Raw genomic sequence first — 144,179 nt, 5'->3', positions numbered from 1 at the left:
ATTTTTTTTTAGTCATAAATCTTAAAAGAGACAAACCTTGGCGGTTGTGCTTCTGAAACATGGAGAAAAAAGCGCACAGGTTGGTCACTCTAAGATTTATACTTTTAGGTATAATTGATTATAGATAGTTTTTAGATAGGGTTATGGTGGTCACGCTCCGCCATAGCGAGATAGGACCAATCCTTCACTAACGGTTCATGCCCGTGGCTACGTAGTAGCTAAGGCAATGTCCGTTGGTTTTTCCTTATCATGATTGGAGACCTATCAAAGGTACTCCGCTCCTCTCGACAAGGGGCAGGGACCTCACATCTTTATTGCTTCTCAAAGAAAGGGTGGTAGCAGCAATGCAACCACTTCTTATGGTTCTTCTACAAGTGGAAAATTACATGTTCCTAATGCTTCTACTGGCATCAATTCGTCTAGAAATTCTGGTGATAAGGGCAAAAAGAAAATGCGTTGCCATTATTGTAAAGCTAATGATCACTTGATCAAGCAGTGTCCTAAGTTGAAGGCAAAAGAGGCTAAGAAGAAAGAGGGTGGTTCCACTACAAATGTGGTTCCACTACAAATGCAGCTATTGTTGAGTCTTCTGTGAAAGGAAATTGTGATGTTGATGTTGATGCAGAATGGGCTTTTAGTGCAGAGTGTACCTATAATCTTGTTGTCCATGATGCATGTATGTCAGTTGCTGCAAATTCACATGTGTGGTATTTTGAATATGGAGCTACACAGCACATTACCTCACATCATGATTTTTTCACCTCTCTTGAGTCTGTCCCTCATGGAAATTCAATTACTTGTGCCAACATTTCCTCTTATCTGGTTCAGGGAGTTGAAAAGATTATTGAACACATGCGTGTTTTTGGCTATTTGGCATATGCTTTCGTGCCACAAACACAACACAGAAAATTGGATGATAAGGCTGTCAAATGTATTTTAGTTAATTATAGTGCTGAAAGCAAAGGTTATAGGTTGTATCATCCGCAAACAAAGCGTATCTTGGTCTCACAGGATGTTGTGTTTGTGGAAGATTCTTTTCATCCCTTGCTGTCATGTACTAGAGATAGTAATGTCAGCTCACAACACATTTATGACACTTTATTGCCTCTTTTCAATGGTGGAAGTTCGAATGTAAATTCCAATGATGAAGAAAATATATAGCCTATGGGCGTTTCTGAAAATGTTACAGATCAGCCTATTATTGATGTAGATGTACATGATGTACTTGATGAGGAAAGGGCTGAAAATGAGCAGGCTAGAGGTATGCAAAAATGACACGTGCATACATTGCGTGAAAGTAAATTGGATGCACCTTTGTCTAGTCATACTCGTTCAGGCTCTCACCATGCATCTTATGCATCAGATTTTTATGCTTTGGCTGTGTCTAGCTTACATGATATTAAGGAACCTCTGTCTTTTGATGAAGCACATAATTATGAAAATTGGATGGCTTCCATGTAATCAAAATATGATGCAATTTAGAAAATGACACATGGAATTTATGTGATTTGCCTCCTGGCAAAAAGGCCATTGGTACGAAGTGGGTTTACAAGTTGAAACGCAAGCCGGATGGTGAGATTGATTGCTATAAGGCTCGACTTGTTGCAAAGGTCTATGCACAACAAAAAGGCATATATTATGAAGAGACTTTTGCTCCCACTTGTCGTATGAATACTGTGCATTTTCTATGTGCATTGGAAGCTCAGTTTGGTTGGGATGTACATCAATCAAACATTGTTACTGCTTTCTTGAATGGTGACATATTTGAGGAAGTTTATGTAATGCAATCTTGCAGTTTTGTCAAGAAAGGACAAGAGGACAAGGTGTGCAAATGTAACAAAGCTTTGTATGGGTTGAAGCAATTGCCTCGTGCTTGGTATGAGAAGGCTGACACTCATTTGGTCAAACAAAGCTTTCGTAACAATCCAACAGAAAGCATATTGTATGTAAAGCGTGAGGGTGATGTACTTCTCATTGTGGTTCTTTATGTGGATGATTTGTTGATCACTACAGCAAATGAGAGACATATATATGAATTTAGGGTTGATTTGAATGCTACTTTCAAGATGAAAGATTTGGGGTTGTTGCATCATTACTTGGGTATACAATTTAAGCAGTGTGATGGTGGTATTGCCTTGTGTCAAAAAAGTCTCATAGAAACATTGCTATGTAAGTTTGGACTTGAGGATTGCAAACCTATTGCCACTTCCATGGAAACAGGTTGAAATTGAGTCTTCATGATGCTAGTGATCCTGCAGATGTCACTCTTTACCAAACTGTTGTTGGATGCCTCATTTATGTATGCAACACGAGGCCGGATATTCAGTTTGCAGTCTCACAGGCCAGTAGATTTTTGCATAGCCCACAGTCTAAGCATTGGTAGTATGTCAAGAGGATTTTCCGCTACTTGAGTGGCACTTTAGATCTTTGCTTGTTTTATCCCAAGGGGGGATCATTGTCGCTAGAATTGCCTGCCTTTTTGGACTCAGATTGCGATGGTTGTTTTGACATGCGAGTGTCCACAAGTGGTTTTTGTTCCATGCTTGGAAGTTCATGTATATCATGGTTGAGCAAGAAGCAACCTACTATGGCCACTTCTAGTTGTGAGGCTGAGTACAGGGGGAAATCTTCACAACTACGGTTGAGTGTGTATGGCTCAGATGCCGTATGGCTAATTTGGGGGTTGGACAAGACACTGCCAAGACTATCTACATTGAAAGTGAGAGCACATTGGCAGTTGAGAGGAACCCAATTTTTCATGCTCGCACAAAGCACATTGAGGTGCATTACCACTACGTCAAGGAGAGGCTGCCAGTAGGAGAGATCAGCTAGGCTTATGTGCCAACATAGGACAACCTTGCAATTCTTTTTCAAAAGGCATTGTCTCATGAGAAGTTCAAAGCTTTCCAAAAGCTTTGGGCTTACTCCCCTTTGTGGCTGATCATGTCCTCAAGGCATGGCACTTCCCTTTACTCATGTGCCAGCTCTCGTTCACTGCATCACTCCAGGGGCGATTTTTTACCATATACATGTGGCAGCAATGTGTGTGAACACACTTAGGACCGCCGGGGCATTTTTTCCCTCTTTAGGAGGTTTGTTCCCCCATTCATTGTATATACGCCCATTCATTCTAGGGCTATCTATCTTCCCATTGCACACTAAATAATATACTCTCCGTTGTGTGCCTTGAGCTTCCTTCCTCTTCTCCACGCTGTGTGCATTTCCCTGCAACCCTAATTCCAAGAAAAAAACGCTCAGAGGCTCACTTTCCAAAGCGTTGAATCAATACAGATTTGGCCCCTATCAAAACTTCATTTTCACATAATTTGATCATTCGGACTCTGATTGTAGATTTGAAAAGACCGATGTGCTCCATAATTTAGGACGCCAAGCCCTATTATCTCACACACACCTCGATCAACATGCCGCACCAGTCCACCCCGGTGGGGATCTGCAAACCAATTTTTCCTTCAAATTGTAATATCTCAACCATTATAGCTATGATTGACAAGATGTCTAGACCAACTTGGAGAACCTTTCAAAGACCATCTTTTACACCATGATCTTTGCACTTTGAACATCTTGAGAAGCCATTCTTATAAGAAGCACAACATCTTGAGAATCCATCCTTATAAGAACCACAACAAAGCTTCTCATCCAAAAAAACCTCAAAAAGCATGCACATCTGGACACACCTGGAGAACCCTTTGAAGACCATCTTTTACATCATAATGTATTCACTTTGAACATCTTGAGCAACCATCCTTACTAACCCCACAACAGAGCTTCTCGGCCAAAAAACCTCAAAAAACATGCACATCTGGACACACATGCCTACCCTTGACCTTCATACTTGCTTTTGCACCAAAGTATGCACATGTACACACCCATAGAATGTACACACCCATAGAATGTCTTGTGCCACCTTCTAGATCTAACATACTTTAGTCATACCATCATTGCCCAATCCACTTGTTGAACATTTATGTTCAACCAAAAAAGTGTTTATTGACTCTGAATCTACAAAACTAGTGAAAACTTGAGCAAACACAGAAAATTGCAACCATATGTACAAAGTTTTATTCTTGTTTCTTGCAACTTTCCTCTAAGTGGGTTGTCCACCCCTTCAAGTAAAACTTGATGCACATTTGGCACCAATTCTTTCTCAAAGTATAACTTGAGACGCACACCATTCACCCTGTGTTTGAGATGTTTACCATTTAACCAATCTAGCTGATAGATACCATTGGAAGAAGCTTTGTAAACCCTGTGTGGCCTTGTCCAATTATTCTTGAACTTCTTTTGGAAAGTGAAGTCGAGATAGCTCTCAAACGTCATCACTAGATATCCCTCCTCTATCTTCTTCTTTGGCAAGCTCTGGTTGAACTTTGTAATCCGCTTCTCTCTCTGCTTCACATAGAAATGTACTATAGCCTCTCTATCCATCTTCAATAATTCAAGGCAAGTAACCATATCCTACAAAACATCTTGGTAAGTTGTATTAACATGCCACATACCCTTCAATGCACCCAACTAGACATGTACAAGTAGCACCGCCTCTTTGAAATAACAATGTAGACGAGGTAAAATTGGTAGCAACCTTAAAGGATGTTCTATAAGCCCACAAACGTTTTTCAAGATCAGACCCTCTACCTACTTGTACACGGACTTTGTAAGCATCCTTACCATTTTTCCATTGGCACTCTCAACTAAACCATTGCACTGTGGATGATAGGGTGAAGAAAACCTGTGTTGGATGCCCAATTTCTCCACTAGTGCACGCACCGACTTACTTCAAAACCCTTGACCTCTATCAAAAATCAACACCCGCGGCACTTCAAAATAGCAACAAATGCAATAAAAAATAACTTGATCTACTATGTGAGCATTTACCTCTTTCATTGCTTTTGCCTTCACCCACCTGGTGAGATAATCAATGGCCACCCCGGTATATTCCTTACTGCTTGTCAACTTGGGGAGTGGACCAATAGCATTCAAACCCAACTTTACTCTATCTTGACATACTTTGTGCAAAACCATCTCTGACAACACTGTCTCTAAGGCTAACATTTCCCTTTGCTTTATAGGGGCAAGTCGAGTGGTCCATGTGCCAAATAGATATAGGGGGATACCCAAAACTAGTTAAAATTAGGGTCATGAAGATGCCTCTCTAGCAATCTTCTCCAATATGATTTGTCAAGGATATGAACCCCTCCCATGCAATACACTCTCATGAGAGCTGTACGTGCATATGATACACATACCTCCAATTCCTCACAAAAGATATAAGGCTCAATTGAGGTATGACTAATGAAAAATACCTGCAAGAGGAGGTGAGGGCAATGGAGAAAAGAACATTCAAGGTTCACACACAACAGCATGAGGAAACGGGGAAAAGTGAGCTCAAAGATGAGAGCTTAGGTTAAAAAATGCAAAAGATTGAGGCATTGGACATTGAATTCGTAGCCGCTACAACTTTGAAGTGGTATCAATACTTACCTTTTGCGTTTTTAATATACGTACCCTAAAATGAAGGAGATATTTATTTTTTTTTAGAAATTGTATGAAAAAGGAGAAAATAAATTTTCTATTATCTCTCTCTATGAAGACATGCCATTTCTTACAAGGAGACAAAGAGAGAGGGAGGGAGGGAGAAAGAGATTTCCTCCTCCCCTCCTCCTTGCACTTGGCCACGTGACCTACCTCTTTGCCTTGTTCTCACTTTGCCCGCCTTCTTCATTGCTTGGACCCTTGGTGGCCCTTTTGCTCTCAAAAGACCTATCCACCTCCTTGGCACACACACCAAGGGGAGGGGAGAGAGAGAGAGAGAGAGAGAGAGAGAGAGAGAGAGAGAGAGAGAGAGAGAGAAAGAGAGAGTTTGCACCCTCGTACGGCTACCCAATTTCTCCCTATGCACTCCCGTGTAGTGGTTGCCTATCAATGCATGCAACCCATAGCCTTCATTCCACCCACTCTTTTTCTCAAGTGTCCTCAATTTCCTAACTACTTTCGCACTCCATTGGCAAAAAAATTTGATGAGAGAGAGAGAGAGAGAGAGAGAGAGAGAGAGTAGGTTACATGAAGTTACCACATGAAGACACCACTTTAACCATTAAAACACAGAGGTCAGGAATGCTCAAAAAAACTCTTATTGGAAGCCATTATAACGAAAAATGCTTGTTTACAAACAATGGAGAGAGAGAAAAGCTTAAACTTTGGGAGCTTGAGCTAGATTGCAATGTTTTAGCCAAAGGAAGACCCTGTTACCTGTCACCATCACCATCAAAACAAACATAAAAATGTTAGTAAAAAATGGTGGAAGGCAGGTGTCATAGTATGATCCTACATGTCAAGCTAAAAAAGAACAATCAAAAGCAAGGGTAAGCTACAAACCTGAGAGGAAAATTCCATTTGAGCAGAGTGGTGAGAGGGTGTGGTGAAATTTCTCTTTTTTGACAGCTTGTTTGTGAAAAAAATGTCACCTTGAAATGGACAACCAAGCCTCCATATTTATAGGCTAGAGAGAAAGAAGGGTGCAACCTCAAAAAAAAAAGAGGGAAGCCCAAAGGGGGCACGGTTAGGGAGAGGTGGAGTGGGGGTAGTGGAGTCTTTTTTATATAAAAAATTGGGGGGTGAGGTTGAAGTAAGAGTTACATCCATCCAAAATCTTGTAACCTTATAAGCATCTTGGTCTAGGCTCTAAGGTGTGCACTAGATTAGCCTTTAGAGGTGGTTTTTGTGCTAGTGTGAGAGACCCTCCTCCGCCCGCACTAGGAAGGATGAGGATTTGTCCCAAAGGGGGCACTAGGCCCCCCAAGGGGTCCTAGTGCCCTCCAAAATCTAGCAAGTCCAAGAGTAGAGTTGGGTGGCATGAGAATTTTGAAGCTAAAAACTCTGAAAGGAATCTTCTGACAAGTCTCCAAAGTTTAGATCTCAAGCGTCTCCATTTTTACAAAAAGAGTCCACAAGCGTCTTATGGGTGTGCAAGGGAGTTTATCTTCTTTTGGTGTAAGGCTTTTTGTGAGATAGCCAAATTGGGTAGATAGATGGAGGTTTAGAAATTTGGTAGAGTTACCAGAGGTGGTTCAATGGGTAAGCAACTGGGGTAGATTTTGTGTTTCTCCATGAAGAATGATGGGTTTGTAGAGTTTATGAGTAAGATATCGTCGTAATATCTAAAGGGATGGCCTAAAGTTGAGAGAATGTCTTTAGCATTATGTGTGCTGAGAGTGTTAGAGAGGAACTCAAACTCTAGGGAGTGGAGGTTGATATTGCACCATAGGGGGGAGCAAGTCCCATTGGGATTCCATTGGTTTGCCTATAAATCTTCCCTTGACATTGTAAATGAAGGAGTACGAGCGGAAGTGCGACGCGAGAGAGAGTGCGAGAAGAAGAGCACGACGATATGGTGAACTCGCTCTACTGTAATGTGTAGAGCATAGTGAGTTCTTATTAGGTTTTTACAAAAGAATATGTGTACATACCTGGCAGCCCGCCCACTTACCTGGGCGACCACATTGGGCTTTATACCCCAACAACCTCCCACTTAAAGTCCAATGTGGTACTTTAAGTGTGAGAGAAGCTACTATACAAGCTAATATACAAGAGATGTAGAGGAGTGATGTACTACCCTACACCTAATTGCTTGCGAAAATACGCAAAGCTCTCTGAGGGAAGTCCTTTTGTAAGTAGATCAGCAGGATTTTCTGTGGTGTGAACTTTGACAAGCTGAAGTTGCTTATCCTCGAGCATTTCCCTGATGAAATGATACTTCACATCCACATGCTTTGTCTTTGAGTGATAAACTGGATTGCGAGCCAATTGTATACCACTTTGACTATCACAATATAACACAGGCATCTCTTCTTTGATTCCCAAATCTGTTACTAGTCGATTAAGCCAAATTGATTCTTTGCATGCCTCTGATGCTGCAACATATTCAGCCTCTGTAGTAGACTGAGTAACACAATCTTGTAATCTAGAACGCCATGATACTACTCCACCAGCCAATGTAAAGACATACCCTGACGTAGACCTTCGGTTGTCTAAGTCACCTGCATAATCTGAGTCTGTAAAACCCTTTACACTTAGCTCCTGACTCCCATAGCATATACGCATACTCTTTGTAGCTTTCAGGTATCTCAATATTCCTTTCACTGCCTCCCAATGTTTCTTGCCTGGGTTTGACATGTATCGACTTACTACTCCCACTGCAAATGCAATGTCTGGGCGAGTAGCAATCATTGCATACATCAAACTACCCACTGCAGACGCATATGGAATCTTATCCATTTCAGCCTGTTCTTCCTCAGACACAGGACAATCTTGTTTGCTAAGTTTCACATATGGTGGCAATGGAACACTCAATGCCTTTCCCTTCTCCATATTGAAACATTGCAAAACCTTGTCAATATACTCTGTTTGAGATAACCAAATCAACTTCTTTGATCTGTCTCTCTCAATGCGCATACCAAGTATATGACTTGCCTCACCCATGTCTTTCATGTCAAACGATTTTGCCATCTTTGACTTCAAAGCTGAAATTTCTTCCAAGTGCTTGCCAGCAATCAACATGTCATCCACATACAAAATAAGGATCAGCCAACTACCATCCTTAGCCTTCTTTGTATATAGAGAGTGATCGAACTCACTACGTTTGTAGCCTTGAGAAAGCATAAACTTGTGGAATTTATGGTACCATGCCCTCGGTGATTTTTTTAAGCCATAAAGACTCTTTAACAACTGGCATACCCAATCTTCCTTGCCTTTCTCAACAAACCCTTCTGGCTGCTGCATGTAAATTTCCACATCTAAATCACCATGCAAGAACGCTGTCTTGACATCCATTTGGTGCAACACCAAATCTAATATGGCAACCAATGCAAGAAAGCATCTCAATGTAGTCATCTTGACCACCGGAGAGAAGACTTCATCAAAGTCAATGCCTTGTTCTTGCTTAAAGCCCTTGGCAACAAGCCTTGCTTTGTACTTTGGCTGACTATCATGAGCGGTGATCTTATACCTGTAAACCCATTTACAAGGTAGAGCCTTTTTGCCCTGTGGTAATTTAACTAGCTTCCATGTCTTGTTTTTATGCAGAGCTGTCATCTCTGACTGCATGGCCAATTGCCAATTCCCGGAGTCCTTCATTTGCACTGCTTCCTTGTAACATGAAGGCTCATTGCAATCATTCAACATGACATAGTTCATAGATGGAACAAACCTATCAGGAGGTCGCGTGACACGTCCAGATCTATGCACAATAGGTGGCTCAGGCTCAGGCTCAGCCACAACCTGTGGTTCCACTCTATCCTGTCCTTGCTCCTCTTGAGCCCTGACATTTTGTCTTGCACGTGTAGGTCCATCTTCTTGGAAGACAACTCTTCTAATCTCCTCAACCCTCTCTGGTTTAGAATGATATTTGGATTCATTAAAGTGAACATCATTGCTGCGGACAACCTTTCTGGATTCGGGATCCCAAAGTCTGTACCCCATCTCACCAGAATTACCATAGCCTAGAAATTTGTTCCTAAATTCCTTTGGAACGCGAGTATATGCCTCACAGCCAAAGACTCTGAGATGCTTGTATGAGGGCATTTTGCCTGACCATACCATCTCTGGCACTGAATCCTTCTGCAAAACCTTGCTAGGAGATCTATTTACAAGATGAACAGCTGTTGATACAGCTTCAGCCCAAAACCCATTTGGCAGCTGTGCATTAGACAACATACTTCTGACTTTCTCTTGTATGGTCCTATTCATCCTCTCAGCAACACCATTTTGAGGAGGATTGTAAGGAGCAGTAAGTTCACGTTTTATATCTTTTGACTCACAAAAGTCCTGAAAGGCCTTTGAAACATACTCTCCACCATTGTCAGTGCGTAAGCATTTAAGCTTCTTGCCACTCTGATTCTCCACAAGTGTCACAAACGTTTTGAAAACACTAAACGCTTCATCCTTGTGCTTGAGAAAGTAAACCCATACTTTCCTTGAGTAATCATCTATAAATGTCATAAAGTAAGAAGCTCCCCCTAGAGATAGGTTAGGCATAGGTCCACACAAATCACTATGAACAAGTGCCAACTGTGTATCTCTTCTACTGCTTCTATGCTTATGTGGCTGCTGTGTTTGCTTACCATACAGACAATGTTCAGAGAATTCAAAATCATTAAATGAAAAGCCACGCAAATAACCAGAGCGAGACAAGATTTTCATTCCCTTCTTGGACATATGTCCTAACCGGCTATGCCACAAAGAAACGTTCGGCTGCTCGGTTACATTGATTATATTTTTAGAGACATTTGATACATAAATCATGAAAGTCCTCCAGACTTTACTCCATGTGCTACTGTCATAGAACCCTTGGATATCTTCCACATGTTCTGTCCAAAAGTGGTGACGTAGCCAGCATCATCAAGTAAACCTGTGCTGATCAAGCTCTTTGTTATTGCGGGAACATGTCTCACATTCTTCAGCGTGAAAGAAGAGCCATTCTGAAACTTCAATTGAACATCTCCAACACCTAAGATCTCACATGTCTGCCCATTGCCTAGCCGAACATGATCTTTAGTGGTCACATAAGAGGTAAACCACTCCTTGTTTGGAGACACATGAAGTGATGCCCCTGAGTCTATAATCCAGTCACTCAGTGCATTTCCATCAGATGCTGTAAGAAGAGCTGATTCCATTGTATTCTTCAAGAAGTAGATGTCTCCTGACACTAGACTGTCATCCTCTGCAACAGTGTTTGTCACATTTATTTCTTGAATCTTCACTGAGGACTTGTTCTTCTCACCATGGTCTTCAGCTTTCTCTTTGCCTTTTTCTGCTTTCCATTCTCTACAGTCTCTTTTCATGTGACCCTTCTTGCCACAATGTTAGCATTCTATGTCACTCTTGCCTTTAGCACTGCAGGACTTGCTACGAGACTGATTCCTCTTTCCACCTTTGTACTTTTCTTTGGTCCTTCCCCTGACAACTAAGGCTGTTCCTTTGCCTTTGTCCATTGTCTTTCTATTGGTTTCTTCAGTAAGCAGACTTCCTTCTACACCTGATATGTTCAAACCATCTGGAGGTGCAGAATTACTCAAAGCTGTGCGAAAAGTGTCCCAACTTTCCGGCAATGTGATCAACAGGAACATAGCTCTAACAAGTTCATCAAACTTGACACCTTGAGCTGACAACTGACTATAGATTGTGTTGAATTCATTCAGATGATTGGACATAGGTGTCCCTTCTTTCATCTTCAAGTCAACAAGCTTCTTAAGCCATTATACCTGTGAAGCTGCACTCGGCTTCTCATAAAGATCACTCAGCTTTAACCATGATTGATAAGCCGACATCTCATCTGCTACATTGAAGTAAATGCTTTCTGCCAAAGTCAGCATAATGGTAGAAAGTGCCAATTCATCCATTTCGCTCCATTCATCTTCGTCCATATCTTCTGGTTTTATCCCCTTGAGCTTTATAGGTTTTATCTGCTTCTTTTGTACCAACACGTGCCAAATCTGCTTCTTCCACAATGGAAATTGGTTCTATCCAGCTTCTTGATATTGTAAAGAGCAGTGTCCTGTGATCCAGCCATAGCTATGCTTCACAGTAGTTTACTTTCTTCGGGAAAATTTGACAGAGTTTTCCCCTGTAAACTGACCTCTGAACCAATATCAACCTGATGAACTAGTGGATGTCGCCTACAGTCTGTGTAGATTCTCCCGTGTCGTATGTGACACGCCTCCAAGAACTGTGAGCCGTCCTTCGATGTGAGACAGCCACAAATCAACACTCTGGGAGTGTCGATATCCTCAGCACCTGCAGTCGTAGGCCGAAAAACCCAAATTTGCAGAGTCGGATCTGCACCCGCTGAGACCACGTAGTCGAAAATGGCCTGCGCAGAACTTTGTCGAAGCCGAACGGTGACCGAGATGACCTCAGAATGAAATTCTGAGCACACCGAGCCCTACGGGTTTACCCACAAGATTTGGGGCTATGTCTTTGCCTGTCGAATTTCACTCCAATCTGAGCTGGTGACTCTAGCCTCCTGCAGTGCTGCCCTGAGCCTCGATCTGAGCTCTGATACCAATTGAAGGAGTAAGAGCGGAAGTGCGATGTGAGAGAGAGTGCGAGAAGAAGAGCACGATGATATGGTGAACTCGCTCTACTGTAATGTGTAGAGCATAGTGAGTTCTTATTAGGTTTTTACAAAAGAATATATGTACATACCTGGCGGCCCGCCCACTTACCTGGGCGACCACATTGGGCTTTATACCCCAACAGTAAAAACATGTTAATAATGAGCCAATGTTTAGTTGGAGTACTTTCTTGAGGTTAAATAAAAGGCTTGATTTGTATCTATAGGAAGACCAAGTGCCCTCTATGCATTTGGAGGGGAATCTTTTGAAAGAGATGAACGTTTCTAGAGATGGGGAGAAGGCATGGAAAATTAACAAGGTGAGATGATGGATTAGGCCTTGTACCCCTGAGTGTGGGATGTTCTCGAAGCATCTTTTCACACCCCCTGAGTAGAATTGTGTTGCATGAGAGGGGAGGTTGAGGATGCAATCGTAAACCGAATCTACAATCCACCAAGATTGTAGATGAAGATGGTGACATAAAAGTGCTTTGTTGTTAAGTTTTTTGGCTGGTTCCTTGAGTAGTGGTATACAAGTTTTTAGCAAGCAAGCCGTAAGTGTAGAGATTTATGAGTAGCAACAGGCAGCCCCACATGTTATCCATCTAAAAGAGGCCTTATGCAGTTTGTATATGCCGGTGAGATAGGGGAGGGAGTGGTGTTCTAGAAAAGTGTATTGAGAGAGAAAAGTTAGCACAAGGGAGGTAACCCCCTCAATCCCTAGAGGAGATGGTGTACAATCGTTGCCTTGTGGGCGTTTTTGGGCTTCAAAAAGAACAAAGGCCTTACAAATGATAATCATATTGTTCGGAGCCTTGACGATGCAAGTAAGAAAGAATTTGTTCCTTAGTTCTTCAATTTCTCTTGTGAGATCATTATGGATGTGGTGTTGTATTTTAGAAGGGAGAAATTTCCCACAATAAGCTGAGAACGCATTAGTTAATTCTCCGTGTGTTAGGTCAGAAGGTAGAGTGATGCAACCAGATTTTATGAGATATAAGAGCGCTTGATTTAGCTCCTCAAAAGCTTCTATGAAGTTAGGTGGCTTAGTTGGTATGTGACCAAGACTGTGGCCACAAAGGTGAGCGAGAGTGGTACTCATAAAATAACAAAAGTTCGTGGAAATTACGTTTTGTGTGGTGTTTTCCAAGTTACAAAAGCACTCATGGGGTGTGAGAGAGGTGAAAACTTCCTTCGCATTACAGAGTGTTACTTTCAAAGGGGGATCAAAAGCCCAACTAAAAATGCATTCATCCCATAAGGGAGTGGTAGAAATGCCAAGCCCGAAAAAAAACAAGCTAAAGATAGAGGTGAGATTTTTGATATCAAGCAAGGGTTGACAAAATGAAGGGGTACAAAGGTTCCCTTCGCCTTGCTCTTGGGGATGAACCGAAAGCGTCCATGTACATCTTTGGAAACCTTCATCAATCATAAAGGAGGGATTTAGCACTAGTTACGCATGCCTAAGTAAAGGCGGTTTTGGTTTTTGGAGTTGGGATTAGGGATGGGACAAAAGCTTGTGCAAAGAATGGGGGGAAAGTGGGGGTGAGGTTTTGAGGGGTGTGGCTACTAGCGATGGAGTTGGTTGGGGAGGCTGTCTTCCATCTTGGAGGTGTAGTAGAGGTATTCGAGCGTTGAGAGGGGAAGTAAGTTCCTCTTCCGCGTGTGGTTTGATTCCCTTCTCCGCGTGCTTTCTTGGCCGAACGAGTATCATGGGATGCCTTCGAAATTGGAGCAACTACCGCATTCACAAAAGTATCCACTTTCGAGGATGAACTGCAAGAAGGTGCTTTGTGGCTAAACAAAACAAAATGAGTGATAGCATCTTTTAGCTTTTTCCTGTAGAATACATGGAGGAGGAGAGCTTTAATCACTTCTTGGGCTTCTTTATCTACCCAACTCATGAAGGAAATAGTAGACCGTTTAAGGTTTGAGCTTGGGAAGAAACGAGGTAATTGGTTGAGAACCAACCATAAAGCATGATCGAACCACAAAACATTGTTTTCCCGACAATGATCCCCTTCTCCAATATGCTCGCATCCGCGCACTGAGATGACACCCTTGACCCCGACCATGCAACCAAAAGTTGCATTACAACGGCGTGGTTCAAAAAATGACATAGAGAAGGGGGTAGCGATTAGAGTGTTTTCAAAGAGGTTAGAGTTATTTCCCTCAAGAATCTGCATAAGACCTTGCTTGACCGTAGTCTTATCATGATCATTAAGTAGAGTAAGGAGAAGATTCTCGGGAGGGGAGCAAGTAAAGTAAAATAACCGAAGGACCAAGCTTCGTGGTGAGCTTTTCCCAAAAACATTACCAAAAGCCGGCTCGAGATGAAGGGATCGGTGTAGGTTTCAAAGGGCTTTGTGGTGAGGCTTCGACTCGGTGTAGCAATGGTGAAGTCTTTGTTTGCAAGCATCTGCTCCTCTTCGTCAAGATCCATAGGTAAGAGTGAACTTCCGGTAGCGGTTGGTGGCGTTGTGATGATCTCTGAAAAACCATTAAGTAAATGTCTCTTTTGCTGTCGAGCTAGTGGGTCATTTCGCAGCCGCTTTTCATTACCCTCCATGAATCGTTGCATCAAATTTGGTGCATGCTCGAGCCACTCTTTCTGCTCACGCTCATCTGCGTCAATAATTGCGGGCAAATTTGCCACCAAATCATGTAGGTGGGTAATCGCAACAGGTGGGTTTTCCCGTGCCATGGCATACAAGTGAAACCATGCGTGAAGGTCAAGAGTAGATAGGATTGTGGTATCTTCAGCCTGCTGAGAAGGGATGGCGCCATCAAGTTCAAGCAGAGTGGAGTGAAAGACAGGGTTGCTAATACAAAGGAGCAAACCCTGGACAATTACAGAGGGGGGGAAATTTTGTGCAGAGTATCCTAGAGCCATAAGGCTCTCATCCCATCCTGAGTAAGCCGCAGCTAGCTGTAAGGCATGGAAAAAAACTTAGATGATTCCAATGCTCATAAAACTTTGAGTCTGCAAATACAACAGTTGTGCAGAGATACATAAAAAGTTAAGAAAAGGATTCTTGCCTGTGTTACGTGCTAGTCATAATAAGGGGGAATCATGCTTGCAAAAATAAACGTGCAGAGAGAGAGAGAGAGAGAGAGAGAGAGAGAGAGAGATAACGCCATAGTCATGGCTTTCCTGGCCACAGGAAGGCTGATGCGTAAAATGGTTAACCCAGCGGCGGGCGAACAAGCTGAGAGGAGGTTCTTACAGGTTGCGATCCATGAAATTCGATCAGCCAGTAAGCACTGGGAAAAAAGGGGGGTAACACCTTGCTGAGTGCGTGTAGATCCAAAAGGAGGAGGGGTGGTGAGAGTTGCCCGCCATAACAGCCGAAAGCATAGGGACTGTTGGAATCAAAACAACAAAACCATGCTGTGTGCAGCTCGGGTGCCCCTGTAGATGAAGTCAAGCAGGCAAGGTTTCCTTTTAAGGCTTTCAAAAACCCCGTAGCATGTGTTGAGTGTTGTAGCACTGGTTAGCCAGCAGATTTTCTTGTGTGCGTGCAGCAGTAGCAGTAGATGGGTGGTTATCTTCTCATGAACCACAGCGGAAGGACCTGCTGATCGCTGTAGCGCAGTTTAGCTGGCTAGTTTTCTAGTGTGCGTGGAGACTCAAGAGGTGCAGGCGAGGGCATAGATGCAGAGAGGCAGTGAAGAAGAGTACACCTCGCCATCTGTGTTGCAGGAGAAGTAGAAGGGCGTAACCTTCCCGCTAGCGCAGGTTAGCAGGCGGTGGATTTCTTGTGTGCGCGCAGCAGGAGAAGTAGAAGGGAGTAAGATGGCACGCATTACTAAGGGAAAAGGGAGGGTTTAGCGAGTGCAGCAGAGCCTGGCTATGGCTAGAGAGCCATTGAACAGGAAATACTCCTGGGTTTCTACGCCTTGGGAGGGAGAGATACAAGTAACATGTGTAAAGTGCACCCCCGAGTAACCCTATAAAGATTAGGTGAGGTACCCCGTTCTCCAGAGAAGTGAAAGGTGATAGTTTTCCAAAAAATGTGAACCACAAGTGCATCCAAAAGGCCAGCCTAGATAATTTTTCAAACAGTTGTGTGTGTGTCAAAAAGCTACCCAGCTTTCAAAGGCAAAAATGGTTTTCATCAAAAGGGTGTACCAAAAAGAAGGTGAGGTTCTTTGTAACCTGCCAAACTATGAGTAAAGGGTAGGTGTAGGTGAAAGTGGAATCTATGACACCAAAAGGAGTGTATAGGGCATTTAAGGTGTGAGGAAAAAAGAGAGATGTCCTTACAGATCAAGATCAGAGGTAGCCCTTTTGTTTAAAAAAATGAGAATATAATAAAAATACTAGCTAGTGGGTTAGTGAAGGGCTACTCTGACCACTAGAGAGAGAGTAGGTTACTAGGAAGTTACCACATGAAGGCACCACTTTAACCATTAAAACACAGAGGTAGGAATGCTCAAAAAACCTCTTATTGGAAGCCATTATAATGAAAAATGCTTGTTTACAAACAATGGAGAGAGAGAAAAGCTTAAACTTTGGGAGCTTGAGTTAGATTGCAATGTTTTAGCCAAAGGAAGACCCTGTTACCTGTCACCATCACCATCAAAACAAACATAAAAATGTTAGTAAAAAATGGTGGAAGACAGGTGTCATAGGATGATCTTACATGTCATAAATGTCAAGCTAAAAAAAACAATCAAAAGCAAGGGTAAGCTACAAACCTGAGAGTAAGATTCCATTTGAGCAGAGTGGTGAGAGGGTGTGGTGAGATTTCTCTTTTTTGACAGCTTGTTTGTGAAAAAAATGTCACCTTGAAATGGACAACCAAGCCTCCATATTTATAGGCTAGAGAGAAAGAAGCGTGCAACCTCCAAAAAAAAAAAAAGAGGAAAGCCCATGTTGGAATTAGGGTTGCAGAGAAACACACACAGCTTGGAGAAGACGAAGGAAGCTCAAGGCACACAATAGAGAGTGTGTTACTTAGTGCGCAATGGAAAGATAGATAGCCCTAGAGTGATGGGCGTATATACAATGCACGGGGGAAAAAAACTCCTAAAGAGGGAAAAAATGCCCCGGCGGTCCTAGTGTGTTCACACACATCACTACCACATGTATATGGTAACAAATCCCCCCTGGAGTGATGCGGTGAACGAGAGCTGGCACATGAGTAAAGGGAAGTGCCATGCCCTGAGGACAGGATCAGTCCACAAAGGGGAGTAAGCCCAAAGCTTTGCGGAAAGCTTCAAGCTTCTCACGAGACAATGCCTTTGTGAAAAGATCTGCAAGGTTGTCTTGTGTTGGCACATAAGCCAAGCTGATCTCTCCTGCTGAGAGCCTCTCCCTGACATAGTGGTAATGCACCTCAATGTGCTTTGTGCGAGCATGAAAAACTGGGTTCCTCGCAACTGCCAATGCGCTCTGACTGTCAGTGTAGATAGTGTTGGCAGTGTCCTGTCCAACACCCAAGTCAGCCATAAGGCGTCTGAGCCATACACACTCAACCGTAGCTGTGAAGACTGCCCTGTACTCAGCCTCACAACTCGAAGTGGCCACAGTAGGTTGCTTCTTGCTCAACCATGATATACATGAACTGCCAAGCATGAAACAAAAACCACTTGTGGACACTCGCGTGTCAAAACAACCAGCCCAATCTGAGTCCGAAAAAGCATGTAAGTCTGGCGGCAATGATCCCCCCTTGGGATAAAACAAGCCAAGATGTAAAGTGCCACTAAGGTAGCGGAAAATCCTCTTGACAGCCTGCCAATGCTTAGACCCTGGGCTATGCATAAATCTGCTGACCTGCGAGACTGCAAACTGAATATCTGGCCTCGTGTTGCATACATAAATGAGGCAGCCAACAGCAGTTTGGTAAAGAGTGACATCAGCAGGATCGCCAGCATCATGTAGACTCAACTTCAAACCTGTTTCCATGGGAGTGGCAATAGGTTTGCAATCCTCAAGTCCAAACTTACATAGCAATGTCTCTATGTAACTTTTCTGACACAAGGCAATACCACCATCACACTGCTTAAACTGTATACCCAAGTAATGATGCAACAGCCCCAAATCTTTCATCTTGAAAGTAGCATTCAAATCAGCCTTAAATTCAGCAATATGTCTCTCATTTGGTCCAGTGATCAGCAAATCATCAACATAAAGAACCACAATGAGAAATACATCATCCTCACGCTTTACATACAATGTGCTTTCTGTTGGACTGTTACGAAAGCCTCGTTTAACCAAATGAGTGTCAGCTTTCTCATACCAAGCACGAGGAGATTGCTTCAACCCATACAAAGCCTTCTTACATTTGCACACTTTGTCCTCTTGTCCTTTTATGACAAAACCGCGAGGCTGCGTTACATAAACTTCCTCAAATATGTCACCATTCAAGAAAGCAGTAACAATGTCTGATTGATGTACATCCCAACCAAAATGAGCTGCCAATGCACATAGAAAACGCACAGTAGTCATACGACAAGTGGGAGCAAAAGTCTCTTCATAATCTATGCCTTTTTGTTGTGCATAACCCTTTGCAACAAGTCGAGCCTTATGGCGATCGATCTCACCATCCGGCTTGCGTTTCAACTTGTAAACCCACTTGGTACCAATGGCCTTTTTGCCAGGAGGCAAATCACATAAAGTCCATGTGTCATTCTCTATAAGTGCATCATATTCTGATTTCATGGCAGCAATCCAATTTTCTGAATTCTGTGCTTCATCAAAAGACAGAGGCTCCTCAACATCATGTAAACTAGACACAGCCAAAGCATAACAATCTGATGCATAAGATGCATGGCGAGAGCCTGAACGAGTACGACTAGATAAAGGTGCATCCAATTTACTGTCACGCAAAGTGTGCACCAGCCATTTTGGCATACCTCTAGCCTGCTCATTTTCAGCCCTTTCCTCATCAAGTACATCATGTACATCTGCATCAGTAATAGGCTGTTCTAAAACATTTTCAGAAACCCCCATAGGCTGTACATTTGCCTCATTGGAACTTACATTCGTATTTCCACCACTGAAAAGAGGCAACAAAGTGTCATAAATGTCCTGTGAGCTTACATTACTGTCTCTAGTACATGACAGCAAGGGTTGAACAGAATCTTCCACAAACACTACATCCCGTGAAACCAAAATACGTTTTGTTTGCGGATGATACAACCTGTAACCTTTGCTTTCAGCACTATAACCAACAAAAATACATTTGACAGCCTTATCATCCAATTTTCTGCGCTGCACTTGTGGCACCAAAGCATATGCCAAACAACCAAAAACACGCATGTGCTCAATAGAAGGTTTTCTATCATGCCATGCTTCATATGGAGTAATAGACTGCAAAGCTTTCGTAGGACACCTGTTAAGTACATAAGTGGCACACATGATGGCCTCAAGCCAAAAAGAATGCGGCAAAGCTTGACTTTTGACCATACATCGTGCCATTTCCGTTAGTGACCTGTTTTTCCTTTCAGCAACACCATTTTGCTGAGGTGTATAAGGCACTGTACATTGGTGTTTTATCCCACGACTAGCCAGAAATGCATTAAATTCATGAGACATATACTCCCCCCCTCGATCGGAACGGAGGGTGCCCATAGTACATTTTGAGACATTTTCAGCCATAGCCAAAAATTGTTTGAAGCACATAAAAACTTCGGACTTCGCTTTAAGCGGAAATACCCACGCATGCCTGGAGTAATCATCAATGAAAGTCACGAAGTACAGGTAATTGCCCAAGGACGGAGTTTGCATGGGCCCACAAACGTCACTATGCACAAGCTGCAACCTGCATGTAGCCCTAACTGAACCATCCTTTGGAAACTTAGAACGCTGCATTTTACCCAGAATACAGCCTTCACAAACATGTTTGATAGGTGCTTCAAGAGGCGGCAAAGAAGCAACCATATCAGATTTCTGCAAACGCAGCAAACTGGCAAAATTCAGATGACCAAAACGTGCATGCCAAAGTTTTGCATCTGAAATAGCCCTTGAATCTGCAACAGCATTTGCAAAATTTTGTCCACACTTGTCATACAAAGTGAGCTTATACAGCCCACGGCACAAAAGCCCAGATGCAACAATTTCATCACCAAAACTGAGATCATGAACTGTACATCTGTCATCCACAAATTTGACTACAAATCCAAGTCTAGCAAGTGCGGATACAGACAATAGATTCTTCTTGATCCCAGGTACATAAAGTGCATCAACAAGTGTGAAGGAACTGCCATTAGCAGCAGTGAGCACAATCTTTCCAACTCCCTGAACTGGATAAGAGGCGTTGTTGGCACAAGTGACTGAATTCCCATGAGGGACAGACTCGAGAGAGGTAAACAATTCACGATGTGAGGTAATGTGCTTTGTAGCACCACTGTCGAAATACCACACATGTGAATCTGCAGCAACTGACAAGCATGCATCATGGACAGCAGGATTGTAAGTGCACTCTGCACTAAAAGCCCATTCTGCATCAACATCAACATCACAATCTCCTTTCACAGAAGACTCAACAATGGCTGCATTTGTAGTGGAACCAGCATTTGCAGTGGAACCACCCTCTTTCTTCTTAGCCTCTTTGGCCTTCAACTTAGGACACGACTTGATCAAGTGATCATTGGCTTTACAATAATGGCAACGCATCTTCTTTTTGCCCTTATCACCAGAATTGCCAGACGAAGTGCTGCCAGTAGAAGCATTAGGAACAGAATTTTTGCCACTCACAGCAGAACCATAAGAAGTGGCTGCATTACTGTTACCACCCTTTCTTTGAGAAGCAATAAAAGCCTGTTCAACTGCACGCTGCCTAGTCCTGTTTTTTCTAGAAAGTGACTCTTGCAACAGCAATGTGCATAATGCATCAAACTTGACAACTTCAGGATTTCCTTGGGTCATCAGTCTCCAAGTACTAGCAAAAGTCTGGTAGGAATCTGGTAAGGCATCAAGAACAGTCTGCACAAGGGAACTGTCAGAAATGACTTCACCTGCAGAAATGAGTTGCTCATTGATATCCTTGACACTAGCAAGGAAAGTGTCCATATCATCTTCCTCATGCATAATCTTCGACTCTAGCTCTTTACGCAGCAAAGCAATTTTAGCCTCATTGCGGCTTGCATAAAGACCTGCTAGAATATCCCAAGCCTGTTTTGCAGATTTTGCTGAACGGATGTGAGGAATAATGGTGCGCTTCACAGACAACGCAATCAATGCATGAGCCTGCGCATCCTTAACATCCCAACGAGCTTGTTCTGCTGTAGGCAAAACAACTCTAACAGCTGCAATCCTTGCAGCAAGACCTGCAACATCCTCAACATCGCCTACATCTTCAGAACCAGGACGTACATCAATGCCCTGCACAATGTTCCAGACACCTTTTGACACAAGAACATGTTGCATCATATAAGCCCACATAGGGTAGTTGTCCCCATCCAACCTGTCCTCAGCAGCAAACATCTTGAACACATCTGTGTTGTTGTTGTCAGCCATGGTAAATGCTGCACCTGATGTGAAATCTGCCCGAAAATAGGAGAAATGGAGCGGGAACAACTTGTGCTATATAGCACAAACCGTAGAAGACTATAAGGCACCTGTTATGCAGAAAACGGCACTGACAGAAAATCTGCACAAAATGACAAAATAGCCTGTGCAGTACTGCCTGTAGTGGAAACGGAGGCCGAAATGAGCCCAAATCAAAATTCTGAGCAGACCGAGCTCTCCGAGGTCTCCCAAAATATTTGTCGACCTGCGAACGCTTGCCAAAGCTCACTGAAATCGGAGAAAATGAGCAGGCGTGTGCTGGAGCAGCTGGCGACTAAGCTCGGGAGGACGTGACCTGCTCTGATACCAATTGTTGGAATTAGGGTTGCAGAGAAACACACACAGCTTGGAGAAGACGAAGGAAGCTCAAGGCACACAATAGAGAGTGTGTTACTTAGTGCGCAATGGAAAGATAGATAGCCCTAGAGTGATGGGCGTATATACAATGCACGGGGGAAAAAACCTCCTAAAGAGGGAAAAAATGCCCCGGCGGTCCTAGTGTGTTCACACACATCACTACCACATGTATATGGTAACAGCCCAAAGGGTGCACCATTAGGGAGGGGTGAAGTGGGGTAGTGGAATCTTTTTTATATAAAGAATTGGGGGGTGAGATTGAAATGAGAATTACTTCCATCCAAAATCTTGTACCTTATAAGCATCTTGGTCTAGGCTCTAAGGTGTGCACTAGATTAGCCTTTAGAGGTGGTTTTTGTGCTAGAGAGAGAGAGAGACTAGTCCTAAGCTATGATATCAATGTGAGACTTGCATGAAGTGGCATGTTAATCTCCTCCCAGTCACTCTCTATATAGGCCTTGGGTAGAGACCCCTTGACTACATGCTTGCCATGTTACTTCTAGCCACCCTAGAACCTTTGTCCTGACACAAAGCTTAGAAGCCACAAGGTCATAGATGGAAACTTACACTCGTTCACTCTAAGCCTAACTAGCAAGCCCTTGGACCCATTAGATTTTTCCTCTAAAAACAAGATGCCTAAGTCCCCAATGAAATGAAGACAAATGCCATATCTAAATACGGACTAATGAGATGAAAAATGGAGCTAAAGGGTATGACTCCTTGATTGACATTCCTCTCGAAGACCCCATCACAATGAAAAAAACCTTGTTGATCCCATACGTTTTATAGATGTCCCTTTGGATTTCAGGAATACTAACGCTAGTCCTCTAATCAGGCATTCAAGTGTCCTGTTTTCCTACCAAGTTTTGGCAATTTATTTGTAAAGCTAGAAACGAGATTTTTACACCTTGCTTCTACCATAGGCTGGTTATGAGGGAAAGAAAACATTGGATTTTTCTCCATGTTAAAATACAAGCCCTATGGAGAGAATTATGGTAAGTTTTAAGTCATAAATTTTAGAAAAATTTTAAGATGTTTTACCAAAAAACCCATAAAATTCTTATATCCTTTTGTAGAGATGACCTTTTTCATGTTTGTAAAAGTCAAGTGTTAGTGTTACAAAACAATGGAATGACCTTCAAGGACTAGTTTCCAAGGCACTTTTTAGACATAATTGCATACTTGAACATGTGTTGACTAAGAGTATAATTTGGCCTTCCAAAGGTCCTCTTATGGAATTTGGGCTATTCTAGTGCAATTTGACAACTACAAATGACTTTATATGTTGAACTAAGAAACTACGTATTTTTGGCTCCCTAGCTCAATCAAATCTCGTTGCTTAATTCGTATCTTGAATTTTTATTCCACAAAATCTTGTTACCATATACATGTGGTAGTGATGTGTGTGAACACACTAGGACCGCCGGGGCATTTTTTCCCTCTTTAGGAGGTTTTTTCCCCCGTGCATTGTATATACGCCCATCACTCTAGGGCTATCTATCTTTCCATTGCGCACTAAGAAACACACTCTCTATTGTGTGCCTTGAGCTTCCTTCGTCTTCTCCAAGCTGTGTGTGTTTCTCTGCAACCCTAATTCCAACAATTGGTATCAGAGCAGGTCACGTCCTCCCGGGCTTAGTCGCCAGCTGCTCCAGCACACGCCTGCTCACTTTCTCCGATTTCAGTGAGCTTTGGCGAGCGTTCGCAGGTCGACAAATTTTGATTTGGGCTCATTTCGGCCTCCGTTTCCACTACGGGCAGTACTGCACAGGCTATTTCGTCATTTTGTGCAGATTTTCTGTCAGTGCCGTTTTCTGCATAACAGGTGCCTTATAGTCTTCTACGGTTTGTGCTATATAGCACAAGTTGTTCCCGCTCCATTTCTCCTATTTTCGGGCAGTTTTCACATCAGGTGCAGCATTTACCATGGCTGACAACAACAACACAGATGTGTTCAAGATGTTTGCTGCTGAGGACAGGTTGGATGGGGACAACTACCCTATGTGGGCTTATATGATGCAACATGTTCTTGTGTCAAAAGGTGTCTGGAACATTGTGCAGGGCATTGATGTACGTCCTGGTTCTGAAGATGTAGGCGATGTTGAGGATGTTGCAGGTCTTGCTGCAAGGATTGCAGCTGTTAGAGTTGTTTTGCCTACAGCAGAACAAGCTCGTTGGGATGTTAAGGATGCGCAGGCTCATGCATTGATTGCGTTGTCTGTGAAGCGCACCATTATTCCTCACATCCGTTCAGCAAAATCTGCAAAACAGGCTTGGGATATTCTAGCAAGTCTTTATGCAAGCCGCAATGAGGCTAAAATTGCTTTGCTGCGTAAAGAGCTAGAGTCGAAGATTATGCATGAGGAAGATGATATGGACACTTTCCTTGCTAGTGTCAAGGATATCAATGAGCAACTCATTTCTGCAGGTGAAGTCATTTCTGACAGTTCCCTTGTGCAGACTGTTCTTGATGCCTTACCAGATTCCTACCAGACTTTTGCTAGTACTTGGAGACTGATGACCCAAGGAAATCCTGAAGTTGTCAAGTTTGATGCATTATGCACATTGCTGTTGCAAGAGTCACTTTCTAGAAAAAACAGGACTAGGCAGCGTGCAGTTGAACAGGCTTTTATTGCTTCTCAAAGAAAGGGTGGTAACAGTAATGCAGCCACTTCTTATGGTTCTGCTGCGAGTGGCAAAAATTCTGTTCCTAATGCTTCTACTGGCAGCACTTCGTCTGGCAATTCTGGTGATAAGGGCAAAAAGAAGATGCGTTGCCATTATTGTAAAGCCAATGATCACTTGATCAAGTCGTGTCCTAAGTTGAAGGCCAAAGAGGCTAAGAAGAAAGAGGGTGGTTCCACTGCAAATGCTGGTTCCACTACAAATGCAGCCATTGTTGAGTCTTCTGTGAAAGGAGATTGTGATGCTGATGTTGATGCAGAATGGGCTTTTAGCGCAGAGTGCACTTACAATCCTGATGTCCATGATGCATGCTTGTCAGTTGCTGCAGATTCACATGTGTGGTATTTCGACAGTGGTGCTACAAAGCACATTACCTCACATCGTGAATTGTTTACCTCTCTCGAGTCTGTCCCTCATGGGAATTCAGTCACTTGTGCCAACAACGCCTCTTATCCAGTTCAGGGAGTTGGAAAGATTGTGCTCACTGCTGCTAATGGCAGTTCCTTCACACTTGTTGATGCACTTTATGTACCTGGGATCAAGAAGAATCTATTGTCTGTATCCGCACTTGCTAGACTTGGACTTGTAGTCAAATTTGTGGATGACAGATGTACAGTTCATGATCTCAGTTTTGGTGATGAAATTGTTGCATCTGGGCTTTTGTGCCGTGGGCTGTATAAGCTCACTTTGTATGACAAGTGTGGACAAAATTTTGCAAATGCTGTTGCAGATTCAAGGGCTATTTCAGATGCAAAACTTTGGCATGCACGTTTTGGTCATCTGAATTTTGCCAGTTTGCTGCGTTTGCAGAAATCTGATATGGTTGCTTCTTTGCCGCCTCTTGAAGCACCTATCAAACATGTTTGTGAAGGCTGTATTCTGGGTAAAATGCAGCGTTCTAAATTTCCAAAGGATGGTTCAGTTAGGGCCACATGCAGGTTGCAGCTTGTGCATAGTGACGTTTGTGGGCCCATGCAAACTCCGTCCTTGGGCAATTACCTGTACTTCGTGACTTTCATTGATGATTACTCCAGGCATGCGTGGGTATTTCCGCTTAAAGCGAAGTCCGAAGTTTTTATGTGCTTCAAACAATTTTTGGCTATGGCTGAAAATGTCTCAAAATGTACTATGGGCACCCTCCGTTCCGATCGAGGAGGGGAGTATATGTCTCATGAATTTAATGCATTTCTGGCTAGTCGTGGGATAAAACACCAATGTACAGTGCCTTATACACCTCAGCAAAATGGTGTTGCTGAGAGGAAAAACAGGTCACTAACGGAAATGGCACGATGTATGGTCAAAAGTCAAGCTTTGCCGCATTCTTTTTGGCTTGAGGCCATCATGTGTGCCACTTATGTACTTAACAGGTGTCCTACGAAAGCTTTGCAGTCTATTACTCCATATGAAGCATGGCATGATAGAAAACCTTCTATTGAGCACATGCGTGTTTTTGGTTGTTTGGCATATGCTTTGGTGCCACAAGTGCAGCGCAGAAAATTGGATGATAAGGCTGTCAAATGTATTTTTGTTGGTTATAGTGCTGAAAGCAAAGGTTACAGGTTGTATCATCCGCAAACAAAACGTATTTTGGTTTCACGGGATGTAGTGTTTGTGGAAGATTCTGTTCAACCCTTGCTGTCATGTACTAGAGACAGTAATGTAAGCTCACAGGACATCTATGACACTTTGTTGCCTCTTTTCAGTGGTGGAAATACGAATGTAAGTTCCAATGAGGCAAATGTACAGCCTATGGGGGTTTCTGAAAATGTTTTAGAACAGCCTATTACTGATGCAGATGTACATGATGTACTTGATGAGGAAAGGGCTGAAAATGAGCAGGCTAGAGGTATGCCAAAATGGCTGGTGCACACTTTGCGTGACAGTAAATTGGATGCACCTTTATCTAGTCGTACTCGTTCAGGCTCTCGCCATGCATCTTATGCATCAGATTGTTATGCTTTGGCTGTGTCTAGTTTACATGATGTTGAGGAGCCTCTGTCTTTTGATGAAGCACAGAATTCAGAAAATTGGATTGCTGCCATGAAATCAGAATATGATGCACTTATAGAGAATGACACATGGACTTTATGTGATTTGCCTCCTGGCAAAAAGGCCATTGGTACGAAGTGGGTTTACAAGTTGAAACGCAAGCCGGATGGTGAGATCGATCGCCATAAGGCTCGACTTGTTGCAAAGGGTTATGCACAACAAAAAGGCATAGATTATGAAGAGACTTTTGCTCCCACTTGTCGTATGACTACTGTGCGTTTTCTATGTGCATTGGCAGCTCATTTTGGTTGGGATGTACATCAATCAGACATTGTTACTGCTTTCTTGAATGGTGACATATTTGAGGAAGTTTATGTAACGCAGCCTCGCGGTTTTGTCATAAAAGGACAAGAGGACAAAGTGTGCAAATGTAAGAAGGCTTTGTATGGGTTGAAGCAATCTCCTCATGCTTGGTATGAGAAAGCTGACACTCATTTGGTTAAACGAGGCTTTCGTAACAGTCCAACAGAAAGCACATTGTATGTAAAGCGTGAGGATGATGTATTTCTCATTGTGGTTCTTTATGTTGATGATTTGCTGATCACTGGACCAAATGAGAGACATATTGCTGAATTTAAGGCTGATTTGAATGCTACTTTCAAGATGAAAGATTTGGGGCTGTTGCATCATTACTTGGGTATACAGTTTAAGCAGTGTGATGGTGGTATTGCCTTGTGTCAGAAAAGTTACATAGAGACATTGCTATGTAAGTTTGGACTTGAGGATTGCAAACCTATTGCCACTCCCATGGAAACAGGTTTGAAGTTGAGTCTACATGATGCTGGCGATCCTGCTGATGTCACTCTTTACCAAACTGCTGTTGGCTGCCTCATTTATGTATGCAACACGAGGCCAGATATTCAGTTTGCAGTCTCGCAGGTCAGCAGATTTATGCATAGCCCAGGGTCTAAGCATTGACAGGCTGTCAAGAGGATTTTCCGCTACCTTAGTGGCACTTTACATCTTGGCTTGTTTTATCCCAAGGGGGGATCATTGCCGCCAGACTTACATGCTTTTTCGGACTCAGATTGGGCTGGTTGTTTTGACACGCGAGTGTCCACAAGTGGTTTTTGTTTCATGCTTGGCAGTTCATGTATATCATGGTTGAGCAAGAAGCAACCTACTGTGGCCACTTCGAGTTGTGAGGCTGAGTACAGGGCAGTCTTCACAGCTACGGTTGAGTGTGTATGGCTCAGACGCCTTATGGCTGACTTGGGTGTTGGACAGGACACTGCCAACACTATCTACACTGACAGTCAGAGCGCATTGGCAGTTGCGAGGAACCCAGTTTTTCATGCTCGCACAAAGCACATTGAGGTGCATTACCACTATGTCAGGGAGAGGCTCTCAGCAGGAGAGATCAGCTTGGCTTATGTGCCAACACAGGACAACCTTGCAGATCTTTTTACAAAGGCATTGTCTCGTGAGAAGCTTGAAGCTTTCCGCAAAGCTTTGGGCTTACTCCCCTTTGTGGACTGATCCTGTCCTCAGGGCATGGCACTTCCCTTTACTCATGTGCCAGCTCTCGTTCACCGCATCACTCCAGGGGGGATTTGTTACCATATACATGTGGTAGTGATGTGTGTGAACACACTAGGACCGCCGGGGCATTTTTTCCCTCTTTAGGAGGTTTTTTCCCCCGTGCATTGTATATACGCCCATCACTCTAGGGCTATCTATCTTTCCATTGCGCACTAAGAAACACACTCTCTATTGTGTGCCTTGAGCTTCCTTCGTCTTCTCCAAGCTGTGTGTGTTTCTCTGCAACCCTAATTCCAACAAATCTCTTGAAAATATTGAGTCCTCTGTAATGACACTAAAACCAAGGTTTTAGGTATTCCAATTGCATCTATACCATGTACTTTTACACATTTAGTTGATCTATGTGGAAAATTTGGAGTTTTTTTAGGTTTTGAATGCTTATGTATCAAGAAGTAAAATATCAAAGTTTTCTCGTGCACAATTTTGAATTTTTGAAATGATCCAATAATTGTTGCTTACAAAGCACTTATACTTTCCACTGAGATGGTAAGCAATGTATCACTATTTAAAATTCACAAATACGTCAAAAACATGCTTTTCTCTGTATACAATGATATGCTTGAAATCAACGTATCCAACACATAGAGCTTCACATTATTTTATATACGCTCAAGTAATTTTTTTTGCACATGAAACTTGTGTTTATCTATAGCACAATTGTGAAAAAATCACAACAATTTTCTACAAGGTCTCTTTATTTTTTCTTAAGCTTATAAAGTTGATTTCTTCAAAGAATCAATCGCGCAGTCTTACGGGGATCCACTTGATGAGTATAGTTCTTGATCATGATAGCTTCTAAAATGCAAGGTTCTATTTTTAAAAGACCCTCTAGCTGACATATTTAAGCATATCAAGAGTGTTTTCTTAAATACACAATCTCATGCAAGTAGCATTTAATTTGAATTTGTGAAAAAAGGACACTTAAGTGTCCTATTATTGGTACCAAACTAGTGCTAAAGCAAAATAATATTTCCATGCATAACAAAGCAAAGACCAAACAATAGTTCAAAGGACGAGGAAACTTGCGGATGTTTCTTTGTGTGGAGCAACATATGACCCATTCTAGGCAGGGGGGTGCAACACCTTTCCACCCTCTCATGAAGAAGTCCCCTAGTAGGCAGGTGCAAACCCTACCTCGTCATGGTATAATGGTGATGTCAAGCTTGAACAAGTGGCTAAAACGGTCTATCACAAAGAGCTATGGCTACTAGATCAGATGCTCATGGAGGAAGGCGTAGCTTCAATGGACAATGGCGCATGCCTATATGTAAATGTGAAGCCTACAATCACTTCAAAATTCTGATATTTATTTCTGAGTTACACATATAAAGTATCACCCCTATCTTATGTCTTGTGACAATTTTGAGCAAGGACCACAAGCTAAGAGTTGCCACAAGTCAATACCTAAGCTTCCCGCCAATGCCAAAGCCTTTGTCTCCTCCTAGTAGTTCACCCACAAGGTTACCTCCTAAATCATTGTCAAGGAGGAAAAGTTTTCCTCAAAAATGATGGAGCTCCTTCAATTTTTGGTCATTGAGAAATGAGCAGATATTGTCAAAAACTTGACCAAGCACAAAGTGAAAGTTCCTCCGGAACTCTCACAAAAGAGTTCACTCTAAACGACAGTAATTTGAGGTTAAATTTTCTATCTAGTACTGACAAAGGTGAGAACTCTTTTGGATTTATTGTCCAAATAAAGGCTTCAGCCCCAAATATCTACATCACAATCATCATCTGCAAAGAAAAGGGTATGGAGCTCCAATTCAAAGCACTCATAGATCTATATTCTCATTCCATTCTGATGTCTTATCGATTATGGAGCAATTTAGGATGAGGTCATACAAACTTTGAAGCCTGATGTACAAGTGTCTTGGAGCACTCACAACTACTATGAGCCTTGACCCATGGACAAAGAACTCAAAACATGGTACTATTTCTAGTGTTCCTTGGCACCTAAAGCAATGGTCTTAGCAATTGTAGTAGGCTAGTACCTCTCACCAATTTGACCAATGGGGCCGTCACATAGGGCTCACCTTCACATGGCGTTTTTTATGCCATAGCAACGACTATTGGCCAACAAATACTCATATAAGATTTGTATACCTTTGTCCCTTCTCCTTTAATTAAGGCTTATTTTCGTAGTCCAAAAAGCTCACATAAACCATTGAATATTGGACAACCCGATCCAAGCAATCAAAATTTGGCAATACAAATGATGAGAATCTTTTACTAGAGAGGCAAGGTCTAATGCACTCCATAATCAAGTAGGTTACACATTGTAAGTTGCCCACTATTCCCCTTGAACATATCTAGTTGTGCATCTTGACCTATGAAACAAGTATAGCTTGTTCATTTAATAGGTATAGCTTTTGCATACCAGGTAGATGAGTATATGCGGGACTCTAATCCAAGTTGCTATGAACTAGTTGGAAAATAATTATACTCCATATCTACCTTGTTACCTCACCTATGATGTTAGCCGTTGTGCGTGCTAGATTCCTACTAAAGGCTATAAAAAGAGTGGATGTGTACACGCTTCTCCATAATCCAATCATCTAGTGTTAAAAGTCAAAGTTTTATGCCACTTTTGCATTGATTCATTAGTTTCTAATTAATGTCTCTACCTACCTTAATTATGCTTCTATCATGAATGGTACAATGGCTTATCCACCATAGCCATCGCTACCAACAAGTAGTATTAGAGTTTCATAAGGTCTAGTATTTCCTAGCTCAAGTAGGTCCTAATCTCTGCGCAAGACACTTAATTTCTAATCAATTTCCTTTCCTCTTTAATGCATTATCCAAGTCTCAAAGCTTGATCCAAAAGCTGGACCGCTTTTTCAATTGTGCAACACCTACAAGATATGTAGGCCCCATACAAGCCATTTGCTTAGCTTTGTTGATCAAGGCTTTTGAAGGTACGGTAGAGTAAATTTCACTCTTCTTTTCATTAAAATCCTCACAAGGAGTAGCTCAAGTTAAAATTTTTGTCGAGTAGTCCAACTCGTCAAAGGAATCCTACGAACCGTAAATTGACCAATTGTAGAGCTCAAATTAGTCGACATACACATCCTCAATCTTCTGCATGCCTTTGACAAGATAAAAATCCCTCATTCTTTTTAGCTTTGTTCCCATCGCATATACCCATTGTTTGTGGATCTCCTTTATGCCTATGGGTTGTGATTGCAGGAAGGTTGAGCTACTCCAACCGGCAAGAAATCAATCAATGATGAAGTTTACAACAGCAATTTCAAATTTTTGTTACTGAGCTACATCCATGCTATTTCTCAGCAATTTTGCATTCAAGCAATTTCATGGTATGCCCATTTGTTGATGACAATTTTGTGGAGAGCAACTTATGGATAACAAAATGCTTTAAGAAGAGAAAACTTTTCTACACTTTTGGATTTGGAGGAAAGTAGCAGCTCAAAAAGCAAAAAGCAACAAAAGTGAACAAGAAAAGTTATGTGAAGGCTGAAGCATTATCCCTTGCAAGTTGGTGTCGAGTTTTTCTCTGGAGAAACATGGACATCTAACTCTTACAAATGCAACTCTTAATCCTCTTGGTCTTTTGAAATTTTTATTTGGCATTTGTGTCAAGAAGGTTGTTGCTTCTGAGAACCTAAAAGAAAGATATACTACTCATACATGAAGAAAAATTTGAGAATGACCAAGAAATATTTGATAAAATAAGGGACATTAAACCTAAAGAATTTATAACATTGTGCCAAAAAAACACTCTGCTATAAATCACTACAAGTTTGACTTGTAGGGATTTATAGAAGTTTTGGTTGCTGGAGTTGACTCATGCTAGCTCCTTGTGTAGAAAGAACTATGAAGCACATTCTAGTAGGTTAGAATGCATGCAAATATAGAGTCAAGGCTATTGTTGCGTAGTATGTGTATATTCTCATGTATGCGGCGAGGATGTGTTCTTCAATTAAATTCTCGAACTCTGATGTGTTCCAAGCATGTACCCGTTTAAACATAACCAGACACCGTCATGTCCTCTCAACCAAGGAGTTTGAAAATTTGTTAAAAGGATATTGGATTGACTTTTGAAGACTTTGATAGCCAAAATGTTGTCTTATGCTTTGAACAAGATTACTGAAGCTAAATTGTGTGAAAAAACGATTGTTGATTTTTCCCAATTTGCTCAATTTTTCAGTTTAGGTCACCTTACAAGGCAAGCTTTACAAGGTTAGATTAGACATGCTATTTGCTTTGAAAGGGTAGAAAATGTTCATATTAGCTATGACCTACGTTATAAAAAGTTGTTTTTTGGCTGTTTTAATGGAAGCTTTAGCCGTTTTGTAATTTAGGCTTAGTTGGGAACATATCCTAAGATTAGTACCTTTCCCGAACAAAGGCGGACTACAACAGTTTCTATACAATCCTTGTGACTGCACGGAGATCACTTGGCGGTTGGCATTCCCTAGACTGTTGCTACACTCGTGGAGTAATGCCCCTCAATGGACATCATAGCAAATATCTTCATAGTTGGCCTCACATCCTCGGCTCCTTGCCATTTGTGGGCACGTTAATAGAGTTTCGACACCCTTGCTCCACCCTGGTAAAGGGCATAGTTGTATGGTTCACCTCGGTCTAGGGCAGAGTTGTATGGTTCGCATGTCTCCCGGATTGACCACCCTTTGCATAACATGTAGGCTGCATTATTATCCAATCGACCATTTTTGGCCGGACCACTCGTCTCGTATTTGGTTGACCACTCTCCCCTTCTGCTTGTAAGGCACCCCCATCTATTTTTGTGGGGTTATTTGTCCTACCTCCACCCATGACCACAATATATGTTGGGGTAGGTGGGAGGCTTTGGTATTGATCTATCGATTGTGCATGCACATCTATTTAGTCATGGTGGTTGTAAGAGTTTGATCTACCCCCTCACCTCTCTCTCTCTCTCTCTCTCTCTCTCTCTCTCTCTCTCACACACACACACACACACACACACACACACACATCTTCCCCCTCACAAATTTCAATGCAACTACTAGTGCAATATGTTGCATCAACCAATTGCTATGAGGAGCCTCCAACAGCGCCTCTTACCAACCCTACGGGCCAGCTCTCTTAGCACACCATATTTTTGAAGGGGCCTCTTTGAAGGTTTAACAAAGGTGAGCATAGGAGGACCGCTCAACCACCCTCCAGAACAAAGAAGCCCCGACCCCTTAACCAAGAGTACAGGCTACTCAAGTCAAGAGCATACTCTTGTCTCATCTCATCAATATAAAGCAAGTGCATTATTCTCCTTCAGCAAGATGCCGCATGGGAACTGAGTCATAAAAGCTTTCAAATGTATGTTATGCTTTTTTCTTAGTTAAATACTCTTATTTTCATGAGCAGATATGGCAAAGTGTAATGTAGCAAATCACGTACCTCTTTAGTTCTATAGGTCATCTTCAAACTCCAAAGGAGGATAAGAGTACAACAAACTCATAAGAAAAGCCAACCAATCTTCAGTGCTAATTATTTGCTGATAGAAGAATCAGCCAATTTAAAGAATCAGTCCACCTTGCTCCATTACACAATCAATGATATTCATTCACTCCTTGACTATGGAAACCTCCCCAATAGGGAAGGAGGATACACCCATCAAGAACGCAGCCCATGAAACTCGAACCCCCAGCATTGGGGTTACATCACTAAGGCCTCACCAACTGAGCTACACTTCTTGGTGCATTTCATAGTCACCTAGCTTCATCATGCACTGCCAGCTCCAAGACGTTGAAAAAGTCCTGGAGTTAACGACCTGATGCAAGCAACTGCTCTCTGAGTCGGTACATACAATACAATAACTTTTTTCTATCATCTGGTTTTGAGATTCGGAGTCCTCTGCTCTGCGGATACCGATACAGAACTAACTCACGGTCTGGGGAGCCCCTCGCTATCTGTCTAAGGTAATCAGCATCAAAGTCTATCTTGCAAAAGAAGAATTCTTCGCCTAGCACCTTCAATCCATACATTGTTTTCAGTTTAAGTTCTCCGCCTGTTTGGAGAAGGTTGGCCTGGCAAGCCCCAATCAAAGATGCCGCTAGTTGGATGTCACCCTTCCTGTATCGAGTATCAAATTTCTGCATACTTTCTTGAAGTGTCCAAGCAATTCCCTTCTTAGTCCTTCCTTCTCTATTTGAAAAAACCGAAAAATTCTGCGGCCCAACTTTCAGAGGAACGTTGGAGACCCGAGTATAAAGATCCAACCCATCATTCAAGCGGCACTCTGTGATGAGGTAGTCTACAAGGTCATGTAGGTACATGTCATATTTGCTGGAAGAATCAAGCCGATTAAGGAGCACATCCTGCAATCGCTGGGCAAAAAGCTTCTGTGACAATGCTAGATTGGGATGGTCACGAGGCCTATACTTGAGAAACTTAGAGACTCCAAATCCTTCAAGTTCCAAGTGTTTAAGGTAAGGGGGTACAGATGCATTTTGTGAATTGGAAAAAATAGACAAGGGATCATCAGTTCCTTTGACAACAATCCTCATTAACTGCTTTTCTTCCCTCCCAAATGTTGATCCATGGTGGCTTATATCAAATTCGTCTCCCATTTACTATTAAGACAAAAATAAACCTTCATTAGAAATAAACAATAAACGACAAGACTGGTGATAAAGTAAGGCCTCCTGCTTATAAAGAAAGTGCACAATCATATGAACTCTTTGGAACATTACGTTCTCCACCAAAAAATGTTTTCTACTTGTATGTGTAGGTGCATGCGTGGTATGTGCGCACATGGGCGTGCGGGTATACACCACCCTTCTCACTGAAATGGAGCAAGAGGGGTGGTGTATACATCTGCGAAAGGGTGATAAGAGGATGGAGATCTAACTCCAATGGGTGTGAAACTAAATGCTCGGGAGGTACAACCATGATATGCAAAAGACCAGCTAGCTCGATCCGATGATAAAAGTGCCGTAAAGATTAGATATAAGAGAGAGAGCGAAGATCACACCACGATGGGGTCCCAATCAACTCTCTCAAGTACTCCCGCTCCATTACCGAAGTGGTGCTTGCTTTTGAAAAGCACAAAAAACGTGTACTAGAAGCATACCTTAAAAATTAAGTGCATCCAACCAACTGACGACTTGGAAACAGCTCTCCACTCTCTCTGACCTTATCAAATTTCCAAAAAGATCAATGAAGTCTCTTTTCGTCTACAACTGCCTCCTCATTGGGAAATCCACAATGCTTTCCATGTCAGCCTCTTTCGCCCTTTTCAAGGGAAGATACCAGAAGATATGATTGATCAACAACAAGAAGTTGAAAAAATGAAAGAAATCTTTCAGCCAGAACAAGTTCTTGCACATAAGGAAAAGAAGATAAAAGGTTAGATCCATCAAAGGTACTTGGTCAATCACTTTGTACGTACCTTGTGATGGAAACTCTTTCAATGTTTTGTCGTGACGGACATGTTTACTTGAATGAGTTTGGTGAGGTGAACGATTGCAACATTCTCTTTAAATGATGTGAAATGCCAAGACGAGAGTCCAATGAATAGTATTGAACCTTAGATCAAAGTCTAATGTTGTAATGTGCAGCGGAAGTGATCTACGGTGATAACTCAGGATGAGTTATCGCCATAGATCAAAGTCTAATGTTGTAATGTGCAACGGAAGTGATCTATGGTGATAACTTAGAATGAATGCTCAGCGCGTACTCAAGGTTTCTTTTATTTCATGAAAGAGATGTGCAAAGACTAAGAGAGAGAAGAGAGATACTGTGAGTGAAGGTTTTGTGAGTGAAAGAGAGAGAGAAGGGAGACTAACATCATATGGGGTCCCAAATCCCCATCCAAGCACCCCCCCCCCCCACTAAAGAGGTATTTGCTTTAGATTGCGCAAATGCTGATTAAATGGATCTAGATGCTGAGATGATGGAATCTTGCTAAGGATGCTTGGGTTTGTGTCATAAAGTGATGACATGGCATGACGTAAAGGACAAAATCCAGACAGAAAGAGGTCAGAGCCCCACTGAAAGGTGCAGAAGAAGTTGTAAAAACTTGTAGAACCAATCTGAGAGGCCAAAAATGAAAGGACATCCATTTTTATAAGTTGTACCAACTTATGGGTCTTGTCTGATGGGGCCCAAAGGGATTAAAGGCTAAAAAGGCAAGCCTAAAGGGCTTATGACGTGGCACTATACAGACCCACAAATTGCGTTGCTGACATGGTTGACTGTACGGATTTTCGCGATTTACGATCGGCAGTAGGTTGATGATTGCGCAAAGCAGATGCTCCAATTTGCGAAGGATCCACAGTATGCCAAATTTTTGACCTGGCAACTGATTGATGAAGTGCATACTCAATGGCAGAAAGCCATCGACTCCCCACTAAAGTCAGCCCTCAAGAAACCTTCTGGCCCAAGGATGTTTACTGAAGATGAACTTGATGACGTTGTTGAAAGACAAGTCAATGGGGGCGAAGAAGCAACCGAAGAAACCCAACAAGGGAACTGACTACCCTGGTTATTGGGCCGTCAATCTTCTTTTGCAAATACAAGAAAACACACGAAACATGTACACTTCGAAGGATTGTCCAGTTCGTCCTCATCTTCGTTTGACAGTTGGGATATCTCGTCCTCTTCTAATTCGAGTGATGAGGACAGAAAGGGCAAGAAACGAAGAAAACCAGAAATTTGGAAAGAACAAGAAGAAGGCCAAGAAAAGCACACCATACCGCAGATCTCGACATTTTCTTACGAGGATTCATCCTCTTCTGAGAGTCCGATGACCATATGTTTTATTCAAAGAGGAAGCACTTTTACAACCAATCTTTCTTAACATGACCCTTAGTGTGACATTGATAGCATCTTCCTACTTTGCCATAAGTGGCTCTTTCTTCTAGAGTTAATGTCATCACTGGTGATGACGTGGCTACCGCGAGCAGAACCCTAATTTCTGCCAGAAACCCTAATTGCAGAAACCCTAATTTCTGGAAACCCTAACCCTAACTGCTGGCTGAAACCCTAATGTGGCTGGAAACCCTAAATTCGGAGGCTCAAATGCCACGTGGCAAGCGGTACGGATTTTCGGAAATTACGGAGCTGAAAAGCAACCCTCTGGGTGACGCAAATTTCTTGCTTTTCTCCACGCTGATTTGATGAGAGAGAGAGAGAGAGAGAGAGAGAGAGAGAGAGAGAGAGAGAGAGAGAAGGATACTTGCTTTATTTTTTACTAAAGCCACAGAGAGAGAGCTCGTGAGAGAGAACACTTGCTTTTATTTTTGGAAGCTTTTGGGGCTCTGCTTTTGGGCATCCCTTGTAATCTTTAAATTAGTGGTTTAGGGCTCACTCTGCAGGGCATCTGGACGTAGAGTCTGAGAGTGAAACCCTAACCGCTCTCTTGTACTTTGACATTGATTAATACATAAAGAAATACCAAAAGGGGCGCCAATCTTTGGGGCCAATATCTCTAGGCACGGAACTCCGCCGGGCCAGTGCAAATCTATTGTGATCTGTGAATTGTTTTGAAGTGGTTATTTGGTGCTGTCGCGATTGATTCTTGACTTGGAGTGTCTATTACAGTGGTATCAGAGCATGGCCGATTTCTCTTCTACAAGAAATCCAATCCCCAATTTTTTTTCTGCGGCACCCTCTGCATCTGGAGATGCGGGTAGGGATCACAACGAAGATTCCGGCAGAGAGTATGGCCCGCCTCGGCCTACTCAGGCGGAGCAAAGAGAGATGAAGCGTCGTCAATTGATCGGCGATGCAACAAAGATGATGCTCAGTTTTGCGAAGGATCCGAAATTGGCAAAATATATGAGCGAGACTTCTTTTCAAAAAGTACATGCACAGTGGCAGAAAACCACAACACCACCCCTGAAACCCGCTCTCAAGAAACCGTCTGATCACAAGCAATATTCAAAGAAGGAATTAGAAGAGGTGGTTGATGCACGGATTGCTCAGCTTTTTGACGCGCAGAAGAAAGCTAAAAAGCACGGCAAAAAGCAAAAGAAAGGCACTGACTTCCCGGGTTATTTGGGTCGTCAGTCAACATTTGACAAAGCAAAGAAACAGAAGAAGCGTGTTCGATTTGAAGGAGTACCCAGTTCTTCTTCTTCTTCTGACAGTTCTTCTAGCTCTTCAAATTCGAGCGAAGAAGACAGAAAAGGCAAAAAGCGAAGCAAGAAACAACGCTTCGGAAAGGGCAAGAAAAAGGCAAAGAAGCCTAAATCTCACCCAGTGAGTGACAGTTCTACAGTGGACTCGTCTATAGACAGTTCAGACTCCGATGACCGAAACTTTTATGCGAACAAGAAGAATTTTTATAGAGCCAACCAACATGACTTTCTGGAAGATAAAAGCAAGAAAGTCCGAGAGTTTAAGGAAGGTGGACAGTCGATCAAATTTGACACTTTTTCAGGATACTCAGATGCTTCGAAGGCTTTGTCTTTTATACAGCAGTTTGACATCGCTTTCGCGGGAGGACGCTACTCAGAGCACTCTAAGATTCGGAGAGCTGCCTCTTACTTTTAAGGGGAATGCTCGAACTTGGTGGTCCACGCTTCTATTAAACAAGATAGCGCCAGTTAAATGGCTGAAATCTAAGAAGCTTTTTATTTCTTCTTGGCTGACGCAAGAGTATGAACGCGATATACGAGCTGCTTGGAACCATCTTCGGATGACCAAGAGGGATACAGTGGATGCTTATTGCGAGAGATTCCGGAGCTCTTTTCTACCCGCCTCTTCATTCAAGAAGATCTCGTTCAGAGAACAGATTGAGCGGTTTACCTTGGGTCTACCTACAGAGATCCGAGATCACTGCTTGGGACAGAAGTCAGCTTCTATTCAAGAGTTGATCGTTAATGCGAAACGGGGCTTTGCCATTCATTCTGGCAATCTGACCTACCCCACCGATGAGGTCATGACACAACGAGCCGAACAGACTTCAACGAATGAAAGTAGAAAGAGAAAGAGAAACCCAGAAAAGAAGCATGCACGACCCAAGCTTACTCCTGAGGAGAGCTCGCTTCATCAGGGAGGGGAAGTGCTTTGGATGCGGGGAACATGGACATATCTCCACCAAGTGCCCTAACAAGGCATCGAATGAACAAGATGAAGAAAGGCCAGAAAGTTCTAAAGCAGCTGAGAGACGTGGCAGAAAAGGCAGATAAAAAGCAGAACTGGTACCACATGGCGTAGGACCTGCACCGAATCAAATGAATGAAAGTACAAACTTTGCCGCTTTTAGGGCAAAGTGAAGGATCAGGAAGCTCTTTTGGAAGGAGTCAAGGCCAACTTCTTTTCACTTGAAATTGGCGGCTCGATTTGGAATTACGCCCGACAGACTGATGCCACAGGTGGAGGTAGTTCGACTGGCACCCGGATACGGGACGTTGCCATTACACCGAGCATTGGCAAACTTCGTTTGCAATGACACAGGTGTTCAGGGCACGCGAGTGACGTTCTACTCGGAATCCCTTGGTACCACAAGAACTACGAGGTGGTTGACTACCAGTCCAAGAAAGCACTTTGACAAATGAAGGGCTCAGAGATTGTACTTGATGAACTTCAGTTTCTTTCCTCATTCTTTTGGGAGAGAATTGAACGATGGATAAAGGTCGAATATGTTTTGACCTGAACAAAAGAATGCCAAGATTTTTCTCCACACTCATGCCGATTGCTTTTTAGAGGGCTTGAAGATCATACCATTGATCTGATACCTGGAAGCACACCACCGAATCGGCCACCTTACCATGTGAGCCGAGCACAGAATGAAGAGATTATGAACCAAGTGAAAGACCTCTTGGAAAAGGGTCTTGTCCAGCCTAGTACTTCACCGTATTGCTCTCCACTGTTGTTGGTTTTGAAGAAAGACGGATCTTGGAGAATGTGCATCGATTATAGAGCTCTCAACAAAATCACCATCAAGAACAGATTTTCGATTCCTAGGATCTATGATATACTCGATAGATTACAGAGATCCTCGTGCTTTAGCAGGATTGATCTGAAGAGTGGATATCATCAGATCAGTATCGCGCCGGGAGACGTCTACAAGGAAACTTTCCGGACGACTTTTGGGTTATTTGAGTTTTTGGTGATGCCTTTTGGCTTAACCAATGCTCCTGCGACATTTGACCGGATGATGGACAGGATTTTTCGAGAGTACAGACTATTTGTTGGCACTTTCTTTGATGATATCATTGTTTTCTCCAAGAATGAGGTAGAACATAGAGATCAACTGCTTCAGAGATACACTTTTTGGGACACATTGTCTCAGCAGCAGGAGTGCAAATGGATCCGGCCAAGATAGACACTATCCGTGATTGGCCCGATTTGAAGAATGTCCATGACGTTGGAAGCTTCTTGTGATTGTGTTCGTACTACAGGCGGTTCATTCGAAAGTTTGCAGAGGTTGTTTCCCCTATGCATATCTTGACACAGAAAGAGTCCCAAAGCCTCCTTTCATTCGATATCCGATTTGCGCAATTGGATACCAATCTACAAAATGCGGTTAGAAAAAGACATAACAGGAGTGACATTTTGCTTAAGACCACGCCAATCTTCTTTTAACCGATCTAGGCACTGTGGTGGCATAAAGCGAGCCTTGAGCTTGTCTTGGAAGTCGCCTCAACTGAGAGAGAGGGGCACGTCTTCCTCGGCATGCTCAAAATGCTCAACCAACTGTGACTCTTGCCAAGCTTGATACCAATTAATGGCATCTCCTGCTAGATACATGGCAGCCGACAAAACTTTATTGTTACTTGTTTTCTTGTTAGTCGCAAAGTAAGCATTGAATTGATGCAACCAAGAATGAATCCCAAATGCATCCATCTTACCATCATACTTACTAAACGTCAACTTCTCAGTGATTGGATTGTTGGAGTCCTCGCCTCTACCTGTGCTACGGGATGGCTCGTCAGTCTCCTTGAGTGGCTCGCCTTTCATGGAGAGTACCTGTAGGACTAACTCAGGAATGTGTTGGTCCCTCTGCACCTCTCGTTCTAACTCCATAGCCGTGCGTGTTGTGTGTGAGTGTTGTGTGATGATCCAATATTTTGGCAAAGTAGATGCCTAAAGCTACCGGGGAGGGCTGTATCCGAGAGGGAGAGGCTCCTCAAAGGTGACATTCCCTTGAAACAGTTGTGGAAATTCAACACGGATGTGTGCGTATGCTGGGCACTCAACGGTGACATGAACCTCGCTTTCCACTTTGTTCAACTTGCATTGTGGGCATGTCCTCCTATTTTCCTTAATATTCAGCCACCCTCCCATTTCAATCTTGAGCATGTGTGATCGCGTCCGCATCAAAGTAATGGCTCGTCTTGCCTGGTGGGACATGGGTGTCTTTATATGCATATGAGTGTCCCCAGTCTTGTAGGTCTCCCAATATTGTGTATTGATGTGCTTGCTGTAGTACTCAAATTTGGACCTGTGTACTGCTGTCTTCCATCTGGTGTGTAGGGCTTCAAGTATGCTTATGTCAAAATTCAGCCCATGTTCATGTTCAGTGTGTTCCTCCATATGCATGTCCACATGGTCTCCCACATTCCATCTAGAGAACCATTTCCGTATGTCTTCTACAAGACTAGATGTGAGAAACTTACTCTTGTAATTCTTTTGCGGCTTACATCTGGTTTGCCATGCCTTGTGGGGTAGACGGCTCTCTGGCATCATCTTAACTTTCATGAGGTATTTGTGTACTCTCTGTAAGGCTTGCATTTCCAAAGTCTCTTGCCTGTCTCCAAAAGCATCACTGAGTATGGAGTGGTAGTTTTGATCCCCAAGTGTCTACATAGGAATTTCTTCTGTATCTTTTCAATGTCGTTCCAAGTGCTAGCGAGGATACTCCCCCCCCATACCTCTACACCATAAAGTATTGTTTGGACCACACATGCATCAAATGTCATAGACTTAATTTCCCATCGCTTTGTGACACTCTGCTTGCACATATTCTCAAATTCTTAGTATTTTGCATGTCCTGCATCAATTCTGTTTTGCAACTCCCCCATGCATGGTTTGAGGGAACATAGATGCCCAAGTACTTGAAACTCTCAACCGCTTGGAGTGTTTGCCCGTCATACGTGATGATGGGCTGATTCTCATTTCTACATGTGTGGACTGACATAATCTTTGTTTTGGCTACATTGACTGACACGCCCGTTGCATTGCAAAATGCATGTACTGCATCCAGAAGTTTCTGTAGAATGAGGGCATTGTAGGCAAGGAGAACTACATCATCGGCATATATGAGGAGAAGAAGTGTGAAAGTGCCAATACTAGGGTGATCTCCCCCCTCTCTAATAGCCTCGTTGATGAAGTTATCAAGCTCGTCTATGCATAGTCCAAAAAGCGTAGGTGACAAAGGGCATCCTTGTTTAACTCCCATGGTGCTCCTGAATTCTTGTGAGAAACCTGTTTTTGTCTTGAGTTTGCATCTGACCTCTTGGTATAGGCCCCCTACAGCTGCCCTGATATGCATAGGAACTCCTAGAGTTTCCATATGTGACCATAGACCTTGACGGGGTATTGTGTCAAACGCTTTCTTGAAGTCCACAAAACAGCAATACAGAGTTTTGCCTTTTAGCCTAGCTTCTTCCATCAAGACCCGGAGTGTCATCAGGTGGTCTACCGTGCTATGACGAGCTCTAAATCTTGCTTGTCCAATGGCGCGTTTCTTGTTATTTTCAGCCCATGTGCTAAGATCTTTCTCGATAATGCTTCCAAAAAGTTTTGCCATACATGAGCTCACCATGATGGTGTGATAATTAGTAAGCAAATTGCGGTCACCTCCTTTAAAGAGCGCTTTCACCCAGTTCTCTTGCGTCTTGAGGTAGGTATTGGTTGATTGCTTGATTCATCATATGGTGTATCCATTTCTTACTTTCACTACCTGACCATTTCAGCATTTCAAAGTTAAGATGTAATGTGACAGCTGCTTTCCCATTCGCCAGGCTTTTGAGGCCTTTAATGACTGCCTGGAAGGTGATGGGCTTTGGATATTCAGCTTGAGGCCCTGTGTATATCACCTCTTGAGCCCCAGGTGGGGCATACAGAGTTTGTACATACGCATACATTTTGTGTGTGCTGAAATCTCCCATCACGTCCCCTTTCTTCCCCTTCATGTTACGCCAAGCTTTCTTTGGCTCTTTCTTGAACCTACTCAAGTCTAGTTGTTCTTTTGAGAGTTCATACATGCGTCTCTTTTTCCTCGTGAGTGTATTGTATTCTCTAGCAACACATTCCCATTCATTTGAGTGTTGTGATAGGCCTCTCATCTTACGTTTGGCCTCCTTGCATTCTGCATCAAACCAAGGATTATGAGGTAAACCCTTCCAAATCTGTTTGCCACTTTGATATTTGCCCATAATGGTTCTTGCCGCTTCCTCCATTGCATGTCGGAACATCTTCCACGTCTCTTCAATGTCACAAGGCATGTTCCGGTCAAACAGTAAGCTATCTAAGAGACTAGCATAGTCCTCTTTTTTCGTGAGTTGCATCTTGTATGACCAGTTCGGTGTATTCATTATGTTGACAATAGGCATACTTGGCATGTGTAGGCATATATGGATTGGTGTATGGACTGAGGTCGGTAACCTGCTACCCACTTCAAAACGGTGGACCAAGTCCAATGCATCATATCTCACCAAGGCATAATCATTTGTACTCCTCCCATGACTTGCAGTGTAACAAGTGTATGATCCAGAGTGTATGAACTTATCTGCACCATTCATGGCTACAAGCTGCATTGAGTTCATCATACTTATCATAGCTGACCCCTGTGCATTCATGATGTTATCACTTGAACATCTGTCCCACATAGGACCAAGCATAAGTTCTCCATTCTTATCCGCAGGGTGCAATGAATGGTCCGTCAATTGTACCTGTGTGTTTGCAATCCGAGCATTCAGATCCCCACGAATGACAACTGCTCCTTCACGTGCATACATTGCAATGTCTGTACATAGGTCAACAAAGGGATCCTTTTTAAGTAGCTGGTTAGTGTCATAAAAAGGTGACTCTCAATGCGGGATATAGCATCCTGCGATAAAGATCAATCCTTTTGATGAGCAAACCTTAACCCATATATAGCATTTGTGCTTGTCAACCTTGCATACAACAACCATCTTTTGAAGCTCTTCCTTATATATTAAAGCTACACCTCCTTGTCCTCGCATTTTGGTACCAATCTACCATACTGAGTCCTTGATGTACCCACTAATGTCCGGCAGCCTACATGTGTTTTGTTCCCATGTTTCCAATAGAAAGAGTATGTCAGCTTGTGGTAGAATATCTACCAACCCTTCTCCCTTATGCCATGGGAAACCTCTGCAATTCCAACTCGTAACCTGTATGGTCGTGATCCCATGGGTCGCGTGCCCCTATGCATCCTTAGATGGTGATGTCGGTGTTTTCTCCTTGAGGCGTTCCTCATATGCTTTCCTTCTTGCTACTTGTTGTGCCGGTGTTCTACCTTCACTTACATAGTATTGAGTGCCTTTCAAGTAGAAGCGTACAGTTTCCAAAATTATGTTCCTTTTACGAGCATCCAACATTGTGCATACAACTGTCCGATGAGCATCAGTCTTCTTCTGGCCCACTCTATGTGCCCCATATACTCCTGCATCTTGCATGTCAAGCTTTCTACTAACAAGGTGGTAAGAGTAGACCACAAACGCAAGATATGGTGAAGAGGGGCGATCAACCCCCCATGACTACCATGAGCAGAAGACGCAATACAATAACCAGATGATGGAAGTGGGTACCCCCCTGGCCCCATAAATAGGTGCCCAAGGGGAGGTAAGGCAATGCCTAGAAAATACGCCACGACCCAACAAGAAAAGAAATATATATGAGGGCGCCTGGACAAGGTGGGCGGCCGGCCCCAACCTCGCGCAACCGAACCAAGTACAACCTAGACTATGGGTGGCCAACCCGGAGACATACTAGCCATACATGTATGCCCTAGACCTTTGAAGCAGCAGAGTGGTGTAAGTCTAACACCCCCTCTCAGCATCGGATGCTGAACAAACCGCATGAAGCCAAAGATGTGAGGCAAATGATGCAGATGTCTGCTGCGATGTCCAATGAAGAACAATACTCCTGCGAACTCCGCAAGTGAAGTCTGGGGTGTCCTGACCGCCAAGAAATCTCCGCGGTAAAGTGCCGTTACGAGAAGTGTAGCAAACTACTATACTCCGCCGATACAGGTGAAGTGTAAGGAGCAGCGGAATGAATGTTGAACTTTGCTCAAGATGAGTGCTCCGAACTGTGCTCAGGGTTCCTTTTACTTAGGGAAGGGAGAGCCTTCCATTCTTAATGAGAGAGTGCAATGGACACCAACAAATATGGACACTGTGAGTGAAAGTGCATGAGACTGAGAGATAGAGAGACAAGAGAATACGACACCAGAGACGTTGTAGAACCCTCCTCCGAAGACCCCACTCTCGATGGCGAGAGTGGTCTACTATTGATTGCACAATCTGGTACAATGGTTGAATGTAAATCTAATGGGCTATGTCGATGTCGACGGAGTGGATGACGAGGACGATGCTAAGGCTGAAAACTGAGTGCTTGGGATGCTTCTTGTCGGGTTGTCTTTTCTTGCTTGGAATGGTTGAATCTGTTGGCTTCTATCGGCTGAATTTACTGATGAAAACGCTGAGTTTGGCTGGGGGTTTCCTTGCCTAAGTAGCTGCTGCAATGTGCACTTGTTCGCTGAAATTGCCCTTGCTGAAAACGCTGGACAGCTGCTGTAAAAACGCTGAAAGGGGCTGGCTGAAAAACGCTAGGCAGCAAGGAAAGAAACGCTCACTGAAGAGGCTTGTGTTGCTGAATTCGCTGGCTGAAAACACTACTTGGAAACGCCAATGCAAGGTTGAATTTGCTGAGCAAAAACACTGGCTGAGGCTGCTCCAAAATGCTAGGTTGAGAGGGGGGGGGGGGGGGGGATCATCTTGCTGAGAAGGGTCTCCAGAGGCCTGCTGCACTTGAGTGCCTGATGCTCTCCTTCTTCTTCTGCCAGATAGTGCTAGCCTTAGGTTTGCTTATATATTATCTTAGCAAAATTGCCCTATCTAGTTTCCAACAAAAGTCACTTAATAAATAAGTGAAAAATGTCAAAAATAGGGAAAATAGGTCTATGCACTGTAAAAACGCTCTTGATGGGATCTGACTCGAATCTGATGGTCATGATGTGTGCATGTTAGGTGCAGCGGAATGAATGTTTGAACTTTGCTCAAGATGAGTGCTCCGAACTGTGCTCAAGGTTCCTTTTGTTCTTATGGAAGGGAGAGCGTTCCGTTCTTAATGAGAGAGTGCTATGATCACAAACAAAGTCAATGGACACTGTGCGTGCAAGTGTATGAGACTGAGAGATAGAGAGAGAAGAGAAATACGACACCAGAGACGTTGTAAAACCCTCCTCCGAAGGCCCCACTCTCTATGGCGAGAGCGGTCTACTTATGATTGCATAAATCTCTACAATGCTTTGACTTGCCAACGATGAGGACGACAACGAGACGGCTGAAATCTGAAAATGCCAAGGGCTGAAATCTGCTAATCCTTATCTGCTGAATTCTGACTCTATGTCGGTGACAATGTCGATGGCGACGATGCGACGACGACGCGCTGAAAACGCAGATTTCAGCCGGGCTGAAACTGTAAACCTTGCGGAAACTGACCATGCGGCGAGGAACTGCTACGGGAAGGTGAGATTTGCGAGGTTCGGGACTTGATCTGCGGTGTCTAAGGGCTGAAAACTGAGAACGCTGAGGTTTCTTGATGTTCCGTCGCGGTGAATCTGCAAAACGCTGGTTATGCTGTAGATGCAAAAACGCTATGGCTGAAAATCTGCAAATCTGTCGCCGGTTGTTCTGCAAATGCAAAACGCTAGGCTGATCTGCTGTGTAGCGATGGCGTCGGGGCTGATCTACCGTGCACCAACACGCCAGGGCTGATCTGATCCAAAACGCAAGCTTTATGCTTGTGAAGCAAAAACGCTAGGACTTTGGGTTCTATTGAGAAGTTGCCTATTGAGCGAGTGCTCCTGTTGCCTCTTCTGCCAGAAAGTGCTAGCCTAGGTTTGCTTATATACAAACTTACTCAATTTGCCCTACCTACTTTCCAACAAAAGTCACTTAAAAATAATAAGTGAAAAATGTCAAAAATAGGCTAAATGCACTGGAAAATTCCCCTGAAGGATTCTGATGGATTCTGATGGGAATGCTTATGATCATGCTGTGTGCAACCAGAGGATATGCATCTACACTAAGTGACTGGGCATGCATGGTCTACGAACAGACTCACAAAAGTGTCAGATCACTTCCTATTCTAGACTGACTTGACGGAACTGAACCATGATCATGTTGTAGCTTGCCCACGGACACATAGGGTTGGATGTGTCACGTGACAGTGCAACCAGAGGATATGCATCTAATCTAAGTGTTTGGACATGCACGCTCTGCGAACAAACTCACAAAAGTGCCAGATCACTTCCTATTCTAGACTGACTTGACTGAACTGAACCCTGGTCATGTTGTAGCTTGTCCACGGACACATAGGGTTGGATGTGTCACGTGACATCCCCTCCTTTTCAAAGTGAGGTATCGAACTGTATGGCGTCGAGGGAGATCGCCAATAACATCCGGAATGCTGGACAGCACTCTTCGCCGGCCCACTCTGATGTGTGGGTCGTGCGATACTTGAACTTCAGAAAGGTCTGCAACGCTTGCTTCTTTGGGCCGCGCCGAAAGCGACAGTCTTCTGTGGCTCCTTCGATGCTTCAACTTTGTCTAGAGCCATGCGTCTACCTTCTTCAAGAATCTCCGAGATTGAAAATTCCTGAAACCACTTCCAACACAAAAACATGAACATACCTACTCCATGTAAAGTGATTGGAAAAAATCTGGTCTTCTCAAAAGACTGTGCATGCAATGTAGATGAACAAATAGACGGATTGCCAACCTATTCATCCAAGACATGCAAACAATGAGATCAAATCTTTTCTTTCTGATCTAAATCAATCAACTGTGGCAATTCACAACAGAAATGACCATGCTTGGTGCTCATACTTTCATGTGCTCTTTCTACAACTGTGTCGTGCCAAGGAAGAGACATGGAATGTGACTTCCTTGAATGCATACTTTTCAGCTTTTCCTGAATAATCCGCATACATCCGTGCTCATTCATGAGTGAAACGTGCTCAACGTACAATATGTCATGCCTAGGAAAAGGGATCACATAAAGACACTGACTAAAATGCAGGAAACGATCACGAATGAAACACTCGATTACTGCGTGCGGACAAATCATTCGAACACAGAGTACTTCCTGGAAGGGTTCTTTGGACCTAGGCTCAAGAGCCAAGATCAGTTCCTCGTGTTGGATCGAATCTGCAATGAGGTTAGCTTCACTAGAAAAAGTATCAACTAAACCATCATCCTTGTGAACAATCACATCGTGATCATACAAATAATCATGCTTGTGAAAAATCACATCTTGATCAGGAAAATCATCATGCTTGTCATTGTCATCCAAATCATCATGCTTATCATTATCATTCAAATCATCATGCTCATCATTATCATGCAAATCATCATGCGCATCATCATGCAAATCCTGTGTATCATGCTCTGGAGAAGACGAGACCGAGAGAGTCTCCTTCTCCTGAATCCGTTCAATCTTCGCCTGCACATTAGAAATGAGAGATGAAGAATCAACAACTTGCTCTCCACGAATGACAATGGGAGAGTCACTTTTGGCATTGAAAGTGAACGTATTTTCCGCCCAATCAATGAGAGAGTTATGCTCACAAACCATCGAATGCCCAAAATCATATCACATTCTCAAAGAGGAGAGACTAAAAATTTTCTACGGAAAGCAGCTTGTTGAACTGTAAACAACACATCAAAGCACTCCTTCGTGATGAGAGAGTCCATACCGGGAGCGAAGCCGTAAACCTTAAGAGGAGATTTCTAACTAACCTCTAAGCGGGCTCTCTCAACAAGAGAGGGACTAATCACATCATGATACTGCCTGGGTCAAACAATATGACAAAACGCTGCCCCGCCATATCACCATAACATTTAATGAGATACTCATCAATGGGAGGGTCATGAGAAACTTGGGACACACTCGTGTTGTCATTTATTGCATTGACAGAGGAAGTGGGTTATGTGGGTTCTTTAGATTCATTCGATTTAAGCTTAGGACATGTTCTTTTTATGTGACCCTAATGTGACAATGAAAACAACGACCTTCCTTAGAATAAGTGCTTTGCTCTTCCAACGTGATGTATCCTCCTAAAATTCCTTGTGCTCCCTTTTCATCTGGAGTGAGCTTAGGTTAGCAATTGTGTTAGCTTTACCCTTAGGTTCATTGGAAGAGTTCTTTTCTGAGAGAATATTGGAAGATTGGTTAGAAGAGTTACCGTTCTTACCATTCGTACCGTTCTGAGGGTTCTGAGAGGTCTGAGAGATACTTGTGGAAGTATTGTTTTCCTTAGGCTTTCCCTTGTTGTGCTTCATCTCCTCTGCGAGAGCAATCGCTACCACCTTGTTGAGATCGATTGGATCGAGCACCTCGACATTATACTTGATATACTCGTCCAATGTATAAAGGAATGCCTCCTTGCGCTCCGCATCCGATTTGCGTAATTGAGTGCCAAGCTGCAAAACACGATGAGAGAAAGACATAACTGGCATACCATTTTCCTTGAGACCGCGCCAATCGTCCTTCAATCGTGCAAGATACTGAGGCGGCATAAACAACGTCTTGAGCTTGCCTTGGAAATCAGCCCAATTGAAGGAAAGGGGCGTGAATTCGTCGGCTTCCTCTAGGTGCGCGACTAACTGTGCCTCTTGTCATGCGTGGTACCAATTGATGGCATCACCGGCAAGGTACATAGCTGCCGTCAAAACCTTGCTATTTTTGGCCTTCTTAGTTTCGCAAAATAAGCATTAAATTGATGCAACCAAGAATAAATAACCGTAGCATCTATCTTACCATCATACTTACTGAACTTTATCTTCTTTGTGACTGGGTTGTTGGAGTCCGAATCTCGGCTTGCGCCACTTGATGAACTCCCAACATCTTTGGTTGGCTCGGACTTTGAGGTGAGAACATGTCGGACCAACTCTTGCATGCATCGTTCACTCTGTGCCGCACGCTCTGCCTATCTTTCCTCGGTCGCCAAACGATTCGCTTCTTGTTGTGCCATCATGTCCAGCATTGTCTTGACCGAAGCCTCCATAGGATTTGGTACAATCCGTGGCGTAGATGGGGAAGGGGGAGGGTTGGGAAAACCTCCTGGTGGGGAAAACTCTTCTTCGCCACTCCCATGCTCATCACCTTCATGCGAAGTATCCATTCCGCTTTGGGTGACGACCATACACTGTGATCTTGGTTCTTAAGTTCTCGAGGAACTTGGGTTCGTGTGGGTCTTGGGTTCTTGGGTCCTTGGGGATCTTGAGTTCTTGAGGTTCTTGAGGGTCTTGAGGTTCTTGGGGTTCTTGAGGTTCTTAAGGTTCTTCTTTCTCTTGCAATCTGTGTTAGAGAAGGATCTTCTCTTCACCCGAGTTCTGCTCTTTTCCGCGGACGCACCCCTTGGCAGCCTTGCGCTCACACCAAGGTTGCTTTTTCCCACCTCACGTCGATTGGCCGGCCGCTAAGTGCACTGTCCGCTCTCAATGAGTGAAAAGAGGCACAAGGGGAGGCTGGACAAGCCCTTCTTTCTTGGGTTTTGTCACAAGACGGGCACCACATGCCAATAAAAAAGAACAGACTGAACAGACTTTTAGCACTTCAATAAGTACTGAACTGAAATAGAGAGAGACAACACGCAACACGGAGCGACAGAATTCCACCCCAGAGAGTATTGGCCCCAAACCTTGGCGCCCCTTTCGGTATTTCCTTATATTGCATCAACCCAATACAAGCCGGTACTCCAGACTCTGCACCTTCTCCAGGAAGCATGCCTGAGAATGAACCCTAACCTCATATTTAAAGGCCCTAGACCCCAAAAGTAGTTACAATGAAAAGCCTTCAAACTCAAAAGCATCTGGTCCAAAAAGCAATGCCAAAAGCTACCAGCGTAATTTACGAAAATCCGTACAGCCTGCCACGTCATCAGCCAGTGCAAAATGCGGAAATCCGTACAGCCTGCCACATCACCATGCCAGTGCAATTTTTTAAAATCTGCCACGTCATCAATTTGCGTGTGTGTGCAGGTCCTGCTTTATTTTAATCCTTTATGTCACTTGGGGCCCCATCGGACGGGGTCCCCATAAGTTGGTAGGACTTCTACTTCTGTTACTTGTTCTCTTTTAGGGTTTAGGACCCTCGGCCGGCATCTATAAGTTGGCTCCATTCTTTAGGCTTTGACACGTCAACAGTTTGTTACACCTCCCCTTCTTGAAAGAGAGTAATCGTCCACGATTACAACATATCTGCAAAACAACTCAACTTAGCTCAAAACTTTCCGAGGGACAATCAGTTTGCTCTTTTTATTAAGGAGTTAGCTTCTCCTTTCGGCTCTTTTGATCAAGGAGTTAGCTTCTCCTTTCAGCTCTTTTGATCAAGGAGTTAGCTTCTCCTTTCGTCCAGATCGGAACTCTTGATATTCCGTCGTAGTAAAATTAGCCATCACACCCAGACCGTACCGATCTTCCACGGGTGTCTTGATGCACTAAAATTACATAGCCAGGCAATCTCATCCAATTAGGAATATTCAGTGGTTGGCACATCACAATGCAACACAAATGCTAACATATGCATGTTACAAGACCTAGAAACATAAAGCCGCCGATGAACACTCCTCCCGCATAACCTAACAAGGTCCTGGCCGGGAGATATTCAACGACTCCCTCATCAGTCCTCCCGCATAACCTAAAAAGGTCCGGGCCAGAAGATATAGAGGCCTTTTACAACCAAACACCCCCCAAACCACAGCCTGCGTCGTTCGGAGGTGCTGAGAATAACCACTGCTCAGTCTTCTTAATAGTCCTTCCGCAAAACCATCCAGGTCCAGGCCAGGAGTCACAACAACAATTATATTACAAGCATATAACCAAACGCTCCCCAGACATCCCGTCTGCGTCGTTCAGAGGTTCAAACAATAGCAAACAACATTTCTCACTATTCCACCCGGGAGTAAAATCACCAATCATTGAAACCGGTATTAAAACCAGAGTCAAACATCTCAAATTGGCACCAAAACAAGTTCAAAACAGATACTTTCCATTTCAAACAAACTTTCAAACATTACTTTCTAGCTATAAAGAAAAACAAATAGAGAGAATTCATTCGAGGTTTTGTTCGGACAACTGAACTTTGAGGACGATTGGCTTGTCCTTCTCCATCACGGTGATGGTTCGGTTCCAAACCTGGAGAGTCGCATCATTCTTGTCGTGCCAAGGCATGCCCAAGAGAACGTCGCAATTGCCCAACTTCATGATGTGGAAATTAGCTTTTCCATGATAATCTTGAATAGTCACTGGAAGAGCACCAATGAGCGGTACTACTTTCTGAGTTTGCCCCGTGGCTAGCTCATCTTCAATTTCTCCACCCTCTGCATCATAATCAAAGTGCATCTGCTTTAAAAATTCTGGATGGATGAAGTTCTCTGTAGCTCCGGGATCAAAGAAAATCAGGGCTTTGAAGCCATTGACTTTGCCATATGCTCGACAGAATTCATTTGTACTCTCAAGGCGTATGCCATAAATATCAAGAACTAGTCCAATAGCGGGTCTAGCTCTCTTAGCAGGAGGTGGGGTTGGGATTCTGTTGACCGTTGGTGCATGCGTCGGCTCCTCTCGTCTATCAGTACGTTTGGGACAATTAGAATGATTATGCCCTGTTTGCAAGCATCCAAAGCATCGGCCTTCTTGTAGTAAGGTGTCTCGTTGTTGAGGCGTCAACCGAGGCCTTTGCGGTTGATTTTCACGACTCTCGAGAATTTGTTCGTTGTTGCCGAGAGTTGTGGTTAGCGGCCAGAGATTCTTCTGCGGTAAACTCTAGCTTTCCCTTCATCAGTTTGTAGCCGACCGCGGCATGGTCCATAAGTTCTTGCATGGTAGAGACTTGCTTGGATAGACAATATTCCTGCAATGGTGATGGTGGTCCAATGGTGTATCGCTCGCACTGGGCCTCCAAGGGAACAGATCTAAAGGACACTGGAAAGTACACGTCGAGAAACCTTTGGTTATATTTGTCCATGGTTTCGGTGGCAAGCATTTTCAAGTTGCCCCACTCTGCCAAAATCCAGACTTCAAACATCGAAGTCATGTAACTACGTGCAAAAACTGTCTTGAAAGCGTGCCTGATCCTTGGAGCATGTTGTTGTGTCGCGATTGAACTCCACCATTGCATAGCATTATCTTTAAGAAATCCCGTTGCTCGAGAAATCTTGGATTCTTTTATATAGTTCCCCAAAGCATAGATATTGTTGAATTGCTATAGGAACTGCAATGCTTTCTTGCAATCTTTCACCCCAAAAAAGTGAAAAATTTGATTGTCGTGCCACCATCTTTGAAATCTTTGGGTTGGTTAGGCGCATATCCCGGGTATGGATAATAAGGATATCCATATGGGCTCCAATCATTGTAGCCTGGTGGCGGTGGTGGTGGAGGTGGAGGCAATGGCGGTGGCAAAGGCGGTTGCACTGGATCAGGATCAGATGGCTGCACCATATTCCTGAAGACTCCCTCGATTGGAACAGATGGCTGAGAAGGTTGCCGGTTGGAAGCTCTCGTACTTTCTGGTGTCGGAGGAGGTGGGGCATCAGAGGGGGTAACATGTAGTTCAAAAATTGTTGAAAACTTTGCAGCATCGAAAGATTCTGTTGAGGATGCCCCGAAAGAATATCGTAAAGCTCATTGAGCTGAAACTGCAAATATTCTGTAGAATCCATGAATAATAAGTATTGGGTTCTTTATGGCTTGTGCCCTGTAAGACACTGCGATGAAGACGAGAGCGCACCCGATGCGCGATGAAGTGGCTGATAAGTCCGGGTTGGAGGGCGAAGATAGCTCAAATAAAATTCCAAAAAGCTCTGTCTGCTCTTTTGTAGGACCGGTATGCTTTCAGAAAAGCACACGCTTGATGCTCTGATACCACTGTCACAAGATGGGCACCATGTGCCAATAGAAAAGAACAGACTGAACAGACTTTTAGCACTTCAATAACAACTGAACTGAAATAGAGAGAGACGACACACAACACGGAGTGGCGGAATTCCACCCCAGAGAGTATTGGCCCCAAACCTTGGCGCCCCTTTCGGTATTTCTTTATATTGCATCAACCGAGTACAAGCCAGTACTCCCGACTCTGCACCTTCTCAAGGAAGCATGCTAGAGAATGAGCCCTAACCTCATATTTAAAGGCCCTAGGCCCCAAAAGCAATTACAGTGAAAAGCCTTCAAACTCAAAAGCATCTGGTCCAAAAAGCAATGCTAAAAGCTGCCAGCGTAATTTAGGAAAATCCGTACAGCCTGCCACATCACCATGCCAACGCAACTTTTGGAAATTTGCCACATCATCAATTTGCGTGTGCGGGTCCTACTTTATTTTAATCCTTTATGTCACTTGGGGCCCCATCGGACGGGGTCCCCGTAAGTTGGTAGGACTTCTACTTCTGTTACTTGTTCTCTTTTAGGGTTTAGGCCCCTCAGCCGGCATCTGTAAGTTGGCTCCATCCATTAGGCTTTGACACGTCAGCAATTTGTTACAGGTTTCCTGTCACTCTTCAAAAACACAATTAGGAATCGACACGCCCAAGAAGTGTTGGGTAAAGTGCGACCGCAACAAGCAAAAAAATTATTGTGGTTCTTGGGTTCTTTCCTTGAGTGATACAGAACACTACCAAAGCTCTGATACCAATGTAAGGTGCAACGGAATGAATGTTGAACTTTGCTCAAGATGAGTGCTCCGAACTGTGCTCAAGGTTCCTTTTACTTAGGGAAGGGAGAGCCTTCCATTCTTAATGAGAGAGTGCAATGGACACCAACAAAGTGAATGGATGTAACAGACTTGGACACTCCAAGTCAAGAATCAATCACGACAGCACCAAATAACCACTTCAAAACAATTCACAGATCACAACAGATTTGCACTGGCCCGCCGGAGTTCTCTGCCTAGAGATATTGGCCCCAAAGACTGGCGCCCCTTTCCGTATTTCTTTATGTATTAATCAATGTCAAAGTACAAGAGAGCGGTTAGGGTTTCACTCTCAGACTCTGCGTCCAAATGCTCCGCAGAGTGAGCCCTAAACCACTTATTTAAAGTTTACAAAGGATGCCCAAAAGCAGAGCCCCAAAAGCTTCCAATCAAAAGCTAAAAATTCTCTCTCTCTCTCTCTCTCTCTCACAAGAGAGTTTAATAAATATAAAGCAATTTATCTTCTCTCTCTCTCTCATGGGCAAACTGCGTCGCCAAAAGCTTGAGATTTCAGCGCCGTAAAATCCGGAAATCCGTACTGCTGCCACGAGGCAGAGTTTTAGGGTTTTAACCACCTTTAGGGGTTTCAGCCAGCAATTAGGGATAGGGTTTCCAAAAATTATGGTTTCTGCAGATTAGGGTTTCTGGCAAAAATTAGGGTTTCTGGCAGAAATTAGGGTTTGCAAGTTTTAAGGTTTCTGGCAAAAATTATGGTTGTTGCTCTCGATAGCCACGTCATCACTTTGTGACATACCCCCCTCTTGAAAGCATTGTAATCGCCCTCGATTATGCCTGCAAAACAGACAGAAGCCATAAACCGCATTAGCAAACACCAACTGTTAGTACCTACGTACTAGGAACACACATCTAGCACATGTACCAATCGACAGCCACATCACAGGACATCACTCGACATCACATGACATTCAACATTCATTCGGATCTTAGACCATGATTTATCGGCAATGTAGCTAGCAATCGCATCTAGATCCAATCAAGACCTCATCGATGTCCGATTGACTAACCCCTATTGCAACCATGTCTATTCGAGATCAATCATACCAAAATGCTGCAGTCATTTCGTCTATCAGTTCCTGCACTTAAAAGAAGTCAAGAACAAATCAGTATCATAACTAGGAATTCCATTTCATAAAGTCATACAGCAGAATATTGTCAGCTTTCAGTATCCCTGAAGCTTAAAGAGACATCAGTGACTCTAGTATCAAAATCAAGGCATTTGTTGACAAAGGAGCGGAGTGACTCCCCTCTTGTGCATCCCACTGTACCAGATCTCCGGCCAAGCTGAATTCTGGGTTCCATTTGGAGTAGACTATGCTAAACCAAAAGCATCGAGGTAAAGTTTCACAATATGAAGAGTATCTGCTAGGTCCTCCTCCTCCATCTACTTCGCATCCAATGCAGGATAGTTCTTGAACTTAACCAAGAACCGCCTTCATACTTTACCTTTATTCTTCGTATCCTTATGTGCCAAAATCTGTTCAAGAACAAGGATCTCCTCGTTTTCTTCCACTTCGGGTTGCTCATCGGGCTCCCCATCATCAGGCACATCACCCTTAAAAGGTTTCAAGAGACTCACATGAAATGCATTGTGAATCCTCCAAATATCTAGCAGTTTCAGTCGGAAGGAGACATCATTTATCTTTTCAGTGATCTGGAAAGGTCCGTAGTATCGCATACTAAGTTTTGGAAAAAGCCTCTCCTTTCCCTTTTTCTTTCTCAGGCGTGCCTTCTCAAAATGTAAGAGAACCCAATCATCCTCCTTCAATTTCAAGTCGCGACGATGGCGATCCGGTGCCTTTTTCTGTCGTTCTTGAGACCTTTGCAAAGTCTCGCGAACCTTGGCAAAAGCCGTTTCGAAGTCTTTGGTATATTCATCAGCTTCAAAAATATTATCTTTCGTGCTTAGGAAGGGTGGAACCTTCGCAACACCTTCAACAATCTCAAATGGCGCCTTCCCTGTCGAAGAGTGTATCGTGTTATTGCAGGCAAATTCCACCAAAGGTAAGTACTTTTCCCATTGAGTCTTCTGATCTGAGATATAAGACTTCAATAAATCTAGAACCACTAAATTTGCAATCTCAAATTACCCAACAGTCTGCACGTGGAACGATGACGAGAACTGCAACCGCGTGCCCATGTTCTCCCAAATTGCCTTCCAAAACAAACTCGTAAATCTGGGGTCTCTGTCGGAGACAATCATTTGAGGCATGCCATGTAATCTGAAGATTTGGGCCACAAACAGTCTCGCTAAGTGATCCGGCTTGACTGTTTTCTTCACTGGAATGAAATGAACCTGTTTGCTAAATCTGCCAATAATAATCCAGATACCACTCTTTGTTCTCGGGAGATCAAAAATAAAATCCATTGCAATACTTTCCCAGGGGCGGGTGGGTATGGGTAAAGGTTGTAACAATCCCTGTGCCTTATGCCTGTCAAACTTGACCTTCTGGCATACTAAGCAACTGCGCACAAACTCTTCCACATCCTTTTTGAGTCTCGGCCAAAAGAAGTATCTTTCTGTTTCAAGATATTCAAGTTGGGGAAGCAACCTCTGCAAACTTTCGAATGAACCGCCTGTAGTACGGAACACAGTCCCAAGAAGCTTCTAACTTCATGGACATTCTTCAAATCGGGCCAATCACGGATAGTCTCTATCTTGGCCAGATCCATTTGCACTCCTGCTGCTGAGACAATGTGTCCCAAAAAGTGTATCTCTGGTAAAATTCACTTTTCTTTGCATTAATCACTAACTTGTGATCTCGTAATGCCTGAAAGACCTAAAGCAGATGATCTCTGCCTGTACTCTCGAAAAATCATGTCCATCATCTGGTTAAATGTCGCAGGAGCATTGGTTAAGCCAAAATGCATCACCAAAAACTCAAATAACCCAAAAGTCGTCCGAAAAGCTGTCTTGTAGACGTCTCCCGATGCTATCCTGATCTGATGATATCCACTCTTCAGATCAATCCTGTTAAAGCACGAGGATCCCTGTAACCTGTCGAGTATATCATCGATCCTACGAATCGGAAATCTGTTCTTGATGGTGATTTTGTTGAGAGCTCTATAATCGATGCACATTCTCCAAGATCCGTCTTTCTTCAAAACCAACAACACTGGAGAGCAATACGGTGAAGTACTAGGTTGGACAAGACCCTTTTCCAAGAAGTCTTTCACTTGGTTCATAATCTCTTCATTCTGTGCTCTGCTCACACGGTAAGGTGGCCGGTTCGGTGGTGTGCTTCCAGGTATCAAATCAATGGTATGATCTTTAGGACGAGCAAGTGGTAACTCGCCTGGTAGACCTTCTGAGAAGCAATCGACGTGAGAGTGGAGAAAATCTTGGCGTTCTTTATCAAGTTTAGACATATTTGTCCTATCCTTATCGCTTAATTCTTTCATAAAGATCGAGTAAACAAACAGACTGGATTTCATTAAATTAGAAATGGCCAAAGCCGATACTAGGGACAGACTCGCCCTTCAGTTTAATATCAAGTGCAATAGTTCTGCCCTTCTCTGTAGCAAAGTTGCTTTCCTCGCCCGATAATCGACCACGGCGTTGTTCTTGTGGTACCATGGAATCCCTAAGAGAACATCACAACCCTCCAAAGGCATTATGAAGAAGTCCTCATGCCCCAAATACCCCTGACAATGCAACTAAAGTTTGCCAATGATAGGTGTAAGGCCTCTTGATCTTTCACTTTGCCCCAAGCTCGGCAAAGTTTTGTACTCTCGTCCATGGTCTTGGGATCGGTACCCACACAATCTGGAACCAGTCCTGTTTTCATCTTGCCTTTTCGTCCACGTTCCTCATCTGCTCTTGAACTCTCAGGCCTGTCGTCATCCTTATCATTCTGTTCTTTCTGTGCCTTTTTAGGGCACTTCGCGTAGATATGTCCATGTTCCCCGCATTCAAAGCACTTCCCCTCCTTGATGAAGCGAGTTCACTCCTGAGGAGTAAGCTTGGGTCGTGCATCCTTCTTCTCTGGGTTGCTCTTTCTCTTTCTACTTTCATTCCCAGAAGTCTGTTCGGCTCGTTGTGTCATGGCCTCATCAGTGGGGTAGGTCAGACTGCCAGAGTGAATGGCAAACTCATCAACTCCTGAATAGAAGCTAACTTCTGCTCCAAGCAGTGATCTCGGATCTCTGTAGGTAGACCCAAGGTGAACCACTCAATCTCTTCTCTGAACCAGATCTTCTTGAATGAAGAGGCGGGTAGAAAAGAGCTCCAGAATCTCTCACACTAAGCATTTATTGTATCTCTTTTGGTCATCCGAAGATGGTTCCAAGCAGCTCGTATATCGCGTTCATACTCTTGCATCAACCAAGAAGAAATAAAAAGCTTCTTAAATTTCAGCCATTTAACTAGCGCAGTCTTGTTTAAAAGAAGCGTGGACCACCAAGTTCGAGCATTCCCCTTAAAGTAAGAGGCAGCTTTCCGAATCTTGAGGTGCTCTCAGTAGCGTCCTCCTGCGAAAGCAATGTCAAACTGTTGTATAAAAGACAAAGCCTTCGAAGCATCTGAGTATCCTGAAAAAGTGTCAAATTTGGTCGACTGTCCACCTTCCTTAAACTCTTGGACTTTCTTGCTTTTATCTTCCAGAAGTCATACTGGTTGGCTTTATAAAAATTCTTCTTGTTCGCATAAAAGTTTCCTTCATCGGAATCTGAATTGTCTATAGACGAGTCCTCTATAGAACTATCAGTCACTGGGCGAGATTTAAGCTTCTTTGCCTTTTTCTTGCCCTTTCCGAAGCGTTGTTTCTTGCTTCGCTTTTTGCCTTTTCTGTCTTCTTCGCTCGAATCTGAAGAGCTAGAAGAACTGTCAGAAGAAGAAGAAGAAGAAGAACTAGGTACTCCTTCAAAGTGAACACGCTTCTTCTGTTTCTTTGCTTTGTCAAATGTCGACTGACGACCCAAATAACCCGTGAAGTCAGTGCCTTTCTTCTGCTTTTTGCCGTGCTTTTTGGCTTTCTTTTGCGTGTCAAAAAGCTGAGCAATCCGTGCATCAACCACCTCTTCTAGTTCCTTCTCTGAATATTGTTTGTGATCAGAAGGTTTCTTGAGAGCGGGTTTCAGGGGTGGTGTAGTGGTTTTCTGCCACTGCGCATGCACTTCCTGAAAAGAAGTCTCGCTCATATATTTTGCCAATTTCAGATCCTTCGCAAAACTGAGCATCATCTTTGTTGCATCGCCGATCAATTGACGATGCTTCATCTCTCTTTGCTCCGCCTGAGTAGGCCGAGGCGGGCCATACTCTCTGCCGGAATCTTCGTTGTCATCCCTGCCCGCATCTCCAGATGCAGAGGGAGTCGACTGATCCTTGCGTGAAGCCATAGGTGTCGCGGGAAAAAAAAAATTGGGGATCAGATTTCCCGTAGAAGAGAAATCGGCCGTGCTTTGATACCATTGTAACAGACTTGGACACTCCAAGTCAAGAATCAATCACGACAGCACCAAATAACCACTTCAAAACAATTCACAGATCACAACAGATTTGTACTCGCCCGCCCGAGTTCCGTGCCTAGAGATATTGGCCCCAAAGACTGGCGCCCCTTTCGGTATTTCTTTATGTATTAATCAATGTCAAAGTACAAGAGAGCGGTTAAGGTTTCACTCTCAGACTCTGCGTCCAGATGCTCTGCAGAGTGAGCCCTAAACCACTTATTTAAAGTTTACAAAGGATGCCCAAAAGCAGAGCCCCAAAAGCTTCCAAATCAAAAGCTAAAAATTCTCTCTCTCTCTCTCTCTCTCTCTCTCTCTCTCTCTCTCTCTCTCTCTCTCTCTCTCTCTCTCTCTCTCTCAAAAGAGAGTTTAATAAAAATAAAGCAATTTATCTTCTCTCTCTCATGGGCTAACTGCGTCGCCAAAAGCTGAGATTTCAACGCCGTAAAATCCGGAAATCCGTACTGCTGCCACGTGGCATTTCTGTTGTCAGTTTTAGGATTTCAGCCACGTCTAGGGTTTGAGCCAGCAGTTAGGGTTAGGGTTTCCAAAAATTAGGGTTTTTGGCAGAAATTAGGGTTTACAAATTTTAGGTTTTCTCGCAGAAATTAGGGTTTCTGCTCTCGGTAGCCACGTCATCACTTTGTGACAATGGACACTGTGAGTGAAAGTGCATGAGACTGAGAGATAGAGAGAGAAGAGAATACGACACACTAGACGTTGTAAAACCCTCCTCCGAAGGCCCCACTTTCGATGGCGAGAGTGGTCTACTATTGATTTCACAATTTGGTACAATGGCTGAATGCAAATCTAATAGGCTATGTCGATGTCGACGGACTGGATGACGAGGACGATGCTAAGGCTGAAAACTGAGTGCTTGGGATGCTCCTTGTCGGGTTGTCTTTTCTTGCTTGGAATGGTTGAATCTGCTGGCTTCTATCGGCTGAATTTACTGATGAAAACGCTGATATGGCTGAGGTAAAAACGCTGAGTTTGGCTGGAGTTTCCTTGCCAAAGTAGCTGCTGCAATGTGCACTTGTTCGCTGAAATTTCCCTTGCTGAAAACGCTGGACAGCTGCTGTAAAAACGCTGAAGGGGGCTGGCTGAAAAACGCTAGGCAGCAAGGAAACAAACGCTCACTGAAGAGGCTTGTGTTGCTGAATTCGCTGGCTGAAAACACTGCTTGGAAACACCAATGCAAGGCTGAATTTGCTGAGCAAAAACACTGGCTGAGGCTGCTCCAAAATGCTAGGTTGAAGGAGGGGGGGGGGGGGATCGTCTTGCTGAGAAGGGCCTCCAAAGGCCTGCTGCACTTGAGTGCCTGATGCTCTCCTTCTTCTTCTGCCAGATAGTGCTAGCCTTAGGTTTGCTTATACGTTATCTTAGCAAAATTGTCCTACCTAGTTTCCAACAAAAGTCAATAAACAAGTGAAAAATGTCAAAAATAGGGAAAATAATAGGTCTATGCACCATAAAAATGCTCTTGATGGGATCTGACTGGAATCTGATGGTCATGTTGTGTGCAACCAGAGGATATGCATCTAATCTAAGTGTTTGGACATGCATGGTCTGCGAACAGACTCACAAAAGTGCTAGATCACTTCCTACTCTAGACTGACTTGACTGAACCGAACCCTGGTCATGTTGTAGCTTGTCCACGGACACATAGGGTTGGATGTGTCACGTGACATGAAGATACTGCATGAAGGTCCCGACCTGAGTGTGAAAACAACTCCTTGTCGTAAAAAAAGTGCCAATACACCTGCATTTGTGGTGTCTGTAGTCAAAGTGTCTGGAGAAAATGGAGAAGCCCAAGAACCGTCATGAGAATGACTGAAAACCTGTTAATGCATGAACCTATAACCCAGTGTGGACGGGTGACTAAGCTGTGTAAAACTCCAAGAAGGCCATATGTGGCAATCTGCACCGTAAACGTTCTCCAAATGAAGGAAAGCCAGACTATACAGTTTTTTTTTTTCCAAGAAAAAGTCCTTCTATTAGTTAATGAAAACTGCCCGTAAGGCTACAACCACCTCTGCAAGAGAGGGCTACAACAAACATGATGGGGAGACTCTCCCAATGAAAGAACAACACATATACAATGAGGCTAAATCAAGAGATGGGAGGAGGGAAGAGCCACACAGGTGGTCGGTAGTGCCATCTGAGCACACCCTGGACACTGGTGAAGAAAGGCCCAGGGCTCCAGAGTCGAAGGAAAGCCTCACGGCGGCCCCGCATGCGGTCGGAGCTGCCCTGTAGTCCCTCTAGCTGTCCTCTGAGAGTATGGATCAGCTCTAGCCAAAAGTCACGAACAGTCTCTGCTGGTGGCACAGAGCGAGCCTCAAAAATGCGGAAACAGCGGGCCCGCCAGATGAACCAAAGTGTCAGGCCACTGATGAGCTCCCAACACTCCTCTCTCTCACTGCACGACTCCTGTGGAGTAAGCTCTGTAGCAGGCTGGAGTGTAGGTCGCCCCCCCTTGTATCACTATCATCCTGTTGGTGGAAGATAGCTCAAACTGAAGTGCCGGGCCCGTGAGAGTGGACCAAGCCGCTGCCCCCCAAGTGTACTATCTAGCCGTAGAGAGAGTAGGCATCAGCAGAAGAACTCGTAGCCACACCTGCTGGGTCGAGGGACAGTCCCAAAGACAATGACGCTGACTCTCCACCAACTGGTCACAGGCTGCACATGCGGCCGAGAGACCACTATGCACAAGCCAGCTAGCTCCCTACTGCTATAGCTCTGTGTGCAACCAGCCACTGAAACAAAGTGACACTCCTCGGCTGTCTGGAGTCCCACAGCCTCTGCCAAAAGGCTGCCAAGAACTCGACTGTGAGGCCCTCCTCCTGCCAATGACGTGCTGCAGCTGGGCGGGCCTCTCTCTGTGCTGCAAGTATATGACGTCCAAGCCGAACAGTGTACTGAAAGAAGGGGACTCCTGGGTGGTCTGCAGAAGAGAAGGGGTCCCTCCATAGCCACTCACCAGGATCCCACTGTACTCGTTCCAGTGGACAACACTCCCAAGCCCATAGGTCAGGGTCTATGATGCAAGTCCTCCCACATATGCCCACAACTCGGATCCTCTGGAAACAGCACTCTGCTACATGCGGGGCCTCTACTGCAACTTTGTAATCGTCACCCACCCTGAAGCTCAAAGAACAGGGCTGGGACAGTCTCTGAGCAGGCCCTGACTGAAATGAGAACCTCCAGTCGTGTGAAGGCTCCCATCCACCGGGGTGCTACTGGCTCGAGAAGAGTGAGCCACTCTGCTGGAACTGACTCTGAGATGTCCTGACACATGCTCTGCACCCCTCTCATGCCCTGTAGCTGGAAACCCTGCACCTCCTCTGACAAACCTATGAACTCTAGCCAGTCACCTAGAGAGTGCGCTGGACCTGCTGCCATGGGACCCCAGGAAACATGAGGCCGACTACCAACCAAGTGGCCTCTCTGAGTGCTAACCATGGGGTTCCAGACGAGGGGCTGCCGTAGGGGCTCCTCCGTGCACGTCGACTTTCTCTGCTCCAAGCCGTGCCATAAGAGCTCCCAAGATCGAAGCAAACTCACAGCGAAGCGGTCCTCCAATCTCCTGCTCAAACCAACTCGGCGCATCTTTGTAAAGATCCATTTGGTCGAAGGTTGCCAAGGGCCTCCTGACTGAGGCCCCCTGGCACGAAGCCTCTGTAGCAAGAACTCCTTCCAGGGCTCCTCACCTGGAAGAAGTCCTCTGACTATGAACTTCCCAAGAAGGGCTTTGCTCTGCTGTGCTGGATCAGTGATCCCAAGCCCTCCCTGAGAACAAGGAAGCGTGATGACCGACCAAGCCACCTTAGCTCGGGCTATCTGAGTGTCACGTCCTGACCAAAGGAAGTTCCTGATCAGCCTCTCTACCTAGCTGATACAAGAACTCGAGAAAATCCAGCAGGAAGTGATGTACCACATAGTCGCCAACAGCACCTGGTTGGCAACTACTACTCTACCAGCGAGCGAAAGTCGTGCTAAGCTCCAATGTAACATCTTTCTCCTGATGGACAGGAGAAGAGGAGCAATCTGCTGCTCAGGAGACAAGTCCAAACCAACTTGACAACCCAAGTACCGAACTGTAGTCCCTGGGGGAATCCACCTAAAACCCTCTCCTGGCATCCAATCTGGCACAGGAGCACTACCAACCGAGAAAGCCACTGTCTTTCTCCAGTTGATCGGTGCGCCCGATGCACAACAGAAGGTCTCCAAAGCCTGCTCACATCTGTGAAGATTGGCCTCCTGGCCATCCAAGTACAAGGCTGAGTCATCGGCAAACTCAGCGTCCAGTAGCTCATCTCCCCGAATAGGGAGTGCTAAGCCCCGTAAACCAACTTGTTGAGACACCAAAAATCTGATCATCGCCTCCGCATAGAACAGAAAGAGAAAGGGGGCAAGAGGACAACCCTGTCTGACCAAGCGTGTGAGCATGAAGCGCTCACCTCTCCCTCCTGCCAAAAGCACCTGACTGTGAGCCTGTCTGTACAAAGCTGACACCCCTCTGATCCAAGCATCTGAGAAGCCCATCCTGCGTAGAGTGCCCTCTAGAAAGTCCCAATCAACTCTGTCGTATGCCTTCTCAAAATCGAGAAGAAGAATCACAAGGTCCTCACCACGGAGCCGTGCCAGGGCAGAATCCTCCCAGAAAGTAAAGATGTTGTCAAGGATACTGCGTTCCTTGACAACCAGACTATACAGTTTGCATTGTAGAAGTTACCGTAAGCTGCAAACAGTCACCGGAAGACCGCACGGACCACCATCGGATGGTGTCCTGTCAGTAGGTAGGGGGTAATCCAAAATGAGGGGAAAGCCAGACTCAACAGTCTGCATTGTGAAGGGCCTCTGAGAAGAGGTGTGGTCAGACCAAGCTGTCTGCACCATGATCATCTGTATGAAGAAGGGAAGCCAGATTGAGCAGTCTGCGCTGTGAAGATCCTCTGAGAAGAGGAAAGGCCAGACCAATCTGTCTGCACTGTCTTGCCTGTATCTCCTGCCTCCAATCCTCCATGTCAACCAAAACATAATCCACGCCAACAACGCCACCAATCCCCATCTCGGTGTGGCTCTCAATGTGAATGAGCTAGGAGTGGCCTACTGCCCAGGTCGGGGAATGAGTTTGTTGTAATGTTATCAAAATGATTGTAAGCAACTCTGAAGATAGCAATCCAAATGATCAGGAGTGTAGAAGAGCAACTGTACTACCATCCAAGCCAAGCTCCGAGTGACTCCGGATGTAGTTGCGGGATGCCTGATCTCCTGCATCTCGCGGGTGAACGAGTCCAAAGCACTGAAGTCCAACTCCAGTCTTAGATCCAAGCAATGAACCTGTCCAAGAAGAGATCCAAGATCCTCTCCCTAAGTCCATGTAGATGCTCATGTCTAAGCAAGTGATCTAACATGTCGAGGTCAAGTGGTAAGTGTTTGTCCACCCAAGATGGTGGTGTCTTCTCTCGGAATGTCATGATCCCATATGCCATGAGCATGGCCATATCTCGTGTGAACTCCTTTGATGAGTGCATAGGTGTGTCCATAGCAAACCATTAGTCACCACCCCCTCTAAAGTGCGCAATCGCCGAATGATGGTTGGAATGAATGGATCTCCCAAGGATCGTACGCCCATAGATGATCAAGCCGACGTCGAAGATACCGTGCACTACAGCAGTCATTGCCATGGTGTCCTGGCAGGAGGTAACTTCATCCTCTGTGAAAAACACAAACCATGTGGCTGCTGTCCACCCAAAAACGCAACTGCGAGGTGATGAAAGCGCTGCTGTCCAGCGATTTTCAGCGTGCTTGTACGCTCCCGACACATTCCGGACCAGTGCAGAGGGTCTAGGGAGGGTGGGGAATCAAAGTAGCAACCCCTAGAGGGCTGAAAACGGAGAAAACAGCAAGGAAGTATGGCTGTAAACAGTGGTATATGGAGAGGATTAGGGCCGGCAAGGCACCGGATGCCAAGCCAGGTAGGAGTAGGCAAGATCCAACCCTCCTCTGCTGAAAACGCAGCCCTGCTGTCCAAATACGCAGGAACGCAGATCTGCCCAAAACGCATATGCTGGCTGAAAACGCAGGTGGTAGAGAGGGTTTCCGGCGAGGAAAAGGATCCCAGACCCTAGCGCTAGTGGAGGAAACAGCATATCTACAGGGTTCTTGCAAAAACGCAGGTGGCAGAGCATTCCGGCGCGATGGATGTTGTCCAGAAGATGGCGCAATCCCCTCTTGCAGAGATCGCAGGCTGATTGACTCCTGGCTTTTGCAGAAACGCTGGCTGATCCAACCCTTGGGAGGAGAAGAACCTGCTGATGAAGCCCCTGGTCTCAAGACCATGGAAAGCTAGTTGTTGATACAATGTGAGAGTGCGCGTGTGCGGAAGAGAGAGAGAGAGAGAGAGAGAGAGAGAGAGAGAGAGAGAGAGAGAGAGACCACAAATGCAAGATATGGTGAACTATTAGTCCCCCCATGACTACCATGAGCAGAAGACCCAATACAATAACCAGATAATGGAAGTGGGTACCCCCCTAGCCCCATAGATAGGTGCCCAAGGGGAGGTAGGGCAAATGCCTGGAAAATATCCCACGACCCAACAAGAAAAGAAATATCATATGAGGGCGCCCAGACAAGGTGGGCGGCCGGCCCCAAACTCAGCCGGCCGGATCAGGTACAACCTAGACTATGGGTGGCCAGCACGGAGACATACTAGCCGTACATGTATACCCTAAACCAGTGAAGCAACAAAGTGGCGTAAGTCTTAACATTCTTGAGGGTCATGAGGTTCTTGCGTTCTCAAGGGTCATGAGGTTCTTGAGTTTCTTGAGTTCTTCAGATTCTTGGCTTGCAATATGTGTTTAAGAAGGCTTTTCTCTTACCCAAGCACAACTCCGTCCTGTGGGTGCACCCCTTGGCGGCCTTGTGCTCACACCAAGGTTGCTTTTTCCCACCTCACACCGATTGGCTTGCCGCTAAGTGCAAGGTCCGCTCTCAATGAGTGGAAAAAAGGAACGAGGGGAGGCTGGACAAGCCCTTCTTTCTTGGGTTACCTGCTAATCTTCAAAAACACAGATTAGGGATCAACATGCCCAAGTGGTCTTGGGTTACGCGCGACCACAAGAAGCAAAAAAAAACTTGTGGTTCTTTGTGCTTCTTTCCTTGAGTGATGAGATCGAACACTGCCAAAGAGCTCTCATACCAATGTTATGTGCAGCGGAAGTAAAACATGGTGTATGCCTCAGGATGAGTGATCGGTGAGTGCTCAAGGTTCCTTTTATTGACGGGAAGGGAGAGCCTTCCTTACTTAGAGAGAGAATGCGCAATGACCAAAACAAGAGTGGAATGCAAATTGTGAGTGAGTGCATGAGAGTGCTAGAGAGAGAGAGAGAGAGAGAGAAAGAGAGAGAAGAGACGACACCAAATGGGGTCCCAAACCCCCCTCCAAGGGCCCCCCTCTCTATTGCTATTTGCTTTAGATTGGACAAAGGTCTGGTACAATGCTTCTAGATGCTGTGGTACTTGACGACGACGACGACTAAGGGCTGAAAATCAAAAACGCTAGGGCTGAGGCTGGCTGAAAACTGAGTGCTGTCCTAGGGCTGAATTCTGCAACTATGCCGGCGATGACGAGGCTGTGCAAAAACGTTGATGCTTGAAATCTGAAAATGCGGGCTGAATTGTGGCTGAAAATGGATCGCTGGCTGATCTAATATGGTAGGGAGAACCGGCGAGGATCTGCTACCGGGAAGTGGCGGTACGGCGAGGCTAAGGGCTGATCTGAAAACGCTAATCCCTTGGGCTGAAAACGCTGATGCTTTGTAGCAAAACACTGGCCTCGCTGTGGAGAAAACGCTAGAGAGCCTGTTGTCTCCTGGGCACTATGCTCTATCTGTGTCTTCTGCTTTCTCATGGCGCCCCCTGCCCTCCCTTTATAGGTGCAAACCCCTGGGTCGAGCAGTGTTGAGGAAGCCCCACGATTCTGGATTTAATTTAGAAGTCACTTAATAATAAAGTGACATAAGAGGTTGTTCACATGCGTTGGGTTCTTGAACTAAAAAATGCTCATGCTAGGTACTCAATGAAATGCTGTGATCATGGGTTGTGCAATCAAAGGGTATGCAGCTACTCTTAGTAGGAACAGCTTGTCCACATGCATATAGGGTTAGATGTGCACGTGACATCCCCCCTTTTCAAGCTGAGGTACTGGTACCGAGTTGCATGGCTTCTTTGTAGTCTGCCAACAACTCAAGGTAATCTGTGAAAAATGCAACATCAACCCACACTGTCTTGTGGGTTCCTCGATCCTTGAACTTCAAAAGGTACTATCGTACTTGCTTCTTTGATCCATGACGAAACCGATGCAGCAAAATTTGCTCCAACCATAATCACAAGGGACGCATTCCGGAACGGGGGACGAGGGATGGGGCTCAAATGGATTTTTAGTGTAAAAAAGAGGACGGGACGGCAAGTGGGGACGGGAAGCCCGAAAAAGGGCGTCCCCCGATACTATGGCTCCACCTCCATCTCGGGTTCTTCTAATGTCCTTTGACGGGTCTCCCTAAAACAACTTCAACCCAGAAACATGGAAACCGTTGTGCATTGACCATGAGCATAGAAACCTCACTTATCTTTTTGATGACTATAAAAGGACCATACATACAAAAAGACTACTTTGGACACTCCTTTCCTACTTGCTTGAGACGTTGTTTCATGATCCTAAGATAAACCCAATCCCCTTCCTTGATAGTAACATCCTGACGATACTTGTTAACATGACGAGAATAAGACTCTTGAGCCTTGCTTAGCCGAAGCTTCACACTCTCAATAATCTCATCCAAAGACTGGCTCTCAACATTGGCATCACGCAACTGACTGACCAATCGAGTCAACAAAGACTGAAACGGACAACCAAGCGCTGCCTCATACGGAGTTCTACCAATGGCACTGGAATATGAGCCATTTAAAATTTGCTTGAACTAACGGGAGATATTGCTCCCAATGAGACTGTTGATCATGTACATAAGACTTCAAAACATCGAAAGCCAACTGATTGTAGATCCCAATTTGATCATCGAACTGTGGGTGAAATGCGGATGAAAAAATCAACTTGGTGCCAAAATTTTCAAAAAGTACTTTCCAGAAAAGTGACGTGAATTTGACATCCATATCTGACACAATCGACTTTGGCAAACCACAAAGGGGATACCACTGCTTAATGAACAGACGTGCTACATCTTGTGTTGTTACTGTGGCCTTACAAGGAATCAACATGTAAAATTTGTTGAAGCGATCAACGATGGTTAAACACTGAGTATTCCTTGAATGCAAACTAGGTGGAAGATTAGTCACAAAATCCATGGAAATGTCGTAAAATGGTCCTTTGGGAATAGGCAACAGTAGCAAGAGGCTTTGCTGCTTACCCCTAGGAGCTTTTACTTTTTGACAAATGGAACACTGTATGACATACTTAAACACATATTTTGCATTTTAGGGCAAAAAAAGAATCTTTCTACTTTTTCTAAAGTGGTGTTCAAGCCTCTATGCCCACCCGTGAGAGCATCATGTGCATTGTGCAATATGGCTTGCCCAAGAGGAGGCCACACAGAGACGGTGACGAAAATACAAAAGACCCTCACGACTGAGATAGTTGCTAGGCCCTTGGGAAGCAAGAGCCTACAATCATTGCTTACCAAACTCGGACTCTGCATACTTGTTCTTCATGCTGTCAAAAGAGACTCCTTGAATAGAGACTGTTGAACTTGTCTCTAGGGCCAAAATCTGTCCTTTGCGACTTTACGTATCTGCGATAGGGTTAGCTTAACCTCGAACATACTCAATCAAACCTCCAAATTGCTTAAAAAACTGAGACCATCGTGCTTGGCGGTCACTAGAATGTGCGCTGGGCATAGACTGAAGCCATTTTTTCAAATCTCGTGACAAAGACGTCAAGTTTGATAGCTACACAAGACGGAGAGATATCTCCAAGGCACTGTCTTTATCAGGTTGCTTTTGCCAACGAAAACTTTATCGAAAAATCCAAGTTGCGTCTTGTTGGTATGTACATCAAGGAGACGGCAAGCAACTGGTGGTTGGCCAAGATTCTGGAAGGTACTAAGCTAACTCAGTTCAGAGCTAAATTTTACAAACAATTCCTTCCGCCCAACTTCAAGGAGGACATCCGGAAGAAATGGGACTGGCTTGCTCAAAAGAAACATACGACCTATGTTGATAACTATTAGTCGGCTCTTATGAAAGTTACCCCTTTCATGAAAATATCCGACGAGAAAAGATGCAGAAGTTCAAAGCACACCTTTAACCACAATTTCGAAAGAGTATGAAGGTGTATTTCCATGATACCCTTCAGCAGATGATGGAGTCGGCAATCATTGTCGAGGATCTACACTCCACTAGTACCCGCAGACGGATGGAACAAAGCACGTACCGTGCAAGACAAAAAACGGTCAATGATGATCCTGGAAAAAAGCGTCCCCCTGAGGACCCTAGTCAACTTAAGAAGCCAGAGGGCACCAAAAAGCGGCTCAAATATCTTTCGCCCGCCCAAGTACAAACCTTCAAAGAAGAAGGAAGATGTTTCTACCGTAAGGAGAAAGGACACATGAAGCCCGATTGCCCTATTCGATAGCAACGGCAAGAAACGGCATCCTCAAAAAAAGAACAAGCGAAAAAGGAACCCACTCCATCAAGCTCGAATTCTATTCCGGATGTACAAGGGAATAAAGGAAACGAAAGGCTGGGGATCTCTAAATAACTAGAGGGTATTGATCCTCAATGATCCCGGATCAACGGACAACTTTATCTCACTTGATACTACAGAACGATTGGGCCTCTTTGCGCTAGGCACTCCGATCACATCTGGATTGGCATTCAAGGGGTTGACCACCAATGCAGCTCCCGTGCAAAGACAGCTCAATCTTCGGATTGGCGAGTACAAGGACCGCGAATCATTTTTTATGGCACCCATCGAGGGATGAATATCATCTTGGGTATGCCATGGCACTTCCACATGCAAGTGGTCCCAAACTATGTGGAAAAGTCCCTCACTTTTGAGCATGAGGGCAAGAACATTAAAATTTTTGTTGATGCTGGGGATTGGCTATTCCCTATTGTAAGCCATATCTCCATTAAAAAGAAAATAAAGAAGTGGGTTCCTGTTTACTTTTCAAAGACGTGGGAGGAACATCAGAAGCACTTGGACATAGTGTTTCACGACCTGCGAAAGCATATATAAATGCAAAGCAAAGTAATTCTTTCTCACAGAGATACTTTGGTCATGTAGCAAGACCACTCCATGACCTACAAGGAAGAAGATCCCATTTAAATGGGAATCAAGACAACAAGGTGCCTTTGACAGGTTAAAACTATTTAATAAGCCGTAGTCCTATTTTGATAGTGCCAGAATTAAGGAGACCATTCAAGTTCACTGTGATACTTCAGATGATTGCATTTGCGCAGTGCTTAACCAAGAAGCCCATGTAGTGGCTTATGAAAGTAGACAGCTTAAGGAAGCAAAATTGCATGCCTCGATCTACGAGAAGGAAGTTATGGATGTGATTCACACCTTGTCGACTTAGAAGCATTACCTTCTAGATGCAGACTTTGTGATCAAGATTGATCATTAGAGTCTACGGTAATTCCCCACACAATGGAAATTATTTGGGAAACAAATGAAACGGGCCACTTCTTGTCCATGTTTCATTTCCAAATCCTTCATACGGCTGGGAGTAAGAACGTGGCTGCGGACGCACTGTCTAGACAGCCAAGGGTGAATGCAATCACTTCTATATATCACCAAGAATTGGAATCACTTCCAGACTTGTAATCGGACGACCGGACTTATCCTCCATTTGGAGCAAGTTACGGAACAGAGAGAATGAATATCCCTATTCAATTCAGGATGGTTATCTCTACCACCACCAAGCAATTTGTGTGGCAGTGCCATTGAGGAAGAAATCATGGATGAAGCCTATGCTTTGCCTTATGCACGTCACTGAGGTATTCTCCCTACAACCTTAGCATTGAAACGGTAGTTCTTTCGGCCAAGTTTAAAAGCAGACATAGATAAGTATGTCAGGGAATGCTTAGTTTGCCACAAAGTCAAGTACGATCAGCATAAGACGCTTGGGTTGCTCCAACCTTTGCTTGTGCCTCATCAACCTTGGAAGAGGATTGTGGTGGATTTTATCGTGGATCTCCCTAAGACTCAAACTGAAAGAATATGCGATCTAGACCATTGTGAACAAATTTAGCAAGCAAGCTCACTTTATTCCAATCAAGAAAACGATCAAAGCAGACCATATGGCTAGGGTTTTTCTCGCACACATCATGGGATGCCCAAGTCTATTGTGAGTGATCAATATCCTCGCATGGCATGAAATTTTTGGCGTGCCTAGTTTGATATCTTTGGTACAAAGTTGAATTTTTCTTCTGCACATCATCTCCAAACGGATGGGCAAAGTGAGACTGCAAATTGCACATTATTACATATGTTGAAATCCTATGTGTCCAACAGATAGTTTGACTGGGAAAAGTATTTGCCCCTGTCGAGTACGCGTATGACAATACCGTATATTCGTCTATGGGGAAGGCACCTTTTGAGATTCTTCATGGTAAGCCTTTGCTTCAACCAATTCTTTTAACTAAGAATAAGATATTTGCATATTTGCAACAGATAAGTTTGTCCGGGGTATGGACACGGTCTATAGGCAAGTTAAGAGAGTAATATTACGCTCTCAAGAAAAACATAAGAAAGCTGCGGATAAGGACAAAAAAGGAATTTGTACTTAACAGTCGTTCAATTGGTCTTACTCAAGTTTAAGAAGGCAAGACTAAAGAAATAAGCATCTCATTAGGGGAAAGTAGTAAAACTTTCCAATCGTTACTATGGGCCGTTTAAGATAACTGACCAAGTAAATGATGTGACATTCAAATTAGGGCTACCGCCTAATTGGAGGATCCATAATGCTTTCCACATTAGTTTACTCCGACCACATGTGGGACCTCCTCCAAGTCAGCTTATTGTTGAGGAACCCCCTGAGGTTGAGGAAACAAAAGAAATACTCCAAATTCTTCATCATCAAGAGCGGCCACTAGCGTCCAGAAAGATTACACTGAAGTATTTGGTAAAATTCAAGAATTATGCCACTTTGGATGCTCAATGGTTGACCGAGTAGGAATTAGCACCTTATTCCGAGATTTAGGAAGGATATGTACAAGCACTACAGTTTTAAGACGACAATTTAGAAGCTAGAAGGATGTTGCTAAATGGACTATTTTCTTATTTTTTGCGTAATTTCTATTTAATAAAATTAAGATATTTAAATGTGTGCACTTGAACTATTAAGTTGGGACCTGTAAATCTACTAGAACCGATAAAAGCCATCAAGAACGGGCATCTCTAATGTGTCATATGATGGGTGACATTAAGCATCGTGAAGGAGTTATTCCGTACATTCGGTGGGAGAGACCGGGTAACAGATATCCCTGCTGCGTCACAGGATGTGTGACGAGAGCGTCAGATTGGGAATATTCCTTTGGTCTAAGGAAGAAATCCGAATTGGGTAAAGGATTACGCGTAAAAATGCAAGCACATAAATAAAGATGGGTTCTAAGAAGCTTTGGATAAAAAGCACGATGTTTGTAAGTGCTTTCCGCAAAAGCAAATGCTTTCCCACGAGGAAATCTATGTTTGCATTGCATCTGTGCAAGAGATTGCATCCAGGGACACCTAGGAAGTGTTGTGTAGCATCAATTTTCAGTCACAAATCTTTATCGCGTTTTTGAACAAGTTCACACCTTTTTTTTTAAGTGGCCTGCTACCCACTTATTAAGTGGGCAACACACTTGAAAATAAAGTGGGACTAATAGGAGGCACCCCTAAACTAGCTATAAACAGCCCAAAATCAGCGATGTCTCTCCTCTTTCTAGAATCTAGCGGCCACCTTTCTCTCTCCCCTCCAACTATTCCAACGTCCCAACCACCTGCAATTGTTGGAGAAGACTCATCGGCTATTCCTACTGCCTCCAAGAGCCTATAAAAGCAACCATATCGCCCCCCTCTTGCCAGTCTTGGCAGCGCTAGTACAAGGAAATTCTGCCGCGACGGAACCGCAAGTGATCGCGACAAGTTGGAGTATGGAGGTCGCTTTTCCGTACTAAGAGCGACAGGAGAAAGTTGTGCATATGCTCCACAATTCTTTGCTAATGTGTTCGTGCTTTCTGCAGGTACTCCATCACGGAGGAGGAGCAAGGAGGCCTTGGCTTACCCTCAAAGGATTTCGAAAATGAATCCAAGATGGTTTGCGGAGCTTGACGCTCCGAGTGCAAATCAAAAGGAAATCGGAATTGAGAGATTCTCTCTCGAGATTTTCCTTAATGGAAAGGAAACAACCATCAAATCTAAGATCTAGAACGGAGGGGTTTCTCCGGTTCTTGTGCTTGTAAAAAGATTCTCCCTAAATAAAGATTCTCTTTAAGAGGGGAGACCAACCTATCTTCTGGTCCCCTAAATAAAGATTCTTTTTAGGGGGGACCCAACCTATCTTCTTGTTAAGCGCAGCGGAATGAATGTTGTATTTTCTCAAGATTAGTGATCTTTATTGCTCAAGGTTCCTTTTAGTTCTTAGGGAAAGAGAGAGCTTTTCGTCTGTAGAGTGCTGTGGTCACGAACAAAGTGAGTGGATATTGTGCGTGCAAGTGAATGAGACTGAGAGAAGGAGAGAGAAGAGATACGACACCCGAGAGGTTGTAAAACCCTCCTCCGAAAGCCCCACTCTCGTCGGCGAGAGTGGTCTACTTTGATTGCACAAATGCGTACAATGCAAATGCAATGGACTGATGCAACGGGACTATGCCGATGACGACGACGACTGGATGGCTGAATTTGTGATCTTCTTTAGGTTGAAATTCTTGGACTGTTTTAGGGCTGAAAATGATTGTTTTGGGCTGTGTTTTTATGGCTGAAAATGGGGAACCATCTGCAACCTCCTTGGGGGATGATCTGCTATTGTGCTTAGGCTGAAAATTGATGGTCTTTACGGGCTGAATCTGCTACACTTTAGGTGAATAATGCCGGTCTTAATTTGCTGCTGAAATCCAGAAACGCCAGGGGCTGAAATTGGTCCTTCTGTCGCCGGGGTTCTGCAAATGCAAAAACGCTAGGCTGATCTGCTGTGTCGTGATGACGCCGGGGCTGATCTGTTGTGCACAAATCGCCAAGGCTGATCTGATGCAAAAACGCTAGGTCTTCTGTGGAGAAAACGCCAGAGTAGTCGCGGGGGTTGGTCTTGCTGAGAAGTTGCCTGTTGAGCAAGGTGCTCCTGCTACCTCTTCTCCAGAAAGTGTGAACTTTGGTTTGCTTATATATTAACTTAGCAAAATTGCGCTACCTACTTTTGTTGGAAAGTCACTTAAAAATAGTAAGTGAAAATAACCAATAAATAGGAAAATAGGTTAAATGCACTGGAAAATTCCCCTAACTGATGCTAATGGATTCTGATGGGAATTCCGATGATCACCGGAGGATATGTATCTATGCTAAGTGACTGGGCATGCACGGTCTACGAATAGACTCACAAAAGTGCCAGATCACTGCTAATCTAAACTTGAACGAACTGATTGAACCCTACTGTGGTGTAGCTTGTCCATGGACACATAGGGTTGGGATGTGTCACGTGACATCCCCTCCTTTTCAAAGTGAGCTACTGGTACTGAACTGTATTGGCGTCGAGGGAGATCGCCGACAGCATCCGGAATCCTAAAAGGGACTCTTCGCTCGCCCACTCTGATGTGTGGGTCGTGCGGTACTTGAACTTCATAAAGGTCTGCAACGCTTGCTTCTTTGGGCCGCGCCGAAAGCGACACAAAATCTTTTGAATCTCCTTTCTTGCTTCAACTTCGTCTAGAGTCCTGCTTCTTCCGTCTTCAAGAATCTCCATGGCTGAAAATTCTTGAAACCATCTCCAACACAAAACCATGAACATACCTGTTCCATGTAACGTGAAGGAAATAAATGTTGTCTTCGCTAAAGACCTGTGTATGCAATGTAGATGAACATAGAGACGGAGTGACAACCCGTTCATCAAACGCATGCAAACAATGAGATCGAATCTTTCTCTTATGATCTAGAGCAATCAACTGTGGCAATTCACAACGGAAGTGCCTATGCTTGGTGCTCACACTTTCATGTGCTCTTTCGGAAACTGTGTCATGCCACGGAAGGAACATAGAATGTGACTTCTTGACATACAGACTTTTCAACTTTTCATGAATAATCCGCATACATTCGTGCTCATCCATGAGAGAAACGTGCTCAACATGCAATATGTCATGCCTAGGAAAAGGGATCACATAACGATGCTGACTAAAATACAGGAAACGATCACGAATGAAACATTCGAACAATGCGTGCGTATCAATCATGCGAACACATAATACTTCCTGTGAGGGTTCTTTGGACCAAGGCTCGAGAGCCAAGATCGGTTCGTCTTGAATGATCGAATCGTCCTGTGGGGGTTCTTTAGACCTCGACTCGAAAGCCAAGATCGGATCTTCGTGATTGATCGAATCTGCGAGGTTAGTTTCGCTAGGAAAAGCATCCACTAACACATCATCCTTGTGAACAATCACATCATCTTCATACAACTCATCATGCTTGTGAGAAATCACATCTTGATCATGCAAATCATCATGCTTGTCATTGGCATCCAAATCATCATGCTTAGCAATATCATTCAAATCATCATGCTTATCTTTGTCATCCAAATCATCATGCTTGTCATTCAAATCATCATGCTTCACACAATCATGCAAATCCTGTGTATCATGCTTTGGAGAAGAAGAGACTGAGACAATCTCCTTTCCCCAAATCTCTTGCATCTGTGCCTGAACTTGAGAATAGAGTCGCCAGAACTCTTTGTTTTGTCGGTCGCTCTGTTCTTGTATTGCTTTTCTTTCTGCTTTGTCTTCTGCGTGTCTGCGATCCATTTCTGCTTTTCTTTCTGCGTGTTTGCGTTCCATTTCTGCTTTTCTTTCTTTGCATTCACGATCAAATTCTGCCATTCTTTCTGCCTTTCTTGCTTCGCGTTCTAACTTCCTTTCCAGAAACAACTGCTTCAACTCCTCCATAGGAGTTGGTGCAATCTTTGTCGTAGATGGGGAAGGGTCGGAAAAACCTCATGGTGGGGAAAATTCTTCTTCGCCTCTCTCATGCTCATCACCTCCAAGCGAAGTATCCATTCCGCTTCGAGTGATGACCATTCTGAAGTCGTAGGTTCTCGTGGGTCTTGGGGTCTAGGTTCTTAAGTTCACGAGGAACTTGGGTTCTTGGGGGTCTTGGGTTCTTAAGTTCATGAGGAACTTGGGTTCTTGAGGTTCTTGAGGTCCTTGATTCGTGAGAATCTAGGGTTCTTGAGGTGTTCTTTCGCTTGCAAATCGCGTTGGAGAAGGATCTTCTCTTCACCCGAGTTCTACCCTTTGCTGCGAGCGCACCCCTTGGCGGCCTTGCGCTCACACCAAGGTTGCTTTTTCCCACCTCACGTCGATTGGCCGGCCGCTAAGTACACGGTCCGCTCTCAATGAGTGAAAAGAGACACAAGGGGAGGCTGGACAAGCCCTTCTTTCTTGGGATTCCTGTCACTCTTCAACAAAACACGATTAGAAATCGCCATGCCCAAGTAAACTTGGGTTCGTGCGATCACAACAAGCAAAAAAAATTCTTGTGGTTCTTTCCTTGAGTAATGCAGAACACTTCCAAAGCTCTGATACCAATGTTAGGTGCAGCGGAATGAATGTTGTATTTTCTCAAGATTAGTGATCTTTATTGCTCAAGGTTCCTTTTAGTTCTTAGGGAAAGAGAGCTTTCCGTCTGTACAGTGTTGTGGTCACGAACAAAGTGAGTGGATATTGTGCGTGCAAGTGAATGAGACTGAGAGAAGGAGAGAGAAGAGATACGACACCCGAGAGGTTGTAAAACCCTCCTCCGAAGGCCCCACTCTCGTCGGCGAGAGTGGTCTACTTTGATTGCACAAATGCGTACAATGCAAATGCAATGGACTGATGCAACGGGACTATGCCGATGACGACGACGACTGGATGGCTGAATCTGTGATCTTCTTTAGGCTGAAATTCTTGGACTGTTTTAGGGCTGAAAATGACTGTTTTGGGCTGTGTTTTTATGGCTGAAAAAGGGGAACCATCTGCAACCTCCTTGGGGGATGATCTGCTATTGTGCTTAGGCTGAAAATTGATGGTCTTTACGGGCTGAATCTGCTACACTTTAGGTGAATAATGCCGGTCTTAATTTGCTGCTGAAATCCAGAAACGCCAGGGGCTGAAATTGGTCCTTCTGTCGCCGGGGTTCTGCAAATGCAAAAACGCTAGGCTGATCTGTTGTGTCGTGATGACGCCAGGGCTGATCTGCTGTGCACAAATCGCCAAGGCTGATCTGATGCAAAAACGCTAGGTCTTCTGTGGAGAAAACGCCAGAGTAGTCGCGGGGGTTGGTCTTGCTGAGAAGTTGCCTGTTGAGCAAGGTGCTCCTGCTGCCTCTTCTCCAGAAAGTGTGAACTTTGGTTTGCTTATATATTAACTTAGCAAAATTGCCCTACCTACTTTTGTTGGAAAGTCACTTAAAAATAATAAGTGAAAATAACCAATAAATAGGAAAATAGGCTAAATGCACTAGAAAATTCCCCTAACTGATGCTAATGGATTCTGATGGGAATTCCGATGATCATGCTGTGTGCAACCGGAGGATATGCATCTATGCTAAGTGACTTGGCATGCACGGTCTACGAATAGACTCACAAAAGTGCCAAATCACTGCTAATCTAAACTTGAATGAACTGACTGAACCCTACTGTGGTGTAGCTTGTCCACGGACACATAGGGTTGGGATGTGTCACGTGACACTTCTGGCTCTCCATGCTGATAACAATCTGCTCATACAAGTGACCACGGGTGGTCCGACATAGAACTCACATTGTAAGGTGCAGTGGAAGTGAATGTTGAACTTTGCTCAAGATGAGTCCTCCAAACTGTGCTCAAGGTTCTTTTTACTTACGGAAGGGATAGCCTTCCGTTCCTTTAGTGAGAGAGTGCAAATGATCACAAACAAAGTGGCAAACACTGTGAATGAAGGTGCTGAGACTAAGAGATAGAGATAGAGAAGAATACAATAACAAAATGTTGTCAAACCCTCCTCCGAAGGCCCCACTCTCTATGGCGAGAGTGGTCTATGGCGAGAGTGGTCTACTATTGATTGCACAAATCTCTACAATGCTTTGGACTTGCCGAGGATGTCGATGACGATGAGGACGACGACGAGACAGGCTGAAATCTGATAACGCTGCAAATCTTTATCTGCTGAATTCTGACTCTATGTCGGTGACAACGGCGATGACGACGATGCGACGACGACACGCTGAAAACGCAGATGCTGAAATCTGCGTTTTCCGGGCTGAAACTGCAAACTACGTTGGATTTGACCGTGCAGTGAGGATCTGCTGCTGCGGGAAGGTGAGATTTGCGAGGTTCGGGGATCCTACTGTGATGTCTAACTGCTGAAAACTGAAAACGCTGGTGCTACTGTGGATCTTGTCGCGATGGAACTGCAAAACGCTAGGGGCTGATCTGCAATTCAAAAACGCTGGCTGAAATCTGTGTCCTGCTATGGAGAACTGCTAACGCTAGGGCTGATATGTTGTCTTTCCGTTGCCGGGGCTCATCTACAATGCAAACGCCAGGGCTGGTCTTCAATGCAAAAACGCTAGCTCTCTGCTGATGCAAGAACATTAGGTCTGCTGATGGGGGTGTCCTACTAAGAAGGTGCCTGTTGAACCGAAGTTGTTTCTGCCTCTTCCGCCAAAAAGTGCTAGCGCTAGTTTACTTATGTACTTGCTTGCTAAATTTTCCCTACCTAGTTCCCAACAAAAGTCACTTAAAAATAATAAGTGAAAATTGCCTAAAATAGGGAAAATAGGTCTATGCACTGTAAAAATGCTACTAATGGGTTCTAACTGTAATCTGATGGTCATGATGTGTGCAACCAAAGGATATGCATCTACTCTAAGTGTCTGGACATGCACGGTCTGCGAACACTCACAAAAGTTCCATCGCTTCCTAATCTAATTGAACTGAACCCATGTCATGAAGTAGCTTGTCCACGTACACATAGGGTTAAATGTGCACGTGACATCCCCTCCTTTTCAAAGTGAGGTACTGGTACCGGACTGTATGTCCTGTGGAGAAAAAAAACGCACCTCCTTTGCTCGTGGATGCGCGTGCCCAATACACGTTGGCTCTCGATCTCTCCACGCTGGAGGCCAGCACGGCTATCAATTTGTTTTCTCCACGCTACAACAAAGGCTCTCTACCCACACTTGTGTGCAGGTATCACAAAAGAGAGGTCTCTCTCTCTCTCTCTCTCTCTCTCTCTCTCTCTCTCTCTCTCTCTCAATTGAAAATATGCTTTTGGAATTGTAATGGATACCCATGGAATGCAGGGGTTGGCATTGATGAACTAACGAGCAAAGCCGATGTTGTACTTCTTGTTGAAACTTGGGAGCATGATACACAAAGGATTAACGGCTTGGAGGATTACAATGTACATTCATTGATGTGGTCAAAGAATCTCAAGCAATGAAGAGGACAAGGAGGGTTAGAATGTATGGTTAAGAAAGGATTGGAAGATTTTGTATCAATTGTGAAAGATAACAAGTATAAACGTTATGTATGGCTGAAAATTATGACACCAAAAAGAGCACCCATTTTTGTAGCCGGTTGCTATATTCCTCATCATGATTCTCTCTTTTATGCTTGCATGGATAGAGATCAACCATTTTCTGATTTGGAAGAGGACATTGCTTATTTCAAAGGTGAAGGTAATGTTATTGTATTTGGGGATATGAATGCTCGCACAAAAACATTACAACATGATACTCAACAATTTGATATGTCATACATTTCAAGGGAGTTGGAGGAAGTTCACTTGTATGATCGTACTTCAATGGATGAGAAAGAGCCGGATCACTATGGAAAGTTACTTTTACACATGTGTAATAGCACGGGTATGCTCATTGCCAATGGTGTATCCTTGTGGAGTGGAACCAATGGATTTACATGTAGGAGACATAATGGGGATAGTGTGATTGACTATATGCTACTCTCTGAAGCCATCATGTATCGCATAAAGAGTTTTATGTTTGGTCAATGGACCCCGGAATCCGACCATCATACCTTATGTATTGACCTTTCATGTGGAGAAGCAACTAAGCATGATAATCTCAGCCAAAGGAAAGAGAAGTTATCACTATGTATGGATTTCAAACGGGCACCAATGTACATTGAAATGGTTGAGCAAAAATTATGGATGACAAAGCTTCAATGTGATGCACCATTGGAAACTAAATGGGAAGCTTTCAAGAAAGCTATTTGTTCTTGTGCGGAAGAATGCTTTGCCATAAAGCATCTCCATGGTATCAACAAAGATAGATCACGCAAAAGGTGGTTTGATAAAAAATGTCAAGATGCTCGAAAGTCCTTGATAAAGCTTGATGCAACTATGGACAAAGACAACTATCAAAGTCATTTGCATGCATACAAGGCATTGATTCAAAAGAAGAGAAGAAGATGGGAAGTAAAGCAACAAGAATTTCAAGTCCAAGAAAAGGCACATGCATGTGGAAGATTTTGGAGAAACTTGAAAGGCAAGCGGGTTGAGAATTTTAGTAACTTGAGTCTAGTGGATATGTACACACATTGTAGGCAATTATATGAGCAAGCAAATACTGAAAAAATGCCATTTTATGGTTCACTCCCATGTATGCCGTCTTTTTTTACTATTGAGGATGTATGCGGTGGGCTTGAAAAGTTGGCCACTCGCAAAGCGGGAGATCTTCAAGGTATCAAGCCCGAGATGATCAAATGAACAGGAGATTTTACCCATGAGTGGATGTGTGATATGTTCAACCTTGCACTTCAATATGGTATGCCTTATGATTGGAGTACTAATTGGGTTAAGCCTTTGCATAAAGGAGGGGATGTAAAGAATGTAAGCAACTACCGGACTATAATGATTGGGTCTCTTATGGCAAAGTTGTTTGGGTGCATAATGGAGATGAAATTGAGTGATTGGGCTGAAGAGAATGACAAGCATGCAAAGGGACAAGCGGGTTTTCGTCGATGCCATAGCACCATTGATCATCTTGTCACTCTTCGTGTTCTCATGGAGGAAAGTCGGATGAAAGGCAAGCGATTGTATTGTTGTTTTGTGGACTTTAAGAAAGCCTTTGATATGATTCCACGTAACAATTTGTGGAGAAGGATGGAAGAACTCCAAGTGCCAAGTGAGTTTATGCTTGCGGTTTCTCGAATGTATGAGAAGGTGATTTGTCAATTGCGCATGGGAAGAGAAATTTCAGAAATTTTTGTAAGCACTATTGGGGTTAAACAAGGATGTCCATTGTCACCAACTCTCTTTGGTCTATGCATCGATCAATTGGAACAAATGGTACTTGACTTTATACAAGAAGAAGGCATTGAAGAGGTCACTATTTGCAATGCGGTAATCATGCTTTTGTTGTATGCGGATGATGTAGTGCTTCTAGCACACACTTTAGAAGATGCACAAAAGCTTATGGTTGTCCTTGAGAACTTTTGCTTGCATAGTGGGCTGATTGTAAATGATTCCAAAACAAAGGTTATGCTTGTGAAAACCAACCATAAGGAGAAGCCATGCATTGTGTACAACAACGAGACACTTGAAGTTGTTGAGAGCTTTAAGTACCTTGGCCTTGAGGTTCCATCCAATCACAAGTGGCATGAATGTGCTATGCGTCGTTTGGAAGCGGGAAAGAGAGCATATTATGCATTTGAGAACATGTGTAATGCGGGAAACATCAAGTGTTGGGTTCTCAAGAAGTATCTTTTTGATACATTGGTGACACTGGTTCTTCTTTATGGAGTTGAAGTGTGGGGCGGGAGCATCTCAAAGTCTACTTGGAAAGACTTTGAGAATGTCCAAAAGCGTTTTCTTACAAACTTTCTCCAAGTTAAGACACAAACACCATATATGCTCCTACTTCTTGAGTCGGGATCTCTTCCAATTGAGGTTATGGGCATGGAAAGGGTTGTGGAGTACATGATAAAGATGCGTCAAAACCCCTCACATCGACTTCCTACAATTGCATGGGAAGCAAGCAAAAAAGTTCAAAAGACGCATAAAAGCAAGATCTTGAGCACGGGATGGATGCAAGACATAAAGAAGTGGTTTGGGAGATGGGATGCATTACACTTGCTACATGATGCTTCAATTGACTCTCAAGTGAATGAAGCTTTTCTACAACGCCAATGTATTACGGCTTGGGAGAAATCCAGTGGGTCACGCTTCATACATTACACCACCTATATTGCCCCCAACTACAAAACCATGTTCTTCGCTGAGAGAGGGAACCGTACTCACACTTACATGCTTGAGCCTATTCCCTTGTCCGCGATACGCACTATCGCAGCAATTCGGCTTAGCTCCCATTTCCTTCGATGCGAGATAGGGCGTTGGGGCAATGGAGAAGAGTCAAATCGATTGTGCACATTATGCTCACTGCAAGTTCGAGAGTCTGAGTACCACACACTACTAGAGTGCTCAGCTTTTGATCACATCCGAACTTGCTTCTCTCACATTTTCAGCCATAACTTAGACCTACACACTTTCCTCTCCCAGCCAAAGTATGGGCTCTCCATTGCGACACTCATCACTACAATTTTGGAGCATCGAGAGTCACTCATCAGCCATACACATACTACATCACATGTAACTTTGGTCCCATAGGTCATATTTGACCTCCGAGGACGATAATAAAATCTCTCTCTCTCTCTCTCTCTCTCTCTCTCTCTCTCTCTCTCTCTCTCTCTCTCTCTCTCTCTCTCCGCTCCTCTTCCTCTCTCTTTTGCTCGCTTCCCTCCACTCAGGTTCTCTCTCTCTCTCTCTCTCTCTCTCTCTCTCTCTCTCTCTCTCTCTCTCTCTCTCTCTGCCCTAGCTTCCCTCTCTCACGTTTTCACAGTCCCCCCCGGGCGAGGGGCAGCCCTGTGGGGTGGGGTTAGCATCAAGCTTCGCCCTCTGCTCCAAGTCGAGCAAGACCTACAGTGCGGATGAAACCGGCCCGTAGGGCGGTAGGCCTTGGCTTTCACCCGTAATTCTTTACTTTATACACACACAGAGAGCACTTTGCAAAAAGAACCTGCGACGGGAGTTAACACTTGAATACACACACGGCTCGGAAGCTAGAATGCTCCGAGCAGACGCCGACAACCTGTAGGCCCCAAATTTGGCGCCCCTTTCGGTATTTCTTTATTCTTTATGAGGGTAAATTACAAGGTAAAGTCCTGGGAATCCTTCACGTGTATCCACCTAAATACCATTTAATTTGGCCAAATTTCGGCAGCATAATAGCCCCAAAACTTGCGCGAAACCAATTCCCCTGCTGGAACTCGCTTGCACTGTCGTATACCCTCTGATTCCTGTCCAAAAACAGTAAATTCAGCACGCTGTATTTACTGGTTTTTGCCCTGTTTTCAGCCCCAAACAGTCCCCTAACTGTCCTTTGCCAGTGGGGCACGATTCCCAATGATCCTGGCGTCCGTACGGCTGAAAAACAGTGAATTTACAACGCATACACAGCGCTGATTTTGCACCTGTACGGTGAGGTTATGACCCTCACCAGTGCCTGCTTTGGAGCAGCAGTTAGCTACCCCTGTTCCTGCTCAAGGAGGCTCTTGCCTCAGCACAAAAGCATGAACCCACACAACTGTACATCAGTCAAATGAGTAGCCCTCTTGTGGGGCATCGCATAACTACACGTAGGGGAGAGAGAGAGCAGTGTGTAGTGTGCAGGGCATCACTCCTAGCACCACACTGTACATGAGAGGGAAAGAAAGCACTCCATAGCTCTTAACCTGTGACAGGTTGCAAATGAGGCTCATCCCAGCTTAAAAATTCAGCGCCCATTTTTTCTGGAAGAGGCAAGTCCCTGAAAATGTGACACTTGGCGCATTTACAAGCATTTTCCCGTTTCGGGTTCGCCGCTTAAAAATATCACAACTGACGCGTCAGTTGACTTCGCAGCAGAGTTATAAAGTGTTCCCCTAGTCATACCGGAGGTAATGATGCGAACACATTTCACGGCCCAAAATAGCAGTTCCCTAAATTTTAGGAGATGCTTCCGTTGGGCTCCCACTGGTCTTCTGACCATCTATCCTCATTGGAGCCGCATCCAAAAGTGCAATGTGGCCCAACTGTCGGATACTTTTTGTTGGTAGTCCCACCTTGACTTTACGCCTTAATTGAGTTCACTTCCTAGTATCCACCAACTTGCTAAGTGCGACGGGGGAACCTATATGATCTTGCTCTGAGCCTAGACATCCTCTTACCATACGAATTCCAGTGCCGACCACTTCCCGTCTACGGGTGAATCTACCGTTCACATTGGCCATACAATGTCCGACCGTTTGCTACTTCAAAAAGAGGGTCTCAAAACAAATAAAATAAACCCCATTGGAAAGAAACCAACAACCAAGGTTAGCAGTTGCTACATCTCTGTGACATGGTTAATAACTGCCACGTCCTCGTGATAGCGGATCTGCTCCCAAGTCAAAAAAGCTGCGTTTCTGGTTCCTGTTCGGCCTGACAAGGTGTGCAGTACAAGCTGCGTTTCTGGCTCGGACTTCAACAAATACAAAGTTCTCCTCCGACCTGTCGACTTCAGCGCTGCCGAACTGGCGACTACCACACTGCCGACCTGCCGACCTGTCGACTTCAACGCTGCGACAGTAGATCTGGTGCCTCGCACTGCAACACAATATTTGAGTAGTGGTTCTCGATCTGGTTCACACTGCCGAGACCTGCCGATCTGTTTGACTTCAAGAAGTACAAATTGGCTTTGGTTCCTGCGAGTCTGCGACGACAGAGCATTAATGAGCATTTGCATTTGGCATTGCATTTGATTTGGGTCTGGTTACATGTGACAGTGAGCATTGCATTTGATTTGGCTCTGGTTACCTGCTACAGTGAGCCATGAGACAGTGAGCATTAGAGCATTTTGATCTGGGGCTTTTGGAGAGTATGTTCTCACCAAAGCCACCTCCAACAAGTGGAAAGATGGTGACCAACACCCCAAAAGCACCGGGGAGAGCACGGGCCAGCTTTGCCTCTGTCCTAGCAGCCCCGAGCAAAATAGATCGCATCGAACAACTTCAAGCCGCCCTCGACATAGTCGTGGAAGAAAACCGCGACCTCAAAGCGCGCCTTAGCACGCTCGAGGCGCGATTTGACTCCATGGTCGGCCTCACCACAGACAAAGTGAAGGAAGTCGAAGAAAAAGTCACTCAAGTTCACACGATCGCACTCGCCAAAGTGGAAACTTGTGTAAAGGCAGAACTGCGGGAACGTCAGCTTCAAGAAGAGAATGCCCTCAAGCTTCGCATTGGAGGGCTGCCCCAAGCATGGGACAAGTGCAATCAAGACTTCTGCAAATTGATTGACATCCTCAACGAAACTCTTAAACCGGTCCATGTTGACTACGATGCGGTAGAATGTATCGTCAACAAGTTCAACACCAAGCGCACACCTAGTGGACATGCCATTCTTGAGTTCAAAGACAAAGAGGAACGGCTCCGACTACTCCAGCAATCGCGTCTCCTTAGAGACACCGGGTTTTGGATCGCTGAAGAACTCACCCCGACACAAATCAAGCACAAAGGTGAAGAGCTGAAAAAAGTGCGTGAAGCACGAGCAAACGGCAAGTGGGCCGTATATCGTGGAGGGAAGGCCATCATCCAGGAGTTTCGAACTCCTAAACCGGCCCCTGCCCCATAGGACCTTCTTAGGCTTTGTTTTTCTTTTGATGGACCCTCAGTCCCTAACTGATATGTATCGATTGCCCTCACTTAGAAAAAGCGGTTGTAATGTTTTGTTTTTGGTCCCATGGGTCATATCTGACCTCGGAGGACGATAATTCAATCTATCTCTCTCTCTCTCTCTCTCTCTCTCTCTCTCTCTCTCTCTCTCTCTCTCTCTCTCTCTCTCTCTCTCTCTCTCTGTGCTTCGCACAGAGAAAGTGTAAGGTGCAGCGGAATGAATGTTTGAACTTTGCTCAAGATGAGTGCTCCGAACTGTGCTCAAGGTTCCTTTTGAGCTTATGGTAGGGAGAGCCTTCGTCCTTAATGAGAGAGTGCAATGATCACGAACAAAGTGAATGAACACTGTGCGTGCAAGTGTATGAGACTGAGAGATAGAGAGAGAAGAGAATACGACACCAGAGACGTTGTAAAACCCTCCTCCGAAGGCCCCACTCTCTATGGCAAGAGCGGTCTACTTATGATTACACAAATCTCTACAATGCTTGGACTTGCCGACGATGTCGACGACGATGAGGACGACGACGAGATGGACTGAAATATGCAAATCTTGTATCTATTGAATTCTGACTCTATGTCGATGACGACGGTACGACGACGACGCGCTGAAAACCCAGATGCTCAAATCTGCATTTTTGGGCTGTAACTATAACCCTTGCGGAAACTGATCGTGCGGCGAGGAACTGTTGCGGGAAGGTGAGATCTGCGAGGTTCGGGACTTGATCTGCGGTGTCTAAGGGCTGAAAAATGAAAACGCTAATGGTTCTTGATGTTCCGTCGCGGTAAATCTGTAAAACGCTGGGGCTGATCTGCAAATCAAAAGCGCTAGGGCTAAAAATGGTTCTACTATCGCCGGATGGCCTGCAACTGCAAAACCCTAGGTCTCTTCTTGTTGAGTATTCTGTCGGCAGGGATCTGCAAGAGCAAAAACGCTGGCTGATCTGGTCCAAAAACGCTAGGTGGTTGTTGTGGAGCAAAAACGCTAGGACTTGGGGTTCTGCTGAGAAGTTGTCTATTGAGCGAGTGCTCCTGCTGCCTCTTCTGCCAATTAGTGTTAGTCTAGGTGTCACCAGGAGGTGTATTTTTCCTATTGCCTTCCGTAAATAAGTATTAGATATATTTATTTTATTTTTACTTGTTTGTCCCAAAATCCTTGAAAAGGTGCAAGTGGACATTGCATGGCCAGTGTGAAACGGCTGCAGCCAAATGGGTTTCTCACATCGGGGATCCAGGTCGGTCAGACAGGGACTACCCGGGCCAGTTAGCACTGAATTCTGATGAGTATGGAAGCTCGTGTGCGCCAAACTGGAATTTGGGCCACTCGTCAAGTCACTGCAACTTTATAAGTTGAAAGGAGCCAGTAAATTAACCCACATTGTAGATGTTGGTCAAATGGTAGTCTTCAATGATGGTCAGGAGACCGATAGGGACGCCATGGAAGCATCTCCTAAAATTTAGGGAACTGCTATTTTTGACCGGAAAATGTGTTCGCGTCATTAGCTCTGGAATGACAAGGGGAACATTTTATTGCTCTGCTGCCAAGTCAACTGACGCACCAGTTGAGATATTTTTAGCAGGGAAAGCCCAAACTCGGAAACTGGGCGACGTGTCAGCCTGTGAGCGATTCTGCCACTCTGGGAGGCAAAAACGAGCTGCATATCAACAAAGGGGACGCCATTTTCAGCCTCAGGTGGATTGTAGCAGGTACAGAAGCTATGGAATGCTTACCTTGCCCTCTATGCACAGTATGGCGACGGGAGTGATGCCCCGTACGCTACATACTGCTCTCTTTCTCCCCTACGTACAGTATGTTATGCCCCACTAGTGGGCTTCTCATTTGACCTATGTACAGTTCTGGGGGTTTATGCGCGTTTGCCAAGGCAAGAGCCTTCTGAACAGGAACCGGATTAGCTAATTGCTAATCCCCCACAAGTACGCACAGTTCCATCACGAAAGATTGCGAGTTTGGAGAGTTTTCTCGCGTGAAAACTCGTCCAATTCACAGGGGAACTGTCCCATTGCGTGCGGGAGCCCTTGGGACACGCGTAGGCGTGTTCGCTCCGCTAAAAACGATCCGAAACAGGGAATTACAGCCTGCTGTGTTTTTCTGCAGGTTTAGGGTTTCGCACCTAAACTGCAAGGGAACATCGGGGGAGCCTCGTGAGAGCCTTGGGATGTGTGTACAAGCTTTTGGGCTCCCGGCAGTGAAAAACAGAGAATTACAGCCCGCTGAATTTCTGTGACAGCTCACCAGAAAGCTTCCAGATATCGAGGGAATCCGTCCTAGACAGGTGTTTTTGACCTACAGGGGTTTTTGCGCCGTTATGCTGTCGAAATCCGGTCGAAAACCTGCGTTTTCAGCCCTCGCCAGGTTTGGACAGCTTTGTGAAAGCTTGTGCTAAGTGGTCGGATCGTCTACCTTAACTTGAATAAAGAAATACCGAAAGGGGCGCCAGTCTTTGGGGCCTACAGGGTGTCGGTCTCGTGTGCGCAGTGACATTCTAGTCGCTGGACGCAACTGTGTTCTCTTCCCTTCTCAGTGCTCTGTGTAAAGTTAACAGGTAATTGAAATAGTACCGCCCTCCACGTTGTACGGGCCGGTTATATGGTTCCATCGACGGGATAGTCACTTTTTCTTCAAAAAGTGCAGCGTGGATTGTTGTGGGTGAAAGCAACACAGAGCTTGTCGATATGGCAGAGAAGAGAGACCAAGTACCTGAAGAGGGATCTTCCTCACATGGCACAGAGAAAATTCCTTCAACTCTTCAAGAAGAGGACAGGTTGTTTAGAACTCAACTGCGTTGTTGCATGGACATGTTTCAGCAGTTGGCTAACAACCCAAGGATGCAGGAATTCTTACAGGCTCCGACACAGGGTTTTCAGCCTCCTACACAGGGCATGACTGAGCCGTTGCAGGAAAAGGAGATTTCCAATGCGCAGAGGACTCATGATGCTCGAGGTAAAGCCCATGTGGTTGAGCAACTAGCGGTGTCCAATGATCCAAAGCAACTTGCTTTAGCTGGACAGGAACCGTTTGTGAATGGTCAAGGGAGCAATGAACAAGCTATGCGTCAGACCCTTCCATTACCTAATACTTATCCTCGTTATTTTGGAGGTGGTTCAGTGTTTCAAGCTATGGCTGGACCTTCCACAGGTTATATGCTAGGGAATGTGTTCGGGACAATGCAAACAGGCATGGGTAACCCTATGTACGCGAACATGGGTGTCCAACCAGGTTTTCAGGGTGCCTATGGCCAGTTTTGAGTGCCTGGAACACAATTTGGTACGGCTGGTTTTTCGCAGCCATGCGTACAAAATGCAGATATGACAGGGAAAACAGTTGATGCGAGTGCTGGAATGAACACTCATGGAGCACCACTGTTACAGGCACCTGTTTATGATAATGTGGCTCCTTTGAGTAAGCCTAAGGATTACAAGGAAGGTGGGCAGGGAGTGAAGTTTGAAACTTTCAGAGGAACTGAGGACCAATTGAAGGCTTTGACCTTCATACAACAGTTCGATGCAGCTTATGCTGGAGGAAACTTCACGGAATCTTCAAAGATACGCAAGGCTGCCACTTTCTTGAAAGGGAATGCGCTCCAATGGTGGACCGCATTGGTGAACCAGGGTCAAGCCCCAACAACGTGGGTTCAATTCAAACAGCTTTTTGCGCCTGCATGGTTGGCAAACACTTTTGAAGTGGATGTGATGACAGAATGGCACGAGTTGAATGCTAAACAGTGTGCGAATTTGGAAGAGTACAATAAACAGTTTTGGGCCGCACTGTTGCCAGTCACCTCTTACAGGTTTGTGCCATTGTCAGAACAGATTGAGAAGTACTGTTGCGGATTGCCCAAGAAAATCAGGGACTACTGCACAAAGACTACTGTCATGAATATGTTTCAGTTGATAGAGAATGCAAGAGTGGCCAGCAATCTGTCGAAGGGAGATTCCGATGGATTTAATAGCCACAAGAAAGGGTCCCAGGGCAAACAGTTTTCAGCCAATGGCAATGTTGCAGCAAAGCCTTCTGAGCCTCCCACAAAGAAGCCCTCCCACAAAGAAGCCCTCCACTGAAGAAGGTGATACGTCCAAGAAGCAGTCTAAGTCTTCTTCGGGACGAGGACAAGGACAAAAGAGGCATTTTTCTGGCAAAACTTTTCAAGAAAGGAAAGCTCTTAGGGAGGCCAAGAAATGCTACATTTGTGAACAGGAAGGACACTTTGCAAATGAGTGCCCACAGAAGAAGTCACAGGATAAGGATGACAAGTCAGACCATTAAGGGAAGAAGCCAAAGCCGAGTGCAGGACTTGTTCCAGATTTGGTTGGAGATCAGCCAAACACAGATGCCACGGAGCTGTGCAGAGCTTGGGGCAAAGTTAGAGACCAAACAGTGCTGGCTTTCTTTGATCCAAGAGCCCGTGCAAATTTCATATCACCAGAATTGGCATCAAAGTTGGGCATTCGTGCAGACGAGATGGGTATGACAAGCGAAGCAGGTTTGGCATGCCCAGGACATTCAGAGCCTGTTACTCCCATTCTGGGAAAGCTTCGTCTGCACATTCAGAGCTATGTGGATGCGAAAGAATTTCATATTATGCCGCTTGAGGGCTGTGATGTGTTATTGGGTATCCCATGGTGTTACAGGTTGCATGCTATGGTGGATACTTACAACAAAAAGATTACCCTTGTACATAGAGGAAAGACTCATGTCCTTGATGTAAAGCTTAAAGGCGAGTCTATTCCAGTTGTTTCTGCTTCTGCTATTTCATCTGTAATAAAGAATCATCTTTCTACGTACTTGATCTTTGCAAAAGAAGTACCTCAAGTTGTATCTAATTTGTCTACCTTAGATAAAGACAGGTCAACTTTTTTGAGTGGTTTCAGTGATTGTTTTTCGGACTCTTTGCCAGGGGAGTTACCTCCTGAGAGACCTGAGGATCATACTATAGATCTTGTGCCAGGTTCTAGTCCACCGAATAGACCACCATACAGGGTTAGTGCAGCCCAGCAAAAAGAGATTATGGGTCAGGTCAACGAGCTTTTAGAGAAGGGGCTGATTCAGCCCAGTTCATCCCCTTTTTGTTCGCCTGTACTCTTAGTGCAGAAGATGGATGGTTCATGGCGCATGTGCATTGACTATCGCGCCTTGAACAAGAATACTATCAAGAACAGGTTCCCCATACCGAGGATAGATGACATTCTTGATCGGCTTGAGGGAGCGTCATTGTTTACAAGAATAGACCTAAAGAGCGGGTATCATCAGATACGCATTAGACCAGAAGATGTCCATAAGACTGCGTTCAGGACAACATTTGGTCTCTATGAGTTTCTTGTCATGCCATTTGGTCTCACAAATGCTCCTGCCACATTTAATAGAATGATGGACAGAATTTTTAGACCACATAGAAACTTCGTGGGTACCTTCTTTGATGACATGATTGTCTACTCAAAGTCTGAAGAGGAGCATAGGGATCACTTGACTGCAGTTTTCAATGAGTTACGTAAGAACAGGCTACTCATTAATGCGAAGAAAAGTGAATTCTTTTTGCAAGAGATTCACTTCCTTGGGCACATTGTTTCAAAGGATGGGGTACGCATGGATCCTGCTAAAGTGGAAGCAATTAGGTCATGGCCAGACTTGAAGTCCGTACATGACATTCGAAGCTTTCTAGGCTTATGTTCCTATTACAGGAGGTTCATCCGAGATTTTGCTGAGATTGCTTCTCCACTCCATGCACTGCAAGGAAAAGGAGTTACTTTCAAGTGGACAGCCAAGGAAATTTTAGCGTTCAAACACTTGAAAGAGAAGCTGACTTCAGATCCGGTAATTATTTTGCCAGATTTTTCTAAACCTTTTGTGGTTCAATGTGATGCGTGTGGCCATAGTCTTGGTGCAGCTCTAATGCAGAATGGCCGAGTAGTCGCATATGAGAGCAGAATTCTTTTGAAGACTGAAAGGAACTTGCAAGTCTATGAGAAAGAATTGCTGGCAGTAATTCATGCTCTCACTAGTTGGAAACACTATTTGCTAGGGGCTGATTTTGTTGTCCAAACGGATCATCAAACCTTGCAATATTTTCTTACACAGACGAAGTTGATCGTCACCGTCGTGAACTTGTATTTTCACTTGGTGATTGGGTGATTTTGCGCTTTGAAAAGGCCAGGTTAAGGAAAAGGAAAGGCAAGGAACGCTTGTTTCCTAAGCTCAGTATGCGATATTATGGTCCTTTTCAGATTTCAGAAAAGATCAGCGATGTAGCTTACAGGTTAAACCTACCAGAAGGCTAGAAAATACATAATGCTTTTCATGTCAGCCTTCTAAGACCCTTTGTTGGTGATGTGCCAGAGAATATGCTTGATGAGGAACAACCCGAAGTGGAAGAATTGGATGAAATCCTTGTTCCTAAACAGATATTGGCACATAAAGAAAGAAAGGTTAGAGGAAAGGTTGCAAGACGCTATTTGGTGAAGTTCAAGAACTATCCATCATTGGATGCCAAATGGATGGAAGAGTCTGAATTGCTTGATTCACCTCAGCTATTGCAATTGTATCTTGAAGCCTTTCAGATGGAACCCACAGTGACTTGATATAGACTTTTTGGAGCAAGGCAAGAGCATGGTTCATGATGCTCAAGAGAGTAGTTAAGCAATTGTATCTACTCTTTCCATACAGAATTTAGCTACAGAAGTTTGTGCTTCAGAGTACACTAGAAGGCTTCTATGCTTGATATATGTGTCGTAGCCAGGTTGGTGGGATTGTTTAATCGTCCGACGCTACATTTCCGGAAGCATGTATATCTTGGATTCCCATCATAGAATATATGTGATATCAGGAGATATCTGCATGTATTATTGGCATGCAAGCGAGGTCGCTTGCAGTATTTCAAGGGTGGAGTGTGTCACCAGGAGGTGTATTTTTCCTGTTGCCTTCCGTAAATAAGTATTAGATATATTTATTCTATTTTTACTTGTTTGTCCCAAAACCCTTGAAAAGGTGCAAGTGGACATTGCATGGCCAGTGTGAAACGGCTGCAGCCAAATGGGTTTCTCACATCGGGGATCTAGGTCGATCAGATAGGGACTGCCCGGGCCAGTTAGCACTGAATTCTGATGAGTATGGAAGCTCGTGTGCGCCAAACTGGAATTTGGGCCACTCGTCAAGTCACTGCAACTTTATAAGTTGAAAGGAGCCAGTAAATTAACCCACATTGTAGATGTTGGTCAAATGGCAGTCTTCAATGATGGTCAGGAGACCGATAGGGACGCCATGGAAGCATCTCCTAAAATTTAGGGAACTGCTATTTTTGACCGGAAAATGTGTTCGCGTCATTAGCTCTGGAATGACAAGGGGAACATTTTATTGCTCTGCTGCCAAGTCAACTGACGCACCAGTTGAGATATTTTTAGCAGGGAAAGCCCAAACTCGGAAACTGGGCGACGTGTCAGCCTGTGAGCGATTCTGCCACTCTGGGAGGCAAAAATGAGCTGCATATCAACAAAGGGGACGCCATTTTCAGCCTCAGGTGGATTGTAGCAGGTACAGAAGCTATGGAATGCTTACCTTGCCCTCTATGCACAGTATGGCGACGGGAGTGATGCCCCATACACTACATACTGCTCTCTTTCTCCCCTACGTACAGTATGTTATGCCCCACTAGTGGGCTTCTCATTTGACCTATGTACAGTTCTGGGGGATTAGCTAATTGCTAATCCCCCACAAGTACGCACGGTTCCATCACGAAAGATTGCGAGTTTGGAGAGTTTTCTCGCGTGAAAACTCGTCCAATTCACAGGGGAACTGTCCCATTGCGTGCGGGAGCCCTTGGGACACGCGTAGGCGTGTTCGCTCCGCTAAAAACGATCCGAAACAGGGAATTACAGCCTGTTGTGTTTTTCTGCAGGTTTAGGGTTTCGCACCTAAACTCTAAGGGAACATCGGGGGAGCCTCGTGAGAGCCTTGGGATGTGTGTACAGGCTTTTGGGCTCCCGGCAGTGAAAAACAGAGAATTACAGCCTGCTGAATTTCTGTGACAGCTCACCAGAAAGCTTCCAGATATCGAGGGAATCCGTCCTAAACAGGTGTTTTTGACCTACAGGGGTTTTTGCGCCGTTATGCTGTCGAAATCCGGTCGAAAACCTGCGTTTTCAGCCCTCGCCAAGTTTGGACAGCTTTGTGAAAGCTTGTGCTAAGTGGTCGGATCGTCTACCTTAATTTGAATAAAGAAATACCGAAAGGGGCGCCAGTCTTTGGGGCCTACAGGGTGTCGGTCTCGTGTGCGCAGTGACATTCTAGTCGTTGGACGCAACTGTGTTCTCTTCCCTACTCAGTGCTCTGTGTAAAGTTAACAGGTAATTGAAATAGTACCGCCCTCCACGTTGTACGGGCCGGTTATACTAGGTTTGCTTATATACAAACTTACTCAATTTGCCCTACCTACATACCAAAAAAAGTCACTTAAAATGATAAGTGAAAAAAATGTCAAAAATAGGGAAAATAGGCTAAATGCACTGTAAAATTCCCCTGAAGGATTCTGATGGGAATGCTTATGATCATGCTGTGTGCAACTAGAGGATATGCATCTACACGAAGTGTCTGGACATGCACGGTCTGCGTACAGACTCACAAAAGTGCCAGATCGCTTCTAAATCTAGACTGATTGGACTGACTGAACCCTTGTCGTGTTGTAGCTTGTCCACGGACACATAGGGTTGGATGTGTCACGTGACATCCCCTCCTTTTCAAAGTGAGGTACTGGTACCGAACTGTATGGTGTCGAGGGAGATCGCCAATAACATCCGGAATCCTGGAAGGGACTCTTCGCCGGCCCACTCTGATGTGTGGGTCGTGCGGTACTTGAACTTCATAAAGGTCTGCAATGCTTGCTTCTTTGGGCCGCGCCGAAAGCAACACAGTCTTCTGTGGCTCCTTCAATGCTTCAACTTTGTCGAGTGTCATGCTTCTTTCTTCTTCAAGAATCTCCATGGCTGAAAATTCATGAAACCATTTCCAATACAAAACCATGAACATACCTATTCCATGTAAAGTGACTGGAAAAAATCTTGTCTTCCTCAAAGACTGTGCATGCAATGTAGATGAACAAAGAGACGAAGTGCCAAACCGTTCACCACACACACGCAAACAATGAGATCGAATCTTTCTCTTATGATCTAATGCAATCAACTATGGCAATTCACAACGGAAATGCCCATGCTTGGTGCTCATACTTTCATGTGCTCTTTCTACAACTGTGTCGTGCCAAGGAAGAGACATGAAATGTGACTTCCTTGAATGCATACTTTTCAGTTTTTCATGAAAAATCCACATACATTTGTGCTCATTCATGAGTAAAACATGCTCAACGTACAATATGTCATGCCTAGGAAAAGGAATCACATAAAGACGCTGAATAAAATACAGGAAACGATCACGAATGAAACACTCGTACAATGCATGCATACTAATCATGCAAACACATAATACTTCATGTAAGGGTTCTTTGGACCTAGGCTCGAGAGCCAAGATCGGTTCTTCCTGAAGGGGTGCTTCGGACCTCGACTCAAGAGCAAAGATCGATCCTTCGTGATTGATCGAATCTGCAACGAGGTTAGCTTCGCTAGAAAAAGCATCAACTAACTCATCATCCTTGTGAACAATCACATCTTCTTCATGCAAATCATCATGCTTGTGAAAAATCACATCTTGATCATGCAAATCATCGTGCTTATCATTATCATTCAAATCATCATGCTTATCATCATGCAAATCCTGTGTGTCATGCTTGGGAGAAGAAGAGACTAAGAGAGTCTCCGTCTCCTGAATCTCTTGCATCTGCGCCTGCACTTGAGAAAAGAGTTGCAAGAACTCTTTCATGTGTCGGTCGCTCTGTTCTTGTCTTGCTTTGGCTGCCTTTCTTTCTGCTTTTCTTTTTGCGTGTCTGCGATCCATTTCTGCCATTCTTTCTGCATGTCTTGCTTCGCGTTCTAACTTCCTGTCCATAAACATCTGCTCCAACCCCTCCATAGGAGTTAGTGCAATCCTTGACGTAGATGGGGAAGGGGGAGGGTCGGAAAAACCTCCTTGCGGGGAAAATTCTTCGACGCCTCTCTCATGCTCATCATCTCCAAGCGAAGTATCCATTCCGCTTCGAGTGATGACCATCCCACTGAAGTCTTGGGTTCTTGTGGGTTCTTGTGGTCTTGGGTTCTTAAGTTCACGAGGAACTTGGGTTCTTGGGTGTCTTGGTTCTTGGGGTTCTTGAGATTCTTGAGGTTCTTCTTTCGCTTGCAATCTGTGTTCGAGAAGGATCTTCTCTTCACCCGAGTTCTGCTCTTTTCCGTGGGCGCACCCCTTGGCGGCCTTACGCTCACACCAAGGTTGCTTTTTCCCACCTCACGTCGATTGGCCGGCCGCTAAGTGCACGATCCGCTCTCAATGAGTGAAAAGAGGCATAAGGGGAGGCTGGACAACCCCTTCTTTCTTGGGATTCCTGTCACTCTTCAAAAACACGATTAGGAATCGACATGCCCAAGCGAACTTGGGTTCGTGCGACCTCAACAAGCAAAAAAAATTGTGGTTCTTGTGGTTCTTTCCTTGAGTGATACAGAACACAGCCAAAGCTCTGATACCAATGTAAGGTGCAGCGAAATGAATGTTTGAACTTTGCTCTAAGATGAGTGCTCCGAACTGTGCTCAAGGTTCCTTTTGTTCTTATGGAAGAGAGAGCCTTCCGTCCTTAATGAGAGAGTGCAATGTTCACGAACAAAGTGAATGGACACTGTGAGTGCAAGTGTATGAGCCTGAGAGATAGAGAGAGAAGAGAATATGACACAAGAGACGTTGTAAAACCCTCCTCCGAAGGCCCCACTCTCTATGGCGAGAGCGGTCTACTTATGATTGCACAAATCTCTACAATGCTTGGACTTGCCGACGATGTCGACGACGATGAGGACGACGACGAGACGGGGGCTGAAATCTGAAAATGCTAAGGGCTGAAATCTGCAAATCTTGTATCTGCTGAATTCTGACTCTATGTCGATGACGACGGTACGACGACAACGCGCTGAAAACGCAGATGCTCAAATCTGCGTTTTCCGGGCTGAAACTGTAAACCTTGCGGAAACTGACCGTGCGGCGAGGAACTGCTGCGGGAAGGTGAGATCTGCGAGGTTCGGGACTTGATCTGCAGTGTCCAAGGGCTGAAAACTGAAAACGCTGATGGTTCTTGATGTTCCGTCGCTAAAAATCTGCAAAACGCTGGGGCTGATCTGCAAATCAAAAACGCTAGGGCTGAAAATGGTTTTGCTGTTGCCGGATGGCCTGCAACTGCAAAACGCTAGGTCTCTTGTTGAGTATTCTGTCGCCAGGGATCTGCAAGAGCAAAAACGTTGGCTGATCTGGTCCAAAAACGCTAGGTGGTTGCTGTGGAGCAAAAACGCTGGGGCTTGGGGTACTGCTGAGAAGTTGCCTGTTGAGCGAGTGCTCCTGCTACCTCTTCTGCCAATTAGTGCTAGTCTAGGTTTGCTTATATACAAACTTACTCAATTTGCCCTACCTACTTTCCAACAAAAGTCACTTAAAAATAATAAGTGAAAAAAATGTCAAAAATAGAGAAAATAGGCTAAATGCACTGGAAAATTCCCCTGAAGGATTCTGATGGATTCTGATGGGAATGCTTATGATCATGCTGTGTGCAACCAAAGGATATGCATCTACACTAAGTGTCTGGACATGCACGGCCTGCGAACAGACTCACAAAAGTGCCAAATCACTTCTAAATGTAGACTGACTGGACTGACTGAACCCTTGTCGTGCTGTAGCTTGTCCACGGACACATAGAGTTGGATGTGTCACGTGACAGAAAGAGATTACATAGAGGTTTTCAAAAGCTATTGTATGCTAAATTTAAGCCAAAACTAACAGAAATACGCTGATTTTCATCAAAAACCGGTAAAAATGATAAAAATCCTCTGATTTTCAGCACTTTCACCTGCCAATTTGCTGATTTTTCAACCGAACATTATTTTTTTACCTGCAAACATGCTTTTGAGAAGAAAAGTAGGTAATTTCAGCAAATTAATCACTAACAATTACATGAAATTGAGGTTTCCCAACTCAAATGGATCTGCACGTGTGCACACGGTCCATTTCGTAGCCAAGCTGGCTCTGATACCATGAAACGAACGTAGAGAGTGGATCTCCCGGCTACATGGACCGCCTACAGACGCGTCGGACAAACCACCCGACCATAGCCACCATCCGGTAGCCCCCCCGTGCTGGGGCCAACGCCGAGGATGTAGGCGTGCACCTGTAAGACCCGGCGTCCCATACCACCCGGCCTCACCTCCTCGAGGTGACCTCGCGCACTCCTAGCCTCGCGGGCTAACCACTGGCACTCTGCCAATGGAGGTCGATAACTACAAATGAGGCCTTGGCCTCCCTTTATAATAATGGCCGGCCACACTGGCCGTGTTCACACTACGTCCGTCTAGACACTGGACACCTATCCCGACGGCGTTTGGGCTAGATCCCCTCTCCCAAGAGGGGGACATAACACTCTCTCTCTCTCTCTCTCTCTCTCTCTCTCTCTCTCTCTCTCTCTTCCTTCCGCACTTGCGCACTCACATGGTATCAATCGCCAGTACACATGGTATCAGCAGCTTCAACTTTCCATGATCTCGGACCAGGCGCTTCATCTCATAGTTACAAGGAATTGCCATTTTCAAGTCCTCGTTTCCTGTTCCCATCCTAATTTCCTGTGCCACATCCCCGTTCCGTGTTTCAAACATGAGTATCCGAAACAAGGAATGGCATTGCATGCATGTTGCCGTTCCGAGTTCCCCATTCCGATTTCCCGTTCCTAGTAACTATGCTTCATCCACATCAGGTTTTCTCCTCCCAAGGTCAGATCAACCAACATTTCCGCAACCAGCCAACTATCTCTGCAAGAGGGAGTGGCACCATCTTCCGGACAGCATTTCTCGCGACGGAATGTTCATGCCACCTGCGTTTTTGCAATAACATATCGGATCTGCTGTTTTACAAATAACGCTACACTTCCGGGACCATTCAGTCGGCAGAATTGCCCTATCCTCCATCAACGTTTTTCTTGCTGGCCATGCGTTTTCCTTTAGAGCATTTGTGTTATTGGGGTTGACCTGTGTTTTCAGCAGAGGAGAGGGGCGCTAGTTCCCGCCTACTTGGATCTTGCCCTCCCACCTGGCTTGGCATTTGGTGCCTTGCCGGCCCTGATCCTCTTCATATCCTCGGTTTTCAGCCATTCCCCACTGCTGTTTTTACTCTGTTTCTAGCCCTCTGACGGCTGTGCACACAAAGATCAACCCTCCCTACACCCTCTGCACCGCTCCACACCATGCCGGGTGTCACCAGCGTGTGACTACTATCTATCCTTTTTGTTGATTTCTTTCTTATTATCTATTTACTTTCACTTTTTGGAAACACCCCTCGGGAAATCTAACTGCCCTGCATTGCATAGCTAGTGTGGAACTGTCCAGAGGGAGTCCAGGCCTGAGGGCAAGAGAGCACTATGGTTGGACAAGGACTATGGTTAGCCAAGTGGGGCCATTGACTAGCCAAAGTGGAATCCTTTGCTACAGAGGCTACATTTCAGTTCTGGATGTGGCCGCAGTGTACAAAGAGGGTCGGATGACCTAGAAAGATACAATGGCAGCATCTCCTAAAATTTAGGGAACTGCTATTTTGGGACCTGAAAATGTGTTGGCGTCATTACCTCCGGAATGACAAAGGGAACATTTTCTTACTCTGCCGTGAAGTCAACTGGGCAACCGGTTGGGATATTTTTAGGCGGCAACCCCGAAACGGGAAAATGCTTGTAAATGTGCCAAGTGGCACATTCTGGTGCACTTGCCTCATGCAACAAGAAGTGGCGCTGAATTTGAAGAGGGGAGAGCCTCATTTTCAGTTTGGTCACAGGTTAAGAGCTATGGAGTGCTTGCTTTCCCTCTTATGCACAGTGCGGTGCCAGGAGTGATGCCCTGCACGCTACGCACTGCCCTCTCTCTCCCCTTTGGCAGTATGTTATGCCCCTCTAGTGGGCTCTTCATTTGACCAATGTACAGTTGTGTGGGTTCATGCGCGATTGCCGAGGCAAGAGCCTCTTGCACAGGTACTGGATTAGCTAGCGGCTAATCCCCCCGCAGGTACAGGTGAATTCGGAGAGGTTTCACGCCAGAAATCTCGTCCGATTCAAAGGGCAAGTAGCCCTACAGGTGCGGGAGCTCGAGGACTTGCTACGGATGCGACCGGCACGCGAAACGGAGCCCGAAACAGTGAATTACAGCCTGCTGTGTACTTTTGCAGGTTTAGGGTTTTGGCCCTAATCGGACCCTAATACCCCCAGGAGGTTCGGGGACGCAACGGGACCGCTGTACAGGTGATCTGGCGCATTTTCAGGGCTGAAAACAGAGAATTCAGCGTGCTGCAGATTCTCGCCAGGTTTTGCAAAGTGCCCGTATGCGTCGGAAAAGTCGGCCAATGCGTGGGAATACTGACTGTGAAGGGTTCTAGTACAGTTATGCTGCCGAAATCGAGCTAGAACAGTGGAAATTCAGCCGAGTTTGTGCGGGGCAGCTTGTAGGGAACCACAGCGTTTATTCCCTCTTTTGAACAATAAAGAAATACCGAAAGGGGCGCCTAAGTTAGGGGCCAATCTGGTGTCGATCTACTCATACAGGTGCAATCTAGCAGCCTGTATCCCTCTCCCCTTTGTTGTGTCTTGAAAGTACAGGTGAAATAGACGACTAATAATGGGTGAAAGCTAAATCAAGGTTTGAAGTAAAGTCTACCGCCCTTTTTGAATTGAACAGGCCGGTTTCATGGTTCCATCGACGGGATTAAATCACTTTTTCCCATAGAAGTGAGCCTTGGTCAGTTTTGGGCTTGAAGACACAGAGGATCATAGACCAGACACAGGGAATTGCAATTATGGCTGACAGACCAGATGATGTGACTGAAGAGGTTTCCTCTTCACAGGGTCAACAGACACATGAAGTGGGTGAGTCCTCAAGACCACCACAGACAGATGATGATATATTCAGGACCCAGTTGGCTACTGCTGTGGCTATGTTTACACAAGTAATGCAGAACCCAAGGTTTTTAGCCTTTCTGCAACCTCCTGTTCCGTCTCAGCAAGTTGGGTCACTGGATCATATTCAAAAGCTTGTTAAGGCTCGAGCACAGGTGATTCATACCGCACAGTCAATGGAAACACCTGTACACTTGACGGAGAACATGCAGTCTCCACAACCTGTGCCTAAGGTGCAAGAACAGGTGGCTGAGATGCCAGTTTTTCAAGCTGTACCAATTCAGCCCGCCACCTTTCTACAGCCTATAGCTGGTTCTAATGGGCAGGGAAGCAACCTACAGGCTATGCAACAGGTCTTCCCACCACCTTCAGTACACCCTGGCTATTTTGGAGGTGGATCGGTATTCCAGAGCATGGCTGGTCATGCACCTGGAAATCAGTTTTACACGCCAGGAACAGTGTTTGGGGGTGCTCGAACGATGATGCCTAACCCCATGTACAGTGTCATGGGTATGCAACCAGGGTTTCAGAGCACTCAGGGCCAATTTGGGATGCCACAAGCAAATTTTGGTATGGCTGGAATTTCAAATCAGCAGCCAAATATGGCATTTCCAGGTCAACTTAATAGCGGCCAAGGAACACAGATGAACCCTAATAGTGTTCCCATGTTTCAGTCACTTCCATATGACAATTTAACGCCGCTGGAGAGGCCAACTCCGTACAAAGAAGGTGGCAAAGGTGTGACATTGACGACCTTTACAGGGTTTGATGATAGGAAGAAGGCTCTCTCATTCCTCCAGCAGTTTGACAAGGCCTATGCAGGGGGAAACTTTACAGAGGCTTCAAAGGTCCGCAAGGCAGCCACTTTCTTGACAGGGAATGCGGGACAATGGTGGACAACTTTATTGCTTCAAGGGCAAGCTCGGTCCACATGGATTTACTTTAAGCAGATTTTTGCAGCAGCATGGTTATCTGATGACTTTGAAGCAGATGTCATGACAGAATGGCACCAGCTAAATGCTGCCACTTGCAGAAATCTGGATGATTACAATCGGAAGTTTTGGAAAGCTCTACATCCAATAACTTCCTATAGGTTTGTGCCATTGACAGAACAAATTGAAAAATACTGTTGTGGCCTACCTAAAGGATTAAGAAAGTATTGTACGAAGACAAAAGTCACTACTTTGACGCAGCTCATCGAGGTAGCAAACACTGGCAATGGTTTGCTCAAGGGAGAAGATTGTGAATTTAACACTGGCGTCAAGGCAGGATCAGGCAAGAAAAATTCAGCCAAGAAGCACGTTCCCAATGAGGCTCCTAAAGGGACTCAGGAGTCAGCTAACGCACGGAAAGATAAAGCTACGGCTGAATCAGAAAAAGGACCAGCAAAGAAATGGAAAAGACGTTTTCCTCGCAAGTCAGAAGAGCAAAAGAAGGTCCTGAGGACAGAGAACAAATGCTTTATATGTGAGCAACCTGGCCACATTGCTTACAATTGTCCTACAAAGAAAAGGCCAGCTGATTCTGATGACAAGGAAGACAAGAAAGGAAAGAAGCCCATGGCTGGTCTAGTACCAGATATGGTGGGCGACAAGCCAAATTCAGATGCAAGTGAGCTTTGCAGAGCATGGGGAAAGGTCAGGGATCAAACAGTGCTTATCTTCTTTGATCCAGGTGCCAAAGCCAACTTCATTTCCCCAGAATTGGCTTCAAAGTTGGGAATCAAGCCTGAAGAGATGGGGTATACAACAGAGGCAGGTTTGGCATGTCCTGGCCATACAGAGGCTGTGACGCCCATCATTGGAAAGTTGCGTCTACATATCCAGTCTTATGTAGATGCTGAAGAATTTTACATCATGCCACTGGACGGATGTGATGTGTTGTTAGGTATTCCTTGGTTGTTTCGTGTACAGGGAATCCTGGATGCCTACAACAAAAAGATCACTGTATAGAGCAGGGGAAAGACTCATATTCTGGATGTAAAGCTTAAAGGGGAGTCTATTCCTACTGTATCAGCTTCTGCTATTACTTATGTAATGAAAAAGCATCTTTCTGCGTACTTGGTTTTTGCACGTGAAGTGTCTGATTGTGATGAATCAAATTTATCTGTGCTAGATAAAGAAAGGTCAATGTTTTTACAACAGTATAGTGACTGTTTTTCCGATTCATTACCGTCTCAATTACCGCCAGAGAGACCCGAGGACCATGCGATAGATTTGGTGCCAAGCAGTAGCCCACCAAATAAGCCTCCGTACAGGGTTAGTGCGGCTCAGCAGAAAGAGATAATGGGCCAAGTACAGGAGTTGTTAGAAAAGGGGCTGATTCAGCCCAGTTCATCTCCATTTTGTTCTCCAGTGTTGTTGGTGCAGAAAAAGGATGGCTCATGGCGTATGTGCATCAACTACCGTGCACTGAACAAGAATACCATCAAGAATAGGTTCCCTATTGTAACAAACTTGGACACTCTAAGTCAAGAATCAACCGCGACAGCACCAAATAACCACTTCAAAACAATTCACAGATCACAATAGATTTGCACTGGCCCGGTGGAGTTCCGTGCCTAGAGATATTGGCCCCAAAGACTGGCGCCCCTTTCGGTATTTCTTTTTGTATTAATCAATCATCAAAGTACAAGAGAGCGGTTAGGGTTTCACTCTCAGACTCTGCGTCCAGATGCTCTGAGAAGTGAGGCCCTCACCACTAATTTAAAGGTTACAAGGGATGCCCAAAAGCAGAGCCCCAAAAGCTTTTAAAATCAAAAGCATCAGTTCTCTCTCTCTCTTGAGAGTCTTTTCTCTTTTTTTTATAAAAAAAAAGCAAAAGCAAAATTCGCGTCGCTCATCATTTTCCCAAAAAAAAAAAAAAATTAATAATCCGCCTCCGCGATTTCCGGAATTTAGGGTTTTTGGCAAAAATTAGGGTTTGCAGGAATTTTAGGGTTTTGGCAGAAATTAGGGTTTTTGCTGTCCGCCACATCATCACTTTGTGACATACCCCCCTCTTGAAAGCATTGTAATCGACCGCGATTACACCTGCAAAACCGACAAAAGCCATAAACCGTCTTAGCAAACACTGACTGTTAGTACCTACGTACTAGGAACACACATCTAGCACATGTACAAAATCGACATTCACATCACACGACATCACAGGACATCACCAGACATCACATGACATTCAACATTCATTCGGATCTTAGACCATGATTTATCGGCAATGTAGCTAGCAATCACATCTAGGTCCAATCGGGACCTCATCGATGTCCGATTGACTAACCCCTATTGCAACCATGTCTATTCGAGATCAATCAGACCAAAATGCTGCAGTCATTTCGGCTATCAGTTCCTGCACTCACAAGAAGTCAAGAACAAATCAGTATCATAATCAGGAATTCCATTTCATAAAGTCATCCAGCAAAATACTGTCAGCTCTCAGTATCCCTGAAGCTCAAAGAGACATCAGTGACTTTAGTATCAAAATCGAGGCATCTGTTGACAAAGGAGTGGAGTAACTCCCCTCTTGTGCATCCCACTGCACCAGATCTTCGGCCAAGCTGAATTCTGGGTTCCATTTGGAGTAGACTATGCTAAACCAAAAGCATCGAGGTAAAGTTTCACAATCTGAGGAGTATCTGCTAGGTCCTCCTCCTCCATCCACTTCGCATCAAGTGCAGGATAATTCTTGAACTTAACCAAGAACCGCCTTCGGACTTTACCCTTATTCTTCGTATCGTTATGTGCCAAAATCTGTTCAGGAACAAGGATCTCCTCGTTTTCTTCCACTTCGGGTTGCTCATCAGGCTCCCCATCATCAGGCACATCACCCTTAACAGGGTTCAAGAGACTCACATGCAATGCATTATGAATCCTCCAAGTATCTGGCAGTTCCAATCGGAAGGAGACATCATTTATCTTGTCAGTAATCTGGAAAGGTCCGTAGTATCACATACTAAGCTTTGGAAAAAGCCTCTCCTTTCCCTTTTTCTTTCTTAGGCGTGCCTTCTCAGAAGTAAGAGCACCCAATCATCCTCCTTCAGTTTCCAGTCGCGACGATGGCGATCCGCTGCCTTTTTCTGTCGTTCTTGAGACTTCTGTAAAGTATCGCGAACCTTGGCAAAAGCCGTATCCAAATCTCGCGAATATTCATCCGCTTCAAATTTCTAATCTTTCGTGCTCAGGAAGGATGGAACCTTCGCAGCAGTTTCAACAATCTCTCATGGCGTCTTCCCCGTCGAAGAGTGTATCGTGTTATTGTAAGCAAATTCCACCAAAGGTAAGTTCTTTTCCCATTGAGTCTTCTGATGCGAGATACAAGACTTCAATAAATCTAAAATCACTGAATTGGCAATCTCAAATTGCCCGTCAGTCTGCAAGTGGAACGATGACGAGAACTGCAACTACGTGCCAATGTTCTCCCAAATTGCCTTCCAAAACGAACTCATAAATCTGGGGTCTATGTCGGAGAGAATCGTCTCAGATGTGCCATGTAATCGGAAAATCATCGTGATCATGCTGTATTCTCGGGAGATCAAAAAAAATGAAATCCATTTCAATATTTTCCCAGGGGCGGGTGGGTATGGGTAAAGGCTGTAACAATCCCTGTGCCTTATGCCTGTCAAACTTGACCTTCTAGCATACCAAGCAACTGCGCACAAACTCTTCCACATCCTTCTTCAGTCTCCGCCAAAAGAAATCTCTCTCTACCCCTTTCATGGTGGTAGCAATGCTGCGGTGACCCGTAAAAGGTGGACAGTGGCAATCAGTCATAACCTTTTCCCTCAACGGCTGTGTAACGCACAACATAGTCTTTTTCATCAAGTAGCCTTCCCGAAGGGAGTATCCAGCTACTGTCTCCCCATCCCGTATCCGTGTGAAAATATCTGCAAAATCTGTATCTGTGGCACACTAATCGACCATATCCTCGAAGCTCCTATGATGTTTCGCGGAAATAGCCAGAACCAACGGTTTCCGAGACAAAGCATCTGCCACCACATTCTTCTGACCCTGCACACGGACAATCTGAAAGTGAAACTGTGACAAGATGTTCGCCCACCGCATCTGCTTTTCCGAAAGCTACTTCTGTGACAAGAAGTAGCGCAAACTCTGATGGTCTGTAAAGACAATGAAATCCGCTCCGAGTAGGTAATGCCGCCACTGAGTAAGAGCGTGGATAACCGCCAAAAGCTTTTTCCCATAGATCTGTGCTGTCATCTCCGGCCTAGAGAACAAACGGCTCTCGTAAGCTATGACATGGCCTTCTTGCATCAAGACCGTACCCAGACTACGACCACAAGCATCACAAAATACTTCAAATGACTTCTGCAAGTCCGGCAAAGTCAAAATAGGTCCCGTAGTCAATTTCTCTTTCAATGTCCGAAAGGCAGTCACCTCTGTGGGTCCCCACGAAAAAGGTACTCCTTTCTGTGTCTAGGTATGCAAAGGGGAAGCAACCTCTGCAAACTTTCGTATGAACCGCCTGTAGTACGAACACAGTCCCAAGAAGCTTCTAGCTTCATGGACATTCCTCAAATCGGGCCAATCACGGATAGTCTCTATCTTGGCCGGGTTCATTTGCACTCCTGCTGTTGACACAATGTGTCCCAAAAAATGTATCTCCGGTAGGAAAAATTCACTTTTCTTAGCATTAATCACTAATGTGTGATCTCGTAATGCCTGAAAGACTTGAAGCAGATGATCTCTGTGTTCTGCCTCATTCTTGGAGAAAACAATGATGTCGTCAAAGAAAGTGCCAACAAATAGCCTGTACTCTCGAAAAATCCTGTCCATCATCCGGTTAAATGTCGCAGGAGCATTGGTTAAGCCAAAAGGCATCACCAAAAACTCAAATAACCCAAAAGTCGTCCGAAAAGTTGTCTTGTAGACATCTCCTGGTGCTATCCTGATCTGATGATATCCACTCTTCAAGTCAATCCTGCTAAAGCACGAGGATCCCTGTAACCTGTCGAGTATATCATCGATCCTAGGAATCGGAAATCTGTTCTTGATGGTGATTTCGTTGAGAGTGCTATAATCGATGCACATTCTCCAAGATCTGTCTTTCTTCAAAACCAACAACACTGGAGAGCAATACGGTGAAGTACTAAGCTGGACAAGACCCTTTTCCAAGAGGTCTTTCACTGAGTTCATAATCTTTTCATTTTGTACTCGGCTCACACGATAAGGTGGCCGATTCGGTGGCGTGCTTCCAGATATCAGATCAATGGTATGATCTTCAGGCCCTCTCAAAAGCAATCGGCATGAGCGTGGAGAAAAAAAATATTGGCGTTCTTTTCTTCAGGTCAAAACATATTCAACCTTTATCCATCGTTCAGTTCTCCCAAAAGAATGAGTAAGAAAACTGAAGTTCATCAAGTACAATCTCTAAGCCCTTCATTTATCAAAGTCGCTTTCTCGGCCCGGTAGTCAACCACGGCGTAGTTCTTGTGGTACCAAGGGATCCCGAGTAGAACGTCACTCACGTGCCCTGAACACCCCTGTCATTGCAAACGAAGTTTGCCAATGCTCGGTGTAATGGCAACATCCCATCCGGGTGCCAGTCGAACTACCTCCGCCTGTGGTGTCAGTCTGTCGGGCGCAGTTCCAAATCGAGCCGCCAATTCCAAGTGAAACGAAGTTGGCCTTGGCTCCTTCAAAAGAGCTTCCTGATCCTTCACTTTGCCCCAAAAAAAAAACCGCAAAGTTTGTACTTTCATTCATTTGATTCGGTGCAAGTCCCACGCCATGTGGTACCAGTTCTGCTTTTCTATCTGCCTTTTCTGCCACATTCCTCAGCTGCTCTCGAACTCTCAGACCTGTCGTCGTCTTTATCATTCTGTTCTTTCTGTGCCTTATCAAGGCACTTTGCGGAAATATGTCCATGTTTCCCGCATCCAAAGCACTTCCCCTCTCTGATGAAGCGAGCTCTCTCCTCAGGAGTAAGCTTGGGTCGTGCATCCTTTTTTTTCTCTGGGTTGCTCTTTTTCATTCTACTTTCATTCCCAGAAGTCTGTTCGGCTCGTTGTGTCATGGCCTCATCTGTGGGGTAGGTCAGACTGCCAGAGTGAATGGCAAAGCCCCGCTTCGCATGACTCATCAACTCCTGAATAGAAGCCTACTTCTGTTCCAAGCAGTGATCTCGGATCTCTGTAGGTAGACCCAAGGTAAACCGCTCAATCTGTTCTCTGAACGAGATCTTCTTGAATGAAGAGGCGGGTAGAAAAGAGCTCCAGAATCTTTCACAATAAGAATTCACTGTATCGCTCTTGGTCATCCAGAGATGGTTCCAAGCAGCTCGTATATCTCGCTCAAACTCTTGAGTCAACGAAGAAGAAATAAAAAGCCTCTTGAATTTCAGCCATGTAACTGGCACAGTCTTGCTTAATAGAAGCGTGGACCACCAAGTACGAGCATTCCCCTTAAAGTAAGAGGCAGCTCTCCGAATCTTGGAGTGCTCTGAATAGCATCCTCCCGCGAAAGCGATGTCAAACTGCTGTATAAAAGACAAAGCCTTCGAAGCATCTGAGTATCCTGAAAAGTATCAAACTTGATCGAGTGGCCACCTTCCTTAAACTCTCGGACTTTCTTGCTTTTATCTTCGAGAAAGTCATACTGGTTGGCTTTGTAAAAATTCTTCTTGTTCGCATAAAACTTTCCGTCATCGAAATCTGAGCTGTCTGTAGACGAGTCCTCAGTAGAACTGTCAGTCTCTGGGCGAGATGTAGCCTTCTTTGCCTTTTTCTTGCCCGTTCCGAAGCTTTGTGTCTTGCTTCGCTTTTTGCTTTTTTCTGTCTTCTTCGCTCTAATCCGAGGAGCTAGAAGAACTGTAAGAAGAAGAAGAAGAAGAACTGGGTACTCCTTCAAATCGAACACGCTTCTTCCGTTTCTTTGCTTTGTCGAATGTCGACTGACGACCCAAATATCCCGGGAAGTCAGTACCTTTGTTCTGCTTTTTGCCGTGCTTTTTGCCTTTCTTTTGCACATCGAAAAGCTGAGCAATCCGTGCATCAACCACGTTCTCCAGTTCCTTCTCCGTATATTTCTTGGAGGCAGAAGGTTTCTTGAGAGCGGGTTTCGGGAGTGGTGTTGTGGTTCTCTGCCACTCCATCTGTAGCTCTTTCAAAGAGGTCTGGTTCATATATTTTGCCATCTTCGGGTCCTTGGCAAAATTGAGCATCATCATTGTTGCATCGCTGATCAACTGGCGACGCTCTATCTCTCGCCGCTCCGCCTAAGTAGGCCAAGGCGGGCCATACTCTCTGTCTGAATCTTCGTTGTGATCCCAACCCGCATCTCCAGATGCAGAGGGAGTCGACTGATCATTGCCTGAAGCCATAGGTGCCGCGGAAAAAAATTTCGGGGATCGGATTTCCCGTAAAAGAGAAATCGGCCGTGCTCTGATACCACTGTAACAAACTTGGACACTCCAAGTCAAGAATCAACCGCGACAGCACCAAATAACCACTTCAAAACAATTCACAGATCACAATAGATTTGCACTGGCCCGGCGGAGTTCCGTGCCTAGAGATATTGGCCCCAAAGACTGGCGCCCCTTTCGGTATTTCTTTTTGTATTAATCAATCATCAAAGTACAAGAGAGCGGTTAGGGTTTCACTCTCAGACTCTGCGTCCAGATGCTCTAAGAAGTGAGGCCCTCACCACTAATTTAAACGTTACAAGGGATGCCCAAAAGCAGAGCCCCAAAAGCTTTTAAAATCAAAAGCATCAGTTCTCTCTCTCTTGAGAGTCTTTTCTCTTTTTTTTTTTTTTTTAAAAGCAAAAGCAAAATTCGCGTCGCTCATCATTTTCCAAAAAAATAATAATAATAATAATAATAATCCACCTCCGCGATTTCCGGAATTTAGGGTTTTTGGCAGAAATTATGGTTTTTGCTGTCCGCCACGTCATCACTTTGTGACACCTATACCTAGAATTGATGATATTATGGACAAATTAGAAGGAGCAGCTATGTTTAGCAGGATAGATCTAAAGAGTGGGTACCATCAGATCCGCATTAGATCAGAGGATGTGCACAAGACTGCTTTTAGAACGACGTTTGGCCTTTACGAATTTTTAGTGATGCCCTTTGGTCTCACAAATGCTCCTGCTACGTTCAATAGGATGATGGACAGAATTTTCCGTCCACACCAGCAGTTTGTTGGTACATTCTTTGATGACATGATAGTCTACTCAAAGAATGAAGAGGAGCATAGGCATCACTTGGCCATTGTGTTCAAAGAGCTACGCAGTCATAGGTTGCTCATCAATGCAAAGAAAAGTGAGTTTTTTCTGGAAGAGATTCACTTTCTGGGACACATTGTCTCAAAAGATGGTGTCAGAATGGATCCTGCAAAAGTTGAAGCGATCAAGTCATGGCCAAATTTGAAGACGGTGCATGATGTCCGAAGCTTTTTGGGACTATGCTCCTATTACAGAAGGTTTATCCGAAATTTCGTTGAGATTGCTTCACCTTTACATGCTCTTCAAAAGAAGGCAGTCACCTTTAGATGGACACAAAAAGAGATTTCAGCTTTTAATCTCTTAAAGGAAAAGATGACTTCAGATCCAGTCATTGTGTTGCCAGATCTTAGGAAGTCATTTGTGGTCCAGTGTGATGCCTGCGGTAGTAGCATTGGTGCAGTGCTAATGCAAGATGGCAGGGTAGTAGCCTATGAGAGCAGAATTTTGCAAGGGCCAGAGATGACCATGCAGGTCTAGGAGAAAGAGTTACTGGCTGTGATTCATGCGCTCTTAAGTTGGAAACACTACCTGCTAGGTGCAGACTTTGTTGTCCAAACGGATCATCAGACCTTGCGATACTTCTTGACACAGACAAAGTTATCTGAGAAGCATATGCGATGGGCAAATATCTTGTCCATGTTCCATTTTCAGATTGTGCATGTGGAAGGCAAGAAGAACGTTGTGGCTGATGCCTTGTCAAGGAAGCCACAAATTTCAGCTGTGTCGATTCCTTATCATCATGAACTTGATGATATGAGAGAACAGTATGCAAATGATGAAGATTTTGCAAGGGTCTTCGAGCAACTAATGGATGGACAACGTCATGAACACTATCTTCTCAAAGATGGGTTCATGATGATGCATGGCAGATTGTGTGTCACAAAGCCATTGCGACGCAAAGTTATGGAAGAGAGCCATGTCCCACCGTATGCAGGGCATCGTGGTATCGATGCTACAGTTAAAGCGGTTGACACATTCTTCTATTGGCCTACATTGAGAAGAGATGTGGATGCCTTTGTGCGAGAATGCCTAATATGCCAAAAGGTCAAGTTTGACAGGCAAAAGGCACCAGGGTTATTGCAACCACTACCTATTCTAGATAAACCATGGGAAAGTATTGCTATGGATTTTATCTTTGATCTTCCGAGAACGCAGGCAGGAAACGATGGTATTTGGACCATTATTTGCAGATTCAGCAAACAGGCTCATTTTATTCCTGTCAGGAAGAAGATAAAGCTAGATCAGATGGCACGCTTGTTTATGAGCAATATTTTCAAGTATCATGGCATGCCACAGTCGATTGTTAGCGACTGTGATCCACGCATGACAAGTTTGTTCTGGAGAGGCTTGTTTGAGAATATGGGCACCACGCTCAAATTCTCTTCGTCATTTCATCCTCAAACAGATGGGCAGTCAGAAGAGGCAAATTCTACTGTCCTAGATCTGCTGAAGTGTTATGTGTCAGAGCATAAAGGAAAGTGGGAGCAGTATTTGCCATTGGTGGAGTATGCATACAATAATACAGTGCATTCATCAACTGGCAAGGCACCTTTTGAGATAGTTGAAGGTGGCAAGAAAGTTCCTCCCATACTGCATACAAAGAACAAGATATTTGAAGCAGATAAGTATGTTCAGGACATGGATGAAATGTACAAGAAGGTCAAAGTGGCCTTAGAAAGGACTCAGGCAAAGCAAAAGAAAGCAGCTGATCGTCACCGTCGTGAAGTGGTATATTCACTTGGTGATTGGGTGCTTTTACGCTTTGAAAAGGCAAGGTTAAAGAAGATGAAGGGCAAGGAAAGACTGTTTCCAAAGCTCAGCATGCGTTACTATGGGCCTTTTCAAGTATGCGACATAATCAGTGATGTTGCATATAGGCTGAAATTGCCTGACAGTTGGAAGATTCACAATGCGTTTCATGTGAGTCTTCTCAGACCCTGTGTGGGTGATGTGCCAGAAGATATGCCAGCTGAAGACCAGCCGGAAGTCGAGGAACTTGACGAGATCTTGGTCCCGGAACAGATTTTGGCACACAAAGAAAGGAAAGTGAAAGGCAAGGTTTCTAGGCGTTACTTGATAAAGTTCAGAAACTATCCACCAATGGATGCTAAGTGGATGGAAGAAGATGAACTTGCAGAGTCACCAACTGTGTTATCACTTTACCTGGAAGCCTTCGATTTGCAACCTACCTTGACCCCTTGAGTTTCAAAGCTAAATGGATTGTCAGTGTGACAATGGCTTCTGAAACAAATGATGTACATGGTATTTAAAGTGAGCTCAAATGAAATACCTGTTACATGAATGTTAGAGCTGTACAGATTGTCAGTTTGGCAATTGCTCTTATGGAATGTCCAAAAGTTTGGTTAGTGCTATAGAAGTGAGTATTTCTTGTCAGTTTGTCAAGGATACGGTGATTGCTTCTATTAAACAGTACATGTGTAACTGCATTCTTAAACTGTCGGTTTGGGTATGCTCGAAAGTGTTACGGGATCCAACGTGTACTATAAGACAGTGGCAAAATGTGCAGCTACCATTTTGTCATTGGAAAGTTAGTGACTCAAAGCAATGGCAGAGTGCGAAGCTACCACTATGTCATTGGGACAGGGTTCACACGCAGGCAATACATGAGTCGACGAGGTGTTGAATACACCAGGGTTGACAATGAGCATGTATGTGTCGTATATGTGTCGACAGGTGTTGAATACATCAATGTTGACAATAAGCATGTACGACATAGATGCAAACGAGGACGTTTGAGATTTCAAGAGAGGGGTATGTCACCAGCGTGTGACTACTATCTATCCTTTTTGTTGATTTCTTTCTTATTATCTATTTACTTTCACTTTTTGGAAACACCCCTCGGGAAATCTAACTGCCCTGCATTGCATAGCTAGTGTGGAACTGTCCAGAGGGAGTCGAGGCCTGAGGGCAAGAGAGCACTATGGTTCGACAAGGACTATGGTTAGCCAAGTGGGGTCATTGACTAGCCAAAGTGGAATCCTTTGCTACAGAGGCTACATTTCAGTTCTGGATGTGGCCGCAGTGTACAAAGAGGGTCGGATGACCTAGAAAGATACAATGGCAACATCTCCTAAAATTTAGGGAACTGCTATTTTCGGACCTGAAAATGTGTTGGAGTCATTACCTCCGGAATGACAAAGGGAACATTTTCTTACTCTGCCGTGAAGTCAACTGGGCAACCGGTTGGGATATTTTTAGGCGGCAACCCCGAAACGGGAAAATGCTTGTAAATGTGCCAAGTGGCACATTCTGGTGCACTTGCCTCATGGAACAAGAAGTGGCGCTGAATTTGAAGAGGGGAGAGCCTCATTTTCAGTTTGGTCACAGGTTAAGAGCTATGGAGTGCTTGCTTTCCCTCTTATGCACAGTGCGGTGCCAGGAGTGATGCCCTGCACGCTACGCACTGCCCTCTCTCTCCCCTTTGGCAGTATGTTATGCCCCTCTAGTGGGCTCTTCATTTGACCAATGTACAGTTGTGTGGGTTCATGCGCGATTGCCGAGGCAAGAGCCTCTTGCACAGGTACTGGATTAGCTAGCAGCTAATCCCCCCGCAGGTACAAGTGAATTCGGAGAGGTTTCACGCCAGAAATCTCGTCCGATTCAAAGGGCAAGTAGCCCTACAGGTGCGGGAGCTCGAGGACTTGCTACGGATGCGACCGGCACGCGAAACGGAGCCCGAAACAGTGAATTACAGCCTGCTGTGTACTTTTGCAGGTTTAGGGTTTTGGCCCTAATCGGACCCTAATACCCCCAGGAGGTTCGGGGACGCAAGGGGACCGCTGTACAGGTGATCTGGCGCATTTTCAGGGCTGAAAACAGAGAATTCAGCGTGCTGCAAATTCTCGCCAGGTTTTGCAAAGTGCCCGTATGCGTCGGAAAAGTCGGCCAATGCGTGGGAATACTGACTGTGAAGGATTCTAGTACAGTTATGCTGCCGAAATCGGGCTGGAACAGTGGAAATTCAGCCGAGTTTGTGCGGGGCAGCTTGTAGGGAACCACAGCGTTTATTCCCTCTTTTGAACAATAAAGAAATACCGAAAGGGGCGCCTAAGTTAGGGGCCAATCTGGTGTCGGTCTACTCATACAGGTGCAATCTAGCAGCCTGTATCCCTCTCCCCTTTGTTGTGTCTTGAAAGTACAGGTGAAATAGACGACTAATAATGGGTGAAAGCTAAATCAAGGTTTGAAGTAAAGTCTACCGCCCTTTTTGGATTGAACAGGCCGGTTTCACCGGTAGCGTACGAACACGCTAAAAATTGCTGGACAGCAGCGTTTTCATCACCTCGCAGTTGTGTTTTTGGGTGAACAGCAGCCTCTTGGCTTGTGTTTTTCACAGAGGATGAATTTACCTCCTGCCAAGACACCATCCGATGGTGGTCCATGCGGTTTAATGTGACTGCTACAGTACACGGTGTCTACGACATCAGTACCGCACACGTGCACTCTAAAGGTAGCAATCCAAATGATCAGGAGTGTAGAAGAGCAATTGCACTACCATCCAAGCCAAGCTCTGCTTGGTGGGACTGAGACATTGATTTCCCACCCTCCCCACACCCTCTGCACCGCTACACGCTGAAAATCGCTGGACAACAACGTTTTCATCACCTCGCAGTTGCGTTTTTGGGTGGACAACAGCCACATGTCTTGTGTTTTTCATAGAGGATGAAGTTACCTCTTGCCAAGACACTATCCGGTGGTGGTCCATGCAATCTTTCAATGACTGCTATACATGGTATCTTCGACATCGGCTTGATCATCTACAGACGTACGATCCTTGGGAGATCCATTCATTCCAGCCATCATTCTACGATTGCGCACTTTAGAGGGGGTGGTGACTTGTGGTTTGCTATGGACACACCAATGCACTCATCAGAGGAGATCACACGAGATATGGCCATGCTCATGGAATATAGGATTCCGAGAGAAGACACCACCATCTTGGGACATGCAAACATGCAAACAAATAGCAAACATTCAAGACCATTGGAGCATCTTGTTAGTTGTATGTGGGAAGATACGCAACAGGCGAGTAGGGATCAGCGCGGCAATAGACATATCTACCATCGGCAAGGGAGCAACACGCGCTAGGAGAGGTAGGGCGAGAGCCTTCGCATCACGGCAGTAAACCACCTTCGTGTCCCAAAAAAAAAACTGACAAGGTATCATAAGTACATAAAAGAATAGTAGGCCGCAATTCCCACACTTCGCCTTGAAATCCTTTTGCGTTCAGGCAAGGATTTGTAAGAAGAGTGCATCTCTCGGGTGATTGATCTGTATACAGATTACGTAATGGGGGGATTGGGCAACTTTAAGCCAGAACACAAGTAAGAAGCTTATGCAAAGGAATCATGAGAGATCCAAGAGATACGAACTCAATAACTGTTGAATGCCAAGTTAGTCAAACCCACATCAAGATCATTAAAAGTAAACGAGAAAATGGGTAAAGAAATGAGCATTTGGATCAATACAAATAATTACATGAGCATGGAGAAGCTCCAAGGACTCCATAGACATCTTTACTCTCACAAGAGTCATACACCTCCTAGAGTCGCACATAAGAATCTTGCACAATTAGAGAGTTTCTATTCCTTTACAAATTGCCTAATACAAGAATGCTAGCTACAATGGTAAGCATTGGAGCAGGGAGAGTTGGATAGCTCTGTAAATGCTCCGAAGTCCCAACAAGCTCGAAGGGTTAGTGAGAAATGGATAACTATGATTCCTCGAACTCGCTACAGTATGCCCTTTCATCTGAAATGATCCTAGTTGCCATACACCATGACATCCACTTAGAGAGAGAGAGAGAGACTGACCAAGTTCGCTGCTAGGCCTCCTCTCTATATGGCAGGCTGTGTGTTTGGAGGGGATCGACGGTGGAAGCTCGCTTGGCCGTAGGATCAATATGCTAGGCTATTCGGGTGAGGAAAAGGTAGCTGGATGCCGTCGAATGCCTCTGCATATAGAATAACGGCGTTGAATGCCGAGCCTGTGCGTTCAGAGGCGAGAGAGAAGGGTTGGATTGGCGTTAACGCGAGATAGAGCGCTCCCTGCTGCTCTGCGTTTTCTCCCTCGCCATCGCCATATATATATATATATATATATATATATATATATATATAGATATATATATATATAGATATATATATATATATACACAAGAACTTTTGGACTTCAACCCCTCCTGGCACCCTCAGATGCTTATAGAGATGGACCTCTCAAAGCCGCTTCCTGATTCAATGGTAATAGCCACTGACGAGCGTGATTGCATGGAACAGCCTGTAGTCTACAAAAACTTGCCTAATGCCTGCTTCAGTTGTGGGGGAGTTGGCCACTTTGTAAGAAATTGCCCTTCTAAAGTTTTGCCACCTGCAACCCCCAGCAACCCAACTCCCTCCTCCAACAATGAGGAACCCCCAAAAAATCCCAATCAGAAATCAGAAGCTACCCTCACACCTCCCACTACCCGCCCCATCAAGAATGGGAGAGACACTAGAAGAGATACCAACAGACCCAAGCAGAGGAATCAGAACAGATTTGCTCTATGGCTGAAATCCCAGACTAGATAGAATCCGATGTCCCTCAATCCGAGTCAGAAGCCGAGACTGAGGACATAGGAGCCACTCCAGAGGATAAACTAGAGGGTACAAGAGAGGAAGAATGCCACATGCAAATTGAAGTCAGGAATAAAGTTTTGGATCTCAACCAGGCGTCACAAGCACTCTTGCAAGAAGTAAATGCCAACATCCCCCAAGGGCCTATGGAAATTCAGAAGGCAAACAAAAGATCTCATTTTCCCTCCCTTCCCCTTTCAATTGTGAACTAATATCTATTTATGCTGGAGACGTTGGAGGATAGGTTTCTAAGAAGGGGGCAGACTCTCCAAGGCAAAGAGAAAGAGCAAATGGGAAGCTTGCAAAGGCAAGCACGACCTTTGGGATGCAGGTACAGAGGGATGCTTCACCTGGCAGAACTACAACAAGGGGGTTCTTGCAAGAAAAGCTAGGTTGGACAGGTGTTATTTCTCTTTGACAATAGCCAACCTGTTTAACAGGGTCAAGGCAAAACCCAAGTACACTACCTACGCGTCAGTTCACTACCCCTTGTTGATCACCTGTGATGACAAAGCATCCAAAATCAGAAACAGTTGGTTTCACACTGATCCTCAACTCTTCACTCTCCCTAATGTCCATGCAAGAATAGCAGTAATCTGGTCCAGAGTCTTTTCCAGTAATTCCACCCTTGCCAAGAGCTGGAGCAAGGCAGTTAAAGATTCTCAACAGTTCCTGATTACCACCAGAAAAGAAGTCACCCAAGCTAGGAAGAAAAGGAAAGAAAAAATGTATGAAGAACTGGGGCACATAGAGAACTCGGATCCCCTAAATGTGCTCATTCAGAGTCAAATCTCTACCCTCAGAAGCCAAATAAGAGTAGAGGAGGACAGGGCGATACAACATACCAAACTTTTCCTCAAGGAATGGTGGGCAAGGAAGGCTAACAGACCCTCTAAGAGATGTTCAGAAGTCTCAGGAAGAAGAATGCCAGAGATGTTGTTCCTCTTCTCAATACTGACCAGGGGAAGGCCACAAATGACTCCTAGAATTTGGAGCTAGTTAAACTTCACTTCAAAAAAAAATTCAGCCCCAAGGAAGTACTAATTGAAGAGATAATCAAGAGCAGAGAGACCATCTGGAAATTTAGAAGAAAGGTGATCCCATAGGAAGATCTTTCTCTAATTGACTCCCCATTCAGCATAATAGATCTCAATGAGGCCATTAAAGTGTTAAAACCCAACAAAACCCCTGGGCTAGATGGTCTCCCTTCAGAGTTTTTCAGTGCTTCAAAGAATTGCTCACCCCATTCTTGCTCAAACTTTGGGAGGAATCAATGAGATACAAAGCCCTGCCCAACCTTATCAATGTTGGAGTGGTCAAGCTCCTTCATAAAAGAGGACCAAAGGAGGAGCTGAGCAACTTGAGACCTTTGACCATGCTTACAACAGGATATAAATTTTTTGCCAAAGCCATTGCTACCAGGTTAACCACTCACCTCTCAAAGTGGATTAATGAAGAGCAAAATGGGTTTATAAAAGGGAGGAGAATTTTGGAGGCAGTTATCTCCCTATGGGAAGGAATAGAGCATGTTGAAGATACCAATCAAGATTTTGTATTTGTCAAAGTTGATTATGACAAGGACTATGATAGGCTAGAGTGGTCATTCATCCTAGACAACTTGAGCCACATGGGGTTTGGAGTCAACCTCGTCAATTTTGTCAAGACTCTATTTGGAAATGCTCATGCCAAGGTGGCCATCAATGGAATGCTATCAGAAGCATTTACTCTCAACAGATCTGTCAGACTAGGGTGCCCCCTCGCCCCTCTACTCTTTGCAGTTGCAGGAGATGGACTGAACTGCCTAGCCAAAGGCTGGATGGCTGACAAGCTGATAGAGGGGATCACTCTCCCTAACTCTGAAAAACAACAATGCCTGTCACAATTTGCAGATGACACTAATGGGTTGGTAAAAAATGAAGACATCTCACTCAAAAAGTTGGAGAGCAATCACTATCTTTTGATCTGCATCTGGCTCCAAAGTGAACCATTCCAAAATAGAGCCTTCATCTCTCCCATCCCTAATTGGATGGCTGAACAGGGATGTAAAGTCATCCCAGAGGGGCAAGTATATAGGCTCCTAGGCATCCTTTTGGGTTTGGGGTCATAATGAAACAAAGATGGGACTGGGTGCTTGAAAAATTCAGAGGGAAACTGAACAGATGGCTAGGGTTTCAAAGCAACATTGTTGGAAGAGTTATGGTAATCAATCACTATATGACTACCTACCTCCTGTACTTTCTCGGCTATTGGAGGCCCCCAGATTCCCATCTAAAGGAAATCATCAAAATCTTCAGGAACTTTTTGTGGGCAGGGGACCCCTTCAAAAAGGGGGCTGCAAAAGTCAAATGGGACATCTGCATTTTGCCCAAGAACTTGGGAGGTCTTGGAGTTAGAAATGTCAGTGCGCTTGCGCTGACAAACTAGCCATCAAGACTGTCAGCAGAGCTCTAGAACAACCAGAAGCTGAATGTGTGTGCCTTCTATTCAAACACCTGGCGAGCTTTCACATCAAAGGTCAAAGACTCTGGAGCCAACTCCCTTGGATCACAATATTCTTTGGAAATCAAGAGATAACCCCCATAGGGTCTGCCCTTCTCAAATCGGTATGGCAAGCATGGAAGAGAGGGAGGCCCATGCTGGGGTTTAGCTAGGAACACATACAAGACCAATGAATCAAAAGAGAGGAATCCATATGGTGGTCCAGGGACCCAATTCCCCAAATCACTTAATCACAACAGGCCAGAACAGCCACGAGAATTCATCACAAAGGTTCAAAGTTTGGGAGGACTTATGGAGCAAAGCCAATAGCTCTTGGCTCACCTGAGAGCAACTTATCATGACAGGCCAGCTACAACCTTGGGAAGTTCAATCAAGGATGCCACAGTTCCCCTAACGATATCAATGGATATTCAAAGCCGATTTCACTCCATCTGCCAAATGCATACGATGGAATGGGGGGATAGCTCTTAAGAACCCCCCCGACTTCACAGCTGAACAGTTCCCTCCCCTCCATGTCACCCTCAACAAAAGATGGAATGTGCAACTTGATAGGAAGCAGTGGAACTTCAAGTTCCAATCTATCTAAAACAGAAGTATTCAGCCCAAGCAGTCTGTACTGCTGTGGCTCATCCTTCATAAAGCTCTTTGGACAGAGGCCAGAAGTAGAAAATCCAATCAGAGTGATGGGAGATACGTTAGGTGAAAAAGAGCAGTAGAAGACATTCCCCACCTGTTCCTCAACTGCCAGACCAACATCCCCATCCTCTCCCCATTAGTCAACACCCTAGACCACCATATGGCTTGGAAATAGCTGAACTTAGGGGACTCAAATGGCCTTCTTTCAGATTTTTAGAATAGATCAAGGGAAAAAATTTTGTGGATTATTTGGAAGCTCAGAAATTCTTTCTTATTTGTTCCTAACTTTCAAGATCCTAGTTTGAAAACGTTGTTTGTTGGATGCTCTGTGCAGGATGCCAACCTCAAGCTTGAACAAATGAGGATCTAGAGGCATAGAGTCCCAGTCTCAATCCTGAAAGACTCTTTAGAGCTTTATGCAAGAAGGGTTGAAGACCTACAGGGCTTGCTCGATGACAATGGCACTCTGGATGTGATATATAATTGGGTGCAGGAGATGAAGGATGAAGTGCTAGAGCTGGCCAGTAAATATAAAGAGGCCCTGAACTTTGCCAGCATGCTTCACGAGGAAATAGATTGGCTGTGAAGATTAGTGCTAACCACTTTTACTATCAAGTTAACTGTTTTGGAGACAGGACCCTTTGCATCCCTGGGATTATGGCAGGCCTCTTTTGTAAAGATTTTTTCATCCCCTGGAAAAAGTATAATTTAGCCACCCCTTCCTTGGGTGCACGGATGTAAGCTTCTTTTGGCTATCTAATTAATTCAAACGCTTACCTGGTAAAAAAAAAAGTCACGTGCTGCCCATAGGGGAGTAGGATCGCATGAGAGGGAGTCAGTGGAATAGACGGTGGATTGCATTGAAGCCGTCATCAAGCTCAATAGATTTAGGGTTCTTGCAAAAAAATTGACCTTGAGCAAGAGGATGACTCCCCGCAAAGCTCCCCGACGGTCTCAATCGAGCAAAGGCTTACAAAAAGCCTTAGTACCCGCAAAGATCGGAGATATGAAGATGGCATCAAAGGAGACGTCTAATCAAAATTGTAAAGCAAAATGAAGCCTCATGAGGAAGAGAGACGAGTCTTCCTCTTCGCATTCACAACAGGATGTTGATGCATACGAACCGGAGATCATGGTATGATCGACACACCTCTTCTGCAATCTACATTTTTTGAGAGAAAGAACATTGTGAAATATGATGTGATTAAATTTATTCTTTTATGATGTTGTGTATATATTGGATGGAGAGAGAGAGAGAGAGAGAGAGAGAGAGAGAGAGAGAGAGAGAGAGAGAGAGAGAGAGAGAGAGATAGATAGATAGATTTCATTATCATCCTCGGAGGTCAAATATGACCTATGGGACCAAGAAAACATACATGTTTGGACCTCTTACTAGAGGAGTACATGGAGAATCATCACTACTGTGGGTACAACAAAACTGTGACATATGTCACTTAGGGGGAGGGGAGAGGGAGAGGTAACTTGGGAGTTTTTGGAGCCCGTAATTCCTTGATGATGGTCTTGCCGCCTCGATAGACAGCCCATTTGCCAGCTGCTCACGCTTCTCGAACCTTTTGGAGCTCTCGTTTCTTGACTTTGAGTTGGGCGGGGGTCAAGGCCTCATTGATCCATACTTTGCTGCCCTTGAGAAGTCGTCCTTGTTGTAGAAGTGCTATGCGCACCTCTTTGGTCTTGAAGACAAGGATGTCTTGGTTGGTGCGATTGCCGAGGTGAACTTTTTCAATTGTGTTGGGGTCAAACTTGGTTGGGTGAATGGCGTGGTTGAGATTGTTTAGTGTTGAGGAGTGGTCGTCACTCTCTCCCCACCAAGTGGAGGGCAAGCCACCAATTTGGACAGAGAGTGCTAGTCCTTCCCATCAACGACGTTCTTGCATACATTCTTCTACTTTGGAGGAGACGGTGGTGGTTGCTTGTTGAACTTGGGTAGCAAGGTTGGCCACGCTTGCACTGAAGGTGTGCTTTGCTTCTTTTTCTTTGGTGAGAAGATGCTCGTTGTCGGCTTGCTTTTGGGACTCCAAGGAGGAGAGGCGAGTTTCAAGGGCTGCAAGACGCGCCTTGAGTTCTGCATTCTCATCCTCGAGTTTTTGAATCTGGAGGTGAAGGCGGTCCATCGGATCCACCTGCAGGGTGGGCACTAAAAGGCGAGTCCGCTTGATTGGGGAGAGAGAGCCTCTGCGTTGCATTGCAACTTGGAGAAGTGCCCTTCACGGGGAAAGGCCTCGAGCCTTAAACGAGTCGACGCCGTTTAGGAGGCTCCCATGGAAACATACCCCTGTTAGGGTCTGCTCATTTGAAGCTTTGCCTGTCCCCGTGAGAAGAGGCTCCTGTGTGTTTAGGGTTGGAGAGGGGGTTGTTTACTGTGTGTGACATAGTTTACTGTGTGTGTGATAGGGTGCTTATTCAACTGAAGCAAAGCAAGGTTTGGGCTTAAGAGAAAATCGCAGGTCGGGCTTAATGGAGAGTCGTAGAGAAACGTAGACGCCAACGGCCATGTCGCAAGTCGGGCTTAATGGAGCCAGCGCGACTGAGAATGTCGCAAACCTGAGCGGATATAGCCTGGGAGATGGGGAGCGGGGGCGGAGCTGTGGTTGTTGAAGGTGCTCCCACAGGGCTACCCCTCGCCCTAGGGAGGCCGACAAGATGGAGAGAGAGAGAGAGAGGGCCGAGCTTTGCTACGCCTAGGGTTGGAGCCGACGAGATGGAGATGAAGAGAGAGAGAGAGAGAGAGAGAGAGAGAGAGAGAGAGAGAGAGAGAGAGAGAGAGAGAGAGAGAGAGATGAGAATGCCTATTAATGTCTAGGCAAAGCAACTCTTCATTGAGGAGTTTAGGGAAAGAGATAGGGCGCTTGTCGCCTATTGTAGAGTAGACGAAACATGTCCAAAGTGGAATAGAGCATGGGAGAAACGTGTTGATCTTATCCACCATATCAAAGAGCGCCATGGTCTTATCGTCGACGTTCCTCATAGAGTCACAGGGAGACCAAAGGGTAGTCAAAAGTCCGCATTGGCTAATGGATTACGGTCTCATAGGCAAGCCAAAATGCGGTTTCAAAGCATCAAGACTCGCATAAAACTTGCTCGAAAGAAGCATTTAAAATATCTCAATGCAAATGGTGAGAAGAGATGGCGCTTAAGCTCTTCCTTCCAAAAGATGCCATACGAAGAATGGTTTGTGAACCATGTGCAAGAGGAAATGACAAAGTGAGAGAGAGTGACATGCCAACTCGAGTTGCAAAGATGAAAACAAATATTGCAAAAGGATATGAGAGGATGGTAAGAGATCCTCTCATTCTTTGCTTCAATGCTTTCATAATTGTATCTTATATATAAAATTCTAAGTTTAAGATTGTTTGCACTCTTAAATGTCTCTTTAGTCAAGAAAATACAAGAATGACAAACATGAGGAAGAAAAAGAAAAGGAGATGGATTTAGAACCTGAGGATAATGCTGTCTCACCTATTAAGAGTATGGAGAGTGAAGATGAATATACATCACAAATGGAGGATGAGGAACATCCCCAACCAAGATCTCTGGTAATTTGCTAAGTATTGGTTGTTTTATTACTTTGTACCCATAAGTTGTCACGGCTTTATTTTCAATTTTTAACATTTTTGTTTTGTTTCTTTTTATTCCATTAACCAAGTGATCATGTCGCCAATGAAAAATAGTAAAGGCAAAGTCCAAACACATGTAGACATTTCTTCTCCAAGTGGGAGTACTTATGCGCATGACCTCTTGATGGGCTCAAACATGCCACGATACACGCTCTTCCATATAATGGCTCAATTTCTTTTTGACATAGTATGTAATGAGTGACCCATGCTTAATAGATCTTCTAAGGTATCCCCATCCAATTGTGCCATCAAGATATGGACTTGAGATAGCATATGATGCTAAACTTGCAAGTGACATTACAAGCAAGAGAGCAAGTTCACGTGCACTCAATTTCTTTGTCATGTAAGTGTTGCTTGTTAGAGTTAATTTTTGATTGAATGGTTTACAAATATGTAGCATAATAAGGCCACGACCTTGTAGGTGGATGGAGCATATTTTTTAAGAGGAGGCTCTCAATCATGTTTGGTTCATTGATAGCTTGTGGTTGTCTTTTGTTCAAACCTTTCCTAGTGAGAGGGCAATGTGCAACTACTTTGGCAGAGTTGATCTTTCTAGCCGCATGCTCACTTTTTTTCCGATTGTGGATGAGTATGGAGATGCTAGTAATGTATGATTTATTCATATGTGTTTACCTTAACTTTTACATATATTGTACAAATGTCTTTTGGTAGAGGCCATTGGACGCTTGCTATATTTTTCAGTTGCCATGTACGACATGTGTCTCGCTTACAAAAAGACCTCGTTACGACCTCGTTGGTGTTTTCTACCAAGAATACCAGTTTGGAGAGCGGGCTTCTTAGGGTGGGTGATTGGTCCCTTGATGTCTCCTTCATTCAAAGCCTCACAATCCGCTTTGCACTTTCCGTGGCCAAGACGAGTTTGAGTGATGTGTGCTTGAACTTGGTGGATGCTACCTTGCATTGGTAGTTGAATTTCGTTTGGGTTGATTAGTGATCCAAGCGTGTCTCTTGCGGACTTCAGTTGATGCATGACAATTTTCATCTCTCTAGAGATTTTATTTGGAAGCCGTTTCTCAAGTGAGTGAAGTATGTCCTTGATGTCTTGCATTCAGTGCTCCAATCTGGGCAATCGCAATAGTTGGCTTGCAAGCTAACATTATACCACTGATTTGGGATACTTGTGCTGGGTATTTTGAATTGTAATGTCATTTCATTGACAACCACTAGACATGATTGGTCTATCATATACCTTTGCAAAATTTTCTCTCCCTCTTGAAGCTTGCTAGTATGTTTTTGGGAACAACCTTGAAGTCCAAATCTGCCAGAGTCAGCTGCACACATCAAACTTGTGAACATGCATGTCGTTCCATAGAAAAAATGGCATACATTTGCAAGAATATGATCTCTATATGACTTTAACTATACATATTTCTTGCTTTTGCATAAAGAACCTAAGCAAGGTTCCACCCATGGGATTTCCAGAATCACCCACAAGTGCATGTATTAGGTCCACAATAGAGCGATTGGTGCGTGCTTCCAATAGAGGGTACCTGATATATTTCCATAATTGTTCTACCAAGTTTGTGGTGTCAACAGTACCATGGGAAAACAACCTTCCAAATTTTGGCCATCGTGATCTCCACATACAAAACTTCCCGCACCACCCATTAGTGACATAGCGCACCACATTCGGAAGGTTTGAATATCGATCAAGTACTTGTTGATATAGATCATCTCGCTTGAACAATGCATGAGATTTGAAATTTCCATGTATAGATCATCTCGTAACTCTTTTGGAACCTCCAAGCACAAGAGAGAACATTGAATAATGTGACATGCAATTTGACGGCGTGGCACTTCTACTAGCATTTCCCAACAATGTGGATCTTGATCGATCACATTTGAAAATTCTTCTAGTTCCTGTTGTGACTTGTCAATGACGAGTGCAGTAGGTCGAATGCATCCCATTCTTGCAAATATTATGTTGAGTGTCACCTCCAAAGCAATAACATCATGATGTGCCCCTACATCCATTGTACATAACATGAACCATAATGGGATGCCTTGTCCAAGTTGGTTGGGTAACACTGTTGCAAATAAGGGAAGACCAAACACATTTGTCTTGAATGTGCTATCAATCACCCATGAATTGTTGGAAGAGAATTGCATAGCCATATGTAGCATCCAATCATCTTGTAGAATTAAAATAAATGGTTTGTACTTTGGATTTGGTGTGGTTGGATTATAAGGCTGGAAATAGACCACCTACGTACATAGAACATGTCAATAGAATACGTAAGACAGGGGTGACTAGAGCCTGAGAGTCCACCACCCAACCACCCTTTATATAGGCATGCCCTTGGCCCTTTGCCCTAGTTGGACTCCCCGTTCCACACTGCCTAGCCCAGCCTTGCCTTGTCTAGTCCGGCCTTGATGGTGTCTTGACAGAATACTAGAACGATACTGACGGAGAAGAGCCGGTAGATTGTTATTTTAGTTTTTGTAAAGCTGCAACCCCAATATGCATGGTTGCCCAATCATCGTTAGGGATTCTACCTATACACATGACCACGATAAATAGAAGCATTGATATACACCTCAATAATGGCAAAAAAATAAGGTTGAGCCTACCTTCAATGCATTTTGATAGGACACCATTTGAACCTCCTTCGAAATCATAAAGAACCGAAATATGATTTGATCAAGCATGGCATCTCTCTCCCTTTGATACCTTTCCTTAGATAGTGACATTTGTGCAACATGACGAGAGCTACCGACATCAAACAAATCCTCAACACAACATTTCACAATAGATAGATGTACTGGCAAAGGATAGAGACCACTTCTACTACCTGGGAGATGGCCATCACGATTAGGGTAAATCTGTCATCTTATCATCATTGCTTTGCACTTGAACTTTGAATGGACAACCACATCTTTTTGATGTTCTAATTCTCTTCTTCTCTAAACCGTGGTGCTCTGGCTTTCCACCTCTATGACAAATGTAGTCAATCACAAGAGTTGTAGAATGCCGCTTCCTTGTAGATCGCACCATAACTAGTCTTACTTTGTGCTCAATCATTAGTTGCTCTAGTTGAAAATCCAAATTGGTTTTGAATGTACTTATTACATATGATGGAGCATGTTAAGATCAAACTTGCACTGAGACGCCACTGTAGTCTTGTTTTGATGGGTACATCCACAAGAGTTGACAAAATCTTTGAAGTAGGATATGGGAATCCCATAGCGACGGGCATCAATGCGCCATGTGAACTGCAATGTATGAAGTGTGTTGGCAAGATCTCTATGACAAGATGATCCATCTATGTGATGCCCACCCTCAAAAGTGGTTTGCCAATCCTCCACATGCGATTCTCATGGATGGGTTGAGTTTGAGACAAATACAAAGTGAACCATTTTCTTCTTCTCTTAAGCAAAATGTCTCTTTAATTTTGCGCCACTTCTTAAGATCAAGCATCCCTCTATGATCAATCGTTTTGAGTGTATGCAAAGACATGGAGGTATCCTCATTGAGTGATGTGATCATTAAACTATATGCATCTTTATCAAATGAGAAGTACTTGGAAGATATATTCGAGTCACATCCACTGACATGGAGTCCTCAAACATTGGCATTATCAGGGTCTTGTTCATCTTGTATATGTTTGTGCGCATCATCTTCTTCTTCACTTGAGCTAGTAAAGGAGCTTCCCTGGATGCTAAAATCGTCATCCGCATCATCCGTTTCACCATACCACTCCATGACCACAATAGAGAAGAGTGGAAGGGGGGAAGGAAAAAGGGAATAAGAATCGAGTTGAGGTGTAAGTAAGAGGAGAGAAGGAAAAAACCACACCGCATCCCACTCAAATTTACAGAACAATTCGAATTTACATAACATCCTGAATTTACATTACAGCCTGAATTTATCATTTTTGAACGTAAGTTCTTCTTTGCTTGATGCCTTGCACTACTCACACTACCTCCACAATGATCAAAATGTGAGGCTAAGTGCATATTCTTGCATTTAATGACCACATGTCCTCACTTTTCAGGCTTTTACTTCCAAAAGCGATGTTACTTCTCATCATTTATTAGCGCTGCCCCCCACCTGCATTTACCGGTTTTCCCAAATTTACTATTTTTCTTGAATTTACCAATTGCCATTCACAAAAATCGACGGCCAGCACGCCTTGATTCGACTCTTTTATCTCCTCCACCCTTGATCCCCTCCAATTAACGGCGTGCCATATAGAGAGGAGGGTTGCTAGGCGTCTTAATGTTGTTTTTCGCAAAACGTTCACTCACGAAGCCTGCAGGGACCATGCAGCTTCAGGGAGACTGCCTACTGGGCTTGTTTTTCACAAAATGTTAATGGACCAAGCCCGCACGAACAAAGTGAAATGGGTAATATGGCTAGCAACATATATATAACCCACCAGAATTGTCCGTTTTTTTTTTTTTTTTTTTTGGGGGGGGGGGGGGGGGGTTGCATTAACCTTTTATTGTTGTTGTTTGACCATGGCTTTTATTGTTGTTGTTTGACCATTGGGACAACGATCCCCACACCCGAAAAGTCGTAGGTTCGAGACTCGAGAACATTTGCTTGCCCTTTTTTACATCGTTGTGTCTCCTCGTGCAATCCCCAAGATCAATTGTTCACCATTGATTCCATCTCCCTTGGTTCATTTAAGAACCTGTGGGAAATAGTGTCGTGGGGCTGGCAAGGGGCAAAAAATCCATTTACAACACGTATCTCAACACGTTTAGACTAGTTGTAGAGCCATTTTTTGAACCTGCACCATCAATTATAAATAATATAGTATGTTACATATTGTCTCTAGCAACAAAATATCACATGACCATGTACACACAATAGTCATGTCTTGCTATGAGTACTCTCTTTGTACCTGCATTTCCAATCTCCCAACTTCTCTCCTACTGATACCTTCCCCAAGCTCCGATAAGAATCCCTTCACTAAAATTATTGTTGTGCTTCATGGTCCTACCCATGTTAGGTGCATCCTGCAAGCAATCACTTTAAGAGACAATGTTCTAGACATAAAGCTTATCAATCACTCTTTGTGATTTCATGAGTAAATCACACTTGGCAAAGCATAACATTTCTTCCAAGAATCCATGATTAACAATCTCATCATGAATATGTTTGCCCATGTAGGATTGTTATATAATGCCACGTCCCTTCTAAATGCATGCATACATTATTACATTCACAAGGGAACCTCACTTTTCATTTAGTGAATATAATTGAGTGCTTCCTTACTTTATGCTATGTGGGTACGCCTTCAAGCTATGAGGGACAATATTTAAGACATAAATCTTATCAAGCACTTTTTGTGCTTTCATGAATAAACCATACTTAGCATACACGCAAACGAAAGAAATGCCAAGAGTGACATTATTTCCAAGAATCCCTGACAACAATCTCTTCATGGATTCATCTACCTATGGCACCTTCTTGGATAATGTCATGTGCCTTCAAGATGCAACCATTGCATTTGAAAAGAAATCCTCACTTCACATTCTTTGAAAACAGCCCAACACTTCTTGCTCTTGCCATTGTTGGGCATATTTGACAATTTATACACTTCAAGAGACAATATGTTAGCATATCGCCGCAATGAACGTCTATATAGCTATCTGGCAGTAACATACACAATATGTCAATTCTCACGGAAGTGACATGGATCGGGTGTGGACACACATTAAGTTTTCCAAATTCAATAAAGTGAACCTATGTAGGAAGATGAACAACCACAAATCAAGAACCAACAATTGGTTTCATCTGTCAATCTTCACACCAACTAATCATTGGATGGTTTCTAAACTAAACGAACTTGAAATGCTACAAAATTCTAAGAGACTATAGGCAAGGACTATTAGAACATATCTAGACCGTGAAAACCTAATTCTGAGAGGTACACAAATAGTGATCGTCGTTGACCAAGTCACCAAAACATGAACAAAAACAATCTAATAGAACCTCTTAAGACTTAGAAATACCAAAAGATAAGTATTTACACTTGAAAATGCAACAACCAAAAAGCATAGAGGACCCTGCAAAATACCAAAAATAATAGACTATAAGCCATAAAACAATAGATCTGCATACCTGGCGAGCCGTCCTTGCACATAATCAAAGCTATATTGGATAAGAGAGAGACAGAGAATGAGAGAGAGCACAAAAGCATATGCAAATACACCTCCTAGAGCGGAGTGCTACACTGGCACAGCAAGAGGAGTGAGGAGAGAGGAGAGAGGAGAGAAGATGAACACAGACATTGGGTGCAATCTCCCCCCGTACAAGAGTGAGCATTTCCTCTTGCATGTATTTATTTCTAGATTTCTTGAATGCTCAGAATGGATACAGACTGTTCGTCTGAACATAAAGTGACCATAGCTCATAACGAGCACATAAATAATGAAATTTTCATAAATGTGATATCCTTTCACATAGCCCATAGCTCACTCATGCTTTTACCACCTGCCATCTCCAATAAATAAATAATTTTTCATTTCCATTACAGACCTCTTTGTTAGAAAGAAAATGTCCATAGTTGCGAAGATCATAAGCTACAAATCATATTTGGTAAAAAACAATGGTAAGTATTATGTCTCAAAAATATTATGTAAGAAAATAAGACTCATGAAGTTAAACATACAAAGTTCTTTATCTTTTTCATTATCCACATCCCATACCACTAGAATAAACAATATATGTCATATCGTGATGTATCATGATATCATTGGTCACACTCATCGTTTAGAAAACCAATTCTGATAAATATCAAGTCCAATTCCATATAGAATGTCGACAACCAATCAAGCTACACCAAATTCCGAATTCAATTCCAAATCCAAATATCTTCCATTATATACCCGGTAACAAAATCATTGTGGCCAACCATTGTAGCATGATTTTGTGATCAATGTTGCCTAAATCAACGAATCAACACCAATGAGACGTGCTACCTAACTCGGTGAATCTGCACTTTTGTTGTCTAAATCGGCAAATCTGCACTGATATTATTTAAAGTAATGAATTTGTTGTTTGCTAGTGTGCTGCCTAAATCGACGAATCTACACTCGTGATGTCTAAATTGGTGAACATGCACAATGAATTGGTGTTTCCTAAATCAACGAATCTAACTTCAGGATAAGCATTTAGTGTCCAACGGTATTCTCACTCGTTGCAAAGTTGCTTGAGTGTAGTCTCTTAGAAATATTTGCAAAGAGAGTCACTTAAAATAAATTAAATAAAATGAGCATTAATGTATCAAACCGAGTATATTAGTATAGTCACTGACAATTGAGCAACAAATAGCTCCAGCTTATGTTAGCACTAACCAAGCTTCAACACCACCGCAAACCCTAAACTGGGGTTTTTTGTATAAGAAGATGTTGTAAAAGGTGGTGCAAGATTTGGAGATCTTAAGATAAGGAAGGGAGTAGAATAGGCACTAGGGTGGTGTATCATATATGGTATTTGGGTGTAAAGATACATAGAGAGAGAGCTTACTCCTTAGAGATGATTGAAATGATCTTGCTAGACATATATTATTAACATGCAGTGAGAAATTTCATACCCGGATGTCCTCTGATACGATAGCATTGTTTGTAGCTTTATCTGCAAAAGTGTAACTCAAAGACAAAGCTCTAAAGAAGATTTCTTGTTGATTTCAACAACAATTTAACCACACACTAAATACATTAACAAATTAAAATTTTGTAATGACAAAATTGGTGAAAAGTCAGGGCTATTTGCGCTAGAAACTAATAATAATAATAAAAAGTGGTCAATTATGAGTTATAAATATGGAGAGTTTTTTGCAAGGTAGGGATGGTAGTCGGTAGAGATTAGTGTTGTGTGAAAGTAGTGCGAAGGTCAAATAATAGCTCCAAATGATAAACAAATCATGGTGCTTTTATGTAAACAACTATAGAAAAATTTCCATTCCTAGTACATAACCTTAGATTCATAATGATTAACCGTAGTCATTTATAGGGGAGTATTATAAATAATAGCAAGCATGTCATACACACATAAAGAAATGAGGCAACAATATCGACTTCAATATTCACATGATGCTATATTCAATTCTAGTTGCAAAGATAACAAAGTGCCATCCCAATTTCATTACATCATTCCTTATGGGTATAATCATCAATAGGATGCTGCTCTAAGGGTAATGCAAATTATGTCAGTGCAGCTCTATGAAGTGATCAATAAAGATTCCATAAAGATAGAGAGAGTGTACTGCAACCATTTTGGAGTTTTTATGCTAACATGTAGGTCATGCGGATTTTGGTCTTGAAACTCAACAAATTCTATTCAGCAGGAGAGAAAAAGGTGCGGTCGATAGTTGAAAAGAACATTGTATTCCCTGGTGTAGAGGCAAAAACTGGGTCTTCAAGCTTGTTTGGTTGTGAGTGCGTGAGAAAATTCACAAGGATATCTTGGCACAAATCAAAACCATTTCGTTTTCTTTAAACAATGAATGAATGGGTTAGATTATGTGGGAATAGAGCCTCTCATTGTGTTTTCATTGCTACAGATCGTCTATTACGCATGATTTCTTGGACTTTGTCTACTGCGAGCATATGTGAGAGTCTCAATATCGAAGGTTTTGGTTAGCATGACATGGAATTCCGCTATAACAAATTGGAGTGCTCTAGTCTCTTTCTTCTTGCCCCCCTCTGCAGAATGTGTTCCATGCTTCTTCATTGCACGTTTCTTCCATGCCTTAATGTACTTAAAGACCATATGGTGAGATTGAGTGCAAAGTGGTTAGTTATGGTTGATTGACATATATAACTTTGTGTTATTGTGGTTTGCCATATGTGAGGCCTAGGGTAAGACCAGGCGTTAGGCCAAGGGTTAAGGTGGGCATGCGGTCAAGGGGGCCCTATTATTAGCAAGACACTAGGCAAGGCCTATATAGGGCTCAATCGGGTGGAGAGTTGCATGCTCTAGTCCTCTCAGTCTTAGATTGGTATCAGAGCTCAGGGAGAGGGGCAACAATGGAGGAGGGGAAGTACAATGGCATGGCCTCTTGTTCACTCTCTCTGGGCATGGCCTGTGCGTGTGTGTGTGTGTGTGTGGATCTTTTGACCTCTCGGCTCATGTCTAATGTGGTTGAGAAGGAGGTGCAGTAGGTCGACAAGGGGACGTGGGAAGCAACGCTTCAGTTTGGAACTCGAGAAGGAAGGGGGGAAGGCTGTGGGAATAGCCCCTTGAACACAAAGATGTCGAAGGAAGCAAGACGCTGCAGAAAATGGGGGGAGCCACATTAATTTTTTGTTTCAACATCGCCCTCGATGGGAGCTCGTAGCTGCATCTCTAAGCCCAACAAGCTTGACGCCGATGGCTGTTCTCTATTGCACGCCATGGTCATATGAATTTCCACACTTTTTTCTTATTTGGGCACCCTAGGGTCACCCTAAGGGACTGTTCCCATGCAAAGGCGAGCAACGGGTTTAACCAAACCCACATGCATTAGCATGCAACCTAGACGAGGAGCAAAGTGCAGAACTTTAGCAAGCAAGCTCACATGCACTAGCATGCAAGGCATGCGAGCAGCAAAGTACAAAAATTGAACTTCAAATTTGTTGAAATGGTTTTCTCAAAATTATTGGCAAGTATCCAACGACAAGGTGGGGTAAGCAACTCTCATTATTTTTAACACAATCTTCAGTTTCTCTTGCGAATTGAGCAAGGCCCTTGACAACACGGCAATGGATTTATTATATGACCTAAGTAACGGTATACAAACCAAGCAACAAATCACAATGGTTAAAACTACAACAAAATCTTGTGTACTCGAGCAAGGCTCAAGATTTCTAAGGGCACATCCACAAGGATATGAAAAAGATCAAGTGCAACATCGTTTGTCAAAGCAGAGATACGTTATCAAGAGGAGAAAAGCGAGATTTTCAGTTAAACATGAAGGTTCATGCAACATGCAAGAGATCGACAACAAGGCAAGTTGAGTCGAGTGATTAATAAGGTATGTTTAGATTTTTAGTTTCTTTGACAAATTGTTCATCCATGTTGCATAGCCCTATCATGCAATAGAGGTGAGTGCACTTTAAGCACTCCAAGCACAAGCGCGGCTTGTGATCGTTACCATAAGCATTAAAATTTGATGCATACATTGTTGGCAAAGCACCAATGATTATTTTGAAAACCCAAATCAAGCATGGCTTGAGTACAAACCACCTCTCTAGCATCTCAAGGAGATCAGCATGGCCTATTGCTAGAGTTGATGATGGGTGCAAAGCTGCTCGGCGTGGTCAACTACTTGTTACAGGTTGAGAAGTCGATAGGGGTTTCTCTATGTCACATTCTGGGTTTGCATTTTTTTAAGGATATGGTTCTTAGGAAATTTTTTCAAGAGGTTCCGTCAATCAAAACAAGTCTATATGGTCAAGGACAATCGTAATATTTTTCTATTTTTCAATACGTGGTACCATTCGACAAGGTCGATAATTTGTGAATGCTCGACAAGGTTGAATTTCTTTTGGTATGACATTTGTAAATTGGCAAGAGTATTGGTTAGCTATGAACAATGGTAGCATTGAGATATATCAATCAAAGACAAGACTTCCCACGTTTGGAATATGCTATGAGCATACGAACTTTGGGGGGGGGGGGGACTTGGAAAGTGTATGCATGTTATTTCATTATGTACCAAGATGGCGTATATAGTACATACAACAACTCTCTCTTGCGCAACAAATATGGCTATGAGCCAGATTCAAGCGAGTTTTTATTTCAAAAACTCAAGACAACTGGCCAAAGCAGAGCAACCATGTTAGACAATTTCAAGTTTTCTTGTTTTTCTAAATTTTAACTTTTAAGGTGGCAAGGATTGCCTACTGTACAAAGCAAAGTGCTTTGACAGGATTCATGACAAGCAAGGCTTTTAACACGTGCCAAAATCCTATCGTTGACTTCAAATCAATGACATTGGCACACGATTGTGGGAATTTGGCAAAGCGAGGATATAGTTCACAATTTATGTATGACAACAACAAATTGTGATGTATCCTTGTTTGCTTGTGCAAGGCACTTTTGGTATCGGCTCAATTTGTATGGGCCGTCGGTGTACACCTCTACGTGCACGGCATGCTAGTGATGTCGACATAATTCCATCTCATTATTGTTTACGCTTTCGCTACAACACTCGCTACTCTATCAAGGACGAGGTCAGTTATTGATGTCTTAGTTTTTTTTAATTTATGTTTATTCACAGGAAAGTGCCATATTTAAGTCACCTGGTACATTCACGACCACATACGAGGTAGGTGAGTCAAGATGTGACTTATGTTACCTCTCCCTACGAGAGCAATATACAAGCACACTGTATGTTGTATACTTATAGGATAAGCTACGTCACAACCATTGTCTGCACAGAGGCATACGTAGGGGGTACACAATGCAATAGAATAAGGGATTTTTCCTCAACCCAACATTCTTTCTCTCTCTCTCTCTCTCTCTCTCTCTCTCTCTCTCTCTCTCCCCTAGTTCTTTGTGGGAAAAGTGAAGTTAGGCATGATTTTACTATAATATTTCTATGTCGATATGGTAACATGAAGGGCTAAGAGCCATCTATTTTGGAATGGCTATGAGCCATTTGTTTGTAAAGTATTAGTGATTGCTTTCAAAATCAAACAATTCTATCGAGTTGCATATCCATCGATTCTAATGGACAAGCAAGAGTTTTGCCATTACTGATTTTTTGGGTATTATTTTATAACTACATACTTTAAGTGTGAAGACCAAGTTGAGTTTTTGAATGTCTTAAACTTGTAATGGCTTCTCTCTACCAAGGTGTATAGATGAAGCAAGCATTTCAAACAGTACGGCTGTTCACAAAAACCCAAGATTATGGACTTTCAAGTCCAGAAAAGATCCAGTTGTGAATACGATTCCAACTTGAGTGGATCTCCTATTTTGTCTATAGCATTGACAGTGTCTATATGAGCATAGTTTTGGGGTAAGACCCATTCGCAATTACTAAATAACTTACTAAGTGTTGATGGTCAATTCTTGGACTCTTCACACTTGCAATTTCAAGGAAAGAAGTCCACAAGATTCCAAGGGGTATAGGACACGCTCAACTTTCAAAGTTGACTTTGATCAATGCTAGACAAGGTAGACTATGTTGGTCACCGTGGGTTGCTAGGTTGAGCAGTTTCCATACAGAGTCTAACCAATGGGTTTGACATTCTAAAATTTAACCAAGGGGTTTGGATTGCAAAGGCAACACCTAGGGTTACCAATTTCTAATGTTCGTTTTCCTAGTTGTTTATTTCAGGTTTGCAAAGTGCACCGTGACTACAAGTGAGTGCACGTTTTGTTCAACCTCCAGGTATGCATATGATTTGGTTGTACTCCTTTTTTTTAATATGCTTGCTTGACTTTTTCAAGTCGGATGAATACGCTTGACTGCTTTCATCCATTTTGCTCTTCAAATATATGACAAGGTCATGTAAAGAGCAAAGAATTTTTGGCCAGAGTGTCCCAAATACATTTTTGCATTATGCAATTATGGCCCTATATGTAGGGTTTTCTTTGGCACATGTTATCACATGGGATATAACATGGTCTAGAAAATCAAGGAGTTCACTTTATCCAGTGTGGAATAAGATAACAAGGGTCCCTCTCACTCATGCCGCAAGGTGTTTACATTTATTTCCACACACAAGTACATCTCTTACTTGAAGGATGTTCTTTTCTCAGATATCCTTTTTGAGGATGAGCTAGTCTCAGGTGAGCATCTAATTGAGAGCACATTCCGTAGCCCTTGGGTGAGTAGAACCTTAAACAGGTTTTTGTTGAAGCTTTGATGCAAGCAGAAGATCTTGGCATGGTGGTTAGCTCTTGAACTTCAAGCTTCACCTTGCAGGTTCAAGTCCACTAAATGGCACTTCTGTTCAAACTTTGATAAACCCGCCCTTGAATTTCTCCTAAATAACATTGCAAGCTTTGAACTCACGATCTGTATCAAACACGCTTAAAAAATAGCAAGATAGCCACACCGCCCCCTTCGTTGCACGTGTAGAGAACCTAAAATCAAGCAATATAAGGTTGGACTTGTAGGCTTTAGGAGACTACACACACACATCTAAAAGTAGTAGTGCAGTTAAGGGCTCTAATTTCCTCCAAATCTAGCAATTATTGGCTCTAATTGAAACTGTTGTAGAGAGCTTTTCACTAGCACAATGTGTCAATTGTGGTTAGGAATGTAATGATGAATGATGATGCACCTAATTTGGATCAAAATTGAGCTTTATTGGAAGTTATAATACACTAATAAGAAGCCCTAAACCGTGCTTTAGTGTAAGGTCCCCAACCCGCCTATACCGTGATCGGGATGGGATCCTTGACAGGTCTCTAGGCCTTATACAAAATCGGAGTCTCTAAACAAGAAAAATCCAAGGAATAAACCTTTGCCATTGACAATGGCTTGGGTCTATAGCCTTAGAAGAAGACCTAGTCCTATCTCGCAGCGAAAACGGGACAATGTATTCAATACGGCCTACAAAAAAAATTTCTTATTCCGGCCCTATAACTGCCACAATTTGGGCTAAGGTATCCTCAACCAATGCTTTTTTCCCCCTAATAGATGTGAGGGCACAGTCGCTGGTGGACTCCTCTTTCAAATGAAGAAGTTTTCTAAACGTTTTAGTGCGTAGGGATGGATAGTTACCTCACTAATCAGGTCCACCCGTCCATGATTGACAACCTTAGCCAATCCCCACTTACCACCCCGCACTCACACAAAATTCGTTTATCTTATTATCACATTGTTTTAACATTTAAAATAATGGTTTCTTTTAACGTTCCATCACGGTAATTCCTTGAAGATAGCATTGAAAGCATTCTTTTAGCAAACAGACATCTTTAAACTTAAGACAGAGTACTGTCAATCAAAACATTATCCATAATAACCATGACCAGTACTCGTCTTGTCACAAGACCACCTAAGGGTGAAAAACGACACCCATTCCTTGTTCAAATCCGGAGTGGAATAAACCCCCACCCAAGGTTCCAGGTGCCCATACACCAAACCAGTTGCCCATACAACCGGGTGGCTCCCCTAGGATAAAAAACGGTATCCTAACTTATGTAGAAACATCAAGACATGACACGGAGTAGAAACTCATCGTTCATGGGGGTAACCGACTTAACCGTGGCTAGAAAGCCAATCATTATCATCAATTTATATCAAGGAGTCGGAGGTGTCTTGAAACAAGCTGTCTTAAGGATGATCAAACATATCTTTCCTAATTCAACCAGTTTTAACCCAAACAATTTTTTCCTACATTATAAACAAATGCATATTGGAAGTTACCTTCCAATTTCAGCCAGTTTATCCTTCTTACGTATGCAATGCTAACTTATAAAAGAACTTAAACTAATTAAAGACTTAATTGAATAATGCGACACCCACCTGGGATTGATTGGCCATCTGCTGCTGCACTGTCGCCTGAAGACTCTTCTCCATAGGCCTACTACTAGGCCCGGCTTCGTCGTCGTGCGACGCTCTAGTTTGTTTTGGAGCTACATCCTCATCATCGGATGTAGGATTTGCTCGGGTTCTTTTTGGTGCTATAACTTCTTATCCTTATAAAAAGGATGTCTAATCATTAGGTAAATAATTCAAAATCTAGATTTAACCTTTGTATTCCACCGTAACCCATCCAAGGTTAAATTTATAGTTTTAATTGATAAATTCTTGACCTAGTAATTTCTTATAGACATGATAAATTTTTCCACCCCTTCCCTAAGGGTTTTCTAAGCTCTCCTAACTTTCTTATAATTTTCTATATCTTTTTCCTAATTTTCCCATCAACTTTTAAGCTAATAATCTACTTTATTTGGGCTTAATATTTAGTGTATTTGATTTCTCTTAAAGATTTCATTTCCTCAACTTGATATCATAGGTTTACACTTACTATAATTTTCCTAAAAACTTTTGACCACAAGGTCTATTTATTTTAATTAATCATTCGCTAAAAATAGGACTTTTGGTCCATTATAATTTCTAATCTCACCAATTAACTATGGTATAATTAACACAAGTACATAAGGATATTTTTGACCTCTGGTAATTATCTTATTATTTTCTAACTTAATTATATAATTTTCATCTTCAATTTTCAGCTAAAATTTGGATAATTTGTCTTAGATAAATATCTATACTACTTTTCTAACCTTGGAATAATTATCACGGCCTATTTACCCTATAATACAGCTCTGGAAAATATCATGTAATTATAGCACATGATTTACTAATTTCCCCCTTTACTTTTTAGCTAGAAATAGTATAATTTGACTTAAATAAATATCTATACTACTTTTCTAACCTTGGCATAATTATCACGGCCTCTTGACCCTATAATACAGCTCTGCTAAATAGCATATAATTATAGCACATGATTTACTAATTTCCCCCTTTACTTTTTAGCTAAAAACAGTATAATTTGACTTAAATAAATATCTATACTACTTTCCTAACCTTGGCATAATTATCACGGCCTCTTGACCCTATAATACAGCTCTGATACAAAGAGTGTAGCTTTGGGATTCTTTTATAGAGCTGGGAGAGGGCATCTGATGACCTAATAAGTGATTTCAAATGTGTAGGCTTCCAAACTAGAGAGTGTTCTCACTTGTGGTGGTGCGTATGTGACACACCCCAACAATTGGCACAATGGATAAAGGCCAAGTAGCAAACACTAAAGTGGGGTAGATTTTCCTAGAGAAGGGATATGAAGGCCATGTTCTTAGAGTTTCACTCCTATTGTGACATATGTAGCCTTCCTGCAGTGCATGTCCCACTGATGTAAATGCTGATCACTTTGGGAATGAGGGAGTCCAGACAATTGGGCACATTAGGTTCTGGTGTTGCCTCTAGATCTGCCTCTATTGTGCCCACCAGTAACTTTGTTACTGTTCCTACAACATCAAAGACAACAATAATCTTTCATGCAAAAGGAGGAGTACAACAATCACCCGCCAATAAGTGGAAGCAAGAGATGCTATAGAGGCGGCTCTAAGCTCTATCCGCACCTCAATCTACAATGTCAACAATAGGGCCAACCATGGATGCCGGTCTGCGGACTGTGTCTGTATTGTTATGATCGTGCCGCTGTCAACTAGTTTGATATCAACTATGGCTATGGTGGTACATCACACTCTAGTAAATGGTTGGTGGTTAAATTGCAAGTCACAATCATAGACAGAGGAAGTAGTTGACACAGGTATGTACCTAGCTAAAGGCCACCAAGACTTGGACACTAGGTAGAGATATGAATGTCTCTAGCCATCAAAGGGAGGGCTATATGAGGCATTCTTTTCACACGCACCCCTAAAGAAATCTTCTAAGAATAGCAAGAATCCACAAGAAAATTTAAGAAAAAAGACATAATATAAAACTACTTTAGCAGGGATTGAGGTCTCGCACAAAATATTCACAAAGCCGAGAGGATTCACCATGGGATTGCTAACCAAGTTTTGTTGGTGGGATCAAATATGCTTAAGATTGCTTGGTGGAGCCTTAAGATTCTCAATTTTTCTCCCTATGGTAAGATGATGAGGATAGGTGTAATGGAAATGGCCTATGAACTTTGAGAGTAGCGGAATTAGGAAATTAAAGAAATCACTTTTGTGAGAATACTTTGTGAGTATAGAGTGTGAACTTAATTGATGGTAGTAACATAAACATGTTTAGTTAACTTGGCATGAACAATAATTTTGCAAGAGATAGAGTTTAGAGAACATGACAACAGTTGAGGACCAAATTTATGTGGAGCCGGTCCCCCCTCCAATAGGCATTTGTATTATAGATTCTCCCATCAAGAGAGATTTGATACAATACAATCTTTGTGTTCCTTGTGACCTAGGTGATGCAATGAAGATGGAAAGCTTCATGCATCATCATGAGCATAACATAAACTTTGTAAAAAGCATAAAGTATCCCAAGCCTCGGTCCCAAGGACTCAAACACCTTCGAAGGTGGAGAGAGCTAGCGGGGAATGAGGGTAGGGAAGAGGAAGAAGAAACATTCCATAGAAAAAAGAATTAGTTCTTCACTTATCATCACTCTTCTTGCTAGCATACATAATAGCATAGTGATAAAGATGGAGAAGATGGCAAGCTTAAGCATTGAAGCATGGCGGATTTGCATTCCATAGCCAAGAGTGTTGGTGTAGGCTCTCAACTTCTCTTCTAGCTTGGAGAAGGAGATGGAGCTCTTGCACTTTTCACTTCACACAATGAGAGTGTGAGTGAGTGTGTGTGGGAGAGTATACCCCTCAAACAACCCCCTAGCTTGCTTTGCTCGACCCCCCCTTGTAACTCATGCTTGAAGATAATTGGACCTCTGTAGACCTAGGCAATTACATGCAAAGGACATATCAGGGTAGGCTTGGGATAACTTCCCCCCTTTCCCGTTTGAGAGAGAGGACTTGACAGATGCTAAAATAATTATTTAAATTAACTATTTTATCATTGGACCCCTTGGGAGGCCAACCAATAGGTTTTAGACACACTATGAGGGCAACATGAAGAGGAGTGTCCTAAATGCTCTTTGTACCAAGCTTGCCTTGTGTGAGGGTGTGTATGTTCTCTCCCTATCCCCCTCTTGTAAGGCTCGCCCCCTCCTTGTAGGGATATTTGTTGACTTTGTGGAACACCTTACCCTCAAGCACCTTAGTCAACAAGCATGACAAAACACCTCAAGCTTGGGTAATGTTCCCACAAGCATCTCAAGCTCCCTAGTGGACAAGCACGACAAGCACCTCAAGCATCTTAGTCAGCAAGCATGACAAGAACCTCAAGCACCTTAGTCATCAAGCACGACAAGCACCTCAAGCACCTTAGTCATCAAGCATGACAAGAACCTCAAGCTTGGGCCGGGTTCCTACCTCAAGCTCAACCCTAGCTTACCTAAGGTCAAAGTACTTTTAACACTAATGAAGCTAACCCTAAGGTCTTTTAAGCTCCATTGGTTAGCCTTGCTCTTTGACATACCATCTCTCATTTGGACCCTACCAGTGGCCCCGTGGTGAGATAGATGTGTAAGCACATGTCTATATTCTAACCCTTGTTCCCGTCTATTCTCCCACATTAAATAATCAGTTTAATATGAGAAAATCATTTGGGTTGGTTAGATATTAGATTTTATGACATTACCTCTCTCTTGAAATCATAGTCGTCCTTGACTATGAGGTAGAAGAGATAAAGTCTTAGTCATTAGTCAATCTTTCTTAGCGGGTAGAGGATCCCTTTTTGCCCTATGACATCATTCCAAGATGGATGACTAATCCATTTGGTGTTTGGGAGACATAGCTGTCACAAGTATGTCTGCTCTTTAGTCCATTTCATTCTCCCAAAGTAGAGTGACAAATTCTACTTGGTGTTTGAGAGACGTTGTCATCACAAACATGATTCTAAGCATGCATACTATTTAAATTTGTGCACAATAGAAAGAGAACTAGTCCTATAAGACAAAAACATTGGTCATTTAAAAGAAATTTGTACATTTGCTTACTCTTATGTAGGATTGTAAGCATTGACAAGGTTCATACTATCCTTAAGCCATATTCCTTGAATCCATCTAACATCTTCAAAAGGATAATTTTTGAACTTAATAAGATACCATCGGATAATATTACCATGTTGTAGTACCTTGTCTTCATGCCGAAGGATAGCTTTGGGTTGTAGCACCTGTTCTTGGTCTTTGATTTCGGGAGGGTCTTCAGTGATTGGTTCACTTGGTGGCTCTCCTTTGTAGGGTTAAGTAGGCTCACATGAAAAGCATTGTGTATGAGCCAATGGCTAGGCAACTTGAGTTGATAAGACATTTCATTGATGGGCTTCAAGATTTGGAAAGGACCATAGTATCTTTTTGCT

At 44.0% G+C, this 144,179-nt stretch overlaps 2 protein-coding genes and 1 pseudogene across 3 annotated transcripts; 1 reads left to right on the top strand and 2 right to left on the bottom strand.

Annotated features, from left to right (window-relative positions):
- Positions 1-14,010: 14,010 nt before the first annotated feature.
- Positions 14,011-15,621, bottom strand: LOC147418622 (uncharacterized; the record flags this gene model as incomplete). Its single annotated transcript, XM_086506605.1, has 2 exons — positions 14,011-15,056; positions 15,355-15,621. Coding segments are annotated over 2 exons (1,059 nt in total), but the record flags the coding sequence as incomplete, so codon positions are not given.
- Positions 15,622-33,657: 18,036 nt separating this feature from the next.
- On the bottom strand, positions 33,658-117,969 carry LOC147418621 (uncharacterized). 2 transcript variants are annotated; one of them, XM_086506881.1, is made up of 3 exons: positions 117,705-117,969; positions 35,350-35,510; positions 33,658-34,849 (listed from the first exon to the last, which is right to left on the bottom strand). In XM_086506881.1, the coding sequence occupies exon 3, from the start codon at positions 34,844-34,846 to the stop codon at positions 34,040-34,042; it is 807 nt and encodes a 268-aa protein (XP_086363007.1). In that variant the 5' UTR covers positions 34,847-34,849; positions 35,350-35,510; positions 117,705-117,969; the 3' UTR covers positions 33,658-34,039. The 2 variants fall into 2 exon arrangements, with proteins under 2 accessions (XP_086363007.1, XP_086363006.1); XM_086506880.1 differs by lacking the exon at positions 35,350-35,510.
- A 6,812-nt stretch (positions 117,970-124,781) lies between these two features.
- Positions 124,782-125,886, top strand: LOC147418620 (uncharacterized; annotated as a pseudogene).
- Positions 125,887-144,179: the final 18,293 nt, after the last annotated feature.

Source organism: Adiantum capillus-veneris, chromosome 30 (assembly GCF_014529385.1).
Source record: "Adiantum capillus-veneris isolate H3 chromosome 30, ASM1452938v2, whole genome shotgun sequence".
In the NCBI taxonomy this organism is placed as follows: Eukaryota; Viridiplantae; Streptophyta; class Polypodiopsida; order Polypodiales; family Pteridaceae; genus Adiantum; species Adiantum capillus-veneris.
The sequence above is the reverse complement of the archived record's forward strand: the minus strand, read 5'-3'. Positions and strand labels throughout refer to the sequence as shown.

Bases quoted from the DNA above. Each gene is read 5' to 3' on its own strand.
- LOC147418621 (XM_086506881.1), bottom strand. From the start codon at position 34,846: ATGGGAGACGAATTTGATATAAGCCACCATGGATCAACATTTGGGAGG.